We start from the raw sequence: 144,179 nt of genomic DNA, 5'->3' as shown, positions 1-144,179 counted from the left end.
CATTCTTTGGGTCTGGACAAGTGTGTTTGTTTCTCACGTGGGCCAATTGAAACTCTTCTTTATCAATTGTCCACTCTCAGGTATTTTTTGATAGCAACGTAAGAATGACCTAAGACACAAACCATTGGAATACTACATGATCTCTTGTGGTTACTTTACATCGTGCCTTCCCACACCATTGTGGAGAGATCTTCTTTCCAACTCTCCTCCTGTTACCCATTTTAAGTGTGCTATTTGTTTTATAGAGGAATTCTAACTGAAACAGAACATTGAACTCCTAGAAAGTCTCACAAAAATAAGAAAGGGTTCTATTTTCTAGAAAGAGAGAGAATCTAGTGATAAACTTATAATACAATCTTATCTGTTAACCAAATATTTTTAAAAGATCCAATAGTACATGAGCCAAAAGTAAATCTGAAGAATTATGCAGATTGAATACTCAAAAATCCCAGGTAGAATGGAACATAAGAATGAGACGCATGTCTGAGGCAAAGTTTGCATAGGAATTAATCTCTAAACTCAATCTTTGTATTTATGTGTCAGTATACTGAAAATTGAGTTTGCCAGCTCTCTCTGCTTCTAAATACCCACCCACCTTTATGAAGCAGGTGACTATAAAAGTTTTTGTATTGGATCTGAGATGTCCCAGAAAAATGCATTCCAACTACCGGATTTCTTGAAAAAAAAAAAAAAAAGTCCTGGCATTTCATCCACCTGGTCACCATTCACTGAAGTCCAGCATTCAGAAAACCATACACACACACACACACACACACACACGCACTCACACACACTGACACAAACACACATACAGTGTTGTCAGTTGACTTTTTATTGCTTGAATTTAGGAGTTAAAGTCAGAGATGTCAGATATTTGAAGAAAGGCTTTAATATTAGAGAGACCAAAACAAATAAATGAAAAGGCCTAAGAGAGTCTGGCGGATTGGAGGTAACAGACAATTTAGGAATTAAAGAAAATTTTAAAAGAGAAAGCAAGCAATGTTCTTAGCAAGTTAAGAGAAATATAACTAAACAACTAGAAAAAATATATAAAGGAAAATAAGAAAGATATTTTTAAAATATGTATTTAAATGTTCTTATAATACGAAAGATGAAACTGAGAAAATGTTTCAGGTAAAAATAAAAATAGAAAATATTTGAAAAATATTTTAATGAGGTATATTCCAGAATGTTCAATATCCAAATAATGGAAATTGCACGTTTGGAAAGCAGAGAAGACAATGGAGAGAATATTTTCAAAGAAAAAATATAAGAACAAATTCAACATTGAAAAGCAAGATTTTAGATTTAAAGTTCACACTATTTACCATATGCAAGAAATGAAAGGATAGTTAGTTCCAAGCATCATTAATATTTCTAAACAATGAAAATACAGGTCCTATGATCTTCTTACGTGGGGGAAAAATGAAGGATCATTTATAATAAATCAAGAATCAGAATGGCATCAGACTATAAATAGCAAAGTAGAAAGTCAGAAAAAAATAAGAAATCCCTTCAAACATCTGAGAAAAAGAGATTTATGATCTAAAATTCTATAAACTATCCATCCAATATGAGTTTAGAAAAAGTTACTTTGTGAAATACCAACTTTCAAAAATCTTGCTTCCTCATCCTATAAAAAAAATCTCTTGGAAGGAACAACAACAACAAAAGACAAGGGGCTCAGGAAAAAAAAAAAAAAAAACACTTTGAAAATAGAAGCAATGAGAGTCCTCATTGGCCATTTTACAACAAGCTTGTGGAGGCACTAGTCCAGGAATTAAATCTTTATGAAAATAAATGGAGTTAATGTATATCCAGGTCTTTTACATTCTTAGAAAACATCTAAGTAAGTCTTTTATATATCTGTTGCAGTAGTTAAAGGAACTTAAAAACAGGAACATAATAAGATAACTACAAAAGGAGGATATTATAAACTCCAGGAGAAAAATTTAGAGTTAAATAAGAAAAGAAACTTCCTGGACCAGCTGTTCAAAATATATACATATTCATAATATGCAATATTGATTGCTGGTTTAATACAAAATAGTAATAGAATAATATCAGTAGAATAAGAGAAAGCGGAGGGAAAATATTAAACAAGTAACTCTTCATTTACTATTAATATTATAGTAAGTAATAAATAATGCAAATTGTTATTATGATGAAATAATAATTGCCGGGGACAACGGCTCATGCCTGTAATCCCAGCACTTTGGAAGGCTGATGCAGGTGGATCATTTGCGGTCAGGAGTTCGAAACCAGCCTGGCCAACATGGCAAAACCCCAACTCTGCTAAAAAATACAAAAATTAGCCCAGGGTGGTGGTGTATGCTTGTAGTCCCAGATACTGAAGAGGCTGAGACAGGAAAATTGTTTGAACATGGGATGCGGAGACTACAGTGAGCCAGTTCCAAAAAAAAAAAAAGAAGAAAAAAAAAAAAAAGATCATAGATATTAATTAGTTCAGTAGGATGATGTTAAAAAGTAAAACTATGGCTAAGACAACTAAAATGACAAGATCAGATATACATAGCCAGTTTATCACTGAGAACACTTTTGAGTTTATAGTGGAAAATATATATTTATTTAGTATGTGTATACAATCCTTATTACCATGCCCATAAGAACATGAGTAAATATGCTTGTAAATAAGGCATCAAATTAGTGCCTACATTTAAAATACAAAATTGTTTTTGACATTCTCCTTAATAAGGAGAGAAAGCAGACTTTCCAAATTTGTCTTAGAAATAATATTATTTTTAAAACATTCATTGTTATCACATGCCATTGCTTTAAGAGGTTTATAAGATCCATTTCATTTATGACATTAAAATAGAACAGATAATTACAAAAAAATCCGAGTTGACATTTCTTGCAAATGTTTTAAGCCTAGGATTCCATCAAGTTATTAATAACCAGTTTATTTGAATATAACCTTTTCATTTTCCATACATAAAATGCTTCAAATTTCCCTTCAAATATTAAAAGTGTAAGAGTAATATCTATTTTTAAAAATTACTGTTTAATAAAAAATTTTACTTTATATTGTTGGAATATAGGGAACCACATTTTAAAATATTATACACATAAGACACATTTAGCTCAAAGACTGTAAAAAGTTTGAACACCTCTTGGTTTGTATGCAATAGAAGACATTTTAACAAATCTATGGCAACATACAAGCCAAGAGGTGATATTAATAGTAATGCAAAATAAAATATACTTGATTTTATCATGACCCTTAAACTAACCAAATATTTTTATTTAAAAGAAAAGCATTGAGTTTAAACAATATTCACTGCAAACCAAGATTACTACAAGCTCATGTCTCAAGATTTCTAATCTACTTACAGCAATTTTAATAAGTGAAATAATAACCAACGATATGGTTACCAAACCAAACTCACTTTCATAGCTAATAAAAAAGCTATGTGCTATTGTATAACTTAACTGATATTTTAAAATTAGATAATTTATGAGAGTTACTTCCTTAAAATCCTCTCTCTCTCTCACTTTCTGTTCTCTCTCTCCCTGTTTTGTCTTTCTTGATGCTATTTATAACTTTTAAGTGCCTAACCTAACTTCCCGTACTTGTACAGGTTTTAGGATGTGTATAAATAAATTTTATACAGAGATGTCACTGTATCATTTTAAATTATGGAGAGCTATTCAGTTAGTTATATTTGTAAAAGGAGATGAGAAAGAAGACACTTTCTGAATCTACAAAGTATTCTTATTTCTGATATTACTGTCTTTATTCCACTCTGTTAATCATAGTATAGTCTCTCTTTGAAGTATAAAATAGTTGAGGATCAGTTTTATGCCGGAATTTATATGCTATCATGCTGAAATCCTCCAAATTAGTAAGCACATCATAAACAGACAATGTATAATGGTGGTTTCAATGGTCTCTGAAGTTGGTTTGAATGTTAACATAGCTCCATCATCTACTGTGTTACCTGAGGTAGTTCTTAATAGCTCTGAGTCCCGGTATAGCCATTTGTAAATTATAAAAAGAAAGTCAATAGCACTACTATAATTAAGACTATTGTGAGAATTAAAATTTAATATATAGGTAAGACAATTTTTTAGTAGGTGCTGTCCAAATATGTAGGTGCCATCTTATTCTTGCTAGATTAAAATTAGCAACAGAAACTGAAAATCAAATAGAAGATATTATTTTATAACACTATTTTCAGTTACCTTACATGCACTGAACATGTAACACCAGCTCTAATTCTGTAAAACCTTAAAGATTTAATTTGAGCTACAGTATTAAAAAATCACTTAAATAATGATCCTCATCCCCAGCAGAATCTATTTCATGTTTAACGAGGTATGTGTTTTGGATTTCATCTTACATCTGAGAAAGCAGAGACATGGGCATCAGAGTGTTTTGTACCTTTTTGTGTGTTTTATTTACTTGTAGGTTTTTTCTCACTGAAATATCCCAACTCAAACTTGTTGGCCTTCATTAATACTTACATTTATAGCAATGTATTGCAATCTCTACCCCCAACACACACAGACCTTTAAAATGTGAGGCGAGTATTAAAATGGGATATTTGTACTGAAACACATTATATACTTCCCAAACTGTGTGACTTTACAACACAGATGTCAATTAGAATAAATATGAATATTAAAATGTTACCAAAATGAAGATAGCAAATTCATTCTCTTCATTTACTCTTCCCTATTCATGTGTCAGAGAAAATTCTCCAACATTGGGTCATATTTTGCAGAAAGAAGGACATTTTCCTACAGTACTAACGAAGGACTAGAAGGCTCTTTCAGTTGGCTCTGACTTTTACCTCACAATATTGCCACTTCGCCTCGATGCTGCCACAAGGCCCTTATCTTTTCTTCTGCATTGAGTCCCCTTAGTCATCGCTGGGATGGCTTGAGTTACCTGCAGAAAACAAGCATTCTAATGGTCACTTGGGACATTGGCAATCTGTTTGTGAAGCTATTTAAACACCATCACTTTCTTCCAGGTTCCTTTCCTTTCATCTCTACTTGTACATACTAGTGTGTTACAATTCTCTTTTTTTTTTTTTTTTTTTGAGACAGAGTTTCACTCTTGTTGCCCAGGCTGGAGTGCAGTGGAGCAATCTCAGCTTATTGCAACCTCCGCCTCCGGTTTCAAGTGATTCTCCTGCCTCAGCCTCCTGAGTAGCTGGGATTACAGGCGCCCGCCACCATGCCCTACTAATTTTTGTATTTTTATTAGAGACGGGGGTTTCACCATGTTGGCCAGGTTGGTCTTGAACTCCTAACCTTGTGATCCGCCCACCTCGGCCTCCCAAAGTGCTGGGATTACAGGCATGAGCCACTGCGCCTGGCCATGTATTACAATTCTCCTGCCAAATGGACCCTTCTGTGAGGAAAACAAGAGCAAAGAATTAGATGACCAAGTTTGGGAAGTCTGCAGTCTGATAATCTATAACCTGCAACATTGCTCCCAGCAGTGTTTCATGCGCACTCAAAATAGGCCGCATTACCATGGACTATCACGGTCTCTTTATTTTTTTCTCTCTCTTAGCCTAGACTTGATTCTTATGTCAGCTGAGCCAAGTTGTAATTCACGTGCATCACTGACAAGAAAAGGGAAGCTGGTCAGAGGTAATTAGTCATACCTGTTGCTATAGTTTGAGGCGGTGCCTCCACAATTCAGGCGCTATCAATATGATGGTATTAAGAGGTGGGGCCTTTCAGAGTCCATGAGGGCTGCTGCGCTACCTAATGAAGGTGATTGAGTCCCTCATCAAAGGGCTTGGCAGAGGGAATTCCTCCGTTTTTCCTTTCCAACTTCAGTCCTAGGAGGACACAGTGCTCCTCCTCTCTACAGGATTTAGTGTTCAAGGCACCATTTTGTAAGCAGACAACAAATCTGCTGGCACATTGATCCTGCACTGCTTGGTCTCCAGAACTGTGAGAAACAAATCCTCGTTCTTTATAAATTACCCAGTCTGTGGTATGTTGTTATAGCAACACAAATGGACTAAGACATTTATAGAGGCTGAATTTCCTTGTCTCTATCTTCTATATAGACCATGTTTTATCTTTGTCTTCTTAAAGGATACAAGAGAGTAATGGAAAAATGCAATTGGGCTCTTCTAATTACTGGGAGATAAATTATAACACTTCACATCTCTACTTCCCAAAATATTTCTCATCTCTTACAGGATAATGTTGTATTATGCTAAAATCATAATCCTTTCTTAGAATCACCTGTGAAAAATGCTACATTCTTTCTTCTCATTCACCCAATAGTGTTATACTAATTATGATACCGTTTACATAGTATCTTAATAATTAGCGAAATAAATTTGCTAATTATTGTAATAAAACTAATGCATTTGGCAGAAAGGAATATGTTTACATACAATGACGTTAAAATATTTATTTCCCTGACGCTTCTTTTTAAATACATTTATTCCATTCCAATTTATTCTACAGTCGAAAGACTAAGATTAATCAAAGACAAATTTTGTCATTTCAGAGATTTATTCAAACATTTCCAAAACCTCCTTTTTCCTTAATGACCCAAATTCCAGGCCCAATTTGGCATCTGAAGTGCCTAAAAATAGCGTGTGATTATTCCATAGAGCCCTTGCTCATAGCAATCCAGAAATCTTTAATGATGACAGATGATGAAGGCACGAGAACCACAGGGAAACAGAGTGGCCTTTGAATTCCCTCTTTTAAGTCCGTTTGCCTCTAAAATTATAGCGATGGTGCCATTCAAAAATTATCTTGAACACAACCTTTAACATGGGTGATGTGTGATCCCCATCCACAACCTACCTCCTGACATTGCCTGATAATTGCTCAAACTCCACCTCATAGGTTACAGGAGCTACATAAATTTAAGATGCCATTTCTTGATTATAAAGCAGGTTTTAGGTCAAATGTAGTTAATAGCTTCACCTTTCAAGATGACTTTTTTCTCTCACAGACTGAGTAACACAGCTGACCTTATTCTTATAATAAAATGCCATCCTGTCACATAAGCTTGCAAACATTCCAAAACAAGCTCATTAGCAAATAATGATGCCAAAAGAGTAACTTTTTAAATGTCAATAGATACATTTTACATCCTTCAGATAATCTGTGAAACGTAAGCAGATAATTACCAGAGCTATGCCTTTCTCTGTAGACAAAGTTTTAAAAAATTCTGTAAAATTTAAAAGTTATATTTAAAACGTAAAGCAGATCAATGATTCTTTTTCTCCCAGTGTGAAAGATTTTTAATGAGATTCTAAACCTAAGTGACCTATTTACACAAAACTCAACTGCTAGATAATGAGAATGAGAAGGTGGTAAAAACTTCAGTAATATAACCTCTAATTCAAATCTTAAGTATGTCTTCCAAATACCTCAGAAATACTTCCTACTCAGGTCTACACACACACACGCACACCCACACATGCACACACATCATTCAAGACAGGAAAGTTGAAAACAAAAAATCACCATTGTTAAAACGCCATCTATTCTGTGTACCATTGACTTTGAAATGTGTGGGCGGCAAGTCACCCAGGTGCAAGGCAAGGGACCGAAGGCACAAGTTGTTCCAGTATAATAAAGAAAATACATAAAATAAGAACAGTTATACTAGAAATAGATTACAGAGATGATGATATGTGAATATTATTAATCATCAGGTTGTAGCATTTCTCTTTATTCCAATATTATAATAATCCTTGCTCTACAGTTATAACCTAGGAAAAACCAGGCCATACACAGATAGGAGCTGAAGGGGCACAGTGAGAAGTGGCCAGAAGACGAGTGTGAGCCCTCTGTCACGCCAGGACAGGGCCACTAGAGGGCTCCTTGGCCTAGCGGTAACGACAGTGCCTGGGAAGGCACCCGTTACTGAGCAGACCGGGAAAGCGAGTCTCCCGCTCCCGGGGGAAGTTAGAGAAGACTCTGCTCCACCCCCTCTTGTGGAAGGTCTCACATGAGTCAGGTCCGCCCACAGCCATCCCGAGGCCTAACCGTCTCCCTGTGATGCTGTGCTTCAGCGGTCACGCTCCTGTTTCACTTTCAGGTTCCACCCTGTACACCTGGTTCTGCCTTCTAGATAGCAGTAACAGAATTAGGGAAAGTACTAAAAGTCTTTGAAATGCATAGAAGAAATAACGGCATAAGCTGTCCTCTCTCTGTGCCTCCGCTACCAAACAGGGAAGGGCCCCCTGTCCGGTGGACACGCTACTCATGTGACCTTATCAATCATTGGCGATGACTCACACTCCTTACCCTGCCTCTTTTACCTTGTATCCGATAAATAACAGCGCAGCCAGGCATTTGGGGCCACAACTGGTCTCCGCGTCTTGGTGGTAGGGATCCACCGGGCCCAGTTTTCTTTTCTTCTGTCTCTTTGTCTAGCGTCTTTATTTCTACGATCTCTGGTCTCTTCATACAAAGAGAAAAACCTACAGACCCTGCCCCTACAAAATGCTGCATTTTGGCTACATGATATGGTGTGGCCGTGTCTCCACGCAAATCTCATCATGAATTGTAGCTCCCATAATTCCCCTGTATTGTGGGAGGAACCTGGTGAGAGATAATTGAATCATGGGGGCAATTTCCCCCATACTGTTCTCGTGGGAGTGAGTAAGTCTCACGAGACCTGATGGTTTTATAAGGAGAAAACCCTTTCGCTTGGTTGTCATTCTCTCGTCTGCCACCGCGAAATACGTGTATTTCACCTTCCACCATGATTGTGAGGCCTCCCCAGCCACGTGGAACTGTGAGTTCATTAAACCTCTTTTTCTTTATTAATTACCCAGTCTGGAGTATGTCTTTATCAGCAGCATGAGAACAGACTAATACACTACGTTAATGAGGAAGTGCTATACTTTAGTAGGGTTCAGTTTAGTTCAACAAGTTTCCTAAATATCCAAAAGGGGTTAATCATGGTTCTAGGCTGTGGGTAAATACAAATTGGTATTTTTAAAAATTGCAGACTGGTCGCGGTGGCTCATGCCTGTAATTCCAGCACTTTGGGAGGCTGAGGTGGGTGGATCTTGAAGTCAGGAGGTTGAGATCATCCTGACCAACATAGTGAAACCCTGTCTCTACTAAAAATACAAAAATTAGCCGGGTGTGGTGGCATGTGCCTGTAATCCCAGCTACTAGGGAGGCTGAGGCAAGAGAATCGCTTGAACCTAGGAGGCAGAGGTTGCAGTGAGCTGAGATAGTACCATTGCACTCTAGCCTGGCTACAGAGCGAGACTCCGTCTCAAAAAAAAAAAAAAAAGGAAGGAGGCATAGAATAATATACCTTTGAAGAAGAACAAGTAGTCCCTCTTGAGGCTGTATATTTCAAGGATTTAATCATTTTAGACAAAGATAATGCCAAATGACCGTTATTTTCAGATTTTTAATGGTCATAAATGTTTGTCTAGGATTTTGTAGAGTGAGAAAAATAACTTCTTGTAGTGTGGAGCATGATACTTATGAAGAGTATTGGGTATAATTGCCAAATAATACACTACTATATATTTCATCCATTTTTAACATAGTTTTGTAAATCATTTAAAAATACATCAAATGTTTGGATGTCTTCTAGGAGACAGCCTTAAAATTATTTCAGTTTTACAAATGAGTCCCCTAAGATTAATAATAATAAGTGACTTGTTTAAAGTATCTAAATTGTAATGTTATAGGAGCAGGACAAAGCCCTAATGTAATAGTGATCCTAGTGGGCTGTAGCAGCTGAAATGAAATGACTTTAAGCAGATTTGGATGGTTATTACCCACATGAAATCCCTTAAGTGACTTTTCCCTCAATTACCCTTTCTTTTAGCAACTTCCTCACACCCTGTGGCCTAGGACTCTAGACATGTTAAGATATTCTAAGGGAATCAAAGAGTAGAACATATTCGTAAATGGCAAATCATTTGACTTTTTACTACATGAAATGAAAAACTGAAGCACAGTCTGTGAAATCTAGCAAGTTATGCATTATGTAAAGATAGACATTATAAAAAACTTTGTTTTCCTCTTTGGAACATTTATAAAAGAAATGATATAAACATAAATGATGTCCATGCAATCAGTTTAAGAAAAAAATTATAAAAATTTTCTTATTGTCTCACAACTTTGTTAGACTTTACAACTAACTCCATACTAATGAATGCCAATAGTCAGGTTATATTTCTGTTTTCATTCATTTTCTAGTATACTTCAGCCCATAAGGTATAGTATAAGGTAAGTATTAGGGTCTTCTCTGTTGCAAGTATCTTGTTGTAAAACTAAAATCAGATCCTTATCTAATTTATTTGGTTGTGTGTTAATTCTTCCATAAATTACGTAGTATAGGATAAATGTGTCAATCCACTGCTTTCGTTAAATAATTTAAAAATTCATTTATCAAAGCAAAAAATAAAGATCTTTTTTAAAGAAAAAAAAAGTTATGTAAAGAACAAAATCCATTTTCCAATAAAGATGTTAGTACCACAGTGAGGAAATAAAGAATGTTAAAATTATTTGTCAATGAAAATCTGGTATTCACTATAGTTTTCTGTTAATATGGATGTCTCTACGTCAGTTTTGTTGGCTCACAATATATTCATGCAATTTCACAGCATGTGGTATACAAGTTAACTTTTATTTTTTACCAGTGAAGAAAAGACAGAAATCTAATAATAAATTTGTACTAATAAAACTCTGATAATTCATTTTTAAAATATGTATTCATTTCTTTTTGGCAAGCACATTTTCCCTTTTTCTATAGTAATATTTCTTATTCATTTCCTAAAATTACTTTTGGTAAAAAATTTAAACCAAGTATTATTGTCCATTACACTTACATTGTTATTGGAATCTCAATGAATAGTTTCCTCTGCTTTTCTTTCTATTGAATAAGTTTATGTGTAATTCATACTGATTATGAACACATTTATTTTAATTATATACCCAAATAATGTTTTCTTAAATATTACTGAGCTGAAATATTTAAATATTAGCTAAAATGTACTATTAGGGAATGATATCCTCAATTAATGACAAGATGTGATCTGTGTAGCCAATTTTATTTCAGGTAGAAATTATGGAAAATCTACTCCTACTATATATTCTATTATGCCATGAAAATCTGTATCTCTGATATTCAAAATGCATCAGTAAAAAATCTAATAATGATGCAAAAGTAGAATAGAATCAGTTAGGTTCTTAGAATGTGATCAAATTAAACTAGAGCCTGAAAGTTCAATATTGTCTCATATTCAAGAATAATCACCTTCAGGTAAAAACCAGGACCTCCACAGTTGAATAAAAGGACACAGATCAATGAGTTACATGATGACATTAAAAGACAATGATAAATCTATGTTCATTGCAACAACTGGGCCTATATGAAACCTAAAAGTGAATGTAAAATAATGCATTTTGTTGAAAACATTATAATCAGATGTATTTGTTGTATTACTAACCGATCCAAGAGATTAGCAGACCTTTTATGAAAACCAAGTAATGTTGGTGTTTCACCTCCATTGAATCTTTGAGTGCTTCTTGAGAACCTGGGTAGTGTGATTACATCTAATGTGACTACATGTGAGGCACTGTACTCTTAGCTCTTGGGTCTGGCTGCCATAACTAAATACCATATACTGGGGGGCTTAAACAACAGAAATTCATTTTCTCACATTTCTGTAGCTAGAAATCTAAGATCACCATACCAGCATAGTCGGTTTCTTGTGAGATATTTTTTCCTGGCTTGAGGATGACAGCCTTTTCTGTGTCCTTACATAGTTGAGGAAGAGAGAGAGAAAAAGCTCTCTTACGTCGGTTCTTATAACCCTATACTGAGGACTCCACCCTCATAATCTTATCTAAACCTAGTTTTCTCTTAAATTTCCCGTCTCCAAATACCATGGCATTGTGCAGTTAGGGCTTAACCATATAAATTTGGGAGATGGGGACACAATTCAATCCATATAACTGATTATATTAAAATGATCAACAGAAAAATCATTAGCACTATTTGATATAACATCACGATCTGTTGCCCCTATACTATTGTCTTTTCAAATAAATGTCTACATTGACCAGTATGCAATCAAACATGACTAGGCAGGTCTGAAAATGTACAATATGCCCAAAAATGAAGAAAAGGGGCATAAAAATCTAGATTATGAAAAGATCTATAGATGCTCCAGTTATTGGAGTTAGCTTAAAGAAACTTTGTGTTATACAGAATTTTAAGATGATCAAGTTTCCTGTCCCTGATTTATCAATATGGATTTATGCTTTCAAAAATTAATCCAGGTATAGCTATGAAGGACATTTTGAAGATACAATCAAGGTTCTAAATCAGTTGATCATAAGATACACAGATAATCCTCGATGGGACTGATCTAATCAGGAAAACTCTTGAAAGGGTCAAGTCTTCTCTTGGCTGAAGGGCTTTGAAGTGTCAGAAAGATTCAAATTTAAAAGAAAATCATGGGAGAAGTGAAATTCCTTTTGCATCATCACTTTCATCTAGGATATACTCAAATGCATATGAAATTATTTGAGCCATATCTATTTTAGTAATTTGTTGCAAAATATATCAAATGTAAAAAAGAAAAATATATATAGTTATTTTAGTTATACCCATGTCATCACCAAAAAGAATTTCATAATTTACTGTTTTAGAGTTTTATTTTTTGGTTGTTACTTAGATCTTTCTCTTTTTATGTACTTTTTGCATTTGGGTGCTTACTTCTGTGAATTGCTTGTTCATAGAAGTTGCATATTTACCTGTGTATATTTCTTTTTCTTTATTGGTTTTACAATATGTTTACATTATAGCCATTGATTCTATTTTATATATTCTGAAAACATATTTTCCAGATAATAATATAAGCTTGTAGGAGGTTTTTGTTTGTTTGTTTATTTTCTTTCTTTCTTGTATATTTTTATACTGGAATGTTGAATTTTGATATAATTAGTAATCAATTTTTTCCTTTACTTTTGTCTTTTTTTTTGTCTCACTCAGAAAGTGTTCCCTACTCTAAAAATAAAATGGTTTGCTTAATGTTTAAATTAATTTTCATAAATTATAAAATGCAGTTAAAATGAGTGAATTAGAATAAAGATAAATATTTTCACAAACTGTACACCTCAATATAACCAGAATCTGAATAAATATAAGTAAGAATAACCAACAGTCAAGAGGCCCTCCCATTCTCCCATCATCAGAATAATCACTATCATTTATCTAACACCGTAAGTTTATTTTACTAGTTGTTGAATTTTATACAAATAGAATCCTATAGTATATATTACTTTGTGTCAAATCATAAATACATGCTTTTCTGCTCAATCATTTGCACACTCAACACTACATATTTTGATTTTTTTCTTATGGTTTTCAAAGACTTGCAATGAGGCTATATCATTTTGATTATAAAATCACTAAATACTCTTTCAAATAAAATTGCTACCTCATTGGCATATTGTCATGTTCCCAGTGCCTATCTAATGAATCCAAGTGTGTTCTAATTGTGACTTTCAAATTTTTCTGCTCAGCCACAGCTTTCTCACAGGTGCTTCATGGTAGGCCAAGTGAATGAATTGTGGAATACAAATGCATAGATACAGTATGATCCCAACATGCTGCACAAATGAGTATCCACTGATTTCTTGGCTTATTTTTAAAAATAGATTCCATTTTGAGAATACTGAGATGATTCAATATATTCACAAATATAACTTGGGCAAGCCTCGTTGCCAGACCTTGATCCTGGAGGTTTGCTTAAGAATTTTGAAATAAAATCTGAATGAGATGAGAGGAAGGTTTATAAAAAAAAAAAAAAAAAAGAAAGAACCTGTGGTTATAAAGAAAAATTTAAATTAACTGCATATAATTAGCAGTTTATACTTAACATAGCATTCCTATACCTTATGCTATTTGTCTCAGGAATTACTATCATCAAGTGATGAATATAGAAAACAAAGGTCGGCTGTTGCCTAAGTTTCTATGATTAGATATTGATCATACAAAGATTCAAACTAAGGTTTTCTCACTCTCATTTCACTATTTTGACTTCCTAATAACAGCAAAATATGTCAGTTAAACTGTATCTCTAGGGTTGAAAACATGATTGTTGTGATTTTATGCTATTACAATATAGAATAATGTACTAGAATAAAGAAATTTCTCAGTGAGGCAATTCAAACTTAAGGGCAGCAACAAACTAAAATTTGTATTTAATTCAATTATATATGAAAAAGTAAAAAGATAATGGGAAATGGTAAAGGTAGTAGCATGCTTTAGAAAGGCAATTGCATTTATAATCCGTGGGGAGCATATAGAGGCCATCTTAGGATTTTAGTATTTCATAAAGAGGCTATCAAAGGCAATCCAGGTATCGAGGGGTTTTCTATATTCTTCTAATTTGTGTTAAACAAAATAATCTAAAGATCAAAAACACTAAAATGGAATGTACATTACTAAACCATTTTGAAAATATATTGTGATTTTTTTCTGAATCGTCATTTAGTCATTATTTTTATGTACTAAAATCAACTGTAAAAACAGAAATGACACTTATTTGGAAAATGTATTTAGAGTAAAATAATCATGGAAGAGTTTGATTGGTTATAATATACTTTACATAAGATTTATAAAAGCTGATACTTTTTACCAACTACTTACCCTGGGTCATGTCTTACTCTGAATAATAATAGTGAACAAATATAAATAAGTATTAATATAGAGCTCATATCTTCAGAGACTTTAGTATATGTAGAAAGATATGAGAAAAATATATGAAGAATCAAGAATGGGATATTACACCATGTAAATATTTTTGATTTTATAGGTGAATAGTTTAGAAGACTGAATGATTAATTTGTCATAATTTGAAAATAAATGAACATACTTAAAATTACATTTAAATTTTTCATAGAAAATATGGGTCAGAAATAAGAAAGAATACATGGTTTATGTGCATTTCACATGCACTATCATTAGCATGATTTTTACAACGTTATATATATTACAGAAATATATATAAAATCAAAGTGTTTATGTTCCATGTCATTTAATTTTTATTTTGCCATATCAAGGTTTAAATCTTATGAGAAATATTTTGTTTGGAAGCAATAACAAGTTTATTGGAAGCCAAACCAAAGATTTATATCTTCTCATATTGAAGAAAAAGAGCAATTTTTATCCAGCTCATCATCCTTTTTGAATTTAGACGCCTCTTCTTTCAATCCTTAAAAATATTATAAAATATATTTAAAAAATATATATTGGTCACAAGTAGTAGATTCTTGACGATAACAATGAGATCCTGGTATGCTCTAATATTTCTTTCCACACTCAGTTGAAATACTTGATTTGTTAAGATGCTCTCTGGAAAAAAAAATAATATTACAGAATGCCTTTAGAATATAAATGATCAAAAGTTTTTGAAAGGATACATGTTTATATCTGTTGTTTGAACTTTCAACTTTTTTATTAAAAAATTTACAGCTCACATTTTGATGGTGGATCACTAGAAAAATAGATAAATAAAGATTTTAAATTAAAAAAAACTTTAGAGCTCACAAACAAAAGGAAATATAAAATGACAGTCAAGACTAATACAACGAAGAAAATGTAACTGTTGGCAAACTAATATAAGCGGATGAGAAGACCTTACTTGTTATAATGGTACATGTGTCCATGTATTTAAAACCAGTAGCATTATGATATGCAAGCTATATAACAGTTTACCAGAACCATTACTGATTTATGGTGTCATAGCTTTTTTTTTCTTTTTCTTTCTTTTTTTTTTTTTTTTTTTTTTTTTTTGAGATGGAGTCTCACGCTCTTGCCCAGGCTGGAGTGCAGTGGCACGATCCTGGCTCACTGCAAGCTCAGCCACCCGGGTTCAGGCTATTCTCCTGCCTCAGCCTCCCGAGTAGCTGGTACTACAGGCACCTGCCACCACACCTGGCAAAAATAGCTTTTTATTAAATGTATCTCTATTGAAAATGTTCAGACAGCTTAATACAATTGTACTTCAAATCTGAATATAAAATATGGAAGCCTGATCTATTCAAACAATATTTTTATAATGCATTTCACATGGCTTTTTATTTTCTCCTATTAATACAATTGTACTCCAAATCTGAATATGAAATATGGAAGACTGATCTATTCAAACAATATTTTTAAAATGCATTTCAGATGGCTTCCAAATTTTGTAGCTATGTCATTCAGGAGAATGGAAGCGTGCTCAAGGCAGTAGTTATTTACTAAGAACTCTGAGACTGTGGGGGATTTTGCCTAATTTTAGACCAAGCTTTTACTCTAGTTCCTCAGGATCCTGTGCAGTACTAGAATAAAACAAATATCCTATATATAAAGCCAGCCATGCATTGAGTTCCTTTTATGTTTAAGATTTGCCATGTCAAATTTTGAGAACATTGACAACTTTGTCTAGTCGTGATGTTACCAGAAAGACGTCCCAATCCAGACCCCAAGCAAGGGTTCTTGTATCTTATGCAAGAAAGAATTCAGGACAAGTCTGTAAAGTGAAAGCAATTTTATTAGGAAATTAAAGGAATAAAGAACAGCTACTTGAAATATGGAAGACTGATCTATTCCAACCATATTTTTATGATGTATTTACTGTATGTGCAAAACATTTGTTTACTAAATCTACTTGCATTGTCTAAGTTCAACAGGTACAGAAAAAATTAGGGGAAAAAATATAGGACTTGCTTTTAATAGTTATTTTCACAGGAACTATTAATTATATTTGAATAAAAGCAAAAAGTAGATCTTTTTTAGCCACATATCTGAACCTGACACTCATAACTGCATTTCAGCTTTCACTGAATAATAATAATAACAATAAATGTCCTAACTGAGAGAACCAAGATATAAGACTACCTTGGATTTGATTCTCTGCTTCATCTAAAATTTGAGGACTTCATGAATATATTTGGAATATCCCTTTCAAGTTTGCGACATTGAACAACCATAGAATTCTATTCTTTCAAACAATTTTCTATTCCTACTGGTGAAGAGAGCTCCCAAGAGAAATTAGAGGAAAAAAATGCTCTTACAAACAAAAATAACTGAGGAGAGAAAGATCTCAGCAAGTGTGAAAATTTTAGTATCTCTAAAAAAGAAAAGTAATAAACTGAAAGAAATTCATTCCTAGAGAAAATGAATAAAAAATTCACATCAGAGAAACATCAAGTGGATATGCTCTAGGGAAATCGCTTGGAAAAAAATAAAAAGAAATGAATTCAGTTGGAGAAAACATTTTGGAAAACAATAGATATGAGACTGTTTCACTACAAAGAGTAACCTTTGATCTGCAAGTCCCAGGAATTAAATGTTTTTATATATTCTGAATTGAAAGCTATTATTTCCCAGCAGGGCTTCTCTCTGTTCTCAAATATTTCTTTTATAATAAAAAAGAAGAGATCTGTAAAATAAGGCCTTTGCTACCTGTGATTTGCCTACAGTTTGGCTAAAGATTGAGGATGTTTGTTTCTTTGTTTTATGCTGGAACTTTCTCTCATCTTTATCATTAATTTAAGGTTTTCCCCTAAGGGCAGAAATTTTTTTTCATATAACATAAAATGATAATTTTGTTTTTCTAAAATGTAAGTTTTTAAATGTGTGTTATAGTTATAACTCTCTAGAATATTGGAAAATTGTCAGAACATTTAACTACTTAATGTTTATAACTCTCTAGGATATTGGAAAATTTTCAAGACAGTTAGCTACTTAATGTATAATGTAAATTTGAAATTTTAAATGTACTATAAATCAACAGTTGGTATTTCTTATTGAAAAATTTCCACCTGAAAGATATGTGTCTAATTATCTTATGTAAATTATCTCACTTTCTAATTACAGCAATATGACCATTATTCACATTTTATAGAAATGGAAGCTGAGTTTACAAATATATCTGTAACAAGGTTAATACAGATATTATAACAAGTAAATAAAGTCATATATAAATGTATGTGTGTATAAAAATTTAATGTTTTTAGTCACAAGTGGAAGCACAGTCTAGGAAAAACTAAAATTCCAAAAAAGATTAAATAATTTCAAAATAAAATTTATTCCACTGCTCTGTGTTCTGCTGCTGCTTCTAGGCATGACTGATAACCTGTCATTGTCAGAGGCGTGTGAGCCAAAGCGACTCCGTCTTGAATAGGGGATGGGGAAAAATGAGGCTGAGATCTACTGGACTGCATTTCTGGATGGTTAAAGCGTTCTAAGTTACAGGATGAAATAGGAGATTGGCACAAGATCCAGGTCATAAAGACATTGCTGATAAAACAGATTGCAGTAAATAAGTTGGCTAAAACCCACCAAAACCAAGATGGTGACAAGACTGACCTTGGGTCGTCCTCATTGCTATACTCCCACCAGCACCATGACAGTTTAAAAATGCCATGGCAACATCTGGAAGTTACCCTCTAAGATCTAAAAAGGGGAGACATGAATAATCCACCCCTTGATTAGCATATAATCAAGATATAACCATAACAATGGGCAACCAGCAGCCCTTGGGGCTGCTTTGTTTATGGAGTAGCTGTTCTTTATTCCTTTACTTTCCTGATAAACTTGCTTTTACTTTACAGACTCGTCCTGAATTCTTTCTTGCACAAGACACAAGAACCCTTGCTTGGGGTCTGGATTGAGATGTCCTTCCAGTAACATCATGACTAGACAAAGTTGTCAATCTTCTTAAAATATGATATGGCAAATCTTAAACATAAAAGGAACTCAATGCATGGCTGGCTTTATGTACAGGATATTTGTTTTATTCTAGTACTGCACAGGAGCCTGAGGAACTAGAGTAAAAGCTTGGTCTAAAATTAGGCAAAATCCCCCACAGTCTCAGAGTTCTTAGTAAATAACTACTGCCTTGAACATGCTTCCATACTCCTAAATGACATAGCTACAAAATTTGGAAGCCATCTGAAACACTGGGCTAAAAAGTTTGGCTGGAACTTCTAATGTGCCCAACTAAATTGACAGTGTTTAAAGGACTAAAATGATACAGAGGCAACAAGCTCTTCACTAGAACATAAGAAATACACTTTAGAATAGATTCAGGACAACTATTAAGGATCAATATCTGTTTGGAAAGAAATAATCTGTCCTTTCTATTTACTTGGCAAAACAATGGGAAATACTTCTGGTAGAACATAACATCATGAGGAGGCATTTGTCATTCCTTTATACATAGTATCTAGCATACATTAAAAAATTATATGTACAAAGAGGAAAAATATATGACCAACATGAAGAGAAATGCTAGATAATATTTCATAGAAAATACAGACATTAGAATTATTACCCAAGGAATTAAATAAAAAATTGTTCATTGTGCTCCAGAAAATATTAAAAATGGACTTTACAGAAAAAATGACTAAGAGTTTCAACAGAGAAATGCAATATTGAAAAATGAATACAGGACTGAAACATAAAATATCTGAAATTATGAACAAGATGAGTTCAACATTTCAGATACCCCAGAACACAAAACATTGGAACTTAAAGATAGGGTAATAGAAAATACCCATAGGAAAGCACAAAGGAAAAGAAAAGAGAAGAACAGAGTGGGAAGCATGCAAGATGTGTTGAGAAGTTCTAGCATACATATACATGGAATTCCAGAAATGAGAGATTGTGTGGGGCAAAAATAAAATTTAAAAGAATAATCATAGAGAATTCTACATAAATAAGGAAAGACAACAATCCACAAATATAAGAAATTCAACATATGAATACAGCAGAGAAACACCAACCAAGATAAACAAATAGAGACATACCTATGGGCAGGAAACCAAACCAAGCAAAACTGCTGACTGCCAAAGGAAAAAAGGAGAAAGAAAAGCTTAAAAGTAGAATGAGAACTTTTGTTTCAACTTAGGATGTAGAAAGAAATAAAAAACCTTGGCTCTGAATAATGAGAATAACCTATAAAACTTACCATTTTAAACCCCATAATGGGCCTGAGGTTGCAGAGAATACTAAATAATGTAAATTTTAAGAGTAAGGAGAGAAAGCAAAAGAAAAGGCACACGTTTGCTTTCATCCTTGGCTGAGCAGCTCAGGGAGGAGGCAGAAGTTAAAGGAGATAAGAAGGAACCAGCCGAACTCCCTATGCATTCTTAATGACCAACTGTGTTCTGACATGAAGCTGTGGAATCCTAAGGATCCACAGACGTAAATAAAATGTGCACAACTTGCCAATTCTTGGCCTTCAACTGCCTAGTCTAATGGAAGTTTGAGGCCAAACTGAGACCAGTTTTAACAAACAGATAAAAGGCTGCTGAGGCTTGGGCCTGCATATCCTGCTGAGGACTAATTCGGGACCGCAAAACCAGGAGAAACCTGGAGAGAGTACCTAAGGCTGGAGCAGAAGTAGATCTGAAGGAAAGCCACACTATGGCACAGGTGCACAGGCATGAAAAGGGCTGAGGGCAGTGAGCGAATGCTAAGAAAAGCCTTCAGAGCAAATCTGGACACAGCTCTCCAAGGCTGAGGAAAGGGAAACAATAAAATGTGCTACTAAAATAATAAAAGAGACATATTTCTCAAAAAATTATGACGTATCCAACTGATAGAAAAATAATCTAGTATCTATCTAGTATTTATTAATTAAATTCAGTATTAAAAACTTCTAGCAAAAAAAAAAAAAATCAAGGCACAGATGACATCTTTAGTAAATAAAAAAAAAAGCTATTGCCTTCTTTTTGAGGCCATAATAGCCTTAATTTAAAAACCTTATAAGCACATTCAACAGAGCAAAATTTTAGATCAATCTTTCTCAAAAAGCAATATTAAAAAGTATGCAAAATATAAATAGGACATTGATACATATGCAAAGGCCAATATATCATAGCCAAGTGATATTTATTTTGTTATTTTTTAATTAAAGTTTTATTCCATTAGTGTTTAAAAAAATCAAAATAATTACTACCTTTAGTAATAGTGAGGCCACCATAAATGTAAGCAGGTCGTATGACTGGAGTAGATATTCAAAATAAAAATATTACACAGAGGACTTTTATCCTGAATGCATCTTAATCTAAATATGTACAGAAAAAAAATTATATGATCACTTTAATATGTATTGGAAAAGAGCATTGAATTTTTTTATTCATATAATTAAAAATTATATTTAGCAAAATATATCTCCTATAAACATTAAATGAATGAATAAATGAATAAAGAAGCAAATAAATACGTAAATGCAACTATCATAAACATCATTCTCTAAGCTGAACTATTGGCAGTTTCAGCCTATAATTAGACCCAAGGCAAGTGTGAAAATACAAAGGTATAAGGATCATTTGCAAATAAAATAATAATGTACCTACTATTCTATCTGGATTAATCTGTTTTAACAAAATCTCTGTATTCAAGGTAAATGGACAAAATCAGTTTTATTATTATCTGCCAGCAGAAAACAAATAGAAATGAAATGTAAAAAATATATATATATATTTACAATAGCATTAAGAAGACACTGCAAACAAGAATAATTAGAACTCTACCTTTAAAATGCAATTATGTTATTGAAGAAGATAAAGACTAAAATCAGTGGAGGGATATGCCTTAATCACGAATTGACTATTGTAAACATTTCCGTTTTAAATAAATTCATCTACGAAATTGATATATCAAGCAAAATTTCATTGAGAGTTAACCATTTTATTCTGTAATTATTATGAGTGTAAGGACTCAAATATATTCAAGATGATTAAAGCACAAATCTGGAGGATTTATAATACTAATTGACCTATTGTAAAGATAGTTTACTATTACAGTATGATTGTGCAGTTATATATTGAACAATGGCACAGAATAGAGTACACGAAGAAAACAATGCTGTAAAGTCATATACTAAAACACAATAAAGATAGTATACTAGTCCTAGTAAATGGTACCAAGTTAGTTTGATATCCAGTGCTTCTTTTCCTCAGTGATGGACTACACGAGGAAGGAACTGGAAGGGAACAATGGTACTGCAGTCCTGGAAGACACAAACAAAAACAAAACAAAGCAAACAAAAACTGAAACTTATCTAAAGCCTCCTTACATATCTATACAATATATTGGTTTCAAGATTTGTTCCTCTATGATAGATATAATCCATGCTTTATGTATGATGACTCCTTTTGGGAATATAATTTTTGTACAATTATTTATATCTTTCCCGTAGACTTGTGAGCTTAGACAAAAGTATCTACTGTTTCAAATTTCAGATCTCAATCTCAAAGCAGAAAGAGAAAGAAGATTTCCTAAGCAGATATCTTCTTTGCGTAACAAAGTAAAATTTAATATGATAAAATAACTATTGGAAAATATTACACATATCTTAGGTTCTTATATTCAAATACCTTTTTAGATGTTTTGCTTTCATAATGTGTGAAAGAATTGTTATATGTGAATTTTACTATTGTATTAAATTTTACTCTCTAACTTCTGCAGTGGCTGAGGTAGATATCTACCCTGAAGCTACACTGCTTTTTATTTTTAATTGGAATGGGCTACTGAGTTGACAAAATACTGTTAACTGGAATCAAAGAGAAATTCATGGAGAAAGTTAGCATAGCATTCATTGCTTTTAGACGAAGTTTCTCAAACTCATTTGTTCGTTTGCCTTCTGGTCGTTTTCTAATGTCACCTAATCCTCGACTCTTCCAACTTTACTTGTGAACAGATGCAACATCACGGTAGAGACATTCCATCAGAGAGCTGAGGAAATGCATTAGTAAGCAGTGTGCTATCTAGAATCAGCATCGAATTTCTACAGCTTTAAATGATTAGAAAGTTCTAAAAACATTTTTTAGTTTTACAAATCATGACTTTATAGTTTATAATTAAATTACCTTAATAGTTTGCTCTTAAATCACTCATTTATGTATAACAATTATATGTTTACAACTATTGAAAGAGTATGCTACACTAAAAGAGGTACTGATCAAATTATGTTAGAAACAATTAAGGAGTTTGCCATCTTTGATAAATTATCAATTAAATCACTTAGAGAACGATTTTCTAACTTTTTATAACACATTTTTGGATATGACATTTTAAATTGGAAACTTTAGTCATTTTTATCATAAATCCCTAAAAGTAATCTATTTAGTGAATATAAATTAATTTTAAAAGATGTTTCTAGGGCTATATAGATGAGAAGGGAAAGGAGTCTACAAGCAATAAAGATAACATAATTTAAATACTTACAAATCAACATTTCAAAATACATATTGATAAAATTGCCCAAAACCTATATGAAAATAATTAGGTACAATACTCTAAGATACCTCTCCACCCATAGATTCTCTGTTTCTTTTTTCTCTCTTGCCCTTTCTTTGTCTCTGACATACACACCCACCCACACACACACTAAACAGTCTGTTGACAACTGTAACATGTTAGAAAAAAAATCCCCAATGAACCATTGTCTGGGGCCTTGCAACCCACATGTGAGAACCAAGCAGAGAAATACAAAAACACAATGAAAGTTTAACATGTGCTATCATTGATACAATAAAATGTAAAATAATATGACAGAAAGCTTTCCAAAATTGATAGTAGAAACTAGTTGCTTTTGAAAAACTTGAAAAGAAATAAATTCCCTTAAGGTAGGCTTTGATTTTGTAAGCACCTGAAAATTCCCTGACACCTAGAAGGCACTTGATAAATATTTATAGAAAAATACTAATGAGTAAATGAATAAATGAGCAAATTAAATATTGAATAAAAGCATATAAAGAGAAATGAAGTTTGAAATGTTAGCCAACTATATTTCACATGTAACAATTCTTGTACACATTATGAAAGCAAAACATCTAAACAGGTATTTAAGTATAAGAACCTAAGATATGTGTAACATTTTCCAAATAATTACTTTATTGTATTAAAATTTACTACGGAGAAACACTTTTACTCTTCTAGATCAATGTATTGCATATTTTAGAAGTCTTTCATTAATGTTTATCTTTCAACAGCTACTATTGTTCGGAATAATCGGATTTATCTTGCTTTAAAAATAACTTCTTAATTATGTCATTTACTTGCTGCTTTTATTATGATAACCTGTAACCACCCAGTGACAAAATAGCTGATTCACATACATATCTAAAGAGGTATTTAAAGAAGAAAAGTAAATTGGTAACATGAGTAGTCTGGGATGTAGACAGCAATAAAGCTATATAGAAATTATGAAATTGAACATTGCTTATCCTTAGAGTATAATTGCATAGTTATATAAAGTGACATCTTTGAAATACAAACTAGGATAGCAATTTTTGTTTGTGCTAAAAAATACAATAAAAAGCTGAGTAGACCTCAGTGCTATATGTCTTTCATTTTCCCCTCAGATCAAATTTATACCTTTGCCCTGAGTACTATGAATGGACTACATTAAATAGTTATCTTCTTTTAAGTTTCGTGTTGGATTTGGTTAAGGGGCAGTGGATTAGCCTACTACCACACTACTGTAAAGAAATGATCCAAGACTGGTTAATTTATAAAGGAAAGAGATTGAATTGGCTCACAGTCCAGCATGGCTAGGGAGGCCTCAGGAAACATATAATCATGGCAAAAGTCAAAGGGGAAGCAAAGGCTCCTTCTTCACAAAGCAGCAGGAAGGAGAAGTGCTGAGCAAATGGGGAAGAGGCCCTGATAAAACCATCAGATCTTGTGAGATGTCACTCACTATCATGAGAACAGCATGAGAGAACTGTCCCCTGATTCAATTTCCTCCACTTGGTGTCTCACTTGACACGTGGAGATTGCAAGGATTACAATTCAAGATGGGATTTTGGGTGGCAACACAAATCACATCAGGCAGCACTAGCAAAAGATGAGAGAAAGGAGGAATAATTCAAGGGAATTAAATAACCTGTATCACTTCCTGCCAGGTCACTTACACAGTTTTTTTAATGCAACTTCCTCACCTTATTTAGAAGTAGCTAAGGCTTCCCATTCTTACGAAAGTAAGGGGACTATGTCATCACTTCTCAATTTTCTACCCATGCACCTGTCCACAGCCAATGTGTTAACTCACCACAAATTACCCATCTTGAGTGTTCATACTTCTGCTGGAACTCTGATAAGATCTCCTTCACTTTCTTTCATGTTCTTGTACGTGGAACTCAACAGATGACTTTCATGGCCTTATACAATTAAGTAACTTAAATTATACTAGTAGGATTTTTACGACATGTTCAGTGTGTGCTCTTCTATGACTTTCCAAATATTTCAAGATGGTCATGAGTATACGTATTATGTAATTCCACTTTAAAGGTTAAATGGAGATAATCAATTGTAGTTGTAATTAATACATTTGTTATTCATAAAAATGGAGTTGGCTTTCTATGTATATTAAGTTTTCATCTTTAAAGCACAACTTAAACATTCCAATTGGGTTTCTTCATAAGTGACCATTTCTATTTAAGAGACAAACTGGATTAGTCATCTAATACTGCATAAAAACTTATCTTTAATTCCTCAAAACAACAACAAAAATTCAGTATTTGCTTATCAGTTTGCAAGTTAAGCTGTTTAGTGTGGTTGTTCTAAAGCTGGACTGGCCTGAGCTTATTCATGGCCCTGTATTTATTTGACTGAGACTCTTCTGGGCCTAGCAGTCTAAAATATTAATCCCATGTCAAGAATGTTGGTTCTGACTGCCAGTTGACCCTCCCTTTCTCTTTCTCTCTACACAAGGTCTCTAATCATTTTCCCTTTGTGAGAAACTATTCTGAAATATATGATCATCAGTTACTAATATTTTCCCTTTCTGAAAGATTTTAATTACTAGTTACAGATATTTGAAAATTACTACTACAGAAATGCACTTATTGGGAAGTTATTGGCATGTACTATTTGTGTTTGACGTAAATTAGATCTTTTCTATTCTTCTACATATTCAAGGTCATGTAGTTTGATATAAAGTGATAAAAATGACCAGAAGAAATGGAAATATTTTGTAATCATTCAAAAAATGGAAACCTAAAAGTAAAACATTATTGAACCTACAAAGTGTGGAGAAAAGTTTTCTTTTCATTTTATGTTACTGTAAATTCATATTATAGCAACAATAATAATTTTGTTAAGAATTTCCAGTATCAATCTAAACAACAATGAGATGAGTACTAATATATTAAACTTCTAAAAATTTGAAAACATTTGGGTCCACTGTATTCCATCATTGGCTGAATACTCAACTACAAAGATATAAGAGTAAGCCCAACAGTCATGTATAAGAAAAAAGGCAAATATAGTCAAATAATTCAGCCAGCACGCAGCACTGACCGCATACTACATGAGAAATAGGTTTCATAGATTTAGCCAAGGCAAGTTATTAAACAAAGAGAATACAACAATTTTCAGGGAGAAAAAAATGATCAGAATCCAGAATTTCTTCAACAAAATATTAGAAATATCCAGTGTTCAGCTAAAAGTTTTGAAATATACAAAGAAAAAATAAAGTGCTACTCATATTCAGGAAAATATCACATTAAATAGGATTGTCGCTGAGTTTCCACAAGTGTTGGATTTAGCAGATGAAGACTGTGAAGACACTATTGTGAACATATTAAAAAGCTAGAGAAGCCATGCTTAAATAATTAAAGTTTGACAACGATATATTTACACGGAGGAATTCTTAATAGGGAGAGAAAAACTATGAAAAGAATTAAATAGAAATTCCAGAGTTAAAAAAATTAAAATTAAAAGTTTACTATACGTGCACAACAGTAGATTTAAGGTACCAGACTGAAAAATTCTTCAATTTAAAGACCGATCAAAATAAGTTATCCAATCTGAAGAATAAAGACAAAAAACTTGGTGAAAAATTAACTGAGTCTCACAGATCTATGAGACCATTTCGACCATACCTACATATGTTTAATGATGATCCTAGGAGAAAGGAGAGATGGAGAGGGAAGAAAAGTTACTGGAAGAAGTAACCATCAAAACTTTGCTAAATTCCAAGTATTATCATAAAATATTATTTTGCAAAAACTATTTAAGTAAAACCTTAAATTTCATTTTTAAAGTCACATGAATTCCCCAGTAGAGAAAAGATGGAGAGACAGAAAAGAGATATAGAGATAGATAACGGCAATGATAACAGGAGGAATCGTGATTTAAAAAACAAATGGAAGGAAAAAGGAAGATGAAATTAAGGTTAAAAAAAAAATTTCAGAAGAGAAGGGGATATCGGAATGCAGGTGTTATATTAATGTCTGTTTTCTCTCTTTCCATACCTTTATTATCAATGAGTGGCTATTGTTCATTCTTGTTAGTGTATTAAGAACAATCTTACAACTGCTCCCTGGTAGACTAAAGTGTACCTTATAGCAAAGAGTATCCTTGATACTTGGAACAACATTATAGTTCTTACAGATATTACTCAACATTTGTTTTCAGGGACAGTGAATACTATAAAAGTAATTCAATGGAATATGGTCATTGCTGCCAATTTCTCTCAGCATATGTGAAACGTGGAATATTCAACTCAATATTTTAAAACATAATCAAATCATATATAAGTATCAAGTGAGCAATTTCAGATAGAGTATTTTTTTTTAATTTCATGCTTCAAAATCTACCAATCTATATAAAATCCTGAATGAAGAAGTTTGTCATATGCCGAACCTTAGTTTGTGGTAATCATTTGAGGTTTTATCATATACCACACACTAATCTTTTACCACAACTAGTGAAGAATATTCGGCTGTAGGTTAATTTTCTTGACTTTTTTTTTTTTTTTTTGAGATGGAGTCTTGCTCTGTCACTCAGGTTGGAGTTCAGTGACTTGATCTCAACTCACTGCAACCTCTGCCTCCTGAGGTTCAAGCGATTCTCCTGCCTCAGCCTCCTGAGTAGCTAGGACTACATGTGTGTGCCACAACACCCAGGTAATTTTTTTTATTTTTAGTAGAAACGGGGTTTTACCATGTTGGCCAGGCTGGTTTTGAACTCCTGACCTCAAGTAATCTGCCCATCTCAGCCTCCCAAAGTGCTGGGATTACAGGCATGAGCCACTGTGATTGGCTAGTTTTCTTGATTATTTTATTTTATATTTTTAACTTTTGAAATTTATAGCACATAGCTTTATTTTCTTTTTAAAATTTGCATTGTAAATATTTATTCTGATGTATTTGTAGATTCACAGGTAGTTACTGTATACAAAATAACACAGAGATTCCGCCTATGCTTTACCCAGTTTCCCTGCATGATAACATCCTGAAACCCATAGGGCTATCACATCCAGTACAAGAACATTGATACACTTTTTTCCTGTTTTACATGTTTTTATATTTGTGTATATATTGAACTTAGTGAAATTTTGTCACATGTAATTTATTGCATCCATCACCTCAGTCAATGTATACAGGACAGTTCCATCTCTGCAATTATCTTTGTATTGCTCTTTTAAATCGTATTCAACTCCCTGTCAATCTCAAACCCAACTATGTCCCTCCTACCTGGCAATCACATATCTGTACTTAATTTCTACAATTTTATCATTACGAGAATATTACATAAGTGGTATCACAAAGTACGAAGCCTTTTGGGATTGCCTTTTTTGACTCCATGTAATTCTCTGGAGATTCATCGAAACTATGCATCTATAGTTCACTCCCTTTGGCTGTGTAAGAATCTGTGGCATGGATGCACCGTATTTTGATATAGGCTTTTTTCCAGTTTTGAGCTATTCCAAATAAAGCTGTTATGAACATTCACCTGTAGGCTTTTGTTGAACATAAGTTTTATTTCTCTAGGAATAATCCCCAGGAGTCAATTCACTAGATTGTATGTTTATTTGTAATGCAGAACTGTTAAACATTTTTTCCAGAGTGGGTGTACCAGTTCACATTCTCAATGGAGATGATGTAGGAAGCAGGACTCACCTCCGGAGGTGGGGCTCAGAGACAGAACCAGATTGAGGACAAGTTAAAACAGGGCCTGGTCAGAAGCAGCTTTCTAATCAGACATTCCCACCAATGTGCCATGTCAATTTATCATTCCAATGGCAACACCTAGCTTTTACCGACTCTTTACATGGCCATGACCCAATGACCTAAGAATTACTACCCCTTTTTTAGAAAATTCTGCATAAACCATGCCTTAATCTGCATGCAATTAAAAGTGGGTATAAATATGACTGCAAAGCTGCCCTGAGCTGCGGCTGTCTGCCTAGTGGGTAGCCATGCTCTGCAGGAGCAGTCGTGGAGCTGTAACTCCGCCAGACTGTAACACTGCCTCTTCAATAAGACTGTTTTCTTCTACATCTGGCTTGCCCTTGAGTTCTTTCCTGGGCAAGGCCAAGAACCCTCACAGGCTAACCTCCGCTTTGGGGCTAGTTTGCCCTGTATGAGAAATGTCTGAGTCCAGTTCCTCTACATCCTAACTCACATTTGACATTGGCATTGATTTTTTATGTATTTGCCGATTTTGTTTTGTGTTGTTTGGCCATTTGGATAGTTGTGTATCCATGGTTCATTTTGATTAGTGTATGTATGGTTCATTTGATGGGTGTATACATGTGGTTCATTTTGGGTTTCCCCAGTGTCTGATGATGTTGAACATTTTTGCATGTGCTAACTGGCCACTGGGACATCTTCTTCAATGAAATGTATCTTGCTCTTTTTTGCTCATCTCATAATTGGGTTGTTTTCTTTTGAGAATTCTTTACATATTGTAGATACTGTTCATTTGCCAAATACATGGCTAGCAAACATTTTCTTTCCATATGTAGCTTTCTTTCACTCTTTATAGAGTGAAATACTCAGATTTCAATGAAGTTCAATTTATCCTTTTTCCCTTGTGGTTGATGCTTTTGATGTAAACAATAAGGATTCTGTCAGTCCTAGATTCCAAGTACTTGTTCTATATTTTTAGCTACAAGTTTCAGACTTTTACATTTTACATTTAATCTGTGGCTTATTATGAGTTAAATTTTGTATAAAATGTGAGACAGGTTTAAAGACTGAGTTCTTGTTTATTTTTTACTTGCCTTTTTTTTGTCTATAAGTGTTCAATTGCTTGAGAACCGTTATTTGAAAGCGTTATCTTTTCTGCATTGAATTGCCTTTGGAACTTTGTCAAAAATAAGTTAGAGATATGTTTGTGGATTCAGATATATTTGGGTTTTTTCTTCCCTTCAATTAAGCTATTTATCTATACCTCCACCAAGACTAGACTATATTATTACTAATAGCTATATAGTACTTTACATTGAGTGGGGTAATTTTTTCTACTTTGTTTTCCATTTTCAGGATTGGTTTGGCTATTCTAGTGACTGTGACTTTCTGTATAAATTTCAAAATATTTTTGTCTTTTGTCTACAGAAAAAAAACCCTTGCTGGGATTTTGGTAGCACCTGCCTAAACCTATAGATCACTTTGGTAGAATTAACGTCTTTACTCTGCTGAGTCTCTCAATCTATTCACCCAATATATCTCTTCATCCATTTAGCATTTTGAAAATTTATTTCATCATTATTTTGCATTTGTCAACTGACATTTCCTATATATGTTTTATTAAGTTTATATTTAAGTATATGTCTTTTGGAGGAAGTATACATTTATTTTTAAAATTTTTATTTCAATATGTTTATTGTTAGTATATAGACATGTGATGATTTTTTTTGTTGGTTGTATAATTTGTCGTGTGTCCTTGGGACTTGTGGCCTTGTTGTAATCACGTATTAGTTACAGTTGATTTTTTTGTAACTTACTTAAGATTTTCTACATAAACAATTATGTCATCTACAAAGAGAGACAACATCTTTTCAATCTACTTGCTCTTTGTTTCCTTCTCTTGCCTTACAACAGTAGAAAGAACTACCAGTACTTCATTAAATAAAGTTCATACACGTGGACATATTTGTCTTGTTTCTAAACTTGAGGTATAGGGAAGATTCAGGATTTTGCCATTACAAATAATTTTAGATGCAGATTTTTTGGTTTCTGTTTTGCTCTGTTTTGTTTTGGGTAGGCACTCTATATTACATTTAGGTAATTCTCTATTTCTAAATGTTGACGTGTATTGGAGTTTGACAAAAGGGTTTTTTTTAGTCAATTTATATAATCATAGGAATTTCCTTTAGTCTGTTGATGTGGTAGATTACACTGAGTAATTTTCAAATATTGAACTGCACTTGCATTACAAAAATGAATCTAAGTTGATCATAGTTTATAATGATGTTTATACATTATTAAATTCAGTTTGCAGATATTTTTTGATGGCTTTTGTGTCTGAGTTCGTAAGATACTTGTCTAGATTTTTCTTATTTTGGCTAAGTTTGATTTGGGACAGGGAAATACTGGGTTCATAAAATTATGAACCTTGAGAAATCCTTCAATTCTAGTTTCTGAAAGAGATTGTATGAACTTGGTGTTAATTCTTCCTTAAATATTTGAAATAATTCTCTACTGAAACTATCTAAGCCAGAAGAAATCTTGTTTCAGGAGCTTCTTAAATACAAATTCAGTATCTTTATTGGTGACAGGACTATTCAGAGTACCTATTTCATCCTGAATCTGGCTTCAATGGTTTGTGGTTTTCAGAAATTAATTATTTTTTTCTAATTGATCAAATTAATGAGTGTAAAGTTAGTCACTGTATCACCTTATTATCCATTTGATGACAACAGAATCTATAGTAATACTTCCAGTTTATTCCTGACATTAATGATTATTATCTTCTCTATTTTTCACAGTCTTGCTAGCAGTTCAACACTTTTATTGAATCTTTCAAAGTACTAACTCTTCATTTCATTGATTTTTCTCTATTGTTTTATATTTTCAATTTCAACTATTACCGCTATCTTTATTATTTTCCTTCTGCTGCCTTTCAGTTAATTTTTTCTCTACTGCTTTGTATTTCTTGAGAAATAAAGTTCTATTATCTATTTGATAACTTTCTTTTCTACTGTAAAATTTAGTGCTATAAATTTTCCTCCCAGAACTGTCTTGGCCACATCACACATACTTTGATGAATGTTTGTCCCCATGTTTATTAAGTTTTATGCATTTAAAAATTTATTTTGAGGCTTCCCATGTGTTAGACACATTAACTATTTATAAGTGTGCTGTTCAATTTCCAAGTGTTTAGATAGTTTTTGTTATCTCTCTGTTATTGATTTCTAGTTTGAGTTTGTTATGGTTAGATATAAATCTCTGTAGGATTTTAATTCTTCAAAATGTTGAGTTTTGTTTCATCACTCGAGTTATGGTCTATCTTGTTCAATGTTCTATAGACTCATGAAAAATGTATATTCCTCTGTTTTTTGTTGAAATATTCTATGCATGTCAATTATATCCTGTTAGCTGATAATATTGATTAGCTCAATAGTCTACTGATTTATGGTCAATAGTTCATACAGTTATGTGTCTGACAAGGATGTGTTAAGGACCCCATTTCTAATTGTGAATGTGTCTATTTCTTAACTGTTTTAAATTATTTACTCAATTTTCTGAGTTAAACTTTCTCACTCTATTTCTATTAGTTATTTTTCAACATTAATCATGTTTTAACTTTCTAACTAAACAATTTATTTTTAAAAAACTTTTATTGAGCCTCATCTGCCAGTTAACACTTTCAAATAGGTCTCTATTCCACTCTTCATGCTTTTTAAAAAGTATGTCACAGTCATGATGGAAATGATAGTTAAATTCTATTCAATTACTACTATACAGTTACTTTTAGTTTAGGGTAAAATCTATATAAATGTTGAATATGTTGTAGTTTGTGCATATCCCCATACATACCCACACAACAAGCATGCATTGATGCATTGCCATGGTCCAAAATGTCTAATTATATCAGCAAAAGCTTTTTTAAATAAAATACATAATTTTTGATCTTTTAAAAAGTGATTTGCCTAACCCTTAATAATTATGGTACTAGACATTTTAAAAGCAAACCTTTCATAGTATTTGAAATATTTCAGAATTTATAGTTTCTAGTTCTATTTATATTTGCAATTATGATAGTGTAACAGACAAGCTCATAACTCTTGCATATACATGAAATTAAAAGTATATATAATTGCATTTAATTGAATTCCATATTCTTAATCTTAACTGAAAAACAGATGCAAAATTTAAATTAGCTACATAAATCACTTTATGTTATTTTTCCTCTATGTCATTTAGCATGTGTGTTTCTCAAAGTAAATGGCTTAGAAGCAACTAATAAAACACTGCAATTATGCCAGTTTGACTCCATAACTATTATATAAAGTTTATATCTTCAGATTCCCCTTTCATATTACAGTTTTCTTGGTTTTATTTTTCTTTCTGTTAATCATGTTGGTGATGGTGGTGATGATGATAATGCCCACAGTGATTCTGCACACATTCCAGAGTACCAGCAGCACAATAAAATATCTGCATGAGCTTTTGTCTTCCCAAAACAGCCATGCTAGAGATTGTTTAGCACCATGAAGAGAAAATAATGGAAGACACACTGGAGAAGAGGTGGAGCAAGATGGTGGAATGGAAAACCCCAACAATTCTGCCCTCCACCGGGACACCAAGTTCAACAAGTATCTACACACACAAACACACACACACATGCGCGCGTGCATGCACACACACACACACACACACACATCTTCGTAAGAATAATAAAGTGAGGACTCACAGTACCTGGTTTTGACTTCATATTTTTAAAAGAGGCACTGGAGAGGGAAGGAAAGACAGTCTTCAACTGGCAATGCTATCCCTTCCCCCATCATCCCACAGTGTCCTCATGCTGCAGAGAAATCTGTGCACTTGGGAGAGGGAGAGTGCAGCAATTGTCAGACTTTGCATTGAACTCAGTGGTGCCCTGTCACAATGGAAAGGAAAACTGGGCTTAACTCAGCTGATACCTGCCCACAGAGAGAGAATTCAGACCAGCCCTAGACAGAGGGGAATTGCCCATCCCAGCGGTCAGAACTTGAGTTCCAGCAGGACTTGCAAATGTGAACTGAAGTGCTCTGGGAACGTAAATAAACTGGAAAGGCAGTCTAGCCCACAAGGACTGCAAATAACTGAAAGGCAGTCTAGTCAACAACTCCTAGAGCTGAACTGTGCTCAGAGCCAGTGGACTTGGAGGGCATGTCAACTACTGAGACAGCAGTCAGGGCAGCTAAGGGAGTGTTTGTACCACCTCTCCCCCAACACCAGGCAGCTCATGGCTCCAAAAGAGGCCCCTTTCTTCCTCTTGAGGAGATGACAGGAAATAATAAAGAAGACTTTGTTCTTGCGTCTTGGATACCAGTTCAGCCACAGTAGGATAGGGCATCAGTCAAACTTGTGAAGCCCCAATTCCAGGTGCTAGATCCTGGATGACAATTCTAGACACACTGTAGGCCAGAAGGAAACCCACTACCTTAGAGGGAAGGACCCAGTCCTGGCAAAAACCATCACTTGCTGACTAAAAAGCCCTTGGGACCTGAATAACCAGCAGTGATACTGAGATAGTACAACATGGGCTTTGGGTGAGAATCTGAGACGGCTTCAGGTGAGACCCAGCACATTCCCAGTTGTGATGGCTGTGGTAAGAGACTCCTTCTTAAGAAAAGCAAAGCGAAAAGTAAAGTGGACTTCATCTTGCACCTTAGATACCAGCTTGGCCACAGTGGAGGAGGGTACCAAGCAGACTCTTGAATTCCCTTATTCCAGGGTCTTGGCTATGAGACCGCATTCATTGACCTTCCCTGGGCCAGAAGAGAGAACTTACTACCTTGAAGGGTGAGTCCCAGGCCTGGAAGCAATCACCAAAAGTTGACTGAAGAGGCTTTGAGCCTTAAGTGAACATCAGTGGTAGCCTGGCAGTACTCCCTGTTGGCCTCTGGTGGTGCTGGTCATGTGGTGAGGCTCTTTTGCCTGTGGAAAGGGGAGGGAAGAGTGGGAAGGACTGTGTCTCATGGTTTGAGGGCCAGTTTAGTCACAGTGGAATGAAACACCAGGTAGATTTCTAAAGTTGTTGGCTCCAGTTCCTAGCTCCTAGAAGTCATCTCTGGACCTGCGTGAAATCAGAGGGAACTCACTGCTCTGGAAAAAAAGCACTTAAGGCTGACTGGCTTTGCTTCCTGCTGATAGTAGAGCCCTAAAGCCTTCAGAAAACATAGACAGTAGCCAGGTAATGGCTATAGCAGACCTTGGGGGAGATCCAGTGTTGTGCTGGCTTCAAGTCTGATCCAGTGCAGTTTTAAGGGTGGTGGCCACAGGAGTACTTATGTCACCCAATCCCTAGCAGCAGGTGGCTCATCGCACAGAGAGAGTCTGTTTGTTTGGGAGAAAGCAAGTGAAGACAATGAGATTATGTTTCTGGTAATCTGGCAACTTTTTCCGGATCTTATCTAAGAATATCAAGGTGGTACCTCTAAGAGTCTTCAAGAACCACAGCATTAATGCCTTTGGGGTGCCCTGTTACTGTAGACATGTCTAGATTGCAACACCCAAGTCCTTTCTAATACCTGGAAAGCATTCCCAAGAAGCATGAGTACAAACAAGCCCAGACAGAGAAGACTACAATAAGTGCCTGAACACCAACAAACATCAACAGGCATCAAGACAATTAAGGAAAACATGTTCTAACCAGACAAACTAAATAAGGCACCAAGGACCAATCTTGGAGAAACAAAGATATGTGACATTTAGATAGAGAATTCAATATAGCTGTATTGAAGAAACTCAAACAGAGTCAAGATAACAAAGAGAAGGAGTTCAGAATTCTATTTGACAAATTTAACAAAAAGATGGAAATAACATTTAAAACTCAAACAGAAATTCTGGAGTTGAAAAATGCCATCGACATATTGAATAATGCATACTAGTCCCTTAATAGCAGAATTGATCAAGTGAAAGAAAAAACAACATAAGCTTGATGACAGGGTATTTGAAAATACACGAGGAGACAAAATTAAAAAAGAATTTAAAAAATGACATATGCCTACAAAATTTAGGAAATAGTCTTAAAATAGCAAATCTGAGAGGGCCTTAAAGAGGAAGTAGAGAAAGAGTTAGGGGTAAACAGTTTATTCAAAGAAACAAAAACAGAGATCTTCCCAAACCTAGAGAAAGATATCAATATCCACGTACAAGAAGGTTACAGAATGCCAAAGAGATTTACCTCAAAGAAGACTACCTAACAGCATTTAATATTCAAATTCCCAAAGGTCAAGGACTTTAAAAAGATCCTAAAATCAGCAAGAGAAAAGAAACCAATAACATACGATGGAACTCCAGTACATCTGGCAGCAGACATCTCAGTGGAATCCTTACACGTCAGAAGAGAGTGGCATAATATATTTAAAATGTTGAAAGAAAAATAAAATTACACTAGAGTATTACGTCTGGAAAAAATATCTGTCAGTCAGGAAGGAGAAATAAAGACTTTTCTAGACAAACAAAAGCTGAGGTTTTTTTTGTTTTTGTTTTTGTTTTTGTTTTAATCAACTCTAGACCTGTCCTATTGCTAAAGAAAGTACTTTAATCAGAAAGTAAAGGACATTAATGAGCACTAAGACATCATCTGAAGGTACAAAACTCATTGGTAATAGTACACAGAAACACACTGTACATTATAACATTAAACTGTGGTGTGTAAACTACTATTATCTTAAGAAAGACTACAAAATGAAGCAACCAAAAATAATAACTAGAACAACTTCCCAAGGCATAGATAGTACAAAATAGAAAGAAAAAAAAGTTAAGAAATGGAAGGGGATGATATTAAAATGTAGAGCTTTTACTATTTTTTTTTTCCTTTCCTGGTTGTTTATTTATGCAAGCAGTGTTGTTATCAGCTTAAAATAACGGGTTTTAAGATATTAGCTGCAAGCCTCATGGTATTCTCAAATCAAAAAACATACAAGAGACACACATACATAGACATACACACACACACAAAGCAAGAAATTAAATCACACTGCCAGAGAAAACCACCTTCACTAAATGGAAGACAGGAAGGAAGAAAAGAAGGAAGAGAAGACCACACACACACATACACACACACACACACACACACACCATAAAACAAATAAAATGACAGGATTAAGTTCTTACTTATTAATGAAATACTGAATTTCATTGTAAATGAACTAAATGGACTAAAGTATCCAACAAAAAGATATAGACTGGCTGAATGGATAAAAAATATAAGACCCATTGATCCGTTGCCTGTAAGAACATACTTCTCCTATAAAGAGAAAATAAACGGCTGAAAAAAGATATTCCATGCCAATGGAAACCAAAAAAGAATAGGACTAGCTTTACTTATATCAAACACAATAGATTTCAAGACAAAAACTGTAAGAAGGGAAGAAGAAGTCATTGTATAATGATAAAGGGGTCAAATTAGCAATGGGATAAAACAATTGTAAATACATGTGCACACAAAACTGGAGCACCTGGATATATATAGCAAATATTATTAGAGCTAAAAAGAGAGATAGACCTCAATATAATAATAACCGGAGACCTCAACATCCCACTCTCAGCATCGGACAGATTTTTCCAGACAGAAAATCAACAAAGAAACATTAGATTTAATCTGCACTATAGAAAACATTGATCCTAATAGATGTTTTCAGAACATTCCATCCAATGGCTGCAGAATACACATTCTTTTTCTCAGCATATAAATCATTCTCAAGGATAGACCATACATTAGGTCACAAAACAAGTCTTAAAACATTTAAAAAAATGAAATAATATTAAGCATCTTCTCAGGATACAATGGGATAAAACTAGAAATTAATAAGGAATAATTTTCTAAGCTATACAAACACACGGAAATTAAACAATATATGCTCCTGAATGACATTGTATCACGATCAAATTGAAAATGTTCTTGAAAAAAAAAAAAAGATACTGGAAACACAACATACCAAAACCTAAGGACACAGCAAAAGCAGTACTAAGAAGGCAGTTTATAGATATAAGTGCCTATATCAAAAAAGAAGAAAAACTTCAAATAAACAATCTTACAATACATCTTAAAGAACTAAAAAGGAAGAGCAAACCACACCCAGAATTAGGAGAAGAAAAGAAATAATGAAGATCAGAGCTCAGATAAATAAAATTGAAACAAAACAATACAAAAGATTAATAAAACAAAAATTGTTTTTTTGAAAAGATAAACAAAATTGATATGCCTTTAGCTAGACTGAGAGAAAAGAGAAAAGACCCACATAAATAAAATTAAAGATGAAAAGGGAGATATTACCACTGATACAGCAGAAGTTCAAAGTATATTTAGTAGCTAGTATGAGCAACTATATGCCAATAAATTAGAAAGTCTAGAAGAAATGGACAAATTCCTAGACACATACAACCTACCAAGATTGAATCATAAAAAATACAAAACCTGAACAGACCAATAACAAGTAATGAGATCAAAGCCACAGTAAGAATTCTCCCAGCAAAGAAAATGTTAGAACCAGATGCTTTACTGCTGAATTCTGCCAAACACTTAAAGAAAAACTAATACCAGTCTTACTCACACTTTTCCAAAAAGTAAAGAAGAGAATAATTACCAATGTATTCTACAAGGCCAGTATTACCCTGACAGCAAAACCAGACGAAGACACATCAAAAAAACAAAGCAAAACAAACAAACAAACAAAAACTACAGGCTAATGTCACTGATCAATATTGATGCAAACATTCTCAAAAAATACTAGCAAACCAAATTCAACACATTAAAAAGATTATTCATCATGACTGTATTACTTCATTTTCATACAGCTATAAAGAACTTCTTATGACTGGGTAACTTATAAGGGAAAGAAGTTTAATTGACTCACAATCTAGTATAGCTGGGGAGGCTTCAGGAAATTTACAATCATGGTGGAAGACAAAGGGGAAGAAAGTCACCTTCTTCACAAGGTGGCAGGAAGGAGAAGTGCTGTGTGAAGGGGGAAGGGTTCCTTATACAACAATCAGATATCATGAGAACTCACTCACTATCATGAGAAGAGCATGGGACATCCCCATGATTCAATTACCTTCACCCGGCCTCTCCCTTGACATATAGAGATTATGAGAATTACAATTCGATATGAGATTTGGGTGGAGACAAAAAGCCTAACCATATCAATGACCAAGGGGGATTTTTATTAGAAATGCAAGGATGGTTCAACAGATGCATATCAATCAATGTGACACATCATTTCAACAGAATGAAGGACAAAATCCATATGATTATTTTAATAATGCTGAAAAAAACATGTAATAAAATTCAACATCTCTTTCTGGTGAAAACCATGAGAAAACTGGGTATAGAAGGAACATATCTCAACATAATAAAAGCCTTATATTACAGGTCCATAGCTAATATCATAATGAATGGGGGAAAACTGAAAGCCTTTCCTCTAAGATCTGGAACACAACAAGGATGCCCCATTCTCACCACCGTTATTCAATACAGTACTGGAAGTCTTAGCTAGAGCATTCAGACAAGAAAAAGAAATAAAGGGCATCCAAATTGGAAAGAAAAAGTTAAATTATCCTTATTTGCAGATGATATGATTATATATTTCAATAAAACCAAAAGACTCCACCAAAAAAAATACCTATTATAACCAATAAGCAAATTTGGTAAAGTTGCTAGATACAATATCAACATACAAAAAATCAGTAGCATTTTTGTATACCAACAATGAATAATCTGAAAAAGAAATCAAGAAAGTAATCCCACTGATAACAGCTACAGATAAAGTAAAATACCCAGGAATCAACTTATTAAAAAAGTGAAAGTTCTCCACAATGGAAACTATAAAACATTGATGAAAAAAATTGAAGACACATAATAACGAAAAAATATTTTATTATCATGGATTGGAAGAATCAGTATTATTAAAATGTCCACATTACCCAAAGCAATCTATGGAACCAATGTGATCCCCATCAAAATGTCAATGACATTCTTCACAGAAATAGAAAAAACAATCCCAAAATTTATATGGAACCACAAAATACCTAGAATAGCCATAGTTATCCCAAGCAAAAAGAACTAAATTGGAGGAATCAAATTAACTGATTCAAATTATAATACAGAGCTATAATGACCAAAACAATATGATACTGAGATGCAAACAGACATATAGACCAGTGGAACAGAACAGAGAACCCCAAAATAAATCCATACATCTACAATGAACTCATTTTTGACAAAGTTGCCAAGAATGTACATTGGGGAAAGGACAGTCCCTTTAATAAATGGTGCTAGAAAAACTGGATATCCATATACAGAAGAATGAAACTACTAGAACTCTACCTCTCTCCGTATACAAAAATCAAATAAAAATGGATTAAAGACTTAAATCTAAGACCTCAAAGTATGAAATTACTGAAATAATACATAGGGGAACTCTCCCGGACATCGAGTGGGCAAAGATTTCTTGAGTAATATCCCACAAGCACAGGCAACAAAAGCAAAAATGGACAAATAGGATCATTTCAAGTTACAAACCGTCTGTACAACAAAAGAAACAATCAACAAAGTGAAGAGAAAACCCACAGAATGGACAAAAAAATTTGCAAACTGTCTGTCTGACAAGGGATTAATACTCAGAATATATAAGGTTCTTAACTCTGTGGGAAAAAATCTAATAATCTGATTAAAAATGGGCAAAAATATCTGAATAGACATGTCTCAAAAGAATACATGCAAATGGCAAATCGGGCGGATCACAAGGTCAGGAGATCGAGACCACGGTGAAACCCCGTCTCTACTAAAAATACAAAAAATTAGCCGGGCGCGGTTGTGGGCGCCTGTAGTCCCAGCTACTCGGGAGGCTGAGGCAGGAGAATGGCGTGAACCCGGGAGGCGGAGCTTGCAGTGAGCCGAGATCGCACCACTGCACTCCAGCCTGGGCGACAGAGCCAGACTCCGTCTCAAAAAAAAAAAAAAAAAAAAAAAAAAAAAAAAAAAAAATAGTTATATAAAAAGGTGCTCAACATCATTAATCATCAGAGGAATTGCAAATCTAAACTACAATGAGTTATAATTTCACCCCAGTTAAAATTGCTTTTACCCAAATACAGGCAATAACAAATGCTGATGAGGATGTGGAGAAAAGGGAATCCTCATACACTGTGGGTGTCAATGTAAATTAGTACAACAACTATGGAGAACAGTTTGAAGGTCCTTCAAAACACTAAGAGTAGAGCTACCATACAATCTTGCAATCCTGCTTTTAGGTATATAGCAAAAATAAAAAATAAAAAAAACAGAAAACAGTATATGGAAGAGATACCTGCACTGCATGTTTATTTCACCACTATTCACAATAGCCAAGCTTTGGAAGCAACCTAAATGTCCATAAAGAGATGAATGGATAAAGAAAAGTGGTTACATATATGCCATGGAGAACCATTCAGCCATAAAAAAGAATGAGATCTTGTCATTTGCAACAACATGAATGGAACAGAAGGTCATTATGTTAAGTAAATTAAGCCAGGCACAAAAAGGCAAACTTCATATGTTCTCACTTACTTGTAGAAGCTAAAAATTAAAACAATGGAACTCATGGAGACAGAGAGTAGAAAGATGGTTGCCAGAGGCTGGGAAGGGTAGAAGTAGGTTGGGGGGAAGTGGAGATGGCTAATAGGTATAAAAAATATTAGAAAGAATGAATAAGACCTAGTATTTGCTAGCACAACAGGGTGATTATAGTAAAAAATGAAAATTGTACATTTTAAAACAACTAAAAGAGTATAATTATATTATAACACAAAGGATAAATATTGAGGTGATAGATACCAGTTTACCATGATATGATTATCACACAAGGCATGCCTGTATCAAAACACCTCATGCAACCCACAAATGTATACACCTACTATGTTCTCCCAAAAATGAAAACTTAGAAAATAATAATGAAAAAAATAATAATGAGAGAAAGGATGCTTGGAAAGGCACAACTTTTTGTGGAGATATAAAGACACAAATATACATGTACTGAAACTCTAAAATGATTACCCTATTCTTAATAAATTTTGCTGGTGTGAATCAATTAAAAACTCACTAGTTTCAAAATCTATTTAAGTTTCCCTTATTAATTTGATTCCATATAATTGTGGACATGATGCTTTCTGGTGTGCGTATGTGTGTATGAGTATGCATGCGTATTTTGTCAAAAGAGTTACTAACATTTAAAAAATATTTCAAAATCAGAGGAAAACAAATCTGAAGGTTGTTAATGCATCCTATATTATGTTCTTTAAATGTGATGTTTATTGCTTCAAGTATTTTCAAAGGACTCAAAATGATTTTTTTTTTTTTTTCATTTGAGACGTAGTCTCGCTCTGTTACACAGGCTGCAGTGCAGTGGGGTGATCTTGGCTCCCTGCAACCTCCGCCTCCCAGGTTCAAGCAATTATCCTTTCTCAGCCTCCTGATTAGTAGGGACTACAGGTGCAAGCCACCACACCTGGCTAATTTTTGTATTTTTAGTAGAGATGGTCTTTCACTATGTTGGTCCTGACCTCAGGTGATCCACCCATGTCGGCCTCCCAAAGGGCTGAGATTACAGATGTGAGCCACCTCGCCTGGCCTCATAATGATTTCTTATTATATTGATATATTTCTGTCTGACTCTCAGGAGACCCAATGAGATGTTACAAAGATCAAACCATCTTTGGAAATAATGTGTTTACAACAATGAAAGGGGGGACATCAATAATAAAAATCAGTTGAGATATTCAGTGTTTTACTTCATTTAGTTTCATGTCCTTTCTTCACTTGCCTTCCTCTTCATCCTTTTCATTGGGAGCAAATTAAACCATTGTTTTGTGACAAGCATTCCTCCAAGGCACTGATAGAAGCTTTTGAAAACAATTTCAAACTGTAAACACCTCTTACCAACCTCAAAGCACGTGGCCCTTGACAATTTTCTTCTGCTATTAAATATTTCAGTGCCCAGAAATGAACAAAGCAATGTGTATACAGAATGTGTTATAAACAAACAGGACTTTAAGTTTATAAAACATAACTTCAAATTAAGTGGAATGACCAAGTGAGCATAAATCAGGGCTTTGACCTCATCAATTGTGCCACTTTAACTTCATGGTCCTTGCACTGTAAGACCCTCTTTTCTGAGGATAACAGTCCCTCGGCCTGCCCTTCACTATCAATCTTAGGCATTACCCACAATATTAGGAAAAGAAAAAATAAACATTAGTATACTCTGTTTAGAAAACCTGTCCTTTTCATACGAATACTGAAATTTGTATGCCAAGAATTATTTATAAACAATGTATATTGACATTAAAATTGTCCTTAAGAAACACAAATTCAGTGGAAGCATATGCTTGAACAGAACTTTGCTGCCCTTGGCTTCTGTGTGTATACCAAAGATTTGTGTATTAATTGGCTAACTTTCAGCCCATAGATGAAAACTTATGTAAATGAAACTAGCCTTTGATATTATAGAAGGTTATTAAAAATGTGGGGGACATTCAGAGCATCGCTACACAAAGTGTCTTCCACAGACAAGTAGCATTGACAGGACCTGGCAGCTTGTTTGAAATGCAAACTGTCAGGCAACTGTCCAGGTCAGTTATCAGGATATACAATTGAACAAGATCCCCAGGTATTTTCTATGAACATAAAAGTTTGAAAGCTCAGATTAAGAGGATGAACCAGATGTGTTGCCCCAGAGAGAATGAGTAGTTGTGTGCAGGAAATGCAAGACTTTTAATATAAAGCTTAGAGAGCATATGTGGACCAGGAGGTTAATTTATTTCAGGGGACAGAAGCATACACATGACAATAATAAGAGGCACATGAGATTTAGAGAACTCTTAATTACTTGGGGACTAAATATTTTGAAACAAAGGTTTACAAATTATAAAAATTGAGTATAACTAATGTGATATTTTATTTTTAGATTTAACACATTTTGAAAAATAAATACTGCATTTGAAGTCAATTATTCAAGTAAAATAACAGACCAGTCAACTAGATATGTAATGTAGCACGCTAAAGAAAAGAGAAAAAAGCCAGAAACAAACAAACAAATAAGCATATAAAATGGTACTTTTTTTCCAATTATAGGCTATCTTCAAATGTATTTCCTGAATCTAACCAATGCCCCTTTTACTGCTGCTATCTGTTGAACTGCCGTCATTGTCCACATGGATTATTCCATTAGCCTGTTGGGTGTTCTACCAACTTCCTCTCTTACCTTCACTGTGCCATTTCTCTCCATGCAGGCCAGAGTGATTTATTTTAAATTTTGAATCAGGTTGTGACATTTTCCCATTTAACACTCTCTGATAGTTCTCACATCACAATCATTAATAGTAATAATAGCTAATAATCCTCATTACATTTAATATTACTACCAATGACAGCTAAGGTGTCTGTAATGTTTACCATGTGTCATGCAGAGTTTTAAGTAGGTATAAATACTTACAAATACTCTTTCTCCAAATATGATGGTTACTCTCAGGAACACACAAGAAAAAAATAGTGCTGTTGGTTAAGCAGCCTGACACTGGTAATACAGGATAGAGCTAGAATTGAGCCAAAGAAATTTGACTTCCATCTTAACTTTTAATTACCCTTTGTTAACACAAAGGATAATTAAACTTGTGTTACTATAAAGGAATATCTGAGGCTGGATAATTTGTAAAGAAAAGCGGTTTATTTTGACTCATGATTCTGCAGATGGAAAAGAAGCATAGTGCCAGCATCTGCATTTGGTGAGAGCCTCAGGAAACCTACAGTTATGGAAGGAGGCAAAGCGGGATAAGGTGTGTTACATGTCTTCTAAACAACCAGCTCTCATGTGAACTAATAGAGAACCCACTCACTACCACAAATACAGCACCAAGCCATTTATGAAGGGTCTGCACCCAGGACCCAAAAGCTTCCCATTAGGCCCCACCTCAAAATGGCGGGGAGGGGGCACATTTCAACATGAGATTTAGAGGAAACAGATATTCAAAATATATCACCCTTCTATATACATTTTCATTTATGCCCATAGGGACTTTTATGACCTCTCACCTGACAACTTCTCTCACCCTATCTCTTATCATTCCCTGCTTAATTAACTTTAGTTGATACAACTGAGCCTATTTCTCTCTATCAAACATGACAAACAGGTACTTACCTCCCAATTCCAGGTAAGTTCTTACCCAGGTATTTTCAGAGCTTGTTTACTTGCTGGTCACCTCTTCAGAGAAACTATTTGTCCACCTAGTCTACTAAAAATACAAAATTAGCTGGACGTGGTGGTGCATGCCTGTAATCCCAGCTACTTGGGAGACTGAGGCAGGAGGATCTCTTGAACCTGGGAGGTGGAGGTTGCTGTAAGCTGACATTGTGCCACTGCACTCCAGCCTGGGCAACAAAAGCGAAACTCCGTCAAAAAAAAAAAAAAAAAAAAAAACCGGCATCCCTTATCAATCACTATTTTTTTCATCATGCTTTATTTTTTATCAGAGTACTGATCAGCATGTATGCAGCATTAAAATGTGAAGTCCGAGGTGGGCGGATCACAAGGTCAGGAGATCGAGACCATCCTAGCTAACACGGTGAAACCCCGTCTTTACTAAAAATAGAAAAACTAGCCGAGCGTGGTGGCGGGTGCCTGTAGTCCCAGCTACTCGGGAGGCTGAGGCAGGAGAATGGCGTGAACTCGGGAGGCGGAGCTTGCAGTGAGCCGAGATCGCGCCACTGCACTCCAGCCTGGGCAACAAAGCGAGACTCCGTCTCGAAAAGAAAAAAAAGTGAAGTCTTCACTGGTATATGTTTCTATAATAAAATTAGTCTCTAAAGGATGGAAACAAAGGAAGATGTTGTGTGAGCCATAGAAGTAGCCCCACGAAACTCATGCACTTCAGGCTGAACATTCCCGGCCTGAGGAAATAAGAACTTTAATTCTCAGGTTGCACTGACAGTGAAATAACTGATACTAAACCTGATATTTATACATAGTGGTTAGAAAATGACTGTCTGGATCAAATCTTTAATTTGCCTCAAATCTTGTCGTGGTCTAACTTAATATATGGTGCTCACGTCTCATCAGATAAATATAGATACTCAATTTTGACACTATGACATTCAACAAGCATTAATTTATTAAAGATTAATTGCATTGTGGAATCTGAAAACATGTAAACAAACTTTTTATACAATAATTTTAAAAATGTTATTCTGTCTTGCATTTTTAACGGATCTTTAATCTGTGCATAATTTTGTATCATCGGGTTCTTCGTTATTTGGAAAGTATTCATTCACTGAACTATACAAGTTTTTCAAATATTGATGTATTTTATTAAATAATATTTTTAAACTCAAAATTATTCTCTACACTGACTTGATGAGCAAATCCTTCAAGTTGAAAGTTGTCAACCACATAGTGGCAAATAAGAGTTCTGTAAAATTCTAATTTTTTAACTTGAAAGCTCATATTTTATCATGGACTACGAACCCTTGTTTTCCTATGAGTGACAGGTTCACTTCATCTACTTTCAAGAAACTATCACCAAATGCAGAAATCCAATTAAACATAGTTTATCTGTCATTATTTCAAATAAAAATAGTGTTCCATTTTTTTAAAGTGGCTATTTTAGTTTGTAGTCCAAAAAAAATCTCAGAAGCATTTTCTCTTTGAGAGACAATTGTACTTTGGTATGCGGCAAAATGCTTTATGAATACATTTTATTTCATCACTCAATGTATTAAAAATGTATCTGTCCAAAATTTGAGGGTTTTGCTGGTTTTGTTGTTGTTGCTGCTGTTTCTGCTAAAAGAAATGCCTAATTGAAACCGGTGGCTTCTTCTTTCTCCTCCTACCCATCCTCCTCTCCTTTTTAAATCTTTCCTGCAAATGCAAAGACAGTGTCAGCACTGGGAGCCATAGTAAGGCACTAGTAGTTTCACCTACAATTGCTTTTGTACCATCAGTCCAAATATCAATACCATAAAAAAGACCAAAAATAAGTCTTAGCGTTATTTTGAAAGTAATTTTAGCACACAAACTACCTGAATGAGTCTTAGAGTTTCACAAGCATCTATGAACAACACTTCGAGAACTATAGCTCTACAGAGCAGTCAAGTGAGAAGCAACTCCTTGCACACCAAGTCTATGACTACTCTCGAGGTACTCAACTGTAGTTCTCTGAGATTGCATTTTAGGAACTTTCAATAACAATATTTAAATAACTATGTAGAATGAAAGTATTTAAATAATACAATTTTTAAAGTCTTGGGAAAACAACAAAAATTCACAATTATCTAGAACCCACTGAACACAATATCTGAAGCAATGGTTAAATGCCAACATTATGCATGCAAGATATGCCCAAAATCTATCAAGTAGGCTGAAATATACACCATTGGCACTCTTTCTTGGGAGTATTACAGGGTGATAGTTACTGTGAATAATTTCACTTGAAGTCAAGAATAGGCTTCTTAAAGAAAGTTTTTCTAATACAGAAAACAAAATAAACTGAAATAATTATGTGACTTTTTCTTCCACAAACAGAAAACAAACTATTGGTTCATAACTGAATACTGACTTTCATAAAACCTGTAGGATGGTAGGATGTGTTTTTGTTTTGTTTTGTTTTATAATGTTTAAATTTAGTGAAATTATATAAATAGAAATTCTATTAATCAAGGCTGACTACATTTGCTATAAAATATTTTTCACTAAATTATCATTATTTTCTGCAAACTTCAACTAATTGTTTTCCTTTTGATTGCAATTTTAAGTTGTGCATTAATTAGTTTTCTATTAAATCCAGAGTACCCATTACAGATATAGAGACTGTTGACACTTAGTTTTAGTCAGATTTATTTAAATAGATAAAGTGTGTATGTGTTGGCTTGCATTCAAAATAGTAACATCACCTTTTGCTCAAATTCAATAAAATATGATCTCTGAATAATTAGTTTTCCCTCTTCATTAAATTCAATTTTAATTGTGCAGGCAGTAAATGTATTATTCTTTTTAATAAGGTTTTTCCTTCAAGATAGCCCAAACTTCAACATTGACTGTGACCTCACAATCTCACTAGAGGAAACAATTATTATTTTAAAGTGTATCTTTCAGACAATTTTTGTGCATCGACAAACATAAGTGTATCCATAAAAACATAGAATATTACTTAGATTTAATTTCATTTTGTAAACATTGATACTACACATATTATTATTAGAACTTTGTCAACACAGTATAACTTGCTTTGGAAATACATTCACATTGTTATACACACACACACATACATACATATAGAAAATTAATAATTTTGGTCTATTTTTTGCAATTACATTGTATTCCATAGTATGACAGATGATTTAGTCACTGCTTTATTTAGTTTGCCACAAATGTATCATGATTATTATTATCACTGTTATTATATGCTTTATTTTTTGTTGTTTCTCTTGAAGATTCCATAAAGCAAAATTACTGGATCATACATATGTAGGGAAAATACTCTTAAAGTTCTTATTTTTTTTGGTGGGGTGGGGAAAGCGCCTCACTCTGTGGCTCAGGCTGGAGTACAGGGGTGTAATCTCGGCTCACTGCAACCTCCACTTCCAGGGTTCAAGAGATTTTTGTGCCTCAGTCTCCCAAGTAGCTGGGACCAAAGGCATGCACTGCCATGCCCAGCTAATTTTTGTATTTACTGGGGTCCAGAGTTCGCCATGTTGGTCAGGCTGGTCTTGAACTCCTGACCTCAAGTGATCCACCCACGTTGGCCTCCTGAAGTGCTGCTATTACAGGTGTGAGCCACTGCACACACTCAGCCTACCCTTAAAGTTTTGATAGAATATGTTAATTAGCCTACAAAGATGTAATTTTTCTATATGTTTAATAACATGTGATGTGATTCTACATTGAAACCTATTATTTAATTTAAAGCAGATGCTACATAGTATTAAGACCATTTTAACATTTCAGTGTTACTTGCCCAATGTCAAACAACTGTAAAAACTACAAGCCGTAATAAAAACCATGTTGGTGATATAACATCTTCCTGTTAATATTTTCACTTTGTGTATACATGCATGTTTACATTGCATTGACACAATAAACACAATATTTTCAATTACAAAACTGACTTCAATTTCTTAATTAAAAATATTGTGTTTACTGTGCCATTAACTCTTCGTGTACATGGAGATCAGGGTTGCCATGTAGAGAAACCCACAACTTGGATAGCAAAGCGATAGGTCAAATTGTGCACAGGGGTATGTCACCAAGAGAGATGGGCTGAAGGAAATACACCAGCACTGCAGCACTAGGGTCAAAGGGTATAACTGCTACTATGAAACATTTCAAACTATATTTTGCAAAATGCCTTCAGCATTCAAAATCCTGAGCAGGATAATCCCATTGACTGAAAATGTACCTTAGTTGTGGGTCGACAGAAAAATAAAGGATCTGGTTTTTGTGTCGTGAAACCTTCTCAGCATATATTTGTTACCACCAATAGGTTATTCTTGCAAGTTAGGGAGAGGGTTAGGTGTTGGCTATCTCTAAAAGATAACAGATTTCTAACTTGTTTTTACTCTTTACTGTCTGCATTAATGTATAATGTTGTAGTTTTCAAAACCCATATCATATAGCTTATAATTTTAATTTTAATAAAATAATACCAGTTTTTATTTAAACACCAAATTGTACTTAGACCAAAGTTATTGTTAAAACATTTATGTGGTCTTTATTATTCTGTTGATAATATTACACATTTAGAATGATGGTGGATGCTTTCACTACAAACTTGGTACCACAGCATTTTCCGTTTTCTCTTGGAAATCTCTGAAGTTTACAAGACTATGGAGAATGAAGTAGGAACTCCACTGTGAGAAATAAGAAAAATATACTATAAAATATTTATTCAGGTTGTCAAAAGCTTTTTGCATTTTATAATAGTCATGCAAAAGAGAAGGAGAGCAGCCTTGGAGAAATTTCAGTGTTGTGAGCCCAATGTCAGAAAGGAAGAACAAGAGTAATATTTCTGATTCTACCCCATTGATTAAGTGTACAAATAGAAGACAAGCCCGTGTTGAGATTCACAGATAAAAACTATGTGAAAATGTTCTTGTCTTTGAGGCAGTTGAAAGGAAGAAAATCTTTGCATTGTGATTTTTTATTAAAAAATAGATAAACTAAAACCAAACCACTCTGGAATTATGTCTTCCCTAGGAATTCCTTACAAGTAATTGAACTAGTAAAACCTAAATTATTCTGTGAGAGCAACAAACAGTTCTAGAAAACATATTTTGCCAAGGAGCAGATTAAAGTTTTGAACAAGTACTTCACATCGGAGGCTGAAACTAAATTAATCTTTTGGTGCAGACCAGCAAAAATGCAACAATATCTCCTACCGGATGTTTAATAGAGATCTCAAAAGTAATATTGCTAAAACAGAATACCTGATTCTGTTTGTTTTTGAAGAGGCATTCCCCCATTCTTCTCACATTCAATTGCCATTGATATATTTGATTACATAATAATTCCTAGTGTCATTCTTGAGCCCTTCTTATTCTTTAGCAAGACCCAAGAACTCTAGCTCTATAAATTATTTAAAATTCTAAAAATTGTGGAGATTCATAGTTGTCAGCAAAATGTTATGCATATTGAACATTATGTTTAAAAGATGTATTTTTAAATAGGATTTTCACTAGAGAGTCGTTTTCAGCACAAAGAATTTAAGGGTGCTGTACTTGACATCAAAAATATATTTTGTGGGCTGGGATTACAGGCCTGTAATCCCAGCACTTTGGGAGGCCGAGGTGGGTGGATCATCTGAGGTCAGGAGTTTGAGACCAGATTGGCCAACATGGTGATACTACATCGATACTTTAAAAAAAAAAAAAAAAAAAAAAAAAAAATTCGCCAGTTGTGGTGGCAGGTGCTTGTAATCCCAACTACTCAGGAGGCTGAGGCAAGAGAATCATTTGAACCTGGGAGGCAGAGGTTGCAGTAAGCCAACATCATGCCATTGCACTCCAGACTGGGTGACAGTGAGGCTCCATCTCAAAAAATAATCTGTCTGCCATCTGACTATTATCTATCTATCTATCTATCTATCTATCTATCCATCTATCTATCTTCTATCTCTATCCATCCATCCATCTGTCTATCTACCCGAAATGAGATGTCCTGGTACCACTGAGAAAATGGTATATAAATAAATATGGTACATATAATTAGACATTAGGCCCAGAGGACTTCTCCAGTGCTCTGTGCACTTTTGGACTTGGCAATAATTGGAAATACATCACTTCATTGTGGATGTGCACATAAACTTTCATTATGTAACACTATCAGAATCCATCAGGGAAGAATGCTGCATTCTGACCCTGGACAGCATCATAACTTATATTTTCCGGAATTTGAAGAAATATCTAAAGGTTATTTGTTCTCAATAGCATAAAAATAAAATTAGCTGCATTCATTTTAAGACATTGGTGAATTTACTGTTTTATAGCCAATATTAAGCCTAATCCAAGAATACTCAAAAAACCCAAATCAAAAAAAAAAAATTAGTTTATATATTCAGCACCACAACATGTATTACTTTTTGTGAGTACGAATACATATTGAATACAAGTAAATAGAAGTGTAAATCTTCTATTTATATAGTTGTGTAGCATTAAACCATTTTACCACTTAGATTGTTGTGCTAGGTTCATCAGAGACATGTACACATACACATGCACACACATATCTCATTTGAATAAATAAAATCATTGTCTTTCACATTAAATGACATGATATCGCTAATATGGCTATTAACTTGAAACAATTCAATTAAATAAGTTAAAAAACACAGAAAGTCTATAGAAAATTACCAAAAGTATATTAATTTTATTATTATTATTATCATTATTAGAGGCAGACTGTCACTCTGTCACCCAGGCTGGAGTGCAGTGGTGTGATCTTGGCTCACTGCAACCTCCACTTCCTGGGTTCAAGTGATTCCTGTGCCTCAGCCTCCCACTAGCTGGGACTACAGGTGTGTGCCACCACACCTGGCTAATTTTTTTGTTTGTTTGTTTGTATTTGTAATAGAGATGAGTTTTCACCATGTTGCCCACGCTGTTCTCTAACTCCTGAGCTCAGGCAATCCACCTGCCTTGGCCTCCCAAAGTGCTGGGATTACAGGTGTGAGCCACTGCGCCCAGCAAATGTGTATTATTTTTAATAGTTGTCATATGTTTTGTTCTTCCATGGCTAATGAAAAATGCATGTTTCTATGATGTAAATAATTATTTTGCCATGAAATGTTATATTTCTCAAGAATATGTTGAACATACTGAAAAGAGAATAAAAATTATGGAAAATTCATTTCTTGTAGAGGGTTGATCAACTGGATATTGCTTGAATCATAATAAAACAGCAGCATTTTCCAGACTATACTGAATAATCCAAAAGCCTCCACAACTTCTTCAATTGAATTCAGTACAAACTGAAGAATGATGGATAATCAGCACTCCTAGAAACATTTACTATCAGAAAAATAGTTAATATAGTGCTACTAAAAATACTTAATGGAGTAAAAAGATATTCTCAAAAAAGTACTCATCTTCCTTCTCTGAATTTGCAAACTGATTATCTTCCATATTATTGGATCAAAGTGGGCTGCAAGTTCGAGTCTCAAAATTTTACTCTCATTCTGAATCTCCTGAATCACATCACAAAAGACTGGTTTCCTGAAGATCCATCCTAGGTAACGTTGCCAGAGAAAATACAAGACACTCAGTTGAATCTGAATTTCAGATAAAAGCAAGATGATATTCCAAAATAAAAGAATCATAAAGGCTTCATGACATATACTAACATATTATTTATTGTTCATCTGAAAAATAAGTTTAACTTGGTGTCCGGTATGTTTATTTGTTAAATCTGGCAATCTTAATTTTAAGAGAGTGCTTATAATTGATCAGTATTTGTGTGGATATTTCCTTGTGGATGTAATACAATCTCTACTACATACCTAATTAGAATAGTTCATGCTTTTAACGTGTAACTCTTTTTTCAAGTTGCTGTCTCATATTTAGCCATTCAAGGAAGAAGACGTAGGTTTTCTTCCTGTTGTAACTCTGTAGATGTGCTAAAAATGTTTACAAATCAGAAATAAGAGAGACAGACTATCCTCACAAACTAGCCGTGTTTGGCGTTGTGAGATTTTTGATTCCTCTACCTTGTCAGAGATATTGTCAAACAGTCTGTCAGGAAATGGGGACTAAGAACAAATTAAAATTTAAAAATAAATGGAAAGCTGGCAGAGTTGTGGTGTTTCAGAGAAAAAAATATTTAACAAAATAAGCCTTACATTTAATTGAATTTGAAAAAAAAAAAAAAGAGGTAGAGAGGAAAGAAAGCTTTTACATTTCCATATATATCTAAAACAAGTATCTAATATTTTACTTCCTATAAGGAGTTTTCTACTAGTTTCACTCATTCATTAACATGTGTGAAGCAGCTGCTATATTTCAGACCCCAGGTTAGTTGCAAAATGACGGACAAAATAGGTCTGGCCCTTATAGCTTTTAACATCAACATTAGAAGGGAAATTATTAAATAGGCAATGACAATCAGTCAGTAAGTTCGGTGGATGCCACTTTATGTAAGTAGATACCTCTTTTAAACCACACAATTCCCTATCCTTCCCTCTTTTATTCTTTTTTTCCCGACTTTCTTTTTCTGTGTGTGCATGACTGGGTCTTGGTTTGTTGCCCAGGTGGAACTGTAGTGGGATCATAACTTACTGCAGCCTTGAAGTCCTGGGTTTGAGCCATTCTTCCACGTTAGCCTCCCAAGTAGCTGGAGTAGTGGGACTATAGGCACTTGCCACCACATCTAAGTTTTTGTTTTTGTTTTTGTTTTATTTTGTAGAGATAGAGTCTTACTAAGTTGCCCAAGTGGGTCTCAAACTCCTAACATCAAGCAATTCTCAAAGTGCCGGGGTTACAGGCATGGGCCGCCATAGTGTCCCATCTTTTTTCGTCCTGTCTTTTTTTGTATGATTTCTGTCTTACCCTCTGTTCACTGACTTTGAAATTGCATTGTTAACGTAGGACAACAACAGAAAGAAAAAAGTACCTTTCTGTTGTTGTTGGTTCTGTATAAGATACGGAAGGAAAAGTTTTTTTTCAGAGAGAGACAAATGTTCTCAATTTCCATTTTTTTCTTATGGGTCGAAATCTAAGACTTATGGTAACCAAGATAGGGCTGGGGTCCAGAAACCAATACCCCAAAATACAGTGCATTGACGTGATGAAGTGTAGAAGCAGCTGCAAAGCTTGTGTGACCTTCTTTTCACCTGCTCTGTTCCTCAGTCTTCTATCTCTCCCAAAGCACAAGATGAGGCTGTTGTATGAAGTTTCTTATCTACCTAGAAAGCAAGCGCCCAAAAAGGAACAACATTGCCTTCCATCCCCTTCCTGACATCTTATTATCTATCTTAGAAAAGAAAATTGGGGAATGCAACCATACCTGGACATTTCACAAGATAACATCTGCCTCAGAGGCTCATTCACATTCTAAAGAGAAATATTTACAACTTAATTTTGGTCTCCAGATCCATTTATTTTCCCTAAAAATCTTTTACTCCTGCTCCCCTACTCCCTTCTCCCCAATTAAAAGGGCATTCAAGCATCAACCATCTGGCCCTTTTCTTATGTTTTAATGTTTTGTATGACTTCCATATTGGCGTGCACATATGTGCATGCAATAATTGTGTTATGTTTTTCTCCTGTTATCCTGTCTTCTGTTATAGGGGTGCTGTTTTAGACCCTTTATGATGAAAAGTAAAAAAATCGCCACCTATCTGCTCCTACAACTTTAGCTTTCGTGAGTCTTATTAGCTTCAGTAAATTTATATTTTACATGTATAAAGGGGGAATAGAGGAAAATAATGGTGCATAGTCTCTTACTCTTGAATCTACATTTTATATAAAATGAAGTAAACGTGAAAAGACAGCAGAGAGGAAATGAGGCTATAACAATGAGTTCTGAAATTACAGCTACTTGTTTGGGGATAGAAGTTAAACAGTATTGGTGATTCAGTTCCCAAGCTTAATTTTTTCTTTGGCACAGTGAGTTTGGGATCCTGGGATTCTATTTTGCTTTCACATATTGTAAATTCTTTCTTATCTTATTTGAGATGTAAATATTGAGGGGGAAAGGTTTTTTGACAGTTTTACAACACAGGGATCTCTTTCACAAGAATCTGAGAGCCATTGCTTTGAAATGTCATCATCAGAAAGTATCCACATCTCTCTGTTTCTATGAAGGGTGGAAGTGTATCTTTGTGGGCACCTTGCTCTGAGTTATAAAGCAACCTCCTGTAGTGAAGATAAGAAAAAGTTTTCTTCTTCCTTGGGTAAAGCCAATACACATGATCTATGATCCTTCAAACCCCATCTCTTAAAAATACTCCAGCTTCTTGTTTCATGGAAGTTGAGCTCAGACTGAGTTCCGGCCTCTCAGCCCTCCTATAGGAGCCTTCTGCAGAGTGTTCTTTCACTTTAACTTTGTCTTGTTCAACTTTTGCTTTGACAGTTGATTCAAAAGAGTCACAGAACATGATATAAACAAATAGTTCACCAGTAAGAAATAAGACATAATATAAGTGAAGGTTTCACAAGTCAGAATGTGAAAATAAGAAATTCTTCTACCATATCTTGAAAGAGATTTAAAGTAGTTGAAAATACTTTGAAAAAGAAAATATTCAATTAGGTTGTAGTTAAAAATATAGAAAGTTGCTGGTGCTGCACTTCCATTGGAACTCAGGTAGAAAGGTGTTTCATTGAGTATCTGTGTCACCATTGAGTGAAATGGAAGTGTACTGTATTTACACAGAAAGGGGCATAAAATAGTTACCCACCCTCACAGACACACATAGTATCACCCCCACAAAGTCTACCTTGTTTGTTTCATCAGAAGAGATATTTTCAAAGGTTCTTTCTCCTCTCAAGTAGTCCAAGTTGGTACAAGAAAGCCAGTACATCCGTTAAGGCTTCATCCCTGAATGGGGCAAGGAAATCATTCACTAAGCTGCAGGTTGGAAAGACAAAACCTGAGAAAAGGAGGGAAAGCAATATTACTGAGTCTCAGAAATTACCAGCATCAGCAAAGAGTGGAATTGAGCCTTATCTTCAGGGAGGGTGATATGGTTTGGCTCTGTGAATCCACCGAAATCTCTTGTCAAACTGTGATCCCCATTTGTTGGAAGACAGGTTTGGTGGGAATTGGATCAAGGGGATGGATTTCCCCCTTGCTGTTCTTGTGATAGTGAGTGAGTTCTCATGAGATCTGGCTGTTTAAAAAACTGTGTAGCATTTCACCCTTCTCTCTCTCTCTCCTGCTGCCATGTGAAGACCTGTTTGCTTTCCCTTTGGTCTTCCACCATGATTGTAAGTTTTCTGAGGCCTCTTTCCATGCTTCCTTTACTGCCTGTGGAATTGTGAGTCAACTAAACCTCTTTTCTTCATATATTATACGGTCTCTGGTAGTTTTTTATAGCAGTGTGAGAACGAACTAATACAGAAAATTGGTACTGGGAGTGGGGCATTTCTATAAAGATACTTGAAAAGGTGGAAGTGACTTTGGAACTGGGTAATGGGCAGAGGTTGGAACAGTTTGGAAGGATCAGAAGAAGACAGAAAGATAAGAAAAAGTTTGGAACTTCCTAGAGACGTGTGGAATGGTTTAGACCAAAATGCTGATAGTGATATGAACAATGAAGTTCAGGCTGAGGTGGTCTCAGATGGAGATAAGGAATTCTTTGGGACCTAGAATAAAAGTCACTTTTGCTATGCTTTAACAAAGAGACTAGTGACATTGTTCTCCTTCTCTATGGATCTATTGAAATTTGAACTTGAGAGAGATGATTTAGGGTATCTGGCAGAAGAAATTTCTAAGCAGTAAAGCAGTCAAGAGGAGGCCTGGTTTCTTTTAAATGCCTAGATCATTTGCATTAACACAGAAATGACATGAAACTAGAATTTATATTTAAAACAGAAGCAGAGCATAAAAGTTTGGAACATTTGCAACTCCACCTTATAAAAAAGAAAAACCCATTTTCCGGGGAGAACTTCAAGGCTGCAGAAATTTGCATAAATAAAGAAGAGCTGAATGTTAATAACCAAGACAATGGAGAAAATGCCTTCAGGGCATTTCAAAGACCTTCATGACAGCCCTTCACATCACAGGCCTGGCAGCATAGGAGAGAAAAAAATAGTTTTGTGGGTCAAGTGCAGAGCCCCAGTGCACTGTACAACTTTGGGACATGGTGCCCTGTGTCCCAGCCGCTGTAATTTCAGCCATGGCTAAAAGGGGCCAAGGTACAGCTTGGGCTGTTGCTTCAGAGGGTGCAAGCCACAAGCCATGGTGGCTTCCACGTGGTGTTTTAGCTTGTGGGTGCGCAGAAGGCAAAAGTTGAAGTTTTCAAGCCTCTGCCTAGATTTCAGAGGATATATGGAAATGCCTAGATGTCAAGGCAAAAGTTGGCTGCAGGGGCATAGCTCTCATGGAGAACCTCTATTAGGACAGCACAGAGAGGAAATGTTGGGTTGGAGCCTCCACATAGAGTCCCCACTGGGGCACTGCCTAGTGGAGCTGTAACAAGAGAGCCACCATCCTCCAGACCCCAGAATGGTGTATAAACCTCCAGCTTGCACCATGCACCTAGAAAAGCCACAGACACTCAATGTCAGCTCGTGAAAGCAGCAGCTGGAGCTGTACCCTACAAAGCCACAGAGGCCAACCTACCAAAGGTCTTGGGAGCTTACCCCTTGCATCAATGTGGCTTGAATTTGAGACATGGAGTCAAAGAAAAGTAGCTTTAAGATGTAATGACTTAATGACTGCTCTGCTGGGTTTCAGACTCGCATGTGGTCTGTAGCCCCTTGGTTTTCGCCAATTTCTGCCTTTTGGAATGGGAGCATTCACCCAATGCTTGCACCCCTATTGTATCCTGGAAGTAACTTACTTGTTTTTGTTTTACAGGCTCATAGGTGGAAGGATTTGCCTTGTCTCACATGACACTTTGGACTTGGACTTTTAAGTTAATGCTGGAATGAGTTAAGACTTTGTGGGGTTTTGGGGAAGGTGTGCTTGTGTTTTGACATGTGGGGAGGACATGAGATTTGGGAGGAGCCAAGGGTGAAATGATACAGTTTGGCTCTATGTCCCCACCCAAATCTCATGTCAAATTGTAATCCTCATGTGTTGCATGAGGGGCCAGGTGGGAGGTGATTCAATCATGGGTGAAGACTCCCCCATTGCTGTGCTTGTGATAATGAATGAGTTCTCTTGAGATTTGCTTTTTTTGAAAGTGTGTAGCTCCTCCTCCTTCTCTCTCTCTCTCTCCTGCTACCACGTAAAGACATATTTTCTTCCCTTTCACCTTCTGCGATAATTGTATGTTTCCGGAGACCTCTCAACCATGCTTCTGGTACAGCCTACAGAACTGTGTCAATTAAACCTCTTCTCTTCATAAATTATCCAGTCTTTGGTAGTTCCTTATAGCAGTGTAAGAATACAGTAATAAACAGAGGGAAAGAGTGAAATAACATCAATCCATTTCTCTGCTTTCTCTGGACAGAGTACATAATACAACCTACACTACTACTAATGCTTTAGCAAAATAAATTGTTCAGACCCTTCAATTATTGGAAGAAGTGGCATCGAAGTTGAATCCCAACTATTGGTGTTATGGAGGTAAAGAGAGTGTCATAACCACATTTGCATTTAGTTTTCCAATTATGCCTGAATTCTAGAGAACAGGCAGGAGCTCATCAAAATGGAAGACAAGAAGATCACATAGGATAGCCCAGAAGTAAAAGGCCAATTAATAAGACATGTTTGAAATAGTTTATGCGGAGAAAGAGAACACTGCTGGAAAAATGTAGCTAGATGGGTGGAAAAATCTGATGTCAATAACTGATAATTATGAGTCTCAATATCTGATTATATTGGGCGTGGCATATGAATATATGTTTTCCAGAAAAGAGTCAAAATGAGTCAAAAATGATTTATAGGTTTCCAGTATGGGCGACTCATAGACACAAAGAGGGTCATGTTATTGACTGAGGTAAGGAATGATGGAGTAAGTTTTAATCACATTCATATTTAAAAACCAGCAAGGTATTAAATTAGAGCTATCCATTGGGTATTTTGATATAGGAGTATGCATTTTGAAATCTGAATTGTAAATGTAGATTTTGATATTGTTGAAGCCTGAAAATAAATCTTTACCCAAAACTTTAAAATGAAAAACAGAAAGATGATTAAGTTTATACTAATATTTAATATCAGAAAAGAGGAGCAAGTACAAAAAATACCAAAGAAACACCAGAGACCTAAGAAGAAAGGCAACATAGTACCATGAAAGCCAGGGAGAGCATTTCATCAAGAATGGAGTAGCCAGGCAGGTCCACATTTTCAGTAAGTCCAGTAGGATAAAAAATATACGAGTCAATTAACTTTAAATGTGAAAATTTTACTTCATATGTTGAACTTGGACTTTTAATTTAATAAACTTAAAACTAAACTTTTGATAATAAACATTAGTCTTCTCGAATTATAGGTTGAGAAATTGCATCACATATTGTATAGAGCAAACAACTTGTGAAGTTGCTCTACTCCAATTCTCTGGCTCTTTCCATTCAGATATGTTGTCTTCTTGTGGGGAACAAAATATTTTCAATATTTGGGAGAACAATATTTCAATCTTTTGTAACATGAATGTCCCCTGGAAAGGAACACTTTAGTCAAAGAGCTTCATTGACTCAGTCTAATATAAGGCCATGGTACCTACAACCATATGATGGAGACCTCGTGTATTTTTTAAATGAAGATTATAGGAAACGGTATACTCCATTGCCTTACAGTTGTGCTAGGATGCAGTAAAGCCATAGTTAGAAGAAATGTAGAAACAACCAATCTCTTCTAAATATCTCAAGATTTTTGTCATGCTTCTCTAACCCAAGTTAAGCTCAACAATTCAAGATTCCTTAAAATATAAAATAATAAAGCCATACAATTGGCATATCTAAGTAAGGATATTTAAATGTTTCTTCAAGATAGCAGTTAATGAATCCTAGCTATGCCTCTAATCCCCAGAGAATTTCTGTAGATATAGGCATGCCAGGTAATCACATATTTAAGTGCACTCTCACTAAAATAAATTAATAAAAAGTAGATAAAATAAACTAGAAGCCATAGAATCTCAGATATTTTATCATCACCAATAAGTTAGCACTATGGTATCTAGTAGCCACGGGTGATTTTTGAGTATCAGAAATCTGGCTAGTCTCAGTTGAAAACTATTCCAATGGTAAATTCTAGATTTCAAAGAATAGGGTAAAGTAATCCTTTTAATAGAGTTAGTATGGATTTTATGGGTAAATTGTAATACATTTACATATAAGATTAAGTAAAATGTATTATTAATATTGCTATCACATAATTCTTTTTACTTTTTTTTTTTTTTTGAGACAGAGTCTCGCTCTGTCACCCAGGCTGGAGTGCAATGGTGCAATCTCTGCTCACTGCAACCTCTGCCTCCCAGGTTCAAGGGATTCTCCTGCCTCAGCCTCCTGAGTAGAATTCTTTTTACTTTTTAAATACGAACACTAGAAAATTTACATATATGGCTCACATATATTGGACATTGTGCCTAAAGTATCATCTTACTAGTCTTATTAATTTACATGGTTTTATTCCTTCTAAAAAAATCTTAGAAACTCCAAAGCAATCTTATCACTTTAATATTACTGAGAAAATTGGAAAATCATCTAATTAACTAGAGGAGTGTAACAAAAAAGGAATAATAACAGGGTTATTTTGAATACCACTGGTCATATTTCAGAAAGAGTAATAAAGAACTAGACTAGATAGGAAAGGAATTAGAACATTGGTAGCTGCCAGATGTAGCTAGTTATGATCCTAGAGCTTTAGAATCTATCCCTTGACTTAGTCAAATAAGTGTTCTTATTGTGTTTATAACTATTTTTTAAAGCTTAAAATGCAAAGTAAAGTCCAATTTGAAGAGATCAAGCCAGATGTTTTTGTTTCAAATAACTAAATGCATGTATGTACTCAGTTAAGAAACACAGAATTCAGGCTCAGTCATCATTTATTAAGACCATTAAAAGACAGGTTGTCTCCATGTTTATTTCATTTAATTTTGAATTAAAGAAAACTTTTGATAATAAATGTTATTTTCTTAAATTATAGGTTAAAAACTTGTGTCACATATTGTATGGAGCAAACACCTTGTGAAGCTCCTCTGCTCTAATTCTCTGGGTCTTTCCATTCAGATATGCTGTCTTCTTTTTGGTGTTGAAATATTTTCAATATTCGGGAGAACAAAATTTCAATCTTCTATAACATGAATGTTCACTGGAGAGGAATCAAATTTAAATTCCAAAAGCAAAAATGATTATATCAAAGGTAGAGTTTACATATAATCAGTCCTTACTTGCTCAACATTGAACTCAGTAGAGTGCTACATTCAAACTTATTTTTTATCTCACAAAATAAATAAGTGTATTATACTTTGCAAATTAAAAATTTTAAAGGTATGTAACCATGGTTAGTTGACTCTCATAAATAACCCTGGCAACAAAGAGATGTAGATTTTAGTTTTCTAGTTGAAGAAAGTGAGCATACGTGGCACATGACTTCTAAAAGACCAGAATTATTGTCTTATTTTCTTTCCCTAGGTTCAACTTGTGCTAATAGTTATAGATTCTAATTTAATTTTTAAAATGTGTTCCTTTGTTAAGTAAATAATGTAACAACTTTTCAAAAAGGAAATATTTTTGTATAAAAATGTTGGGATTAAAGATTTGTAAATTTTTAAAACTTGCCTATGTGAAATTAGGTGCATAAATAAGTTTGATATTGAACTTATGATAAACTTGAGGGATACATATGACTATATAACTCTTCATCATTTGCAGAATACTATCACGTAATTTTATTAAATTTGATGCACATAAATTACCCTTATCTATTATGCAAAGTTGCTTCTATAAATGCCAACATAGAACTATATAATGGGATTTCAGTTGTACTTGTTATTAATGAATATTTAGCCTAAGCCTTAATTTACAATTGGTGACCTTTTTCCACAAAGAAATTTTTCTAGTGATGTAATATTTGCATTCACTTTTGCATGTATTCACTCTAGAATCTTCAAGTTCATTTAAGTTGTCTAAGGTTATTTAAGGGAAAGTGAATACGGCTTGGGTTTCAGACTATGCTAGAGCTCCTGATATTCAGTCTCATCAATTCATTGTGAAGAGTCCCATCAAATGCTTTGCAGGGTGCCACATAATTTCCAAGGTCATTCATGCTTATACAGGCAACTGCCTGATGGCAGACCGGTCAGATACGTGAGAGTAAAAACAAGGAAAGAGCTCTATGAAAGATGCTTTAGAGGCAAGGCATTGATCCCAAATGAAAAACATGTTCTATGAATAAATAGGAGCACATTGATTCAATGAATTCTCTGGTGAGTACTAAAGTTGTTTAATCACGCTAATTAGGTGCCACTTGATGACATTCGTTTATTATCACCATCACACGCACTGTCATAAGCAAAATTTTCTACAGCTCATTAATGAGTATCTGTGTCATCACATCTTAGGAACTTTATTATTACCTTGTATTCTTTAGGTTTAATGATGCCTTGCTCCTACTGAAAAAAGATCATTCAAAAATACATATGCTGAAAGCTAAAATGTTTTTAATCAGTTATTAGCATCTCACAATTCATTTTTTCGGTTCCAAAAGAATATTTTGATTTACCAAGTAGTGACTTTAAAAAGTTTTTTTTTTTTTCTTTCTTGAGCATTCCCCTTAGGCCTACTATTTAAGTATTCTGTTTTTGATGACTTCTTAATGACAATCATTTAATGTTTATATTATCTATTAGTGTTATGGACAATCTAATATACATCAGATTCATCTGGAGAAATTTTCAAACATACATGCAGATGCCTTGTTTAATGTGCCTAAAAATGGAGCTGGAGGACATTTGTATTTCTTAAAAGCTCCAAATATGAGTAACCTTCCATGTAATATATGATCTCCCATCTTATCTGTCTTGGCTGCTGAATTTAGTGATTCTACAAGTACTCATTTCATGTTCTATATTCTTAAGGTATTTCAAAGATCTGCCCTCAGGGAACATACGTTCTCAGGATAGATAAAACATAAAATATAATAGGCTAATCACATAAAATATTTTTAAAATGAGATTCTCTTAAGAAAATCTATACCATTAAAAAAATGAAATTTGTAAAGCATGCACGGGAACAGCCACACATACATGTATGTATATATGAACTTGTCCACAAATATGCGCACATACACATTCATGTCCACATAAGCATCCATATTATTTCTACATCTATATGTTTGTCTCTATCTGTATCACCTGTATTATACCTATAACGACATATACCTGCCAAACCCCCAGACTTACCTTCAAAATGCAATTAATTCCAAATTGTTAAGATTTTCTTGGCACCTGTTTCTTTATTGTTAAATGATGTATTTATAGTGCTCTTGATTTGTCAGTTTTAAACATCAATTACTTGCTTCCTGTAATGATAGTTGATGATTAAACTCATCTTAAGAATTTGTTATATTAGAAGTAAATTTGTGGTTTTATTCATGACTGAAAAAGAAACCTCTATTCTGCCTTCACACTAGCTTTTTTGAGTTTTGTTGGAATTTAAATACTGGGTTAAAAATATTTTTAAGATATTGTATCCTAGCATTTTGGTATTCAATATTGCTGATGAGAATAGTAACATCCGCCTGTTAGGGGAAGACAAATCCTTAAGGTTTCTCGTATATGTATTGCAAATAGAGGCCTTGACCACCCTGTTCCAAGCTACATCTTCAAGGATATTTATAGAGTAAACATCTATGGAATATAGAGATAATGTCTCCATCTGGAGCAGTGGATATGCATATTTACTGCCCATTATAAAATCCTTTTCCCAAAGTGGCTCACTGTGTGTGAAATTGTCACATGGTTCCCTTCACCTTACTTTCTAAAAATTAAGGTTCGGGAAACTGTGTAAGACAATGCTGTTACTATGGCTAATCCTATTGCTGTGAATTTGTTTCTGACCAAGGAGTCTCATATCTTCGCATTCGTAAATTTGTCACAGGTTTGCATGCTAGCTTGAAAAAAGGGTAAAATTTAAAGAGCCTTCAATGTTCTCAACAATATTTTAGATTGCCTCCACTCCCTCCAGCACCAGAATTTGCCAACATCAGGCATAACTTTCCCAGGCCTGATAGAGGAAAATGTATATTTTCACAAGGCACAATCTCTCATTTCCTCAATAATTGTTCCGGAACATATAATTTTTGCAAATTATAGGACCTACCACTTCCCCTTCATCTCCAAGATAATTATAATATGTTTTACTCTTTAGAATTTTAACTTCTGAAATAGATATATTAAACATTTCTCAAACACCCCTTACTTTTTAATACTTTATCTTGAACTATACAATTATTAGCAAACCAACAAGGCAGTTTATTGTTTTTCTGCCAATTATCCTTTATTACAAAAATATTAAAATTTTTATTACATTTTCTTCTAAGCCTGGCTTAATTAAACTTCAATGTTTCTGAAACCATCCTAGGCTACTGAAGTCCTACCTCCTCTTATTCCACTCCTACTCCGTGGTGTGGTAGCCATGTCCTTTCTTTAAGAATTTCTTTTTTTTTCTTTTCTTTTCTTTTCTTTTTCTTTTTTTTTTTTTTTTTTTTGAGACAGAGTCTCACTCTGTCACCCGGGCTGGAATTCAGTGGCAGTCTCGGCTCACTGCAACCTCTACCTACTTCCCGGGTTTAAGCGATTCTCCTGCCTCAGCCTCCCGAGTAGCTGGGATTACAGACGTGCACCACCATGCCCTGGCTAGTTTTTGTATTTTTAGTAGACACACGGCTTCGCCATGTTGGCCAGGCTGGTCTCCTGACCTCAGGTGATCCGCCCACTTCGGCCTCTCAAAGTGCTGGGATTACAGGCACAAGCCACCGCACCCAGCCCTTGTTAAGGATTCTTAAACATTCCAGATGAGTTTTACACCACGGGTGGTACAAGTTTTATACCTCCAAATTCAATGTGCACAATATGGGATTCTTAAAATATTTCCATGCCTCCACTTATTATCTATTTTAACTACTAATGTAGCTCATTCATCTGAATTATACTCATAAAAATTAAAGTAAAATGTAGTTTGTTTATTATTTTTCAAGTAATTAAGAATCCTAAAATTGTTCCAATGTTTACTTTAATATCAGTGGCCAACATATATACTACTTAAGTTTGAGGCACTTTTCTGAGTGCTTTACATGTACATAGCTCCTTTAATTACTACAACAATTAGAAATACATTTTTTGTTGTTTTTTTGTTTTGTTTTGTTTCTTGTTTGTTTGTTTGTTTTTTGTCCAAGGACAGTGGCTTATGCTTATAATCTCAGCACTTTGGGAAGTAGAGACAGGAAGATAGCTTGAGTCCAGGAATTTGAGACAAGTCTGGGCAACATGGCAAAACTGTCTTCACCAAAAATACAAAAATTAGCTGGGCATTGTGGCACGTGCTTCTAGTCCCAGCTACTTGGGAGGCTGAAGTAGGAAGATTTCTTGAGCATAGGAGGTAGAGGCTGCAATGAGCTATGATCATGTCACTCACTGCACTCCAGCCTGGATGACAGAGCAGAACCTTGTCTCAAAATAAATGAATACATAAATAAATGTTGCCTTCTCATTAACATTAATTTTTAAGAAAAACTTTCAAATAGATTTTTCTGTATTATATGTTCCATTATGTACATTTAAAGACTGTGTCATATAATTTATTACAAAGCACTTGAGCTATATGAGACATAATTCAAATTTTTACAAATATAAGAAATTTTATATCACATATTCAGTTTACAAACTTATAGATTTTTGTGTGCAGATGCAGACTCAAATCATAAATATTTCCATTGAAATTTAGAAATGAAAATATTGAAGTTTTATGACACAAATCTAAAAATAGAATTGTTTCTCTTAATTTGAAATGTAAAAGAAACTATGTAGAATTGGATTTGTAAGTGAGGTCCTACAGTTACAATCTTAATCATCCAAATGGACATGCATATATTTCACATTTAATTAGTGATCCCAGTTACAAATTGTGTGGTCGTTTGCAGAATTCTAGGGCAATCTTTCAAGACAAATATCCTTTGAGTTTATTCCCCTGATGTTTTTTAAGTTTAATTGGGAATTTGAATCCATGTTGAAAGTATCAAGGGACATATATAAATTGTAAGTAAACCCATCTCCTGGATACAGATAAAATACCATAAATTGAAAAGTTTTGTTAGAGTGAACTTTATGGTGAGAAATAGTGAAATGAATTATAGGAGATGCCAGAGCATGGTTTCAAGTAAAGGTCTTTGAGCGCATTTTTCTGATCATTTTCTTTAGTATTGTTCAAATACAGAATGCAATGAAGATATGAAAGAAGAGGAAAGGCCCAAATAGTAAATAAAAAAAAATTATATAATACAAAGTGGATTTGATCCACTATGTACAGAAATAGAAAGTAGTTAAATATGCTGAATAAGTCTATGACTTTTAAATTTGAAGGCTATAAAGATTATCTCGGTGGCATTATAACAATTAAAACTGCTAGGGTTGGCTAGAGTAGAGCGAGTAAGTTCCACCTTATCCACGGAAGTGGCTGTATGTTTGGAGGGGAGGGAGAGGTTTCTTGTGTATTTCCCATATATGGTGACATGATGGGCTCGAGCAGGCTTTTTGAATGTGGGGTCTGAAGATACCTGGGGCTCTGCTAGACACTTTTAGGACTTACATGAGGACGAAATTAATTTACAAAGCTGTTATCTTGTCCTTTTTACTGTCATGTTACCAGTTAAGTTTCCCAAAGTTACATTAGTTGTGTGACATTATCATTCTCACAGGTAATGGAATATGTGGTTAGGTACTTTTCTGTGTTTTAATATTTTCTTGTTTAGCATATTGCATTTATCTACCAATAGAGCATCGAAGTTGATCATATTTTGTTCTCAGTACCCCTTTTAAAAACTCTTAAGTTATTGATGACTCCAAAATGATTGACGGCAATTGGAAGAGAAGCCTAGGATTTGTGGACAGATAAATAGAGATAGATAAATAAATAGAGAACTAGCTAGATTTTGTTTTCTTTCCTACCTGCTTAACCATCCCATCTCCTGATAACAGAATCTCTCCTGTGTGGTTTAAAGAAGCTTACCTGATTCTCTCCTGACATAACGTGAAGCACAGGGTCTCATGAAGCAGATCAGAGAACAGCCATTTCCTGGCCATTGTGATGGTTTAGGTTCGAGACCTGACACAGTCAGGCCAACCAAAGCTCTTATTCAGAATTTTTCTAGACATTGGGGAGTTCTGTGCTCTAAAATTTCTGAGAAACAAATAAGCCTGAACAAATGACCAAGAAGTTTACTATAATATAGAGATATCTTTACTGAAAATAAAGCCAACAGCTACAAAGACCCAAGTGAGGGATGAATAGAATAAAATCGTGCTGGCATGATCTGTACTCCTAAAGTCCCACCAGTCAAATCTCTGTATATGAATACTTATTGTATTGTATTGTATTGTTTGTTTGTTTAACTATTCTGAATTTGATTTAAATGACCTATGAATGAAAGAACTCTGACAAATATAACTTGATTATTTGGATATTTTAGGCCTTATGATACTTTATTTTTGAGCACATACTGTGCTGAGTGCATTATATGCAGTAATCACAATTAATCGTCCAAACTACAATGTGAAATGAACATCCTCATTTTCAAAATAAGCAAACTGAGACACACAGTCATAGAGATCATTAGTTGTGCAGCCAGATTAAAAATCTATAATTTTCTTTCTCTAGAGACTTTGATTTTATTTACCTACTACAATTTCCTTTATTTCATACATTAAACTATGGAAAGTAAAACCCAATAAATGAAAAACTTTGGGAATACACCAACTCCCCACTGTTTATGCAGCATTGTGCATCTCTTACTGCCACAAGTCATGTAACAAATTCATTTTCCAAGTTCAGAGCATGTGAATCTGGTTGTTTTTAATTAGAAAAATTGCAGGTAGTATCATGGCGCGGTGGCTCAAGCCTGTAATCCCAGCACTTTGGGAGGCCGAGACGGGCGGATCACGACGTCAGGAGATCGAGACCATCCTGGCTAACACGGTGAAACCCCGTCTCTACTAAAAAAAAATACAAAAAACTAGCCGGGCGAGGTGGCGGGCGCCTGTAGTCCCAGCTACTCGGGAGGCTGAGGCAGGAGAATGGTGTAAACCCGGGAGGCGGAGCTTGCAGTGAGCTGAGATCCGGCCACTGCACTCCAGCCTGGGCGACAGAGTGAGACTCCGTCTCAAAAAAAAAAAAAAAACTTCTGTTTAAGATTTAAGAATTATAAATTTCAGCTTGAAGTGCCCTGGAAGAAAATTAAAGCTGCAATTTTCTAAGCCAGGAAGTTCAAATGATCCCTTCAGAATTATTAAAGACTTGTTTTTATAAAGCTACAAACACCTTTTTTTTTGTATCTGATCTAATTTTTTTTTCACAAATGCAATCTCAGGGCAGTTCTGACAGTATTTCTATCTCATTGTATAAATGAGGAAAATAATGAAAATAATGGCTTAATCTCTTTTTCTTCAGTCAAGGAAGGACGTGACAAAAGTCTCAAAAGAGTCATCCTGTAAGGAGAAATAATTCAAATGAGTCTGAAAATTTCACAGAAACTGTTTTCGTAACAGTCAAACAATTTAACTTCCACATTGGAAAATTGCCAACAATGTGTTCTGCATATATATTCTGCTCTAACCCAGACATTTGTGGAAGTTTTTAAAAAGTTCCTTAAAAATTTCAGCAATTAGATCTGCTGTAAATCCAGTTATATTTGTGTAGGTGGTTGGATAAAGTCCTGGAAGGCAATTGGGTGGACCACTATTTGAAACTCAAGCTGTCCTATATTCTTGTAACTATCCAGAGGGACACAATGTGACAATACCATTCATATTATTCACTCCATTGATGTAGCAAACTTATTTATTTGCATTAATTTAAGATAATTTCTACTTTTGAGAAACAATGTCAGACTAATAACTTCTTAATATATATGGTCATTTGATCATTTAGGAAAAGAAAAAAGCATCGAGGCCAGTGTTGATATGAGGCAAGTCAGTTCCTCTAGGGAATATTCATCTCCTCTAGTAGAATTAATCAGAAGGAATGAAAAGGGACTTCTAAGTCCAGAAACATTTTCTCCTTGACCTCAACATTTAGGCCTTCAAACAGACTCCCAATTACATCCAACTGAGGTGGTGACATCTGTCCTCCAGAAACATACGAAATAATTAAATCTCTTTATCTGTGAATTATTCAGTGCCTTTCAGGATGTAATGGTCAATAAGTAAAACTCTCCACCCTTCATCCAGTGACACAGGATTGTCTGCACATTTTAGAAACTAGTGAATAACTGTGTTACTCATTATTACTGATTGTGCTTCTGCTCGGATCCTCCAGGAATCTTTTTATTCAAATTTCAATATAAACTTCCTTTGAGTGTAGAGATGGGAGTAGAGGAGGGAAGCATTATATGATACAGATTTCATTTTGTGCTATAGTTTCATATAAGAGCATCTTGAATTCACTCAGTTCTCGATGTCATTTATACTATGGGCAAGGTATGATTCCAGTCCCTATGGACAAAACTCTAAGCAAAAATAGAAGATTTTCTCATAGAGCTAACCAGCTACTTTTGGCCATACTTATTTTAGAGTTTGTGAGTTCTGTTGTACTTCAAGTATTAATAAATATAATAAGAATCAAAACATTTAGATATTCATCGTGGATTTACCAGTAAATATTTGTTTACATTATTTTCCCCAAATCTCTTAACTTTTCCATATCGAGATGTTCAGAATATACAAAAAATATTCTTGATATGGTTTGGCTCTATGTCCCCCCACAAATCTCATCTTGTATCTCTCATAATTCCCATGCATTGTGGGAGGGACCCAGTGAGAGATTATTGAATCATGGGGTGGATCTTTCCTTTGCTGTTCTTGTGATAGTGAAATGCCTCATGAGATCTGATGATTTTAAAAATGGAAGTTTCTCTGCACAAGCTCTGTCTTTGCCTGCTGCCATCCATGTAATATGTGATTGCTACTCTTTGCCTTCTGCTGTAATTATGAGGCCTCCCTAGCCCTGTGGAACTGTAAGTCCAATAAACCTCTTTCTTATGTAAATTGGCCAGTCTCAGGTATGTCTTTATTAGCAGCATGAAAACTGACTAATACAGTAAAGTGGTACCAGGAGTGGGGTGTTGCTGAAAAGATACCCAAAAATGTTGAAGCAACTTTGGAACTGGGTAACAGGCAGAGGTTGGAATCGTTTAGAGGGCTCAAAAGAAGACAGGAAAATATGGGAAAGTTTGGAACTTCCTAGAGACTTGTTGAATGGCTTTGACCAAAATGCCAATAGTGATATAGACAATGAAATCCAGGCTGAGGTGGATCTTAAATGGAGATGAGGAACTTGTTGGGAACTGGAACAAAGGTGACTCTTGTTATGTTTTAGCAAAGAGATTGGGCACATTTTGCCCCTGCTTTAGACATTTGTGGAACTTTGAACTTGAGAGGGCTGATTTAGGGTATCCAGTGGAAGAAATTTTTATGAAGCAAAGCATTCAAGAGGTGACTTGGGTGCTGTTAAAGGCATTCAGTTTCAAAGGAGAAACAGAGCATAAAATGTTGGAAAATTTGCAGACTGACATTCCAATAGAAAAGAAAAACCCATTTTCTGAGGAGAAATTCAAGCCAACTACATAAATTTGCATAAGTAACAAGGAGCTGAATGTTAACCACCAAGAACATGCGGAAAATGTCTCCAGGGCATGTCAGAGACCTTTGCGGCAGCCCTTCGCATTACAGGCCCAGAGTGCTATCCAGAAAAAGTGGTTTCATGGGCTGGGCCCAGGGTCTCTGTGCTGTGTGCAGCCTAGGGACTTCGAGCCCTGTATCCAAGCCACTCTAGCCATGGCTAAAAGAGACCAACACAGAGCTCAGTCTGTGGATTTAGAACATGCAAGCCTCAAGTCTTGGCAGCTTCTATGTGGTATTGAGCCTGCAGAGTGCACAGAAGTCAAGAATTGAAATTTGGGAACCTCTGCCTAGATTTCAGAAGATGCATGGAAATGCCTAGATGCCAAGGCAGAAGTTTGCTGTAGGGGCAGGGTCCTCATGCAAAACCTCTATTAGGGCAGTGCAGAAGGGAAATATGGGATGGGAGCCTCCACACAGAGTCCCTCTTGGGCACTTCCTAGTGGAGCTGTGAGAAGACAGCCACAGTCTTCCAGACCCCAAAATTGTAGATCCACCAACAGCTTGCACCATGCACCTGGAAAAGCCACAGGCACTCAATGTCAGCCAATGAAGGCAAAGGGGAGGAGAGTTGTACCCTGCAAACGCACAGGGGCAGGGCTGCCCAAGACTATGGGAACCTACCTCTTGCATCAGTGTGACCTGGATGTAAGACAGGGAATCAAAGGAGATCATTTTGGAGTTTCAAGGTTTGACTGCCCTGCTGGATTTCAGACTTGCATGGGACCTGTAGCCCCTTTGTTTTGGCCAATTTCTCCAAATTGGAATGGCTGTATTTACCCAATGCCTGTACACCCATTGTGTCTAGGAAATAACTAACTTTCTTTTGATTTTACAGGCTCATAGGCAGAAGGGACTTGCCTTGTCTTGGATGAGGCTTTGGACTGTGGACCTTTGAATTAATGCTGGAATGAGTTGAGACTTTAGGGGACTATTGGGAAGGCATGATTGGTTTTGAAATGTGAAGATATGAGATTTTGCAGGTGCCAGGGTCAGAACGATGTGGTTTGGCTCTGTGTGCCCACCCAAATCTCATCTCATAACTTCCATAATCCCCATGTTTTGTGGGAGGGACCCAGTGAGAGATGACTGAGTCATGGGGGCAGGTCTTTCTCATGCTGTTCTAATGATAGTGAATTGGTTTCATGAGATCTGATGGTTTTAAAAACGGAAGTTTCTCTGCATAAGCTCTCTCTTTGCCTGCTGCTATCCACATAAGATGTGACTTGCTCCTCTGCCTTCCACCATAATTGTGAGGCTTCCCTAGCCATGTGGAACTTTAAGTCCAATGTGCATCTTTCTTTTGTAAATTGCCCAGTCTCAGGCGTGTCTTTATTAGCAGTGTGAAAACTGACTAATATGACTATCAAGCACTATTTTTTTATGATTGGAAGTATGTTTGAGTTTTAACAATATTTGAAGTTTTTGTAACATAACAAACTGCATGCTAATTTAAAAATTATATATTTCGTGCTTTCTATTAAGGATGATCTCTGATACTATGAAGATTGTAAAATGATATAGCTCCTATTTGGGATACAGTCTGTAAATAAAAAGCATCAATTACTAGGATATATGGTTACTTTATATAATTATTTAAATGAATGTAATAAGTTATTTACATTGGCATAAAAGTTTTATTCCAAATATTTCTAATGTTTCTTGAACTGCACATTGAAACAAAATACTACTATCAGAAGATGAGAGAATAATTTGGAAGTACTTACAATGAGAGATTCTAGATAGAAAAATACATTACAGAAAAATTAGATATACAAAACTATTAAATGTCAACAAAACACTCAAGAGGTTCTTGTGGCTACAGAATGTTTGGTGAAAATTGTCTAGACCAGTGCTTCTCAAACTTTAGCATATTTAAGAAACTTTAGAGGTGAAGTTTGGCAATCTGTTAAAATGTACACTAGTTTAAAACTAATGATTCATGTTGAATTTTGTCTTCTCTGAATTGATTTCCTCAAGTCATTTAGTACACAGAATTTTCTCTCCTAAAATCCGGACTCATTAAACCAGGGTGTAAATCTGCAAGCTGTCTTGTATAGCTAAAACAGGCATCCCAAATTTAACATTTCCAAATACTAGACACATGATTTCCTCACCCAAACCAGCCCCTGTTTCCTGCCTGTTATATTTCAATAATAACCATCTGATTGACAACTCTTTTAGTCTAATCTCTTTGAGTCATCTTTCACTTATTTCTGCAAATCGATGTAAGAGAAAATACCAATGGCTCTAACTTATAAATATATCTACAGTTTGATTTATACTCAAAAGCTGGACCACTATTCTATGAAACCAAACAACCATCATCTCTCAACTGGACTACTACAGAAACCTTCTAATTGGTGTCCTATCTTTCACCTTTGTTCTGGTTAGTTATTTGACTATCCCAGAGTAAAAGAAATATTTTTAGATGTAAGTCACATTATTTATCTTATTTCTTTACCCAAATTTGCAATGGTTTCCCATTTCACTTAGAATGAAAACTAAATAAGTCACCATGGCCAACATAGTACTGCAAGATCTGGCTTCCTTTAACCAGTAAGAAATTCTCTTGTATCAGTCTCATCTTACTTGTTCCAGACTTGCAAAAGAGAAGCCTTTGATATTCTTTATAGACAATAATGATTCTTCTTTCAGAACCTCTCTGTCTATTCTTCTGCCTACGATGGAATTCCACCTTAAATATCTGTGGCTATTTCTCATGGTATGGTTAGATAGCATACTCAGTGATACTTTATCAGAAAGAATTTTCCAGAACATCGATACAAAACAGCACCCCCATCCATATATATACATTTTGGCTTTATGTTTCTTTATTAACAGTAGCTGATCTGTTTTATATACATTAATTTATTTGAACATTGATACAAAACAGCACCCCCATCCATATATATACATTTTGGCTTTATGTTTCTTTATTAACAGTAGCTGATCTGTTTTATATACATTAATTTATTTGTTTATTTTCCTTTCTCCCAAGTTGAAGTAAGATCCAGGAAAGTAGGGTTTTTGTTTTCCTTTTTTTTTCTTATGGTTGTTTCTCTTTGTTGGAACTCAAGAATATTAAAGAGAGTCTGAAACAAGTCATTGCTTGTTATGAGTTGAATTTTGTAACCCCCAAAAATGAGTAGGTTGAATTATTAGGCCCCAGGACCATAGAATGTGATGTTGTTTAGAGATAAGGTCTTTAGAGCAGTAATCAAGTTAAAATGAGGCTATTAGATCAGGCTTAATCTAATATGCCTAATGTCCTTATAAAAAGGGAGAATGTGAACAAAGAGTTGTGCATAGGAACAGATGATATAAGAGACGTAAGGAGAAGATAGCTACCTACAAGTTGAGAAGAGAGGGCTTGAGACAGAGTCTTCCCTCACAGTCTTCAGCAGGAACCGATTCTGCTGTCTCCTTCATTTTGGACTTCTATTCACTAAAACCATGAGACAATAAATTTTTGTAATGTAAACCACCCATTGTATGGTAGTTTATTGCAGTAGCACTAGCAAACTAATACATTGTTCAATACGTACCTATTTGTTGAATAAATTGAATGAGAAAATATTCCAAAACCAGGTATATAAAATGAAATGGATGCCTCCCCAGCTTTCTTATAACTCATGTCACCTCCACAATTATTTAGTAAATACTGCAACTATGCATAAGTCCTTCCAGCAAAACAGGTAAAAATTATAAAGAAATCAGAATAGTGCATATGTACTGATACTACCAAAAAAAAAGAAAAAAAAGAAAGAAAACAGGAAAAGAAACACAAACATACTTGCAGATGAAAATGAAAATCATGAAAATTATGTAATGAAACAGAAGAAAATTTTAACACAGCACTTATCCATGAGCTTAACAGTATTGAAGAAGATACCGAGCTTTTGAAAACAAGAGCTTGGATACACAAGAAATATTGTCTTTAAAAATAGAATAAAAAACGGCAGCACTCAGGAAAGGAAAACTAAAAAAAATTATAAAAATGAAAGCTGCACTGGAGAATTAAAAAAGTTAAATAGGAATTGCTGAAAGTAGGGAGGAGTATGATTAGAAAACTTAGTCAACTTAAATACATCTCAATTAAAATGAAATCATTTTAAAGCAAAAAAAAGAAAAAAAAAAAAGGAAACTGTGAACATCTCCATAATCGTTTCTCTTGAATTAAATACTGTAAGGATGAAGCACATGAAACAGAAATATAGTTTTAAAGACAGGATGCCCTGTTAATAAAAACATACTATCTGAGGGCATGACAGAGCTGAGGGATTAAAAAATAGCTAGCAGCTGGTCACTGTGGCTCACACCTGTAATCCCAGCACTTTAGAAGGCCAAAGTGGGAAGATCACTTGAGCCCAGGAGTTTGAGACCATCCTGGGCAACATAGAGAGATCCTTGTCTTTACAAAAGTTAAACAATTAGTCGGGTGGTGACATGCACCTGTAGTCCCAACCATTTGGGATTCTGAGGTGGGACAATCATTTGAGCCCAGGAGTTTGAGGTTATAGTGAGCTTTGATGGCAACACCACACTGCAGCCTGGGAGACAGAGCAAGACCCCATCACTAAAAGCTAATCAAATAAATAAAAATAAAATAATTAACACCAAGTTGTATTTTAGTGAAGTTACTGAATAATGGAGAAGAAGGTGAGAAATGACACAATGGGTCAGATATGCACCCTCCCCTAAAAAGTCACCTAAACAAACAAACAAAAAATGATTGGCTTAAAATTGTACCATGCAAAGTTAAGTGCTAGAATACTATGGATCAGTATCTACAAAGCCACATGAAGTAGATTCTTTAAAACTGAAACATCCAAAGATTCTTTAATCTGGCCATATTTCTTGGCGTATCAATGTGCACCCGATAAATGTATAGTAATTAAATGTTCTTAGCAAAACAATTGCTTGAAGTTTAAATCCAGCCAATAAAATAAAAATAGAAAGCTTAGTTGTTTGTTGTAATGGATTAAAAAAATGACATAGCACAGGTGGTAAGCATTAGTATAGATCAAAGGCAGAGTTTTCAGTCTTGCTATGCAACACAATCACCTGAATATCTGAGATTGTAAACACTCCTGGCATAATTCAATATGCTGCCAAGGTTGACAACTACTCAAACTTTTAGCACCTCTGGGTATTACATACTATAGCACACAGTTAGGTGTGTTATATCAAACAATATTGTTTAATACACATTAAATACATAAATATTGTTTAATACACATTTAATAAACAATATTGTTTAATACACATTACACATCTAAATGTGTGTGATCTTGGTAATGGGTAAAAAATAGTATGTAAAACAAAAATCATATAAAGGAAAGAAAAAAAGAATTTGTGCGAAAGTGTTGAATGGTCATTATGTTTAGATGGTTTTCACTTCATGGTGCTGAAAATGAATACACAATATTTACAGGCACTTCTCAGCACTGACTCTCAAATGTGGCTGTATATTGAATTACTTGGGCTTCAAAAATTCCTGGTATCTGTACCTTGCTCTATAAGATTCTGAATTAATCATTTTGTGGCACAGCTTAGATATCAGCATTTGAAAGCTCTCTTTAATTTACACATGTGAAGTCATAGATTTGATAGCAATGACTACTAAAATTGGTATGCATTTCAAGCAAATGTTGGGAGAAATGGGTAGATTCCCCAAACTCAAAACTTAATGCTCATAAAATTGATTTCTAAATAGATCATCACTTCAGATGTAAATAGTGAGAGTATTAAAATATTAAATTAAGATTTGGGTTTTTCCTACATACATTCTTGCATATGACAAGACAATCTGAGCAAAACAACAATATATATATTCATACAACAATGAATTTAGTACATAAAATAAAATATTCTGCAAAATAATGGAAAAGATAAATGACAACATGAAAACAATTATCAGTATCCATTTTATATGAATGTTTACAAATAATGAACCCTAAAAACTATAAAAATGAAATCAATAAATTTATTTTATAATGTATTCATGGCATACAGGCATTTGAAAATATGTTCAACCAGTACAACAAGCCAGATAAGCCTAATTAGTATGCCAGTTGGTATGTCTTTTCACGTTACCTTTAGATGATAGGTTTTGTTGAGAGGGAGGTGATAAGATTTGGTTTACTATTAAGATTCAGGATCCTTTAGAAAATTATGATCTTTGAATAGGATTAGGTTATTATGCAAAAATAACACTAAAACTCTTTCAGGCACAACACTTTAAATGCTGTGACTATGCAAAATTAATTGATTAATTTATTTATATATTCCTGAGCTACATTTATCTTCCACAGCATCATGTAGTAAGTATATTGTTAGATTAAAAAATTAAGAATAATCTATCCAGTCCTTTGAAAGTATAATAATACTCTGTCCCTGGAAGGTCACCATCCCATCTCTTCAACGTCAAATGGAATTATCCATATAAAAAAATGACGTTTTTTAATAGTGTAAAAGATAAATTCAATATATTTTATGAAATTAATCACAAATAATGTCAGTTGGCAAAGCATAATCCTAAATTACATTACCATCCCTACCACATTTTGAGTTTGTAGAAGTTTAACTTGAGAGGGAAATTTTTATTTCAATAAATATGTATAAACTTTCAGTACATATCTATGACTCTCAATAGAAGTTGGTTTAGAAAAAAATACCAATAATATTTTGATCATACATAATTCATTCCTCTACATGTATAATTTTTAAGAAAATCCTTCTTCCTTCTCAGGGTCACATCATAAAATTATCATGGTTCCTTTTGGGCAGATATCTTAGTTCAATTCCAGTGGATAAATTAAAAATGAACTCCTACAAAGTTTATTTTATCATTTTCCCTTAATACTAGAGTTTTATCTACTTACTGGCATTCAGATATATAACATAAATGTATAACACAGAAGGCAAGATCTCAAATAACAAAATGAAATATGATATTTAGTTTCAATTCTCTATCAAATATGTAAAAGTTGATGCACAATAGAGGAAGTATGGCAGAAAATTTTCTTTGTTTATTTCATATAAGTAACTTATCTTCTCCATTGGAGTAAAAAAAAAAAAACTTTACAGAAAACATACATACTGAACAGGCAGGATGAAAAGATTATCAGCAGTAAATCTGGTATCTATCTATCTGTCTGTCTATCTCTATTATTTTCCATACTACTACCTACCTATCTGCATATTTTCTTCACATTATAATAAGAGAGCTTACATTCTGTTTTGGAGGTATTTCTAAAGTAGGGAAAAAGAAGTGAAAGAATAGAAATTTTGTTTAATTTGATAGATTTTATTATTCTTGCATTTAGTCAATTTACTAAATCAATAGTTTCAATATTTGGTTAATTTTCTTAGATAGACAAAGTACATAATTATATACACAAATGCTCATGTACACATATACACCCCATATCCTAATATAAAATGTTGAATTACATCAACTTTTATCTAGGCATTTACTGAGATGTTCATTAGCTAAGGACATTTATTCAGCTCTTATGTTCAGTATGGAATTTCCACTCAACTTCCTCTAAAGGAATATTGATGAGTGATTATTTTCGGCTTCATTGTGTTTCCCTTCCTTATTCTTCTGCAAGGCACGAGGAAGCAATATTTTGAGTGGTGATTTTGAGAAGATAAATTGAACATGCTCAGATTTTCCTTTTTTCTCACTCTTTGTGTGAGCCAAGAAAAAGGAGAAGGGGAAGGAAAGAAAAAGAGATATGAAACACAGAGAAGGAAGAGAAGCATGAGAAGGAAGTAAAGGATGGAACAGAAGAATGAGGGAGAATAGGAGACAAAGCATTCACACACATAGCACATATAGCTCAACAGACACTATCCTAAATGCCTTACATATATTATCTAATTTAATGCACACACCAATTGTCATGGACTATTATTATTCTCATCTGTAAATAAGAAAACTGATGCACAAAAGGATATAGTGTTTATACAGCTAGTAAGTGATAAAGCCGAGCTGATTACCTGCAGAGTTTGACTCAAGAATTACATCTAAGTGTTAATAATTCCTTTAATTGTCACAATTACCTAAATTTTATGAGTTCATGAGTTCATTCTGTTTTTCGTTAATAAATGTATACATACGTTTTTTGATGTACTTGTAGTTTTTAACCTTCTCACTTCCATCACATGTGTTAAAATTATCTTTAGGTCTAGAACCATGGTTCATGCCTGTAATTCCAGCACTTGCAGAGGCTGAGATGGGAGGATTGCTTGATGCCAGGAATTCACAACCAACCTGAGCAACATAACAAGACCTCATCTCTATAAAAAATAAATTAGCCAGGCATGTTGATGTGTGCTTGGCCTATAGTCTCAGCTGCTCAAGATGCTGAGACAGGAGGGTAATTTGAGCCTGCAGTCAGCTTTGGTTGAGCCACTGCAGTCCATCCTGGGCAACACAGCAAGACTGCCGCAAAATGTATATATATGTATTTAATTTGTGCTATTATATCTGATTTTTAAAGAGTCTTATAATTTGCACATATGATTTTTTTTGCATTCTCACTGATTTTATTGTGCGTATATCTCCTAGAAACCAATGCTACAGAATTGTGATGCCAATTTGATTCATATTGTTTTATAAACGAACTGATATTTTTCTTTCATGATTATCAGAATTTTGATTTTTATTCATTTTTTTCTGTATCATCAATGTGTAATTGGGTATGGGCTTTGTTTTTCTCCTATTGATACTATTTGATATGAGATTGATTTTTTTAAACAGAAGATTATATCTCAGCTCAAAGAAATATATCCTCATTATTATTTTTTTATATTCTTCAATGAAATTGGAAAAAAAAATTTATCCTTATATAGCCACATGGCTATATCTCTCAAGTCTCTCAATACCATAAATTTTACTCAAATATTCCTCTTGTCACCTTTTAAATGAGACCTATCACACCACCCTATTTAAAATGCAAACTACATCCTATTTTATCACATGCAAATCCCTTTCATCTGTTCTACTTCCTTTTCCACTCTCTAACATTCTGTGTAGTTTACTGATTTAGTGTGTCTATTGTTAACTGTCTGGCTACTCACATTACAATATAAGCTTTCTGATAGTAAGAGTCATTGTCTCTTTGGATCCATTAGAATAATGTCTGGCATCTAGAAGGGTCATCAAGAATATTTAAGGGATGAATGAAAAGCCAATGAGACTTTTGCATCTCTCGTCTGTTAGTCTTAAATGTCCTCTCACATTTTTTTGTGTGTTCTGTTCCATAATTATCTCATGATTTGGGCATTTAGTTCATTACATTAGTAATCAGGCATAGCTCCTCTGCTTGCACTTTGCTGCTACTGTTTGTTTCACTGTTGAATATTCAAAATTGCATTGTTAGACTCCTAGCCTACTGAATGTTTATTTTTTATTGCAACCTTCTTTTTTTTTTTTACTGAGTTACAGATGTGGTATGCTTTCAATTCTCTTGTTTATATTAATTACATTTTATGTTACATGTTCTTCTTTTTTCCATATCACCTCTTTATTTCTCTGGATTATTTTTGTCCTGATTTTTGTGTGTTGTTTTTTATTTTTGCCATATTCAAAGGTCTTTACAATTTGTTAATCTGAGTTATCTGTTTATATTCAGTGATGAGAAGTAAGTGAGCAAGGTTAGCAACTATGGAAAATTTTTGAAGCCCTCCTAAGCATTCAGTTTTCATAATCAATGAATATGATTCTGTTGACAGCATGCAAATGGGAGAAAGCATAGTCAGGTGGTGTGTGCACATTGCTACTCTTTATTTGAAAATGTCCTTCATCACAAGGTGATTATAAGACTCCTTGAATGCTAGGCCACTCTTTGGTGGCAAAATGCTCTTTGTTTACAATGGAGGTAAAAACAGTCAATTGCTCAAAGTTTAGCAAGTATTTAATAGATGCTTAATAAATATCTGATGAATTAATTATTAATGCACTAATATCCCAAGTATGAGTTGCCTAGAACAGCTATTCCTTTATTATTTTTTTCTGGATAAGCCTGAGTAATACAGAGAGAACTACTGATACAACACCTTCATGACCCTACAGTATTATCATAGAGTTCTGTGAAACTGATGGTTTGACTGATTCACAAAAGGAGCCTCTTGTTAGTTTTTATGATTTGAACCACTATCTCCCTAGGGCTAAATCAGTTCATGTGTGTCTGACTTTTCACCATCTGAAAAGGGTTTTTTATTTTTTAATGAGCATATAGAAAATCACAAATGAAAACCAACTGACATAAACCAAAACACAGTTTTTGTTTTGTTAGGAATCTAGTTAGCCATATAATAAATTATATTAAGGAAAATGAAACTTATTGAAATATTAAATTTTCAAATGAACGGTTTAATCATTAGAGCTATCAGGCAAAATCAATGGGAAAATGTTTTAGGTAAAGAAACTTTGATTCCATTTTGGTTTTGTTGTTGTGGTTGTTGTCGTCATGGAAAATTCTACCCTGTTATCATTTTAAAACTCCTTATCTCTCTTTGCTTCAGTGCTATAATTGCTATTTCATTGACTGGCTACAGCCTCAGAAGCTGGCTTGTTACCATCTGCTTTAGCTTTCTAGAACTGCTGTAACAAAGCACTACAAACTGAGCGGCTTAAACAACAGAAATTTATAGTCTCGTAGTCATAGAGACTAGATGTCCAGACTTGAGGTTTTGACTGTGTTGGTTCCTTCTGAGACTACGAGGAAACAATCTGTTCCTGGTCTCTCTTCTTGGCTTATAAAGGGCCATCTTCTCCCTCCTTTGCATCATTTTTCTTCATGCATGTCTGTCTCTGTGTCAACATTTTTTCTTTGTATAAGGACACCAATCCTTATGTAAGAATGTTGGATTAGGGCTCACCCTAATCCCCTCAACTTGACTTAACCAATTATGTCTTCAAAGATGTTATGACAGAGAGATAGAGATCAAGAATGATCTATACTAACATAGAGATCTCTATCTATATAAATTCATCTATCTATCTATCTGTCTATATCTATCTATCTATCATCTATCTATCTATCTATCTATCTATCTATCTATCTATCTATCTATCATCTATCCATCTAATCGAGAGATGATAGAGACCTCCTATTGGTTCGTTCTCTGGAAAACCCTAATACACTCAGCCATTTAAAAAATAAATAAATAAACAACATTTTGTGCTCCATAGACAACTTTTGAGCAAAATGTATCTGTTCTGCCTCCATGTAGTCATAGGAAAGGGGGAATTTCTACTCTGCAGGACAGTGGATGTCTTCTCTTTTCTATCTCTTTGAAGGAAAGGGTGGCTTATCTGATTCATGAGTGTGGCAGTAGAGCCTTCATTTCCCTTTGAGTGTCTTACCAGAGCAAGGATTTGCTGAGTGAACTGCTGGCTGCCTGGTGGTCAACTCCTGTACTTGCCACAGTCAAGTGCCAGAAACCACCAGGGAGGGACGTTCTGACTTTTCTTGATGTGATTCACAGCCACCAAAGGAGGAAAAGCCACTTACCACATCAATGAGTTCAAGAGAAAGGACAAAACAAGTTCAGCTCAGTCTTTCTGACATTCTTTTAAATGTTTCTGCCTGCAGATAATGTTTTTTTGTTTTGCTTTTTATCTGTTCTCAGCCATATGGTGGTATGGTTGAGGGCAGTATTCACCCCGCAGAGGTGGCCAAGATATCGCTTGCTTTTTTTCTTAATGACTATCTAGGTATGCTAATTCTGGGTGAAGTAACAGAAAACCCATTGTGATTGCCTACTGAAGCTATATAATCCCATCCAGCCTCTATCAGCAGTAGAGTTGATATTTTGCTTCCACGCTTTCTGACTTTTGTGACTTATCTCTCAATTATTTCTCTACGCAAGAGAGGAAGAAAAGGTACAATTTTTATCAACCTATAGCTCCTAGTACCAAGAATATAACAAGTTAGAATTTTTTATTTTCATCGTTATTGAATTTGTCCTACTTCCCATATAATAAATATTAAACAGTCTAGCCTCTTATCCAGTACTTGTGAGAGCAGACTTAATACTTTTTTCTTTTTCTTTTTTAATCACTTCCTACTGTACAATCGTGACTTAAACTCAGTTCCATGTAACTTCACCTGCATTTTATGATCCGCGCTTTGCCTCCTCTACATGAAAAACTCATTTGTCTCCCTTTTTTTGGCAAGAGACCAATTACTAGCTGAGAGCCACTAGGAAGATTCTCTTCCTTAGAGGAAAATATGCCTTGTAAGATGCTCCAGAAAAACTGATCGTTATGAGAAGTGAGTGCATTACTCTATGCCTCTCTTCTGATGAATGGTTAAAATATATATTAGCGTCTCAATAATTGCAAGAGATCCTACAACAAAGGAAAAAACTTAATGTTTAATCTAGTGGTTTCCAAATATTTTTCACAGTGGGAGATTTTGTTTGTGTGTTTATTTGTTTGTGTTCTCCTATGACAGTATCATCTCCTACCTCAGAAATTTTGCTCTGGCTATGGTCCTGGGCCTTGCTCCATTATCCACTCTAGTAACTATCAGCTGATTTACAGTGCATGCCTTTGATTATCTTTTTCTCTTTTATTTAGCACTGTTTCTCACTATACAGTGAACTGCACAAGAGCAGAACGTTATGCATTGAGTTTTCTATTTTATAACCAATATTTGAAAACATGCCTTTCAATAGCAAACATTGAAACAAAGATCAACCTCAAAAGAATGAATTTTTTTACGGAGTATTCATTATCCAATGCTTTTCTTTCTTATTTTTATATTTCAAATACTGCTATGTTATATCAGATTAAGTGTACTTAAATCTGTATTTCAGCATTTCAGACTCAAAGTTAATAGAGAAAAGCCTTATGTTTGAAAATTTATTTTATTTCCTATGCCTCCTTTCACACTAACATGGAAAGGTTATACATGTATCACAATTTAATATGATAAAAATCTAAAGCTCTAATAAGAATCTGCCTAGTGTATACTTTGATTAATTAAAAACATTTTTGGTCATTTATTTCTATTGACAATATTTCAAAATCAAAAGTAACTGGTTTTGGTCTTTTTGTTTGTTTTACATTTTTCTTGGTCAGTAGTAGTATTTTAGAAAGTTCTAATAGAAACTTCACCCATTTTATTTCATGACCTTGCCAAATTTTCATCCTGGCAGAAAAAGCAATTCTAAATTAGATGTCTAACTTGAAATATTAATATGTTGGAGGTAGTCTTTAAATCAGGACTGCAATGACCGAGCCACCAGCATATGTTATGAGGTCTGGCTCTACTGAAATTCTCATCCCCTCTTGGTTTACTTCTACAAGTTACATGACAAAAACTTAAATAGCTTTCAGCCGGTCCATCAACAGCCCTTCTTCTTTGTAAAATATCTCACTTCATATCTGAACATAACTCCCTTTATGGAAGTGCGAACTGCCCTCATTTCTTTGGTTAGGATTCTGGTGCTGATCTATAATATTACAGGTATGATAGAGTTTCTCTAGGTAAGACTGTGTTTGTGCTAATCATAAAACTTTGCTCTTCACACCTACCTATGGGAAAATGCAAATCTTGCTAGGGATTTCTGTAGGTGCATTTAATAATCCTTACTTTACAGATCTTGTTTTTCACAAAAGCACTTAAATACAGATATATTGTAGGCTGTTGCCAAAGTAAATGCCACTCTATTTAAGGCAATATACAAAACCTTCTTCTTCCATCATTTTCTATAAAACTGTTTTTTCCCATAAATATGTTTTCTATGTTTTTATCCATTATAAATTTCAAACCATCAAGTCATGGCAGTAAGGCAATTTGGATATAGAGAAAGAATGTGTTGCTATGTTAATTTGATTCACAGAACTTTCTTTTATCTCATCTGGATACACTCTGTTTCATTGTTCAAAATATTCTTCCATTGTAAATTTTGTCCAGTTACAAAAATAAATAGAAAGAAGAAAATAAATATTGAAATACTCTCTTCTCTGAATAGAAAGTTTACTGGCTTTCATTTACTCCCTCCTTAAGGAGAATCAGTTTGTAAATTATTTTTTCCTGGGAAACTGTATGTGCTTTGAGCAAGATGAATCAATTTGATTTTAAAGTGAAGTAATAAAGCCTTGATAAATTGACTGCAAGACACTCACTCATAATTAGAATGACTTGAGATAGAAGTTTGACAGGAGTAAAGGTCAATTCCAGAGTAGGTTTTTCAATTACTCTCCCATAAATCTGCCACTAAAATGCTTTTAGATTATTCATTTCAGAAATATGATCTGATGCACATTCACACAAGAGCTCCTTTTTCTCTATGATCTAACTTCTATTGCCAACACTTACAATAAGTGCTCTAGTATTTGAGGTCATGTAATACAGTTTGCTGTCTATAAAGAATTCTTGTTTTGTATTATGTCACAAAAGAAAAAAAGGAGTGTGGGTATAAATTGGAGAATTGCAATTCATATGATTTGTGAGAAATTAGCCCTGCTTACCAGAGAAAGCTTACGATATATTTGTAGATATGACAAATGCTAATTACACAGTATCAACATTTTCACAATGTATTAACTCTGAGACTAAGACAAACTTTATTTCCCACAAGTTAGGAGTTTTGTGGAGATGGGTTATGTTGGTCCTCTGGGAAGCTGACATTGAAATGGAGTTGAGTCAGCACAGTTTATTGGAGGATAATGTGAGTGAGAGATTAAAAGGAGAAGACAAAGAATTGGGCGGGGAAATCCTTCAGACAGTGATGAAGGTATGACACATGAGAAAGAGTGAAATAAGAAAGAATGAGCAGCTACAACAGCAATCTATAATGTCGAGCTGACAAAGTCAACCCAATGAGTAACCTGAGAATGAAAATCACCTATCAGACATGTCCTGCACTGGAGAGAAACAGAACATCTGTAGTAGAGTTACAGGGGTCATTTATTGGCTTGGGCTACCTGTGAAGAATGTGGCCTCATCTCACAAGCTAAGGAAGCTTCTGAAGGCACTGAGTCTTGATGTTGTTAGCTAAGTGCCCTACTTTGAGGAAGCCCCAAGGAGTGCATCTCCATGGTTGCTACAGTTCCACTCCTATGTCATGTAAATAAACTTCTACATACACATAGAGGGGGCAGTTCATCTAGAGTTCTAGTGAGCACCTCTTAAATGAAAATGAAGAGAGAGATTGATAGGATACATTTAGCCCCAGTTGCTATAATTGTTCTTGGTGTCACAACTGGTACTCATTATTTCCCTTGGCACTATGCATTCTAAATTTGCTGCCTTTGGCTTGTCACCTTTATGAGGTCCTCTGGCTTCTTGGTGGTAAGACTCAAACATTCCTATTAGAGAGTTTAGACTCTGATAAACATACCCTTCTCAGGCTATTTTTGCTACATTTCTCCATTCATAGTCACAGCCTGGTAATGTAATAACAAGAAGCACCAGAGTGGTGACTTCAGTCCCACACATTTTACTTCCTGCTCTTGCAGTGTTACAGCAGCCCTACCTCCTCCATCTGATTAGGATCAATTATTCATACACAAAGAAGGCTACTCTTCTTGCTTGGTTCCCCAAACACAAGGCGTACAAAGTGTCCAGTTGGCAACACTAGTTTGTGGTGAATGTGACTTTGCTATGTCCATTAGCAAGACTGCACAAGAGTTAGGGTTCAGACCCTCTAGCTTTGAAGAGTCCTTATTTGCAGACATGGAAATAACAGCAAGTAAGGCCACTTTTGCTACCAAACACTGGTCCTGCTAGAGGACATTGCCAACTGGTTATCAGACTTCTGTGTTCTTTCTACTCAAAAAAAAAAAAAAAAAAGCAACATATATAGGCTCTAATTCTGGGTTGAGGCAATGGTGGAGAATGGTACCTCACCTTCACTGAGTATTGTCTCCACTTTGCCTTCAGGCAATTCCAACATTATCATTCCAGCTGCATTTGAATGGAGCATTATGGTGTAGAATCAGTGGATTCCATTGTTATGGGCTCACAACTGTACCTCCTTTACTGTAAAGTGTGGTTTTTTGGTTAGATATTATTTTGTGTGGCATTTGAGTTAATCACTCAATAACCCTGAATGTTGAGGGTGGATGATGATACATAGACTGTAAAGGTAAATTTATACTCAGAAAATTGTTTACTCCAGTGAAGACAGTAGCCCTTCAGGTAAAGAAGAATCTGACTTGGCAAACTCCTCAGGAAACAGTAACACAATGGGAGGTCAACATTGTTCTTTGCTGCTGATAGGATAATGATACAGAAGGTGTAACAGGTCAATTGATCTTGATATTTATAGCCCCTGTTGCAGCTCATCCTGTTGGGTCTATGTGTAGCCTCCATCTGCCATTTTGGTTACTCTATTCATGTGCCCCTTATGCTATTTCTGGATCATGTGAAGATGGAGAAAGGACAATATCAATTGACATTATTTTGTCTTCCTGGTTGTGAAAGGCTTCTTCCAAAAATGGATGATTTCTGGTGGGAGTTAACATCTGACACAAACATATTTACACCATGTGTTTTCACCATTAGTCATGTACATGGTTCTATTCAAGAACTATTTGTCTTTGATATTTCATTTCTCTTTCTTTCAGGCTCTTGTGCAGTTAGCCACATTATTTGCCACTGCTCATGACTGATATATACAGACATAGTATACTTCCTGATCTGTTCATCATGATATCATGATGTAACATAGTTTTTTGTGTTCTATCTTGATCCAGGTTTGATGCACTAGCAAAAGGCCAGTAAGTTGCCTTTTTTAAGTGTCTATGTCTACACTTCAACCATTTCCCTCAATAGATCGTCAAACTGTGGGCTACTCTGTATCATCCCTAATAACCCCAACAGAATCAGATACCAGACAACCAAGGACAGCCCCTATACTCCAGATGCTACTGAAATTATTCACATTAGCCAATCCTAGACATACTTTTCCTGCTTTGTCCTTTTGTTCTTGCAGAATTCATAATAAAGTATTACTCAGAAGCCTCTTCCCCTTGTTGTTTGCAGGAACTGTGAATATAACACACCTGTAAACTTTTTCAGTTATCTGTTTTGATCTGTATCTGGTCTCACCATACATAACCTAAGGTAATATAGTGAAATGCATGAGGGAACAATCAATGCGATGTTCTCTGGGATGACTAGATAATTCAGATATTTTGGGGTCTCTGTTATGACAGAGGAAATGACAGTTGATAGATCCCTGGATTAAACTGAATATATATATATAAAATATATGTATGTATATATAAAGCATATATATGTATGTATATATAAACATATATAATATGTATGTTTATATAAAACATATATATAATATATGTATATGTATGTAATATATATGTAGGACTAACATATATAACAAATATATATTAGTCCAATTCATGTAAATAAGAAAACTTTCTGATCATTTTTCCATATTAGACTTACATTTGTCAAACTGATTATCACATACTGTATAGCTGGAGACATATTTATCCACTCAAGCATATTTATTATGGCATCTATGACTGAAACCATTACATGGTTGAAACTGTGGTATTCTATGGTCATTCTCCAGGATCCCTTCATTTACAGTAAGACCACACTAGTGGGTTAAACAGAAATATGACAGGAATCACCGTTATGCCTCACTTAGATCTTTAAAGGTAGCACAACCCACTGCCATCTTGTGTCCCTCTAGAGATGAAATAGTGATGTTCATTTACTTTCAAGGTGAAGCTGGGGGAAGTGTTGGAAGCTTGACCTCCTCCACTCTCCTCAAAGCCCTTAATATACAAATCAAGGACTCAGTAGGAGTATAATCTAACTGCCAAATACTTTAATTGAAATTATAAATTCAGGGCATGGAGAATATAATCACAAGGTGAATCTTCAGACCAATGGATCAATGTTAAACCAAACATTAGTCGTAACTCCTGTATTAGGCCATTATTGTATTGCTATCAATAAATCCCCGAGACTGGGTAATTTATAAATAAAAGAAGTTTAATTGGGTCATTGTTCTGCAGACTATACAGAAAGCATGGTGCTGGCATCTGCTCGACATCTGGAGAAGCCTCAGAGGGCTTTTACTCATGGTAGAGAGTGAAGTGGAGGCAGGTACTTCACATGGTAAAAACAGGAGCAGGATTGGAGGGTAGGTGCCATACACTGTAAAATTACTAGATCTCATGTGAACTCAGAGTGAGAACTCACTTATTACCAAGGTGATGGCCCAAGCCATTCATGAGGGATCCACTGTGATGATCCAGTCACCTCCACCTCCAATCTCTAGGGATTACATTTAAACGTGACATTTGAGTAGGGATGAGTTTTCAAACTATATTAATTCCAATAAATACCTGTTTCCTGTATGCCTCTACTTGAATAAGGAAGCCATGAAAATGCTTCAGGTCTTCAAGTATCGATGCTCACTCATAGCTTGTGTTCAATTGATCTTGATATGTCTAGCATCTCTATTACCTAAAGTATCATCTGAGTAAACAGCTGAAGATCCCTTTGGGGAAGGGCTGGGGAAAACCATTTTCTGTTTAATTATTTTGAAATTGGTGAGTCCTTTCAGTTGGGAACCTAGGCACTTCAATCAGTGCATTCTGGATCTGAAAATTGACTTAGTTTTGGAAACGGAGTTAAAGATCATGACTCCACTGAAGTGGCTGCCCTTAGCTTCCTGTTCATCCATGTTTGCTTTCTTTTCATTACGTATTTTCAGCAGAACATTGTTGGCCTCACATATTTTGTTCTCAGACATGCTTTTTTCTGTTAAACATCTTATCAACTTTCTATGAGTCAATCTCAGCTTGAATATCACTTGGACCTTGCCACCCCTTATGGTTTTTGTGACCAATCTCCCAGATTTGGGTCATTACGAGTAGCCACAGGGTTTCTATTACTTTGATATGCCATTATCCCCATTGCTGTCAACATGCCAAGCTCTATGGCAGGTTCTCCTGTACTAACCCCTGGCCAAGACTTTTGAGTGATGTCAGTGTCTCTCTCACAAGAACGTTTGCAATAATCTTCATGAATGCTGCGTCTTCTGAGCCTCCCTTAGAACATAATCTAGTGTTCTTTTGGCATCACATAATATATCCATTCCAGTGTGACAACTTTCCTGAACGTTTTTATCTCTTCTTTCACTGTCTGTCACATCAATTCGGGCATTTCAACTTTGCTCAGCATGAAAGTTTGCTTTCTCTAGGCTTCTATGAGACATCCCCTGAGGTCCTTGCTGGGATGTTAAATTCCAAATCCTGAGACAATATACTGTGAATAAAATGTTGCTGATCCAGTTTTATGTTATGTTCTCTTTCACAAATCCAGTGGCTAATTTTTGCATGTTCATTAATGTAAAGTTCTTTCTTCCTTATTAGTCCTGGCATGATATCAATTTGGTTATGCTATGACTTAACCCTAATTATCAAATTGGTGTCCATGGAAAAGGTAAGGATAGAATTCCACAGTATCTTCCTGCAAAAAGGGATTGCTAGGTTATAATAGGAGATGTGAGAAACCTCTGTAGAATCTGTAAGTTCAGAGTAGTCTGGGTAACTAAAATTTTCAAGGATTCAGATGTTTCTATTCTCTATGTCAGGGTTCCAGGTTTTTCCCACCAGGGTTCAACTTTGGCATAATAGATCTGCCTCAGTTGAATTGTGAGTTATTTTGAAATGGCATAAATCTAAGTATAATTTGCTATTCTGCCCTCTCATTGCAGGTAATAAAAGTTCCACTTAAGGTACAAAAAAAAAAGGCTCTTGTCTTCACACTTTGTTTTGAATTGCTTGTCTACTGTCCTAACCTTCCATTATCACTCTGTTGGATGTCAATAAAACAATAACAACCAATAAATATAAATATCCCTTGTCTGCATTACTTCTGTACTTTTTAAATACCTGCATCATTGTGCTGGTGAGTGCAGTCACATCCAAATGACCATTTTCCCAAGCCATCACTATCACAATATTTAGCAGTAGACCTGCCATTCTGTTCCAGACACTGTTTTTAGCATGCCTCTTGGTATTGGATTTCTATTACTGACAGAGCAATGAGATATACAGTCCCCAAAACCCTATCTTACCACATCTGCTTTCTCAGATCACTCGTGGTATCTCTCAGTTACGTCCTCTGGGAATCTGATTCTGTAGGAAGTTCATTGAGATAAACTCCTATGGGAAATAGAAGAGAAGGAAGCAAAATCAGTTAAGGATAGCTTCCAGACCCCAAGGAACACTGGAACCATGAGAAAGGAAAGCAAGGAGAAAGAAGAATTGAACAACAACAACAAACTGAAATTTATATCTGACAATGTCTTGGCCACCACAACAGGAAGATACAGTGCAGCGATAATCTATTACCTGAGTCTTATATTGGGTAGATATGGCCTGGGCCTGATACCTCTGCCATTGCCCATTCTTGGAGGGCAGCTGATCAAGAAGAGAATGGGGTCAGCTTGTAAGTGAAGATAGATGTGCCAGGTGACACAGCTGGAAACTATTAGCTATCTGAACTTCTTGTATATCAACAGCTATTACACTCTGGAAGGGAGATCCAACTAGAACACCCCAGTGGCTGACTGAAGATGTGAGGAAAAGAATATGGAATTAATAAGGAGAATGACATTCTGAAATAATTTATAAAAACAATACCGATATGGTTTGGGCCTGTGTCTATGCCCAAGTCTCATATCAAATTGTAATCCCCAATGTCTGAAAAGGGGCCTGGTGGGAGGTGACTGGATCAAGGAGCACGTTTCTCCCTTGCTATTCTTGTGACAGGTAGTGAGTTCTCATGATATCTGGTTGTTGAAAAATGTGTAGCACCTCTCACTTCTTTCTCTTCCTCCTGCTTCAGCCACGTAAGGTTTGCCTGACTCCACCATAACTGAAAGTTTTCTGAGAATTTCTCAGCCATGTTTCCCGTACAGCCTGCAAAACTGTGAGCCACTTAAACTTCTTTTCTTTCTAAATTGCCTGGTATCAGGTAGTTCTTTATAGCAGTGCAAAAATGGACTAATACAGTGAGTGAGTTATCTCAAGATCTGGTTGTTTACAAGCACATGGTACCTCCCTCCTCTTTATATTCCTGCTGCTCTGGCCATGAAAGACATGCCTGCTTCCCCTTCACCTTCTACCATGATTGTAAGTTTCCTGAGGCCTCCCAAGCCACATTTCCTGTACAGTCCTCAAATCGTGAGCCAAGTAAACCTCGTTTCGTTATAAATTAACCAGTCTCAGCTGTTTCTTTATAGCAGTGTAACAATGGACTAATACAGAAAATTGGTACCTAGGCCGGGCATGGTGGCTCATGCCTGTAATCCAGCACTTTGGGAAGCCGAGGCAGGCAGATCACGAGGTTAGGAGATCGAGACCATCCTGGCCAACACAGCGAAACCCCGTCTCTACTAAAAATACAAAAAAAAAAAAAACAAAAAAAAAAAACAAAAAAAAATAGATGGGCATGGTAGCAGGCTCCTGCAATTCCAGCTACTCAGGAGACTGAGGCAGAAGAATGGCATGAACCTGGGAGGTGGAGCTTGCAGTGAGCCGAGATCGCACCACTGCACTACAGCCTGGGGGACAGAGCTAGATTCTGCCTCAAAAAAAAGAAAAGAAAATAGGGACCTAGGAGTGGGGCATTGCTATAAAGATACCTGAAAATGTGGGAACAGCTTTGAAAATGGGTAACAGACAGTGGTTGGAATAGTTTTGAAGACTGATAAGAAGGCAGGAAGATGAGAGAAAATTTGGAATGTCCTAGAGAATTGTTGAATAGTTTTGATCAAAATGCTGACAGTGAGATGCATAGATGACCAGCCTGATGCAGCCTCAGATGGAGATGAGGTACTTATTGGGGACTGGAGCAAAGGTCACTTTTGTCATGCATTAGCAAAGAACCTGATAGCACTGTGCCCTGCTCTAGTGATCTGTGGAACTTTGAACTTGAAAGAGATTATTTATAATATTTAGTAGAAGAAATTTCTAAGCAGCAAAGCATTCAAGATGAGGCATGGCTGCTTCTAAAAGCCTATGCTCAGATATGTGAACAAAGAAATTACCCGTAACTGGAAACTTATATTTAAAAGGGAAGCAGAGCATAAAAGTTTGAAAAATTTATGGTTTGGCCATGTGGTAGAAAAAAAAAATTTAGGGGAGAAATTCAAGCAGGCTGAAGAAATTTGCATATCTAAAAGGAAGACACATACAAATAGCCAAGACAATGGGAAAAGGGTCCTGAAGGTATTTCAGGAAGTTTCATGGCAGCCACTCCCACTACAGGTCAGCAGGCATATGAGTAAAAAATGGTTTTGTGGGCCAGTCCCATGGCCCCACTACCCTGCACAGCCTCAGGACACTGTACCCTGAATCCTGGTTGCTACAGCTCCAGTCATTGCTCAAAGGGGTCCAGGTACTTGGGCTGCTGCTTCAGAGGGTGCAAGCCATAAAACTTTGTGGCTTTTACATGGTGTTAAGCCTGTGGGTGTGCAGAATACAGAAGTTGCTGCTTGGGAGTCTCTACCTAAAGTTCAGAAGATGTATAGAAAAGCTTGAATGTCCAGGCAGAAGTCTGCTGCAGAAGCAGAGCCCTCATGGAGAACCTCTACTAGGGGAATGCAGAGGGAAAATGTGGGGTTGGAGTCCACACACAGAATCCCCACTATGGCACTGTCTAATGGAGCTGTGAGGAATGGACCACCATTCTCCAGACCCCAGAATTGTAGATCCACCAACAGCTCGCACCATATACCTAGAAAAGCCACAGACACATCACCAGACCTTGAGAGCAGCCACTGGGGCTGAGCCCTGTAGAGCCAAAGGGGCAGAGCTGACTGAAGCTTGGGAAGCCCACCCCCTGCATCAGTGTGGCCTGAATGTGACACCTGGAGTCAAAGGAAATTATTTTGGAGCTTTAAGTTTTAATATCTTCCCTGCTGGGTTTCAGACTTGCACAAGGCATGTATCCCCTTTCTTTTGGCTGATTTCTCCCTTTTGAAATGGCAGTATTTACCCAATGTCTATACCCCCACTGTATCTTCAAAGTACCTAACTTGTTTTTTATTTTGTAAGCTCATAGGTGGAAGGGTCTATCCTTGTCTCATGAGACTTTGGACTATGGACTTTAGAGCTAATGCCAGAATGAGATAAGTTTTAGGGGGACAACTGGGGAGGCATAATTGTATTTTGAAGTGTGAGAGGGATGTGAGATTTGGGAGGGGAAGAAGGCAGAATGATTTGTTTTGGGTCTTTGTCCCTGACCAAATCCAATGTCAAATTGTAATCCCCAATGTTGAAGGTGGGGCTTAGTAGGAAGTGACTGGATCATGGGGGTGAGTTTCTCCTTCGGTCCTGTTCTTGTGACAGTGAGTGAGTTATTGCTAGATCTGGTTATTTATAAGTGTGTGGCACCTCTCCTCTCTTTGTCCTGCTCTAGTCATGTAAAACATTCCTGCTTCCCCTTCACTTTTGCCATAATTTTAAGTTTCCTGAGGCTTCCCCCACCATGCTTCCTGTAGAGCCTGTGAAACTGTGAGCCAAGTAAACCTCTTTTCTTTATAAATTTACAAGACTCAGGTGTCTCTTAATAGCAGTGCAAGAATGGACTGATACAAATACCATTTATAATAGTGTTAAAAATAATAAAATAAATATTTGGGAATATACTTAATGATGGAAGTGAAAGATCTGCATGAGGAAATCTATGAGATATTGATGAAAGAAACCAAAATCAAAACAAATAAATGGAAAAGTATCACATGTTCATGAATTGGAAGAATTGGTATCATTAAATTACTACTCAAAGCCATCTACACATTTAATGTGCTCTTTATCAAAATTGTAATGACATTTTGACAAAATCACCAAAAACAAATAAAAAATTAGTACGAAATCACAGAAGACTGTATATAACCAACATAAACTTGGGAAAAAGACTACACAAAAACTCGTAACCATGCAAGGTAATGGATGTGTTAACTAATGTGATTGCACTAATAATTTCATAATGTATTAAATTATATTTCAAATTTTTATGTTATATGTCATATATATGCAATTTTTATATATCAATTATACCCCAATAAAGCTGAAAAATAAATAAATAAATAATAAGTTTTTAAGAATTATTAAAACATTTCATCTTGTTTTTCAGAAAGGGAATTTTCAGAAAGTGAATACTTGAAGGTCAAAAAGTTATGTTAGCTAATATAAGAAGGGTAATTGGCTTAATCTAAATCTATCAAAATATACAACTTTTTCCATTTTGCTGAGTATGATATTATATTTTAATTATAAATACCATATCAATATAAAATTATTGCAATTTGTCCAATTAATCATATACTAATGTGAAATATTTAAATCCCAGTATTGAGTGGCTGTTAGATTTTTTCCAATTTTACTAATTATTCCTAATGAAATTGCTTCCCTTTATCCATTATTCCATGAATTCTACTTCCACACTGACTCTAGAACATTGGCTAATATAGTGCATTTGGATTTGTCCTCATACAATATTTCCATAAGTCCTCTAAGCTTCAACAATCCCAAGTCTAAAGACTGTGGTGTAGAAAGAGACCCTGTCATCCCAACTGTCACAGCTGAGTCCAGCCTCCAGTAGATCTGCCAACTGACTATAGAAGCACAAGTGAGACCTAGTGATTCCAGGCAATTTCAGGAGTACCGATCAAGCATTTCACAGAATTGTGAGAAAGAACACATTTCTTTTAAGACATTAAGGTTTTTTGCTGCTCTGCTATGCAACAATAGATAAAGGATGCAAGGTCTTCTCGATATCATTGAGGGTCTATACATCAATCATCTTTACAAAGACAAAAACTGAAATGTCAGTTTTTTAAAGTAACAGATACTGAGGGAGAAAAAATGCTGCAACCTATGTTTATCTAAATGCAGAGTCCAAATTATTCTTAGAAAAGTGTATTTGTAAATGTCAAAGTAGGTTTATTTTTATCTTGTAGAATATAAACATCTAATCTGTCCTTATAAAAATGCTTCTTAAAAAAATTCTATGGTATTAAATTAACATGTTTTTGACATGTCGTTTATAGTATAATTTCAGTGCACATATTTAGAATACTCTGTAGAAAGTCAATCATGAATAAGGTATGTAAATATGAACAGAATTTTATGGTGTTAAAAACTCTACTCAGAAAAATACATTCTAAAACGAATTTTGATTGTACTGTATATTTTGTTTTACCTGTTTCACTTATTTATTAAATGCCTCATATTTGCCAGTCACTAAATTCTACATTAAAACATGAAGTTGAATAAGAAATGTCCTCAACTTGCAAATAGCCTGCAGATATGTAAAATAACAATTAAAATAAAAGGTTGTTACATGGATGACAAATGGGTTATCACAGGAAATGGGTTTTCACAGGATATGGGTTTCACAGGAAAAAGACATCAAGATGAAATTTAAAGATAAATTGGCTGATCTTTCAAGGAGCTGGAAGAATTGTAGAACTGCAGGTGGGAATAAAAGAATATGGTATGCTTGAGAAAATATTTTGAAATCTCACAAGAAAGTTCAATAATTTTAATTGTTTAATAACAAATGATGTTATGTTAATGGTTACTTTTTAAATCTGTGTTCTTATTCCTATGGTAGTTCCACTGATGATTAGGTGACTGGACCAAGTCACTACAACAAGGATAGACTCATTTCTGATATTAACACTGGTTCCTTGACAGGAAATTAAATGAGATAATGACTGCGAAACAATTTGGAAAGCTGTAAAGTACCATAAAAATTGAACATTTGAATTTCTATTATTTTTCTTTATTTTGTTAACCGTAAGTGCTTAAACATATATGATAGCATTTGTAAAATCGTGTTAACTATATCTTGACATTTAAACCATCAGTGCTGATTTTATAGGTAAAAGTGGGCTAGAAAGGCCTTATTGTTTGAGTGTGTCAGTAATCTAAAGGTAAAACTAATAAAAAGAAACTCATTTATGCAGCTCTATTTTCTCCTTCACCAAATCTCAATGTTACAGCTATTACAAGCAGAAATCATTCTTAAATAGAACTTTTTAAAATTTTGTATTGCATTAAAATGTTCTAAGAATTCTAACTCAACATTTTTTTCAGGCTTTCAATAATGATATGCCTGTTATTTAGAGAAAAATGATTTGCTACATGAATGTGATAGACAATGTGACTTACAGTTTTTAAAAATGAGAGAAGCACAAATAAAAACATAGTTGCTTCAAATCAATTTGAAAGTAAATTATATTTGTAATTTGGCTTTTAGCAAGCAGGTTTGTTCTAACTATGTTTAACTGATTTTAAAATGATGATATTGTTATCTCCAAAAAGTATAATCTAAATATCCACTTAAATTTATGAGCATTAGATATGACATTGATCATAATATCTCACTTCAGCTTTTGTACTGCCTTTAAACGGATATAATATACCTAGTCATATTTCCTTGTGTGGACCTTTGAAACGTGTGCTAAATATGAACATAAGTTAATACGGGTGCTGTCACTTATTTTTGCCTCCAGGGTTCTACTGCCATTCCAGAGACTCTGAAGACTTTTTGTCTCTAAAAAGAAGAAGAAGAAGAAAACTTCAGGTAACCTTGATTTAATCTACTTAGCTCAGCGAAAAAACAATAAAGAAATTCTCACCTGCCAGCAATTATTTCTCAAATTCCCACTATAATAAGAAGGATTATAAACATTAAATGGTCCCCTAGGAGTGTTCAGCTAGAGCACTTTGGAACATAGCAGGTCGATCTCATCTAGTTCTATCACCCTCCATTATAAACTTGGTCAGCGTAGCTCCAAAAATACATAGGAATACATTTTCACCTTTCCGAGGGCTGCATTGTAGAAATGCCCACCACTGTGCTAGCCCCAGTGCATTATTTTTATCCCTTTTGCATCTACAATTTCTTTCTCTACTAATTACACCTCACAGATCAGACTATACCAGAGTCCAAAACTTGGGAAAACCAGAAGAATATAGTTGATCCATGCCATTTAATGTGTGCACACAGTTCTGTTTCAGCTACATTATCGGACTTTACCAGTATTTCCTACTGTTTGGAATATCCATTTCTTTTTATTCTTCCCTGTTTGTGTTGCTAAAAGATTCAATTGAATTGCAAACATATTATAATAAGAAATATATAAAATTGTTGTCTATTAACAAACCAATCTGAATCTGCCTAACAAGTAAGACACTGTAGAGAATAAAGAAGTGTAGGAAATAATTGCACATGTACATTAGTACACACATATATACCAATATCACATTGCAACTAGAAGATAGAAAGATGGAGGAATTCCCCAAAAATATTTTGATACATTTCAATAGCAATTTTAATGCTATTAGGTAACAATTGTCAAGAGTTGGCTGTCTTTATTTTAATGAATGTTTTACCCTGAATTGTAGTTTGGGTGATATTAAGTGTAATGTGTAAAGTCCTGATTTACCCTTGTTTGAATTTGTCTGAGTGAAGTTTGCTTGTTTTATTTTTCCTTCATTGAGTCACTTTTGTTTTTTGAGATGTCCCTATTGGAAACAGTGCACAGCTGGACTTTTTGTAAGGCTATACTTTGATGATCTGAGGTTTAGCCAATTTTACTCTGTTATTACATTCGAAATTCTTGCTGTGTTTTCTGTAATTGTTTCTTTTTAATATGTTATAAATTGCTTTCTTTATGTAATATGCTAATATGTTGATTTTGTAATGGAGTACTGAGAGAGGGAAAAAGAAGAGGTGTTAAACGTCTTGGCTATAGGGCTTAATTTTGGTCTAAGACATAATATCATCAATAATATAGGTTTTTTAAAAAATATTCATGGCAATGTAAGTTTGACTGCACATTTTTAACATATTTAATTGTTGAGATATAATAACAATACATTTACAGAAATCTGATAATAATCAGGAAAACAAGAAATCATCTATTTGCTAAAATTTATGGTAGTTTACCCAATGTTGTTCCTTTGCACATTTTCTTTCTTTGAGACTGAGTCTCACTCTGTTGCCCAGGCTATAGTGGCACAATCTCAGCTCACTGCAACGTCTGCCTCCTGGGTTCAATGATTCTAGTGCCTCAGCCTCCCGAGTAGTTGGAATTTAAGGCGTAGGCCACCACTCCCAGTTAATTTTTGTATTTTTAGTACAGTCAGGGCTTCACCATGTTGGCCAGGCTGGTCTCGAACTCCTAATCTCAAATGATCCACCTGCCTCAGCCTCCCAAAATGCTGGGATTACAGATGTGCACCACGATGCCCAGCCCCTTTGCACATTTTGCCACACCTAACTGAGTTACAATGTTGCTTCAAGCAAACTGATTTCTGGAACCAAAGGAATAGACACAGAGCCTCATCACTACTCACTGTCTCTTCTAAGATATGAGGGACTATGCAGAGGGCAGAATGAAAGTAAAGTAAAATTTCCTATGTTATGAGAAAACACCAAAAACCTAAAAATGCTGAGATATACACTGAACCATCAAAAAAGTTCATCATGAACAATTTGGAGTATCAAAGAGCAAAATTTAAAACATACTCTCTGATTTAATTCACTAAATAATTTCAGGTAGCTGAATTATCTATTACCAACTTTCAATTTACATTGTGAATTGAAGTGTATATACAGTGTTATTTTACCAAAGTATTTGTGAAATTTAAAAAGGTGACTGTGCATTGTGTATAAACACATTCTCTAATTTATAATATGTACTAATAATTTAGTAGTTATTTCTATCTGATTATTAGGAAAAGTATCAGTGTGCTAACATCAGAAATAACCCAGAGTATTATTCATTTAAAATAAACTGTAATTTTGATAGCAATAAAGAAATGTTCATTATTCAGAAGTTTAAGTTTCATCTTTTAAAACACAAAGCACATGAAATATGATGTTTTTAAACACATATCCTACCTTTCATATTATGCTCCATGCATTTATATAGGAAATTCACCATTGGTTTCTGATTCTTTACGTTATAGTATATGTTAACATTCAGAATGACTACAAATTTAGTTTGATTACTATGTTAAAGAATATAGGGAAATGTTTCTAAGAAGTGGAATGACATTTAATGTCCATGGTACTGATTGCTCAAATTATGCAGCTAAAACACTTTCTATAGAAGAAAGAACTATTTTCTTTCTCTAATAGAAAAGAAATTATTGTTAATACCCAATGATATTTTTATATCCATTAATAATTTTCTAAATAAAACTATTCTAAAGTTTTATTTAGAACTACTCTAAGAACTAACTTTAAGAAGTTAAACTTAGTTTCTTAAGAACTGTTTTATTTAAAAAACTATTCTAAAGTTTTATTATATATATGTTATATATATGCATATCTAAGAATTTTTAGGCTAATTCTCTTTAGGTGGTTATCAATAAACATGGGAAATTTAGTCTGAGAAAATATTATTAATGAAAACAAAACCTCAGGAATAACAGGATTATTGAGGATTACTAACAGGACTATTAATAATTAAGAAGGATTATTAAGAAGACTTCTGAGAAACATCATGTTATGAGGTCAAATGTATAATTTCCATATTTCTATCTCATCAGGTCAGTGCAAAAATTATCACAGTTTTTGCCATTGAAAACTTTTAATGGCAAAAGCTTTTAATGAGAAACACCATGATATCATTTGCACCAGCCTAATAGATAGCAACTGAAATGACCAACAATACTGATGTGAACAGCCATAAATAAATAAATACATAAATAAGTAAACAAACAAACAAACAAACCTGGCTAAATAGTTGAAACTAGGGAAAGTAATGCCCAGAGACTTAAACTGAGATGGTGAAGTACAGTCTGTCCATTAGGGAGTCCAATGAAGTACTGAGGATCAGTGTCCCAGTTCTCAGTCCCATGCAAGTGGATAAGTGCCACGTGGGGTCAGAGGAGGAGAAGATGAAAGAACTAGCCCATTCTCCTGGTTCCTACGAGGAGACCAAACCATGGGAGGTTTAGGGATCACTGAATAAACTGATGTTGAGTCAGCCTTTTCAAACACATGTAATCTTGTTCCTAAAATCATAATAATGCAGTCATTTCAAAAATACTTTTGTAGGACTGCAGATTCTGTGTGTAGATTTTCTTGACACAATAGCCGACTTCACTTTCTTGACCCACTGGAAATTGAGCCAAAACATGTCAATCCTCACCACATTGACACCTGAAGATGATGGCAGGTTGAAAAAAAGCAAATGCAAAAAGCTAGTGTCTAGCACTGAGTTGTTTTGTTTGTTTTGCTTTGTTTTTAACTCAGGAAATAATTTATAAGAACTAAATTTTCTAAACCCCTCAGAATCTTATCCGAGATGCTTTGACCTTTAACTGGAAATATATGTTTGCATGATCCAGACATCTAATGTATTTTTACATTGTTCGTGAAATAATGTATTGTAAACATAATTCAGTAGAAACAATTCTATGTAAGTGTGCATAAGTGGACTCTAATATACAGTGTAGCAGAGCATGATTTACTCTCTGAAGCAACTCAATCAGCAGGACATGCACCAAACCTTGCCACTTAGGCACTTCAAATGCTAAGATTGAAATTTCCATCATAAGGTTTGTTAATTAGTATGAGAGGTGTTAGGGAAATTTACAGAAATAAATGGTATTCAAATACGTGATTTGGAGAAAGCCCATGCATGAACGAAGGAAAAATATCAGGCAAGATCAGTAATTAATACTTCTGAATTTGCACGTCAAATGCAGAGCTCTGTTGGTTTGAGTCCTCTGTCTTCTGATTCAGTTGGTTTTGTACCAAGATTATATTGCAGTTGCTTTTCATGGGAAGTACTTGTTGAGAATGGATGGATATGTACCACTCCCCCAAGTGCTTCCAACATTTTAAGACATTAATATCGAATAAAAATCCTACAGAATGTTAAGCAGCTAAGTTGTCTCAAGTCTGTTTGTGACACATATCTAAGAACAGATTTGTTTTTAGCCCTAACTAGTTGAGCAATTAGGGAGAACAAGTGGTAACTAAACCAGACTGTTCTGTGTTTTTCTTAAGAAGTAAACATACACTGGAAACATTCACATACACATGTACACACACACACACACACACACACACACCCCTCTCAGCAGATATCTGGGAAAACTTCCTGAAACATAAAAGACAAAACACAAAGCATAGCACAGACAAAATAGATAAAGATCATAGTAAGTGACAAAATAACTGCTAAATGAACTAATGTAAATTTTAGGTAAATTTTATATATATATAATTTGCTATGCATGTTCTCATTGAACAAGAATTCTGAATTAAGAGATTAACCAACATTTCTAAGGTAATTAAAATGAAAATGCTGGCAGCGTAAAAGTAAGATTATTGTGTATGCTTTTCTTTCAAATCACTTCACCACTGGTAACAGATCCAAATCTCATGGCATGAGGTGTGAGCTCATAACCTATGATGAAATCCACCCAGCTTTAGCTGCAGTGATTGGTTCAGAGAACATAACTGTAAAGCGTAGGCTACAAAAAACCTTCCTTGGATCCGTTCTTTCAGGAACTGGCAGTGCAATGCCTCCTTTCATTTCATTTCATTTCCGAAGCTCCATGGACATGAGCCTAGAACCATTCGTGTTTATGGATTCAATCTAATCTGAGCAGCTGGTCTAAGAGATTCAAGCCAAAAGGCAGAGAGAAACACATACAAAAGAAAGAGAAAGTCTCAACAATATTCAAATTTTATGAACCGCTAAAGCCAGCTCTACTCTTTGTACAATTCAATTGCAGAAATATATACAAGTCCTAACGTTCCTTCAGTTGGTGTATGGGGGTTCTGTTATTCAGGAACTACACCAAGATAAGCAGGAAGAGGGGCTGTTACCAATGACAAGCCATAAAATGGAAAAAATGGTGGAGTCACAGGGGCTGGGAAACAAGGGCTGCCTATCCCTCAGAAGCTCAGGCAGTGTTATGTGTTAAATTGTATTCCGCCCAAGAATTTACATCCTTCACTTACTCAATCAGGAATTGAGACGTCAAAGTCAAATTGCCTAATAGGGCAATTTTCCCAGGTCTAATGTAAGGGATCAGATTTTCCATACAAATCAGAAGTCCTAACCCCTAAGACCTCATAATGTCAGCTTATTTGAAAATGAGGTTATTGCAGATGTAATATTTACTTAACATGAGGTCCTAAGGATGGACCCTCATCCAATATTACTGGCACCCTTATAAGAAGGGAAGATTTGGACACAGATGTACATAGCAAGAAGACTATCTGAAAAATTAGAGGAAGATGGCCATCTCCAAGCCAAGGAGAGCAGTCTGGAGCAGAGCCTTCCTCCACAGACATTAGAAAAATGAAACCTTGATGACACCTTGATTTTAGGCACCTAGCCTCCAGAACCATGAGGTAATACATTCTTGCTGTTTAGGCCACCTAGTTTGTGGTAATTTGTTAAGGCAGACCCAGAAAACGAATACAGATTCTAACAATCCAGGTTCTGAGACCGTAACCAGGTATTAAAATACTCTTGTAGTATCCCAGTATTTGAACATTGCATACATGAGACTTTTTTTTTTTTTTTTTTTTTTTGAGACGTAGTTTTGCTCTTGTTGCCCAGGATGGAGTGCAGTGGCGTGATCTTGGCTCACTGCAACCTCCATCTCCTTGGTCCAAGTGATTATCCTGCCTCAGCCTCCCAAGTAGCTGGGGTGATGGGCGCCTGCCACCACACCCAGCAAATTTTTGTAGTTTTAGTAGAGACAGTGTTTCACCATATCGGCCAGGCTGGTCTTGAACTCCTGACCTCAGGTGATCTGCCCGCCTTGGCCTTCCAAAGTGCTGGGATTACAGGTGTGAGCCACCACGCCCGACCACACTGAGACTTTTTGAAAGACTTTGAAATTGAAGGGGGTTACTTTCTTTCTGCTTTAAGTAAAAAGTCTGCAAGTTAGAAACAAGTTGAAATGAAATGGGGCTTATCTACAAAGAAAAGTACAAAACAAGGCAGATCTCTGTTGAAGGAGGACATTTTGATTTGTAATATGCAGAGCCAAGGAGAAAAGGCCAGTTAATAACAAGAACAGAATCTACAAATACTGGGTTAGTTTTGATTAGAAGTTGTTGACTTTGGAGGTTTTCTGCAACTGCTTGTTAGCCAGTGAAGTTGACATTCAGTCAATTGATAATTTAAAGTTCTTAGACTGCCAGAGAAAAGTCTTAAAATTTTTCAGCAATTGAGGAAATCCCCAGTCTCCTTCACCCACTCGACTGGGAACTGAGAAACCAAAGACTGTCAACCCTAATGGGGCAATTTTCCCAGAGCTAATGTAAGGGATCATAATTGTTAAGTTAGCACGTACAAATCAAAAACCAAACCCGGGATGGTTGTTTTATTTGTTTGTTTGCTTGATTGCTTGCTTGCTTGATTTTTGAGACAGAGGCCTCATTATGTTGCCCAGGCTGTTATTGAACTCTTGGCCTCAATTGGTCCTCAGCCTCAGTCTCCTGGGTAACTGGGATTACAGGCTTGAGCCACCATGCCCGGCCATGTTCAATCTGAATAATTTCAAGTATTCAAGTAATGAAAAGCCTCAAGTGAAGAAAAGAGAGGTCTAAGACATTGTATACAGGTTCCCAGGTTTTTCTTTATCACATCAGACATACTCTACAGCCAAGGATCATGTATACAATCCCTAATAAGGTATGTGGGTTAGTGGTTCAACTAGCAGAAAACATTTGTATTATAAAGTTATTTTATACCCAGATAATCACTTATGTTTTGTTAAAACCGCCTTTGCAAAGATAATGACAGTGAGAGAAATCTAACATGGCTGACTCCATCTTGCTCCTGGCTCACAGTCAGGCTGTCTTCATTCATTCTTGGGTGTAGGTGAAGCTAACCATGGGAGGAATTTATTTATATTTTAACTTTGAAGCAAGAATGGTAATAATTCCCCCTTAAAAGGGATCCCCTCCTTGCTTGGAGGCTGAAGTTGCCTTCGTAAAACTAATGAAAGACCCCAAGATGAGGATTATGGGAAAGGTCTGAATTCCGCTAAAATGTGGACATAGTTTCTATAATCCCTTACTGCTCAGGAGTACTGTGGCTAGAGGTTACATTTATAACTTTGCCAATTGTTTGTATAGATAGCAATGCTAGTGTAGAACCTAAGATTGGTCTTTTGAGATGTATGTCAGACCTGTACTTGTGACTCATAAATGGTCCTGCGACCCCTACCCAGAGGCTGATTCAGTGCATAAGGACAGTTTTCCACACCCCTATGATTGCATCCTCAACCAGCCAGCAGCACCCATTTCCTAGTCCCCGGCCCACCATATTATCCTTGAAAAACCCTAACCTCTGATCCTTCAGGGAGACTGATTTGAGTAATAATTTTGTCTCTCATGTGGTTGGCCTCATGTTAATTAAACTCTTTACTGCAATATTATGGTCTCAGTGAATTGGTTTTATTATCACATGAAAGTAGATTATACATGATTGGGCTCAAATTTGTCTTGAATACGTAAGTAAGTAATGTAAAGTGGCACAAATGATCATGGCCACTACTCCTACTACCTTCTCTTTTCTCTCTTAGACCATACTTAGGGCCTCATGGGGAGTTCTTTATGACCAGTTGACTGAGAAAGTGAAAACTAAAGCCCAATTCATGGATGGTTCTGCATGACATACAGGCACCATGGAAACTTGTGTGGACAGTTGTAGCATAACAGATCTTTTTTGGGACATTCCTGAAGGATAGTGGTGAAAAAAACTTCTTCCAGTGGCAGAACTTCAAGCAATACACCGGGTTTTCACTTTCATCTATGAGGAGAAATAGACAGAAGTAAGAATATAATATGATTTATAATATGAATGGTTCGGTGGAATGGTCAGGGATTTGAGGGAATACAATTGGATGTTGGTGACAATGAGATCTAGGAAAAATGTATATGGGTAGGCCTCCCTGAATAGGCAAAGAGTTTGAAGATAGCTCTAACCCATGTTAATGATCACTAAAGGCAACCTCAGCAGAAAATTATCTTGTTAATCAAGTCAATATAATGACCTGCCATTTCCCCAGTCAGCCTTTCTCTAGCCTGTCTCCTTTCATTGCCCAATGGTCCCATGAAGGAAGTGACTTTGGTGGCAGGGATAGAGGTTATGAATGGGGTCAACAACATGGACTTCTCTTCACTAAAGCTGACTTTGCTACAGCCACTGCTTGTGTTCCTTCTGCTATCAGCAAAGATCAACACTGAGTTCTTAACATGACACTATTCTTTGGATTGGTGCGCCTTGTGGCATATTGATTACATTAGATCATTTCCACCATGGAAAGGGCAGTTCTTTGTTCTCAGTGGAATACACATTCTTGTTATTAGTTTACTTTCCATGAATGCAATGCCTCAGCCAATATAACCATCCACGGTTTAACAAAATGCCCTATACACTGTTGTGGTATTTGAAATAACATTGCTTCTGATCAAGAAATTCACCTTGTAACAAAAGAAGTGCAGCAATGTGTAACTAATGGTGCTTTTGCCATTTTCTCCAATATCCTGAAAGCAGCTGGCTTGAGAGAAAAGTGAAACAGCCTTCTGAAAACTCAGGGATAGGACCAGCTAAGTGGCTGCACATTGCGGGGCTGGGTAATGTCTTCCGTGATGCTGTATAATCTTTAAATCAGTGTTCGATATACGGTGCTGTTTTCCTCACAGCAGAAATTGTGAGTCCAGGAATCAAAGCATGGAAATGGGAGTGTTTGCTTACACTAGGAGACACAGCAGTGATTCCATTGAATTGGAAGTTAAGACAGCTGCCTGGATGCTCTGGGCTCCTTAGGCATTTGAATGAACAGTCAAGGAAGAGTGTTACTATACTGGTTGGGGTGACTGATTCTATTACCAAGGAGATATTGGGCTGCAATGGAGGCAGGATGGAAGTAAGGAAGAGTATATCTGGAATATAGGAAATCCCTTAGGACATCTCTTTGTACTATCATGTTATGTGATTAAAATAAATGGAAAACTCCAATAGCCCAATTTATGCAGGACAGCTAATAGCCCAGACACCTCAAGAATGAAGGTTTGGGTCACCCCTCCAGGCAAAGAGTCACAAGCAGCTGAGGTACTTGATGAGTGCAAAGGGAATAGAGAATGCAAGGTGGATACTTGATCTTAATTGAAGTTTCATTTCTTATATTTTAAAATTCACTTCTAAAATAAAAAAGAAATTCTGATAAATCAAGTAATTATCTGAAAATCATATGACTAGTACGTGGCAGATTCTGAAACGTAATCCATGATTCACAGCATGTTAAAAAAAAAAAAGTAGTGACTAAATACGAAAAATTATTAAGAGGAACATATAATGCATTAGTTTACAGTGTTAGCTTCACATTAGCAATTAGACCTGGACAGTTGGAAAGTGGATGCAAAAAGTTTGCAGAAGCCACTGACGGTAGCGTGATTCCCCCTGTGCCTTGTTAAATAATCAAACCATGGACTGCAACGATAGCTGAATTTAAGTGCGAGGACAAACACCAAATTAAAGAAGTCCCCTGCAGACAGCAGAGGCAGACACCTAAATTTCACACATTGCTGAAAACATAAAAAATGCATAGCAAAGAATTTTTAGAAGAGAAATAGCAAATCACTAGGGATTGAAGTTTCCAGACTTCTAAAAGCCCACACAGTTTGCTGCCTTCTATCTTGTAGCAAGTTCCAGAGCCTCCAGGGCTTATTACACTTCCATGATTCCATGAATATAGTCTTATAGGTTAATGACTTTAAGAATAAGAAATCACTGAGCTGTATTTCTCAAACGCAAATGTATATGATGATTAGCAAGGAGAGGTTTTCATATATTTTAAACTATTCATGGAGAAAAATAAGTGGGAGAATGTTTATAGGTTCGTCAGGAAAATAATGATCTGAATTCATGCTGGTAGTATTTTTCTTTTTTTATTATTTTATTTTGTTAAGTTGCAGGGTACATGTGCAGGATGTGCAAATTTGTCACATAGGTAAACATGTGCCGTGGTGGTTTGTGGCACCTATCAACCCATCACCTAGGTATTAAGTCTAGCATGCATTAGCTCTTTTCCCTAAAGCTTTCCCCACCTCCTACCCGCCCCACCCCTGACAGGTCCTAGCGTGTATTGTTCCCCGCCACGTGTCCATGTATTCTCACTGTTCAGCTCCTACTTATAAGTGAGAACATGTGGTGTTTGGTTATCTGTTCCTGCATTAGTTTGCTGATGATAATGACTTCCACCTTCATCCATGTCCCTACAAAGGACATGATCTCATTACTATTTATGGCTGCACAGTATCCCATGATATATATGTATGTTTTATCCATTCTACTATTGATGGGCATGTGAGTTGATTCCATGTCTTTGCTATTGTCAATAGTGCTGCAATGAACATAAGCATTCATGTATCTTTATAATAGAATGATTTATATTCCTTTGGGTATATACCCAGTAATGGGATTACTGGGTTAAATGGTATTTCCGGTTCTACATCATTGAGGAATCACCACACTGTCTTCCACAATGGTTGAACTAATTTACATTCTCACCAACAGTGTAAAAAGTGTAGTAGTTTTCTTATATTAAGTAGTACCCAACTCCACAATCTAAGAACCAAACTACTTCCCTGACTTAGCAAAACCAGCTAAATTCAGGCTGTGATTATATTAGCAACATTTCCTGGTCAGTGGGTCTCCATGTAACTTCAGAAAATGAAGAAGGCTAGAATTATGAAAATGATACTCATATATCCCTGACAGTAATCTGAATCACCTGAATACAACTGTTTCTTTATTTGGTAAGTAAACATTTGCTTGCTCTGTGTCTCAGTGCTTTTCCCATGAAACAAAATTCATTATCCACATAGTGTCCACTTTATAAGAATTTTATCTTTATACCTTTAAAAAGATATATTTCCCCTTAATGATATGCTACTAAAAAGGAATTGCAAATGCATTAATTTTAAAAGTTAGTAAGCTCTAAGAGTCATGCCTTCAAAGATTTTAAATGTGTAAACCCCTTTACATATTACAATGTTTTTATAAAGTGAGTGCAATCATATTCCCATGAAATGTCAAACTTTTCCAAGACTTTGTAGCTAATAAGAGACAAAACCAGGATTCCAAACTTGTATAGTCTGAGTTTATAGGTTTTGCTTTTTTAACCTTATGCTACTGATAATTGACATTCAATCAAAAGTCAATAACATTGACATAATTAATTATGTAAATATTTTATTCAAAAACTAAAACTAATAATTCTATTTAGTAAAGACAAATGGATATTCACAATGAAGCCTTTGTACTTTATTGAATAGTTATGTGCCATTGCGACAAATCCCAAAGATGACATCTCAACTCCTAGGTTCTTGACAATAACTTAAATACCAATATTACTTTTTAGCTTGTTTGGATTGGATAAATTAGAGAATATTTGCCACCCACAATGGTACTGATAAGACTGGTGGTGAATGAACCAATGAAGAATCATTTGGTTGCAGTTAATAAAACTTACTTAGACTGATTTAAATAATAATCACATTTCATTCTGGAAAACATAAGGACATACATTCTCCAGGTTTAAAACAGAAAGTAAACCCAGCATCCAAGTTATAGAGTACTTTTGTGTCATTTTTGAAACCTGGTTTCTTAGCTCTGATTTTTTTTTATCTTTCAATTTCATGTTTATTTTCACATGGAATGAACTTTTTCTACTTTGTCATGCACATGGCAGAAGATATCTGTTTCACTTTTATTGTCTAAATGTCCTGATACAAGGAATCAACAGAGACCAACCTAAATTCCAAATTACCAAGAAAGGAGTACTTTTCTTGAGTCAATGTCGACCTCTTGTCTCATCAGTTATGGTCAAGTTAAGCGGATCACATAGTAAAAACATGGCTTAACTGCAATCACCTATAGGAACTAGGAGAAACGGTGATTTAACCTGGAAAATATTTAGATGTTATTTATTTATTTCAAAGTACGTTCTGAAGAGCAGCTTTCAGAGGAATTTTATAACAGAAATTGACAAAAATAATAGATGCACTCAGGATTCTGTTTAAACTAAAATACTACCTTGTTCAGGATATACCACAGAAAATGGGATATGTAGTGATACTCACTTAAAGATATAAATAATTTAAAAGTATTCCAGAAATATTTACTTATTGTCGCTATATTATCTCCCCGTGAATAAAGCCAAAAGCCTATGGAATTAGTCTAAGTGAATATTTAAGGGACAATTTCATTGTGCACTAAATTTTATCCTTGTTATATTTTTATGTACATTGTCTCACTCTCAACCAGAAATAACTAAGTCAAATGATTTCAGCCACTAAGAACAGAAGATAAATAATTGAATCAGCATGCTGTAACATAACTGTTGAATGATTCAATTTGGAATGTCATTCAGACTAAGAAAAGCATATGGATAGACCACATTAAGCCCTGCCTTCCCCAAGTTTATTGTCCTCATTCTGAAGAGTGATGTTCAAGCTATATTTCTAATTAAGTCCATTTAGAATATGTTTTATCAATATGGTCAGTTAAATAAGAGAGATAGGCAAAATTGTATAAAAATCTCTATCTTTCAATTTCATGTTTATTTTCCCATGGAATGAACTTTTTTCGCTTTGTCATGCACATGGTAGATGATATCTGTTTCACTTATATTGTCTAAATGTCCCTGATACAAAGAATCAACAGATCCATAAATAGCAAACGTTGGTATCTGATATGTTGCAGGTTTCCGTCAAACATTACTGCATTTTCCTTTCCATGCAAAGGCAGGAAATCCACATGCACACTTATTTTTCTTTTTCTCAGAGTCATACAAGCACATATAAACAAGAGGTGCTGAGAAAATATTAGATCGCAAGAATAGAACCGCATGTGGTAAATATTAGAAACAATACAATGAATGCCGTCTTAAAATTGTCTATTTGTTTCAATTTAATAAAATGGAATTAGAAAGAGGAATATAGCAAGTTTCAAATGCAGTTTTTTAGACTGAAGCATATATGACTGAATGTTAGAACTTGAGAGAGATGAGTAGTGGCACGCAGTACTGTTTATGCTTTTATTTTTCTGAAAACTGAAATATTTAATAATTTATTTAAACATTTAAAAATAATTAAATGGATGCAACATTTATAGCATACTGACTTAAGAATACTGTCTTTATGTCATATTTATCTACATATTTTACACTTTACTTTTGCCTCATAGTCTTCATTTTAAAAATTTTATTTATTTTTAATTTGTAAAATATTTTAATCAAAAAATAATAATTGTATATATTAGTAGTGTACATAGTAATGTTTCAATACGTATAATGGGTGATCAGATCAGGATGTTTAGCATATCGATAATCTCAAACACTTATCATTTCTTTGTGCTGGGAATATTCCATAACCTCCTTCTAGCTATTTGAATCTATGAAATACATAACTGTTAACTATAGTCATCCTATAGTGGCATAGAACACTCGAAATTAGCTCTCCAATCTAGATGTAATTTTGTATCTTTTAACAAGTCTCTCCCTATCCTTACCCTTCCCCTACCATCCTCAGCCTCTGTTCTACTTTTTACACCTAGCAGATCAACATTTTTAGCTTCTGCATGTGAGTGAGTACGTGTGATGTTTAACTTCCTGGCATGGCTTGTTTCACTTAACATGATGTTCCCCAATTCCATCCACTTGCCACAAATGACAGGATCTCATTTTTTTTATAGCTGAATAGTATTCCATTGTGTATATGTGCCACATTTTCTGTATCCATTCATCTGTTTATAAACACATAGGTTGATTCTATATCTTGGCTATTGTGGATAGTGCTACAGTAAGCATGAGGGTACAGATGTCTCTTCAACATAATGATTTCCTTTTCTTTGAATAAATTCCCAGTAATAGAATTGCTGGATTATATGGTAGTTCTATTTGTAGTGGTTTTGAGGACACTGCATACTATTCTTTATAGTGGCTGTGCTAGTTTACATTCTCGACAAGGGTACATGAGTCTCCTTTTCTCTGCATCTTCAAGAGCATTTGTTAATTTAGGGTTTTATTTTTCTAATATTAGCCATCCTAACTGGGGAGAGATGATACTTCTTGTGGTTTTAAGTTGCATTTCGCTGATAATTAATGATGTCAATCATTTTTTCATATATTTTTGATCACTTGTAGGTCTTCTTTAGAGAAATATCTATTATGATCATTTGCCATTTTTTAATTGGATTTCTTCCTCGCTCTTTTTTTTTTTTTTTTTAACTATTGAGATGCTTCAGTTTCTTGTATATTCTGGATATTAAGGCCTGTTAAACAAATTCACAAAGGTTTCCTCACACTCTGTTGATTGTTTTCTTTTTTGTACAGAAGCTATTTTGTTTAATATAATCTCATTTTTTTATTGTTGCTTTTGATGTTTGTGCTTAAAAACTTTTCCCCAACCTCTGATCCTAAAGAATTACCCCTATTTCTTCTTATAATCAATTTATTGTTTTGGTTCTTATGTTCAGATCTTTGATCCATTTTGAATTGATTTTTGTATAGGGTGAGAGGTGAGGGTGTAGTTTCATTTTTCTGCATATGGACATCCAGATTTCCAGCATCATTTATTGAAGACATTGTCTTTTGCCCAAAGAGAATTCTTGGTACCGTTGTCAAAAATAAGTTGGCAATAGATAGGTTGATTAATTTCTGAGCTCTCTATTCTGTTCTATTGGTCTATGTGTCTGTTTTTATGTAAGTACTGTGGTGTTCTGGTTACTAAATCTTTGTAGTGTATTTAGGGGTATGGTAGCGTAATACCTCCAGCTTTTTTCTTTTTGTTTAGGATTGAAGCTAAGGAAAAATATGTCAAAACCAAATAAATCTCAGCAAACTAATCCTCTGGCATTATATAATTCCTCTCAAAACTGCTCATTTTCATATTCCTCCCCAAAAAGATATGTCCAAAGGACACAACAATTGTTTACCAACTTGATGTGGATTCCACATTATCATTTTTCTCTCTTTCTGCAGAGTTTTTTCATATCCATTGATAGTTTCACATGGAAGGGGAGAAAGATTAAAAATATTCATATTCTATTCACATTCACTGAATGGTTAGGATGGTATTAGTCTGTTCTCACACTTCTTTGAAGAGATACCTGAGACTGGGTAATTTATAAAGAAAAGAGGTTTAATTGACTCACAGTTCCTCATGACTGAGGAGGTCTCAGGAAACTTAAAATCTCAGGAAACTTAAAATCATGCAGGAAGGCACCTCTTCACAGGGTGATAGGAGAAAGAATGAAAGATGAGAGGAGATGAGAGAAGAGGGAAGCTCGTTATAAAACCATTGTATCTCATGAGAACTCACTATCATGAGAACAGCACGAGCATAACTACCCCCATGATTCAATTACCTCCCGCTAGGTTCTTCCCATGACACATGGGGAATATGGGAAATACAATTCAAGATGAGATTTTGGTGGGAACACAGCCAAACTATATCACCAAGATACTATGTTGAATGATTTCCCATATCATTTCATATGTCCTGTTAAAACCAGGGGAAAATAAAGAAATAATACTCAATTATCAATCTGTAGTGTTTTTCATAACAAATCATTCATTACTATTCTTTAGGCTTATTTTATCTATATAGCCTTCAAGACCAATATGAAAAATAAATTCTTATTAGATGCTTTTAGGTCATATAGGAGAGACCAGAAAAAAATCAGAATAAATTATATAATATTAATTTTTTCCCAAAATGTGTATGGGTAGAAGGTTAAAAAAAAGGCTACAATATACAAATAAACCATAGAAGTAGTATATAACAGGTTCTCAGAGACTTTATTTAATTTTGCTAATTTGAAATATTGTTTGGAATGATGAAATAAGACCTCTAATTACCATTCAAGATGACCATTTAAGAAAACTGTGCCATCAAAAATTCAACCTTACTAGAGATAAGACCTTTATGTTCTAAGAATTTCTAGAGAGCCCTACGAGAAGTTTTTGCAACCATCTTTTTACTATTTAAATGCAATTGCCCCATTTCATATTGAGATGTCAGTTGTCTAACTCATTAAATACATTGAAAATTGCTAATAGGTTGAAATTTTAATTAAGGTTTCTCCACATTGGAAGATTAAGAGTTCCTGGAGAGAAAACACAGAGAAAGCTGTCTGATCATGATATTTAGAAGTAAATCCCATGTTTATAACTAGAATTAATAAAAAATGACTGCACTCCAAAAAAATAAAACTTAACTCATTAATATTATTATGACTTTTATAATCTTTCTTTTTTGAAATTATCTAATTTAGGTAAATCATGCGTTGTATCCAAACTTCCTATTACAGAAGCAAGTCTGTGTTTTGTCACTTTGATTCACCAAACTTTTCAAACTATTAGTGTTGTTGTTGTTGTTATTTTTAATGGACAAGATCAGGCACATTCAGCATTGTATGGAATGGGCAAAAACATGAACAGACATTTCTCAAAAGAAGATATACAATTGACCAACAGGTATACGAAAAAGTGCTCCACATCACTTATTATCAAGGAAATACAACTCAAAACCATAATGAGCTATCTCGCCTCAGTTAAAATAGCTACTATTAAAAATACAAAAAATAACAAAGGTTGGCAAGGATGTGGAGAAAAGGAACACATATACAGTTGGTAAATATGTAAATTAGCAGAGCCACTATGGAATGCAATTTGGAGATTTCTCAAGAAACAAAAATGTGTATTTACCCAATAGAAATCAGTATATAAAAAAGATACCTGTGCTTACATGTTTATTGCAGCACTATTTACAATAACAAAGAATATGGTTTGGCTGTGTGTCCCCACCACATCTTGTCAAATTGTAACCCCCAGGGTTGCGGGTGGGTCCTGGTGGGAGGTAATTGGATCATGGGGGTGCAATTCTCATGAATGGGTTAGCACCATCCTCTTAGTTCTGTTCTTGTGATAGTGAGTGAGTTATCCTGAGAGCTAGTTGTTTAAAAGTGGATAGCACCTCCCTCTTCTCTCTCTTCCTCTTGCTCCTGCCACGTAAGACATGGTCCTTCTCTCGCTTTCCTTTCTGCTGTAGGTAAAATCTCCCTGAGGCCTCCCGAGAACCAGCTGCTGCCATGTTTGCTGTACAGCCTTCAGAACCCTGAGCCAATTAAATCTTTTTTCTTTATAAATTACACAATCACACATATTTCCTTATAACGGAGTGAGAGCTGACTAATGGAGCCAAGATCTGAAATCAACCTAAGTGTCCATCAATAGATGAATAAATAAAGAAAATTTTGTATATAGACAAAATGAAATACTATTTGGCTGCTAAAAAGAATGAAGTCATGTAACTTGCAGCAACATGGATGGAAGTGGAGATCATGTTGTTAAGTGAAGTAAGCCAGGCACAGATAGGCGTCTATCACATGCCTTCACTTACTTGTGGTTCTGAGAAAGCTGATCTCATGAAGGTAGAGAGTGGAATGAGAGATATCAGAGGTCTAGAAGGATGTAGGGTGTGAGGGAGGGAATGAAGATGGTTGGTTAGTGGATACAAACCAACAGATAAAAGGAATAAGTTCTAATGTTCAATAGCAGAGTAGAGTTACCATAGTTAACAACAAAGTATTGTATATTTTGAAATTTTAAACAAAAGGACTTGAAACGTTCCCAGCCAACAAAAATGCTAAATATTTGAGGTGATGATTACCTAAATATCCTGATTTGTCATTATACATTCTATGCATATAACAAAATATCACATGAAACCCATAAATATGTACAAATATCATGTATCAATTAAATTTTAAAAGGGAGAAATGCAAGGAAAAATCAAATTATTTTAATATTTAGGAAAAATAATAATTATAAAATAACTTACTAACTACAAAAGAAATAATTTTCATAATAGGTGCTGATATTCAATGAGAACTTTTCCCATACATTTTACTAACGGTTTTGAATTTTTGACTGATTCAATTCTTACAATAATCTTATCAACTAAATGTAATTATTATTTGCATTTTACTAACAGAAATACACTTGGCTCAGAGCCACTGTCCTCTTCAATTATGTAGTTAGAAATAAAATCCAGACATCTGTCTCCCAGAGTCCTGCTCTTTCTTTTATTATTACATCTATTTTAACTCCATTAACATTAGAAAATTTAAGTCAAAAAGTATAATGTCTGCTTCATGATAATGGCTAAATCTCTTGGTGGGGGAGGTGTGCTGACATGATTTAAAATGTTCCCCATACATATTTCTTTATAGTTGCAAAAAGAAATAACTGTACAGTGAAGAACAACGCCTTGACCAGATGATTAAAATATCAGTAAAAGGGTAGATAGACATCATGTGCTTCAGAATATCTTACCCCGAGAATGACACAATGACATGTATGTGGTATTTTGTTTGGAATGCATACCCTGAATATAATAATAATAAATTATTATAAAACTGAAAATGAGAAACATTTTATGTAAAAAAGGTGGGTTTGTTATTTTTAAAAATTAATGTCAAAAAGACCAAGGAAGACAAATTTTTTGCAATTAAAGAAGAGTCAAGAAAATTGACAAGTAAACACCTGATCTTAGATTTGTTCCTGTAATGGAGGAAAATAATTACTGTAAAGAAGATAATTGGGTCACATAATGTAATTAGAATATAAACAGTAGATTAGACAAGAGTGTTGCATCAATGCTAAATTGTCAGAAGTTGATAATGGTACTGTGGTTATTCTTAGTGTGCTATAAAGGGTTAACTCAGTAGACATTATATTCTTGGTATAGAAACAGAAAACCATTCTTGGTTTTTTGTTTTTTTTTTTTTTCCTTGTCACACTTCAAAGATGTGATTTTCCTTTCTAATGAATACAAATATATTCTATTATAAAACTGGCTATGAGTGTCCCTTTGAAAATTGTGTCTTCTTTTTCCCTTTGGCTGCTTTACAAATTTTCTTTTTAATCATTGGTATTTAGCAACTTAACAACGACATGCCTAAAGAATTTTTTTATGTCTATCCTTCTTGCATCTGTTGTTCTGTCACTGAACAGTATCAGAAAATTCACAGATAATATTCTTCCAAATATTGTTTTGTAACAAGCTTTTTTCCAATCCTTTTGTATCTACCTCTAAAAACAACGTGTTCCACGTTATTTACTTTCTAAGTTCTTTCATGTGTTTTCAATTTTTTTTCTTCTGTTTCAATTTATCTTCCATTATTTTATCTTCCAGTTTTCTGGACCATCTTCTGCTATGCCTAACCTGCTCTTGAATGCCTCTATTGAGTCATTAACTTAATCTATTAAAATTTCCATGTATAGAATTTCCATGTGATTTTTGCAATCACCTGGCAAAATTATTCACAATTTTAACGTTATTTCCTACATCTTTTTTCTGTGTCTTCTTGAGCATGTTATAGCTGAAGTTTCATTGAGATTCTGGATTCTTTTCATCCAACTTGCCTCACAACCAAACTAGCAATACCCAGCAACAGATATTGGCTGCATCCCCACATTCTGAGATAAAGTTTCCCAGAGTCCTGGTTTCATCAGTAACTCCCAGATTTGTTTGAACATATCTCTTTTTTTCTTTCTTTTCTTCTTACTTAATTAGATTTTTTTATTCTCACTATGAGTGTTGTATTCTGTGCTACTCCTTTGTAGCTGGACGTAGACATCTAATTTTGTGAGTTTAATTCATTGATTCCACAGAACCCTCTCTCTCTCTCTCTCTCTGTCTATACATATATATACACACACACACACACACGTACATATACATATATACACACACATACACACATGTGTATATATACACACATATATTTATATTTATGTTTATATTATAAATTAATTATTAGCAGAGAAGGAGTCTCACAATTTACCCAGGCTGGTCTCGAACTCCTGGCCTCAAGTTATCCTCCCTCCTGCCTTGGTTTTCCAAAATGCTAGGATTGCACTCATGAGCAAAAATGCCTGGCTACAAAACTGTATTTGACACTGTTTGACCTTAGGTACTATTCTATATGCATGTTTTTATATGTGAAGTCAGCGAAAAGAATGAAAGCTAGTGACAATATCAATTCCTTTCATATTTTTTAAAAATTTTCTCTCTCAATGCATAAGAAAGTTACATGTATGAGCCTAAAATAATGTTGACCTATGTTTTAATTTCTCATTTCCTGAAAGATAATCATGTATAATTGAATTTAAAACATATAATTCTCAGTGGTATGTCTTTGAAATATTAATTTGCACACCTCACAGGAATATGAAAATATAAAATCAAATATGGTACGTAAAACATTTGATTGATTTTCCCAAGCATACTGAGAGTTCAGTAAATGATAGTAGGTGAATTCCCAGGCTTAACTCATTTTATAGAACAAAAATTACGGGAAGTAATATTCAGTAACAGTGGAAAATTGCTTGAAAATTAATTTTCATCTGAGAAAAGAGCAATTGGCACTTTGATTTTGGAGGAAACACTCATTTGCTTGTTTGGAAAAAAATACTAAATCTAAACATATCACAAACAAAGTTAAATAAACTTTCTCAACCTAAAGGAAGAAGCTGAGGCACAAAATATAATTTCAATGAATTTACTTGAGCTAAATCTAGGAAATTTGCCCAGAAGATTCAGATCCAAGTAACCTTGGATATAAGCTCCTGTTCAGTTCAGGCTTTGTTACAAGCAGGTAACAAAGACCAAAAAAGTAGGTGGAAGAGCAGGAGAGACAAGTGGGCTGATGCAAAGTTGTTTGTCAGGTTTTTCATTGGTTTACAGCAGTAGTACTGATCAGTGATTGGCTATACATAGTTGAACTACAGGGTATGAGTTATGGTGTCTCGTGTGTGGCATGGTTTGGGTAATTCATGCAGTCAGTCTAGAGTCTACATAGTAACCGCTTCAAGAGAATAACTTAGTTAAAGGCAGGATATGGGACATGAGGCTGCCTCATTCCTGTGCCTGTCTGGGCCTGACCATTTACAGGAGGCTTGCATTCCTCAGATAAAAGATTTCTTTTTCTTTTTTTTCTTTTTTTCTTTCTCAACTTGAATTTGTATCAGATATTCTATTTTTCCTTTAGATGGTAGACTTGATTCTGCTACTTCTTAAATGGTTCCCTTTTAATATCGTTTAAAAAAATTGTTGTATGATTATAAATCTTAGTTATCTCTTCAATTATATTTATTTGACTTTTGGAATTATGTATGCCTCGAATCTGTACAGGATATTATTAATATCCCACAGTAGTTTAAATATGGAGTGTAATGATAAATATCTGAGGTGATGAAGCAATTAACTACCCTGATTTGATAATTCCACCATGCATACATGTATAATTATATGAAAATATTATATATAGAAATATATACAACTATTGTTTGTCCATTAAAATAAAAAAATTACTATAATGAACAATTTATATATCCTTAGAAGAAAAAACTATAATGATTATTCTAGACTCACCCAAAATAAGAAAACAACAAAAGTTCATCAGAGTTTTTAAAATGTACCTATGTTATCTATACATAATGTCATTTGATTTTGATTCATTCATTTATTTTAGAGTTTCCTTAATACTTTTCATGTATGGTTGTCTGAATATTTGGGATCTTATGACAAACAAAACAATAAGATCTCTCTTCACATACTTGCTTTGCATAGTACTTGAGGAAACCAAAATTCGGTAAACACATAAATAAATATGAAGATTTCAGTTTAGATCCTATAAATACAATTGAACAAATAGAGTACAATGAAATAAATATGTGAAATATTATTTTATAGAGGTTAAAGTATATCAAAAGTGGCAATTCTATGAGAGACTCGGTGAGGTATAACCTGACTGTAATGACATATCAAGTCACGCAAAAATTTAAAGGAAGATGCCAGCAGCTGCACCAGTAAGTACCAAGGCCCTGAGGTAGGCATATGCTTTAAATGGTCAAGAAACCAAAAGAAAAACAAAGCCTAAATATAGTTACAGTAGAGGAGGGTATTACTATGTGAAATTAAAGTACTAATGGTAGACCAGAAGACCTTAATATTGTGAGGACCATGATAAGGAAATGAAAGTTATTAAAGAGATTTTAGCAAGGTGAGATGTGATGTGATCTCTAATTTTATATAGTGATTTTGATCTCCAGGTAGAAAATAACACATTAGAGGACAAGAGAGGAAACAGGAGGCTTTCAACAGGGAAATGTAATAATCAGTGTGAGATATCAATGGAGTTTCAGAGGAGGAAGAAAGAAGAGGAGCTGACTGTAAAAACAAAATGGGTCATCTAAAACATACATGTCATTATAAAAGCCACTATATGTGGCAACTTGCAAATGTAAATCACATGTTTTCTGTTGGCTCTCAAATTGAATAGACAAATCTGAAATTTAGAGAACAATTGCTGATTGAGATCAACACTTCAAAACTAAGTATGAACAAATATTCCATATTATTTCATTATTTTTGCATATATCCAGACTATTGATTTGTTTAATAAGTAAAATTTTTGTATAGACTTTTTATTAAATAATTTTTAGAATTGTACGTTTTTCTCCAAAGCATATAAAGAATTACAGTTTTCAAATATTGGAAGATTATCTGTATTAATGTGAGGCATTTATGTATTAATACGATGATCACCTTGGAGATAATATTGTATAAATGAGAAGATGAGGAAAAATATGCTAGTATAAAATTTCTTTTCAAATATGTTACTTTTCATCTTTCACACTGAATTACCTAAACAAATGACGTACAATTTAATGCATACTCATTTTCTCTTTATTTTTTTGTGTTAGTAAGTTTGGGGCATATTAGACAGCAGCTTTGGGAATATTGAACTAATGTTTCTCAAATGACATATTATTCAAAAAATAAATGAAGACTGTAAGCTAAAAGATTTCCAGTATGTTGTTGAAGGACATATGAGACCATATCTGCGTAGAATTAATGAGCTGCCTAAAGCCAGTATCATTTTAATCTCTTTCTCAAGTTCTTAATCCTCTAAATTTAAAACGCTATATCCTTCAAAAGTTCTAATGCCTATTTACATTCCAGATATTACAAGATATTCACATTTCACTGTCACTTTATGAAACAAGTTTGAGAAGTCTTTGTGAGGAGAAGTAACAAATGTGTTTTAACATATCCCTAAATTCTTTGCAAATTATCTTCTATTTATTCTAAGAATGGGCATAACTATACTTTAGATAGCTATTATAAAAGCAGCAGAGTCTGGGTAAATTGTGACATTGCAAATTTGTCAGTGGAAGTAACATGAATTGTTTGCAAAAATCAGTCTGCATCGTATGATCGATGAAACCCTCACAGTGCCTGATTTTATCATTAAATACTTTAGGCTAATAAAATGCCCCTATGAATGAAATAAATGATGCTATTCTGTAGTAGATAGTGTTTGTTGTCAAGTAGTAATAAATACGGCTCAAATACAATGTTCTATGAACATTTTTACTGAGTAGAAAGCAAAATAGAATTAAATATATATACATGTATATATATACATATGTGTGCATATGTATAGCTACGTGTGTGTGTATATATACACACACATACACACATACACATTGAAGATTAGAAAACTAGCTATTGTGCCAAAATGAAAGGTAATTTAAGATAATAATCAAATTAACCATTTGAATTTTTAATGGTGAATGAAAATAAAATTGTAGAACTAAAAACTGAGGAGGAGGAGTTTGTTTTATCACTTTTTGCAGATTTCAAGAATGGAAAAATTATTTAAATAAAGCAATATTTGAAATCTGTCTTAATATTTGAAATATAGATTATTTGTGGGTTTACGTACAAAAAGTCATCACTGTCTTTAATTGCTGCTATTTTCCTTAGAATATGTTGTATGGTATACTCTTTTATTTTCCAAATTATAACTATTACTTCTTATTATGTCAATGCATTTTTTCACCTATTGAGATATAGAGAGATGTATATAATCTGGATATAACTATTTTTATTTATATAATTTAATAGTTTTCCACTCACACTGTATATTCACACAATTTCATTATGCATTACCCACGTAACTGTTTCTCAGCCTATCTATGTCAGTGAGTCACTTCTGTCTTCCCTTTGGGCTCCCTTTCTTTTCTGCATTTGAAAGAGAGTTCTTCTAAATGGAATTCTAGAGTCATAAATCTAAAAACAAATGGAAAGAAGTACCTTTGAAATATTCTGGGCAAAGGAGTACATCTGTCATTTTTAAAAAGACTTTCAGAGTAGTTTTCTCAAATTTCTTGCTAACTTATGCAGGCATTCCTATTGTTTCCATTACATTCAAATCAGGTATATTCTGAAAAATTACAAGCATATTTGTAAAATGCATTCATGTTAACATCATAAGAGAATTTAGTCCTTAAATATGTGTATGTGTGTGTGTGTGTATATATATTTGCATAACTTTCCCCAAACTGGATTCTGGATTAAAAACCCTTATTGCTGCCAGGCGCGGTGTCTCACACCTGTAATCCCAGCACTTTGGGAAGCCGAGGCTGGAGGGTCACCTGAGGTCAGGAGTCAAAGACCAGCCTGACCAACATGGAGGAACCCCATATCTACCAAAAATACAAAATTAGCTGGGCATGGTGGCAGGTGCCTGAGGAGGCTGAGGCAGGACAATCGCTTGAATCCGGGAGGCGAACGTTGGGGTAGGCAGACGTCACGCCATGGCACTCCAGCCTGGGGGACAGAGTGAGACTCCATCTCAGAAAACAAAACAAAACAAAACAAAAACCTTATTGCTAACTGCCTTTTATCGTAATGTGCTGAAAGTTAAAGACAAGTTGGTAAAATAACTAAAGATAGGACTCTAACCTACTTGAAACTAATTCATATTGAAAAATATAACATTACAATTGGTAACTTACAAAATTAAATTGAAAAGAAATTATAAAATGCACTTGATAAGAAAAAGAGTAAGAGTTTACACTTTAAGATCTTTCCACATTACTCAAATAATTCAAATATTTCAGACAATAAAATGCCAAAAGACTTTCAATGATTTTGAACAATTTAGACCTTGGGCAGCTTAACAGACTTGTTGAAGCTTATACAATACAAATTTCCTTATGATCTGCATCATGGTTATTTTTGTCAAAAGATGCATGTCAATTTTATGGAATTAAGCCCTTTTCGCATTTGCTTCGAGAATACTTGCCGGGGCCTGTGGCTGCAGTGTGTACCCTGAAATAACACTGCCACAAAATATGTTGCTTTTATTATATTTTTCTCAGTGCTCTAGTATATTGACTTTGGAAACAAAATACCTTATTCTGTTTATAGCTTTCTGTGGTTAGTAGTGGTATTTCTATTTATAAAATGTAGTAATTCTCGATCACTGAAAATGTCAAATCCTACAAAATGTGGGATCCCTACGCATGATGTTAACATCATTTGGGAACAGTTGTTGGCCGAAGATTCATTTGATGAATCTGATTTTTCCGAAATAGATGATTCTTATGATTCAGGCAATTCCGTTGTTAGTTCTGTTTAGAAATAACTCGATGAACAGTTTTAAGATTTCATTTTTACATTGAAAACCAATCAGATATTTTTCAACCTCAAAAGGCGTGTTTACATAAAATTAAATGAGTGCTGGCAGCAAGTTGCACCCCTTTTTTTTCTAAACAGGAAAAAGGTTAATGACAGGGCATATAGATTATGTTTCCAGTTTATTAAATATAGTAAGAAAGTTTCCTGAACTCAATCTTTTTGTCATGTTTTTTCTTCTGACATAAAGGTTTTATCCTCTACATATATGGAATAAAAAAACTCAATGAACTAAATATATAAACTTGATAGTGCCAACTTTCAAGGAATATAATATATGCATATATTACATATACACACATACATATATATACACATTCATATAAATGATATATTTCCTATTCAGTTCAAGCTTGACAAAAATGTAATACAAAGCCTATATTATTTTAGTTTATCAGAGAATTGCTGTTCCCTTGATTTGCCATTATTAACTCAAAAAGAATTTTTTAAAAGAAATACCTTATCAAACACAGTAGTTTAACAATAGAAGCACTAAAATTTGTTTTAATCTAAAATAATGTCCACTTAAAATATCTATGTGAGAAATTTATTTCAGATCTCAGTAATAGGGAAAACAATTTTGACTTCATTTGTTGCTATTTTAAGAAAATCAACACATTTTAAACTAATTATTTTTCTTTGTATTTTTTACTTTGAAACTCAAGGCCACAGGCTACCCTTGCTAGCACCTAATGGTATGCAGATTTCACACTAATTTTATTCCCTTTGTCATCTAACGTTTCTACTGTTGTTTCTCATGTTTAAATTTTGTCATTACATATTATGTGGTATAGAATACTATAAGCAAATTATTTTATTTTTCTTTTGATGTTTTTATATATTAATTATACAAGGTAAAGAGATACTGAGTAGGTAAAAATTTTTCAAAAATATGTTGCACATATTTAGTATTCATTGTACTTACACACTTCAGACTTTTAACTAATGTTAGTTAAGTGATTAACTGTATTGAACACATTTAGTGGATAATTTTGAAGCTGGAATATGATATAAAAGTTCAAACAGTAGCAGCAAAGGTACAGTTACTTCAGCACTTAGTCTAAGCCAGGAACTATTACACACTTTATATGCATGTGTTTAATTTTATAAATATCCTAAGATAAGTACTTACCATTTTCAAAATCATGCGATGAAGTGACCTGAAATCACAAAATTGGTTAAGTTGTAGAATCAAAATTTTTATCTGGTGTTCTCCAGTTAAAAGTACAGGAACGTCCTTAAAATTATGCTTTTATTTTTTTTAATAGTCCAAGAGGGATAGTGTCTATGTTTTATAGTTACTTGCATATTATTAAAATTCTTACTTTCTGGGTTGCAAACAGAAAGCTGATAAAACAAATGAAACATTGGTATCACATAATCTTGTCTTTCATTTTCTTCTCCACAAGTTAAAGTTATCAAGAAATCATTACAGTACCAATATATCATTGGACAAAAACTGAATTTTAAAATGCATAATTTAGAAAACTCTAGGAAACTTATTAAGAATTATATACCCAAGAACCCCCAAGTAATCTCTTGGCACTTCCTTCAGAAAAGTAGCTAAAAAGTCTGTCTGGCTATGAGGATGACTTCCAGTCTCATAGTTGATGTTTCCTGGGTACTTAATGACATTCCTAGGGAAGGAGTCTTAAGATAATTGAATTTAAACTTCTTAGATAAAGAAATTCTAGAGAGTCCCTCTCAGTGCTTCCAGAAAGGTGATCAGAGAGACAGGGAGGCAGGCAAAAGGTCACAGAGAAACATTGTTTGGGAAGTTTATTTCTGAGTCCTTTCTATTTTCAAAGCATGCATCATGCTAAAGCTCCATATTTTCAGGAATTGTTTTTGTGCCCCAACATTCCGCTGTCTAAAACTTCCCTAGAAGTTTCACACATTAAAAGCTGAGTTGGTGGCTGTGAAGAGAAAAAAAAACAAGCTAATAGCCGATTGGCAAAGGATCCCATTAATACAGCCTTCCTCTTCTGGGAATAAGCCAGTTCATTTAAGCAATTTGTATCATTTTAGAAGAAAGCATTGTAGATGCATTCTCAAAGCCAGGACTCTATATGTGATACAGGCAACTGAATCTTCATTACGAAGCATTTATATATAAATAAAGAAGAAAAGTGAAATTCAATGTCTAGAGTAGTCTATAACTACTTTTTCTGGAGTCTCTGAGGCATCTCCATTCGGAATGGGCAGACAGTGGCAATCTGATAGATTTTTCTGCTTTCTGGTTTGTATGTCACAAGATTGTTTATACATAAGTTACAGTCTTCTGGACCTGAAGACAAGGGAATTTCAATATTTAGTGACTCCAAGTTGGAAAAATGGAAGAAAACTTAGAAACATAGTTTGAAGATTTGTAACCAGGAAATAATTCAAAATTCGGTCCAAATTATAGGGCAATAATTAAAACTCAAAAACAATGAACAGGGCTAGAATTTAATAAGAGGTGCATCATAGTTTTCTTCTGAAACAATTGTAATCTCTCTAGTTCCTCATCACTACCAAGAATAAATCATAGTAAGATGAATTTATTTGCAAAATAATTTTTATTCTTATTATACTTGGCCTAATTATTTACATAAAGTATAGCAAGAAGAGGGATTGTCCATATGTGTTCTTTCGAAGTTGACTTTTCTGGAACTATTTTATAAGGAATTTCAAATTTGACTTTTAAAAACCTTGAGGCTTAGGAGCCAAGCCAAAGGCTATGCCTGTAATACCTGTATAAATTGGATACATTTCTCTCTTCTCAAGGTCTTTAAAATATCCTGAGGTTCCTAGGTCTGACACATAGTAGCACCACAGCTGGGTATGCTGGCTCATGCCTGCAATCCTGGCACTTTGAGAGGCCACGATGGGAGGATTACTTAAACCTGGAGTTTAAGACCAAGGCAGGAAACACAATGAGATTCACTTAGAGAGAGAAAAGAGAGAGAGAGAGAGAGAGAGAGAAAGTAACATTGTTTACTTACCACAAAGTCAGAAATTCTGTAAGAGGAACCATGTAGATAAAGTACCAGACCAGTTTTTCCAAGGGACTGTTTTGTTGTTGTAGTTGTTGTTATTTTTAGACAGGGTCTTACTCTGTCACTCAGGCTGGAATGCAGTGGCACAATCACAGCTTTTTGCAGCCTGGATCTCCATGGGCTTACATGATCCTCCCACCTCAGCCTCTCGGGTAGCTTGGACTACAGGCATATGCAACCACACCTGGCTAATTTTTATATTTTTTATAGAAACAGGGATTTTGCTATTGTCGCTCAGGCTGATCTTGAACTCTTGGGCTCAAGAGATTCACCTGCCTTGGCCTCTCAAAATGCTGGAATTACATGCGTGAGCCACTGGTCTGGCCCCCCTTGAGGAGATTTTTACTGAATTCATGAAAGTCAACCTCAATCCCTCAAGTAGTCGTATTTGAAAATATGACACTCCCATTAAAGCATTGGTTAAAAAGCCTTCAGTTTCTCCAATTACAATTGACCTTTGAATAACGGGTTGAACTAAGTGGGTCCAGTTATTTGTGGATTTTTTAAAAATAAATATGCCAAAAATTTTTTTGGGGCATTGTAATAATTTGAAAAACCTTTAGATGAAACATGTAATCTAAAAATATTGAAAAGAATAAAAAGTTAGGTATGTCATGAATGCATAAAATATATGTAAGTACTAGTTCATTTTATAATTTACTACAATAAAGTATACACTAGTCTATTACAAAAAGCTAAAATTTATCAAAAATTATGCACATAAGCACAGACCATCCACAATGCCATTCACAGTTGAGATAAGTGTAAACAAATGTAAATATGTGTATTAAATTATAACTGCACAAAATTAACTCCAGTACATACTGTACTATTGTAATAATTTTGTAGCTGCCTTCTGTTGCTATTGCAGACAGCTCATGTGTTAGAAGTATCTGCTTAAAACACTTGTGATGCTAATCCTCTCTGTGTGAACACCTCATCTCTCTGATAAATGGATGCCAAAGTAACACAAAAAACATAGAAATTTGCCACAAGCTTTTGTAAAGAGACCAATTTTAGTTATATAGATAGCTGCCAGTCTATTCTGTTTTTCAACTGGACCACTTAGGTCTAGGAAGAGCCTATTAATGAATAGGGCTGACAAAGCATTGAAGTTTCCAAGGCCAAATATGTGAAAACATGTACAGCTGGAAGGCAGAGAAACTACATCCACAAAAATCCAGGATCTCATTTTTACACTGAACCCAAAGTGCACCTCACTGTAAGGACATTCCTTTGAGGTTGGTAGATGACCCTGGCTTTGCAAAACTTATAACAGTGAGAAAATTAAGACAGTGACAGAAATCTGACTTAACTGACATCTTGCTTCTAACCTCCAAGCTGCCCTTTATCCTTCCTAGGCATAGGCTGAACTACCTTTGGAAGGAACTTACATTATAATTTTACTTTAAAACAAAGATAACAGCTCTTTTCTGAAACAAACCCCATCTAACCTGAGGACCAGACTCCCTTTGTAGGACTAACACGTTAGCCACGAGATTAGAAATTACGGTCTAGGACAGCGATCCCCAATATTTTTGGCACCAGGGACCCGTTTTGTGGAAGACAATTTTTACACGGCTCTGGGGTCAGGGAAGATGGCTTCAGGATGAAACTGTTCCACTTCAAATCAGGCATTAGTTAGATTTTCATAAGGAGCACACAACCTAGGTCTCTCTCATGCGCAGTTCACAAAAGGGTTCGTGCTCCTCTGAGAATCTAATGCCACGACTGATCTGACAGGAGGAGGAGCTCAGGTGGTAATGCTGGCTTGCCCACCACTCACACTCACGTCCCGCTGTGCAGCCTGGTTTCTACTTTTTGTATTTTTTTTGAGACAGAGTCTCGCTCTGTCACCCAGGATGGAGTGCAATGGTGCGATCTCGGCTCACTGCAACCTCTGCCTCCCGGGTTCAAGCGATTCTCCTGCCTCAGCCTCATGAGTATCTGGGATTACAGGCATGCGCCCCCACACCCAGATAATTTTTGTATTTTTAGTAGAGATGGGGTTTCACCATGTTAGTCAGGCTGGTCTCAAACTCCTGACCTCATGATCTGCCCACCTTGGCCTCCAAAAGTGCTGGGATTACAGATGTGAGCCACCGTGACTGGCCTCTAATTTTTGTATTTCTAACAGGCCACAGACTAGTACCAGTCGGCAGTACAGAAGTTGAGGTCCCCTAGTCTAGAAGTCAGGCAGCCAGAGGCAGCAGGATTCCAAACCTCCCCAATAGCTCCCAAAGATGACATCGCTATTGTAAAACCTCAGATCAGTGTTCATGATATTTTTCAGACCCTGCATTTTGATGCACCAGCTGGTGCCACCTAGACCAGTAAACTGGCTATCTGGTCTCGTGGTGCCTATTCAGGACCAACTCAGTCAAGGAGGACAGGCTCTGACTCCCTGTGACTTGATATCCAACCTGACCAATCAGCACTCCCCACTCCCTGGCCCCCCAGCCACCAAATTATCCTTTAAAAACCCCAGTCTTCAAACTTTCCAGGAGACCGACTTGAGTAATAAAACTCTGGTTTCCCTTTCATCCAGCTCTGTGTGAATTAAACTATTTCTCTATTGCAATTCTTCTGTCTTGATAAATTGGCTCTGTCTCAGCCTCAGACAAAATGAACCCATTTGGCAGCTACAACCCAATGCCAATCAGTCGACTCTGTGATCAGCTTACCCCCTAGAAGAGTGTATTCCTCCATGACAAGTGTTCCCATAGCCTCTAAGTATCCAAACCACACTTTTCTTATGTAAATGCACAAAGAAACCAGGAGCCTCCTTCAAGTAATACCCATGCACTGCAACTTGTCAGCCACCTTTAAAACTTCAGTCCTTGCCAGTGACTCACTAGTCTTTGTACACCGAAATGTCAAGCACTTTCTCACAGTACAAAGTAAACCCTCATATTCCTCAAAATCCAAAGAAATCAGGAAACTCAATGCAAAAACAACAACAACAACAACAAACAACAGAACTTGAAACTTGAGACAATCTGCTCATGACTCTTGGGGAGCCATGAGAAAACAGGGGGATCCCCAAAATGGTGTCTAGGGTGCCTTTGTTGTTGTTGTTGTTGTTCCTCAAGGGGTCTCAGAGTCACTAGAAGTCTCCTCTAGATCTTGCCATAAGAAATTGAAACTGACAAAAAGGAAGGAGAAATAAGTAAAAGGAAGTAGAAGAGCGAGCCTTAGAGGAGCCAATTTTTCGAAGATTTTAAGCTTTCTAAAAGGCCAATAAAACCTCACATTTTTCTCAGCAAGAATCATGCCAAAAAGAAAGCAAGGTAACAGAAGGACTAAACATATAATTAACAGAGGCTTCTGTGAACTGATAAAAACTCCCAGAAACAGAACCCAAAAGAGAAAAAGCAGAAAGACCTTAAAAAAAAATAGCCTGAATATCAACTTTTAATTAAGCTAACTTCTGACCCCAGAGCTCTTAAAAAAATTTTTTTATCAAGCCTTATCCAGGCAAAAAGCAAACATTCTTGTTCTTGGCTTTTCCTTATAGAAATTTGTACCAAGAAGAAGTTGCACTGGGGCAGGGGTCATTGAAGGGTTGTGGGTGGATATTTGTTTAACAGAGGTTTAGGTTAATCACTATTTTAATTTTTCTTTCTCTTTTTAAATTTTTAATGAGCAGTCTTATTTCAATGTCTCAATTTCTTACAATATCTGCAAGCATCTTGAGATAGATAGATGGACTTTAAACTGTTTTTAGAGGCACACTGCTGTTTTCACAATGCCTCTGTAGCGTTGTGAATCAGGGAAGATGATGAAAGCAAGTCTCAATCATTTTAGGAGATTTATTTGCCAAGGCTAAAAACACACACCCAGGAGACAGGTCTCTGTCTTTCTCCAAAGATGATTCTGAGGGCTTCAATATTTAAAGGGGAAAGGGCAGGATATTGAGAACTACACAATTTTCATGTGAGAAGGGAGTAGGGGAAAGTAGTCATTCATGACTTTGTCTGGATGAGTGAATCTACATTTTTATATAACATAGACAGTAGGACAGAGGAAACAATCAGATATGCATTGGTCTCAGGTGGGCAGAGGGATGACTTTGAGTTCTGTTCTATGTCCCTGCATCTGAGAAGATAATCTATCAATTTACATTGCCATGGTGAACTTCAACAGAAATGCTATATGGTAAAGATCTTGGGATCCACAAGAAATTTCCTTGTGGGCAAAATGTGAAGCAGGTATGTAGCTTTTCATCTTCGTAGTCATCTTATTTAAAAACCAAAATGGGAGACAGGTTTGCATGACACAGGTTCCAGCTTGACTTATTCCTTTAGCTTAGTGAGTTTGGGGTCCAAATATTTATCTTCCTTTCACAGCTTAAAGAAGGGAAAAATCTGTTAGCCACAAATGGGGAACAATTTACATTTGTGTCCTGCAATATTCTGTAGGGTGTCACCTTCTCAGCTGAAGATCTCTTATACACAAAGATCAACCTTCTTGTGTGTCCCATAGATGGAAAATTAAAATGGACAAAAAAGAAAGAGAGAGAGGAAGGAAGGAAGGAAGAAGGGAAGGAAGGAAGGAAGGAAGGAAGGAAGGAAGGAAGGAAGGAAGGAAGGAAGGAAGGAAGGAAGGAAGGAAGGAAGAAAGATAGATGGAATTAGAGTTTTTCCTGAAACGCCCCTCATGGTCATGCCATGGGACTAGGAGAGGCCTGTATTCCATGTGAGAAGAGAGAGAGAGGGAGTGGTTCTAGTCTTCAGAAGATCTACCCTCCTTCCTCAAATTTCTGGAATCACCTAGGGCTCCTGTGCTGTAACAGCAGTTTGAGCCACTGGAGCTAGGGGTTTGAGTCCTGAGACCCATTAGTCGTGTTGGATCATCTCTGAGACTGGTTCTGAACCTGGTGACCTTTGTCTCTCAGGGCAGCCCAATTTCACATGGTTCCCACCATAGGATGGACAGGGTCAAGGTGTCCATCAGGTCAAGGACAGATCTCTTTCTTCTGGACCTCCTCCTTGCCCCTATGATAAAAGACCAAGGTGGCCACACTCAGGAGATTCTCCAAGGTGCTATCTTATCCTATAGCCTGCTTCCATAGTTTCCTTCTAATATTGGGAGCTGCCTGTGTAATAAACTTGTTCTTTAGGATGAGCTGTCCCTTGACTGACTCAAGGGAGAAGGAGGTATGTTTTATCAGTATCTCACTCAGTCTTTTCATAAAGGACATGGGATTCTAAACTGGCCTTTGGTCTATTATGGAAAGTTTAGAGTAATTAACAGGTTTGACTCTAGTTCTCTATAGGCTCTTCAATATGCACATTAAAAAGTGTTCCCTTTTCCATTAATCTATGGCGTCAATGGGGTTCCAGTTAGGGTTGTTAAGAGAAACTGCTTTCCTTCCTATTGGAAATGGCGTTGCCATTATTTCTTCACCTTCCCTATCTACGTTTTTCATTTTTAGGTTATGAGAGGAGACATGTTGTTCATCTCTAAAATTTTCTGCTGCCTGCTTCTCAGCTGTGGTTAAGATTTAGCTTAGGAGCTGCATAACATCCCTCCATGTGAGGTGAAATGGCTTAGTTAAGTTTTCAAAAGCTTCTATGTACCTATCAGGGTCTTCAGAAAATCAGCCTAAGTCTCCCTTTCTTTACTTAAGATCCTGCAATAAGAAGGGAACTTGAGGTGCCCCAAATGAGGGGGATTCTCAGATGGTTTCCCTGGAAGTTGCTTTTCTAATTTTGGGATATCATTATCTATAGGTCTGCCTGATATGACTGCTAAAAAAAACCTGGGTTGATCTTACAACATTCACAAAGGTCTAGTAAAGAGGCCATGCCCATGTGTAAAAGAAAATGAGCTAAGTTTTTTTTTCAAATTCTTGGATTTAAAGGAGTCCCGGTGCTTCAGAGTGCATTCCAGAGGAGTGCAGGCCAAAGATTGTCTGTTACCCATCTAGAAAAAGGTGTCCCTGTGTTCTCCTTCCTTTCAGTGTGAACCAGGGTGGAGAAGAAAACAGTGGGGATGTCCCCACACCCTGTTTCCCATTCGTGGTTCCTGGGATCACAGCACCTTGTTAAATGTGCTGCCCATGGTTGCAGCTCTGACTTTCCCAGCTATTGAACCAAAGGAACTAAGTGATGGGCTTAGTCACTATCGCCCATGTGACTCTAGTCCTCTGCCTATGATTTGCCTTTGACTTCCCAGACTTGTGTGCCCTACTTGGCTCCCAGAAAGATGGATCTTAGGAGAGACTATCTAACAGGTGTATTTGGGCAATTGTTGCAATTCCCTCATTAAGGGAGGTAGTGCACTGATTTGAGCTCTATATCCTGCTATTATGGGACATGCTGAAGCGTTTACCCTTAGAGAATGGTTCTGGTTAGCTTCTGTACTTAAAATCCCCTTACTAATTAAGTACTAATTGGAGGCAGAATAGGTGCCTTAAAAGAATGTAGGGACTGAGTGTCCATTTTCCTTCTGATAGGATTGCATTGAGACTAAAATTTGGCTCTGGAGGACATTTTACACCTAACTGTTGAAGGCAAAGTTCTTCTGTTCACAGAAATAGTATAAAGCCTGGTTTCTAGTAGAGAGGTGCAAAAAGGGGACAGAATTGGGAAGCTAGGAAGCGAAGGTGTTTTGGTAAAGGACTGACAGTGTGCCTCATGGAGATGATCCCTATACCACTATGTGGTGCTATTGAACTTGATATGTCATATGCTCTCTAGACCAAGAGCAGAGTGACCTTGACATGCTGTATGCTAAGAGAGACCTGGAAATGCCATGTGCTCTCCAGACCAAGGAAAGTGAGAAACCTGGAAATGCCACGTGCTCTCCAGACCAAAGGCAGAGAGAGAGAAATGCTCACCACTGTGATCTCTATAATTCAATCACCTCCTATCAGGTCCCTCCCTCAACACTGGGGATTACAACTCAGCATGAGATTTGAGTGGGGACACAGAACCAAACAATTTTATTCTATTCCTGGTGCCTACCAAATCTCATGTTCCTCTCACATTTTAAAACACAATCATGGCTTCCCAACAGTAGCCCAAAGTATTTACTCATTTCAGTATTGACTCAAAGTCCAAGTCCAAAGTCTCAAAATCTCTTTTGCCTATAGGCCTGTAAAATAAAAAACAAATTAGCTACTTTCAAGATACAATTGGGATACAAGCATTTAGGTAAATATGGGGTATAGGCAATGGGTATATACTCCCTTTTCAAAAGGGAGAAACTAGCCAGTGCAAAGGAGCTATAGGTCCATGTAAGTTCAAAACCCAGCACGAAGTCATTAAGTCTTAATGATCCAAAATAATCTTTTCTGACTTCATGTCTCACATCCAGGGCATGCTGATATGAGGGGTGGACTTCCAAGTTTCTGCAAGGTACAGCTCCAGTGGCTGCTTTCATGAGCTAACATTGAGTGCCTGTGGCTTTTCCAGGCACCCAGTGGAAGCTCTTCGTGGATCTACCATTCTGAGATCTGGAGGATAATGGCCCTCTTCTCACAGTTCCACTTGGCAGTGCCACAGTGGGGACTCTGTGTGTGGGCTCCAATCCCACGTTTTCCCTCTGCACTGCCCTAATAGAGGTTCTTCATGAAGGCTCTGCTTCTGGAGAAGACTTCTGCTTAGACATTGAGGCTTTTCTGTACATCATTTTCTGAAATCTAGGCAGAGGATCACAAGCCTCAACTCTTGCACTCTGTGCACCTGCAGGCTTAACAGTATGTGGAAGCCACCAAGGCTTATGGTTTTCACTCTCTGAAGCAGCATTCCAAGTACCTGGGCCTGGGAGGGCTCCTGTGATAGTCCCTGAAATGTCTTCAGGGACTGTTTCTCATTGTCTTGGCTATTAGTACTTCCCTTCCTTGTAGTTATGCAAATTTCTGAAGCCTGCTTGCATTCCTTCCGTAAAAATAGGTTTTCTTTTCTACCACGGGGCCATGCTGCAAATTTTTCAAACTTTCATGCCTTGTTTCCCTTTTGAATATAAGTTGCAGTCTCAGCTCATCTCTTTGTTTATAAATGTAAGCATAGGCTTTTAGAAGCAGCCAGGTCAAATCTTGAATTTTTTGCTTCTTAGAAATTTATTTCACCAAATACCCTAAGTCATCTGTCTCAAGTTTAAAGTTTAGCAGATTCCCTAGAGCTGGGCAAAATGTCACCAGTCTCTTTGCTAAAGCATAGTAAGACTGACTTTACTCCAATTCCCCATAAGTTTCTCATTTCCATCTGAAACCTTCTTAGCCTGGACTTAGTTGTTTATGTCACTATCAACATTTTGGTCACAATGACACAACACGTCTCTAGGAAGTTTCCAAGCCTTCACTCATCTTCCTGTATTCTTCTGAGCCCTCCAAACTGTTTCAACTTCTGTCTGTTACCCAGTTCCAAAGTCACTTCCAGGTTTTCAGGTATCTTTATAGCAATGCCCTACTCCCAGTACCAATTCTCTATGTTAGTCTGTTCTCACATTGATATGAAGAACTACCTGAGACTGGGTAATTTATAAAGAAAATAGTTTTAATTGGTTCACAGTTCCACAGGCTATACAGAAGCATGGCAGGCGAGGAATCAGGGAACTTATAATTATGGTGGAAGGTGAAGGGGAGGTAGCCATCATCTTCACATGGAAGAACAGCAGAGAGAGAGAGTAAAGGAGGAAGTGCTACACATTTTCAAACAACCAGATCTTGTGAGAACTCACTATCACAAGAATAACAAGGTAGAAATCCATCCCATGATACAGTCACCTCCCACTAGGCCTCTTCCTCTACATTGGGGATTACAATTCAACATAAGCTTTAGGTGGGGACACAGAGCCAAACCATATTAATAACCTAAGACAAAATTTAAACTTTTTAAATTCCCAAATGCCTGTTTTGGATTTCCTTTAATATTTACAAATGCTATATTGCACCCTGTAGTCTAGTGGTTATGATTTGGTTCTGTCAACACTTCAGCCTGGGTTTAATTCCTCATCATAAGTTTCTTAAAAATGTAAATTCTTCAGACCTAAAGAAAAAAGAGACATTTATGTGAATTAGTTTAAATCATTTGTTATGAATTTATATTCTTGTGAATCAGGGAACCATTTGTTATTTATCATTTTCCCCTTCATGAACAACTTTGAGTTTTCTCTTTCTTTTCTTTTCTTTTATTTTCTTTTCTTTTCTTTCCTTCCTTCCTTCCTTCCTTCCTTTCTTTCTTTCTTTCTTTCTTTCTTTTTCCTTCTTTCTTTCTTCTTTCTTTCCTTTCTTTTTTCTTTCTTTTTCTCCCCTCCCTCTCTCCCTCCCTCCCTTCTTTCCTTCCTTCCTTCCTTCCTTCCTTCCTTCCTTCCTTCCTTCCTTCCTTCATGCCAGAAGCCCCACTCCTTTATTAGACAGAGATATTTTAGCTTGCATGCAGACCAGCATTCTTATAGCCTCAGGACAATCTTTTTGTCTCCCCCAGTGGAAGTTAATATAAATCCAGAAATGTGGGCAACTCAAGGAAGAATAGATTGATCTGCACCCGCTAGGCCAGTCCAGATCCATCTTAAGGATCCCACTTCTTTTCATAACCAGAAATAATATCTCCTAAAGCCAGAGGCTAAAAAGGAGCTAGAAGATATTATAACCTGAAGATGCAGTGCCTCTTCAAACCCTGTAACAGCCCCTGCAACACCCCAATATTAGGAATGTGAAAACCCAATTGTATTACCTCAATTCAGGACTTCCACCTCATTAACGAGGCCGTCGTCCTAATTCATCCAGTAGTACCTAATCTCTGTACCTTGCTGACCCAAATATCTGGGGGACAGTCCTAGATTTAAAGAATGCCTTCTTCTGTATACCGTTACATCCTGACTCTCAATACCTGTTTGCCTTCAGAGATCCCTCTGGTCAAACTGCTTAGTTAACATGAATGGTGCTGCCTCAGGGATTTCAAGATAGCCCTTTTTTGTTTGGACAGGCATTGTCAAAAGACTCTCTCCAAGTTTTCCCATTTTCAGGTCAAGGTTTTGCAATATGCAGATGATATACTGCTCTGTGCCCCAACTGAGAAAGCTACTCAGGGAGCCACTGAAACTCTTCTTAATTTCTTAGCTAACAGATGTTATAAAGTTTCCAAATCTAAGGCCCAGCTTTGCAAAACATCAGTGAAGTACCTCGGTTTAGTGCTGTCTGAAGGGACCAGAGCATTAGGGGAATAAAGGATTAAGCCCATTTCCTCCTTCCCACTCCCCAAAATCCTCAAGCAAATAAAAGCATTTTGGGGCATTACAGAATTGTTCAGGGTATTGACACCTGGGTATGGTGAAATAGCTCATTCTCTGCATTACATCATAAGAGAAACTCAAGTGGCTAAAACTCATTTCCTAACCTGGGAACCTGGAGTTCAAGAGGGCTTTAACCAGCTAAAGCAGGCCCTACTTAAGGCACTAGCTCTCACCCTTCTTTAGGAAGGGACTTTAATCTGTATGTATCAGAAAGGAAGGGAATGACATTGGGAGTCTTAAGGCAGACCTGATGACCAGCTCAACAGCCAGTGGGTTACCTTAGTAAGGAACTTGATTTGGTGGCTAAAGGATGGCCAGCATGCTCTGAGCCACTGCCATGGTGGCCCTGCTGGTCCCAGAAGCCTCCAAATTAACTCTGGGAAATTACATAACTGTTTATACCCCCGCATAATGTGGCAGGATTACTGTCCTCTAAGGGAAGCCTTTGGTTAGCAGACAACAGTCTCCTTAAATATCAAGCTGTACCGTTAGAGGGTTCCACCAGTTTAAAACTTACTCTTACTTAAACCCAGACTCTTTACTCTCTGAGAGAACTGGGGAACCAGAACACGACTGTGAACAAACTGTGGTACAGACCTATGCAGCCAGGGAAGATCTCAGGGAAACTCCCCTAGAAAATCCAGACTGAACCCTCTTCACAGATGGAAGTTCCTTTGTAGACCAAGGAGCCCATAAAGCAAGATATGCAGTAGTCACTCAGAGTAATGTTATTGAAAGTGTATCTGTCTCTCTCTCCAGGCACAAGTGCTCATCTAGCTAAACTGATAGCCATTATAAGAGCATATGAGCTAAGCAAGGGAATGGTAGCTAACATTTACACTGATTCTAAGTATATTTTCTGGTTCTTCATGCTCATGCTGCCATTTAGAAGGAAAGGCACTTTCTTTTTGGTTTGTTTTGTTTTCTGTTTTGTTTTTGAGACAAAGCCTTACTCTGTTGCCCAAGCTGGAGTCCAATGGCACAATCTCGGCTCACTGCAACCTCCACCTCCCAGGTTCAAGCAATTCTCCTGCCTCAGCCTCCCAAGTAGCTGGAATTACAGGTACCCACCACCACACCTAGCTAACTTTTGTATTTCTAGTAGAGACGAGGTTTCACCATATTGACCAGGGTAGTCTTGAACTCCTGACCTCAAGTGATCCGCCTGCCTTGGCCTCTCAAAGTGCTGGGATTACAGGCATGAGCCACAGTGCCCAGCCTGGAAAGATACTTCCTCACTGCCAATGAATCTCCTGTAAAATACCATCAGGAAATTAACAGGTTATTATCCACAGTTTTCTTTTCATGAGAGGTAGCAGTGATGTATTGTAAGGGAAATCAGAAGGGAGTGGACAAAATAGCCAAAGGAAACATGCTAGCCGATCAGGCAGCCAAGTCAGCAGCAAGGACACCTCATGACATCAACACTCTTGAAGCCCCTCTAATCTGAGAAGGCTCTATAAGAGAAATCAAACGTCATTACGCCCCTGTAGAAATAGAAAGGGCCACTTCTCATGGGTACACGTTCTAGCCCTCAGGAAGGTTGCAGTCAAAGGATGGCAAGCTCCACTTTCCAGCCCCCAGCCAGTGGAAATTTCTTGAATTCCTTCACCAAGCATTTCACCTGGGAAAGGATAAAACTTATTAATGTGCCCAAAGATCATTTTCAGGCGAGAACTAAGGACAATAAAACAGCTTGTTAATGCTTGTGAAGTCTGTCTTAAAAATAATCCATCAACAGACAGCTCCTTCCTCCTCAAACCCAAAAGACTGGAAGCTATCCCGGGGAGGACTGGCAAATAGAGTTCACCCAGATGCCAAAGATGAAGGTCATCCAATACCTCATGGTATGGGTAGATGCTTCCACTAAATGATTAGAATCATTTCCATGCTTTACAGAAACTGTCCCAAGAAGCTCACCTTACTTGGTTTACTCTTCTTTCCATAGTTTTACTGTAGGTAAGAAACACCCCTTCAAAGTTAGGTCTAAGTCCTTTTGAGATGCTAGATAGACAGTCTTTCTCACCAATGATTTCCTGTTGGACCAAGAGATCTCTGAATTGGTTAACCAGGTAACCTCTCTGGCTTGCTTTCAACAGAAATTAAATAAATTAGCAGAAGCCCAATCCCAAGAAGTAGAGTAGAACCACTTTTATGTAAGCTAGGAGATTTAGTATTGGTACAAGCTTTCCCTTCTCTCCCTCCTTTCCTTAGCTCAAGCTGAGAAGGTCCCTACATTGTTCTTCTTTCAACCCCCCAGTGGTAAAAGTTACAGGTATCAATTTCCGGATACATAATACTTGAGTCAAAGCCTGGAAAGCCAAGAATGCAACCCCTGACAGCTGAGAGGAATGTACTGGATACCAAGGTGAAGAAATAGAAGATCTTAAGCTGAAAATCATAAAGGATAAGTAAATGAGCAAGGGCTAGTCATCCTGCTCAGTTCCACCTTTATGTTCAGTAATTTATACTTTTCCTCTCAAGATGCACCGCCAGATATTGGAAATTCTTTCTGATGCATACTTGCAGGGAGATTTTAATTATTCATGGGATTGCATTTGTAATTTTATAGACCCCCAAAAGGGAAATGTTACATCTTGGGGAGTAAAATTTTACATGAAAATTATCTGTTACACCACACTGATGGGAATTGGCATATTCACCCTATTTGCAGTGTAACACCTTCTAACTGAAATATCAGACAAAGAGTTTCCATTGCTATAGTATTTTGCTTAATTATTATCCTTAGAGCAGGGATAATAGTTACCAACAAAAAAGAAGCATGGAAGTTTTATTATCACTGAGCTCGCTAGGATTTTTCATTGGGTTTGGTAATATGTCACACCCTGGCTATGCGAAGAAGGTTATAAAGAAAAGAGATTTTATATAATAAAGGATCTTGTATGGTAAATACTAGTCCTAGAGAAAAATAGTTTCTTGTTTAAAAGAGAGATGTTAAGGACAAGTCAGAAGGCTTAAGCATGTTGTAGATGGTTCATGAAAGTGACAAAAAGATTATAAGGATGATAATTACTTGTCCTAAAGATAATAGTGTGCTGTTTATAAAGAAAGATGTTTAGGACAAATCAGAAAATTTAAACATATCATGGATGGTTTGTGGAAGCCTTAAGGGAATTAACTGAAGGAAAGATTTATATAAGGTTAACATTAAATTACACTAGCCACCCAATAATGTATTTCTTCTAATCATATTGCAAGTTATAAAAGATGACCTAGACCTAAAATTATCTCCCAATGGCAAATCAAAGGGGAAATTCTATGACCAGAGGCCTCTTCTGTTTTGCTGGTATTCCTCTTCTTGAAAGGTTGGTACTTAATATTTCCATTATGATGAAACAAGCATGGAAGACAACAATAGGAGCCATAGAAGCACAAAAGCAATCCATAGATTCTTTAGTCTCAGAAGTAGCACAGAATAGATGGGTCCTAGATGTCCTTACAGCTGAGGTATGGGGGTGCCTGTGCAGTCTTAAATGAAACATGCTGCTTCTGGAACAACACCTCTAGTCAAGTAGAAAAAAAACTACAGATGCTTAAAGATCAAGCGAAAATCACTGACAGGTTAAGAGAAAATGCAGGCTCCAGCCCTGGATGGCTACAATCCCCTTTAATAAATTCCATTCTTCTTTGTGAAATTGGTTGACTCCATTATCAAGCCCTCTCTTGCTCATATGTTTTATATTAATGTTTGGACCTTGTCTACTAAATACTGTAACTCAAATTTTCTCCTCACTTCAAGAAGCAATCAAACTTCAAATGATGCTGAAGGCAGAACCACACATGGACATGCCTTTCCTCCAAGGACCCCTTAGATTGACCCCAGGAGAAGCCCTAGATACCATTCCCCATATGATGTCCCTTGTCAGCAGGAAGTAGCCAAAAAAGTCATCACCAAACACCCCCTTATGGCAATTAGGGTTACCACTCCAGAGGGGGGAATAATATAGGAGTTAAGAAGTAATTACTTAGGCAGATAGCAAGGGTATGGGAGTTTTCACTAAGGCTTTTATTTTTAGTGAAAAGCACCCCCAAATCATTTTCTAACAAAGACCAACCTGTAAAGTTAAGCTGCAGACATAGACAAGCAAGCTGGGAGCTTGCATGGGTGAATGCCAGCAGGAACTAGGAACAAGCCATGTTCAAGATGGCAGTTCCATCTTCTGTCTCTGCCAGCCATGTGTACAGTAAGAGGCAGACAAGTTGGCACCAATCAGCTGGAAAGCCCATTTGCATAAGAAGATTAGGGTAGGGTGACTAGCCTTCCCTATGCACCATGTAAATGTCATACCTGATAAAACTGATCTGTGAGCCCTGTGTAAATCAGACACCACCTCCTCAAACTGGACTATAAAACCTCATGCACTCGCTGCCCCCTGGTCCTTTCCACTTGGAGACCCCTTTCTCTATATACCCCTTTCTCTATGGTTTCTTTTTCTCTTCTCTTCTGCCTATTAAAGCTCTACTCCTAAACTCCTCATGTGTGCCTGTGCCCTAAACTTTTCTGGCACATGACAGCGAACACTTGGGTGTATATACCCCAGACAATGTAGCCCTTTCACCACTAATTTATTGTTGCTTTTTTAGAGATGAGGTCTTGCTATGTTGCCCAAACTGGAGTGCAGTGACTATTCACAGGCATAATCCCACTACTGATCATCACAAAAATTTGACCTGCTCTGTTTCTAACCTGGGCTGGTTAATTCCTCCTTAGGCAACCTGGTGGTCCCCCACATCACAGACGTCGCCATACTGATGCCAAACTTAGTGCAGGTATTTGACTGGCAGAGTACACTACAGCCCAGATCTCTTGGACTCGAGTGATCCTCCTGCCTTAGCCTCTTGAGTAGCTGAAACTACAGGAATGACCATTGCACCTGGCAAAATGCCACTATTTTTATATACTTATAGACAAAGAAACTAAAGATAGCCAAACGTTGGTGTTCTTGTCAGAATGTGGATTTAAGTTTCAATTCCTTTAAAAATGTTCCCAGGGATTTTTTTTTTTTTAAATTATTTTTCTTCAGTGCCTTATTTACAGGCACAGTTATTTGTAGAAACCAGATGATCCAGGATGGTGCCAGAGCTTCTTGATCCCTAACAAGATATCAAGGGGAGAAAGACCCTCGAACTGACCCAAACTGGAACAGACAATCTCTAGTTACCTTTAGATTATTAACATATCATTATAATACTAAAATTCTCTCCTCCTAAAAGAAAATCTCTGCCATTATATATACAAAGGTTGTATGAAGATGTATGTTTGTAAATTTGAAACTGCCTTTGGAAAAATCAACAGGGAGATCTGCTGTAGCCAACATCCCCCCACTTCGCCTTTAGCTTTCAAGCTGCATTAATTATCTTTGGACTTCAGTCCAAGAAACTGTCAGAGACGCTTAGGTTATAGTTTAAATGATAATTGACCTTCCACAAAACTCAACTGCCTCTGTAAAGCTAATGAAAGGCCAGCAGGCTAAATTCTGCTAAGGTGTAGACATCAATAATTGTCAACCGTTATTCTGGAAGTCCTGCAGATAACATCACTGTTGTAGAATCTAAGAGTGGACTTTTGAGATATCTTTTCAGAATTTTCGCACATTTGACACTCATGGCTCCAACTGGACCCACTGACAGATGGCTCCTGCGGTCCCACCCAGAATAAATTTAGCACAAGAGAACAGCTTCAACATCCTACAACTTCATCTCTACCCCAACCAATTAGCAGCAAGCACCCATTTCTAGCTATCTCCACCTTTTCCCCTAAACTACCTTTGAAAAACTCCTGACCTATGAGCCGGAGACAAGATTGATTTGAGTAATAACTCTGTCTCCTGTGTGGAGCGGCCAGCCTTGGGTCAACGAAACTCTTTTGTTACTGTAATGCCATGGTCTTTATTTGTGAAGTGGGCAGGAAGAATCTTTTGTGTGGTAATAAATTGATCTGGAGTCCCACACTGCATGTGCTAACCTTCCTCTTCCTCCTCATACCCAGTCCTCAAAACCTCACACCCTTTATTGTTTGGAAAGAAGGAGTATTCTGGATAGGAGCTCACTCCTTCTTCATTTCTGTCCAGAAATAAAGCCTGCTTGACTTTTTTTCCAATTGGATGTTCTTTCTTTATGACTGATACAAAGTAGGGAAAGCCCTCAGTTTACCAGTGACAAAAGAAGTTCTATTATTGATATAAATGTAAATATCTCTCATCAACTTTTAATACTTTTTTGTCAGAATGAAGCTTTCCTCAATAAATTACTGTCTTTAATAGTGTTGGTAAAAATACACTCGATCATTACAGGCAAGCATTAAGTTTCACATCATGTAATCACCAAAGGAATCTTTATTTAGTATATATTATTAAAATATGGATAGTATAAGGGTAAATGCAATATCTAATAAAAAATGATTTTAAAAAAGGGAGTTACCTTTTTCTTTGAGGATTTACTTTGGAAAATTTGTAAAGTCTTCCTTTGCCTCTTTCCAATGTTCATAAATATTTTAAAAGTGAAAGGAACCTCTTTTCAGTTTTACAACCCAGGAATATTTCTTCAAGGGTCTAAGAGCCAACTCTCTAAAACGTTATCAGGAGGAAAGAGTCCCTATCTCCCAATTTCTTCCGGAGTCAAATGTGTGCCTTGCTCAAATTGCAAATCTACTTTCTATCGTAAAGATATGAGTTTAATTTTTTTGATAAAGCCAGTTAGCACAAATGGTCACCCCAATTGCTAGGTGAATTTAGGTGGAACTACGTGTGACAAATGGTGCTGTCAAGTCCTCTTACTTGAGGACTAGTTATGATTTACCTTGAATACTTGTACGCAATGGATTGTATCTGATTGACTATATACAAGGGTAAGCTTTCTTTCTGTCTCTGCAATCTCTTTAACAATTGCCTAGACAGAATGAGCTGCACCTCACATTCTGGCTTATGCTTATCCAATAATGAAGCAGTTATTTTTCTCTTCTACCTTTGAGGAGAGGAATTCTGAGTTAGCAGTAGATAGTGCTTTTAATACTTCCCCAGCAATTTTCTACATAATTTTCTATTTCAAATCTTTTTCCTCGTGAAGATCTTTAATGAATAAGGACAATATACATTTAAACTATTTTTTTGCTGAAACAAGAATATGCAAATATTAGAAAATTGAAAATTTCCATGAGTTAATATAGAATGGTATACATTGCATATGTTAAAGTCATACAATATAAAAAGTCACAAAACTAGTATGTTTAACATTAATAACAGCATTATGTGGAGAC

General features: G+C 35.4%; 1 long non-coding RNA gene across 1 annotated transcript; it reads right to left on the bottom strand.

Annotated features, from left to right (window-relative positions):
- Positions 1-67,728: 67,728 nt before the first annotated feature.
- On the bottom strand, positions 67,729-126,675 carry LOC102131268 (uncharacterized). The gene is made up of 5 exons (XR_010587174.1): positions 126,608-126,675; positions 124,756-124,783; positions 91,069-91,156; positions 74,330-74,422; positions 67,729-68,784 (listed from the first exon to the last, which is right to left on the bottom strand). It is a non-coding gene; the product is annotated as an uncharacterized lncRNA (long non-coding RNA).
- Between the last annotated feature and the right edge of the window lie 17,504 nt (positions 126,676-144,179).

This window comes from Macaca fascicularis, chromosome 6, assembly GCF_037993035.2.
Source record: "Macaca fascicularis isolate 582-1 chromosome 6, T2T-MFA8v1.1".
Taxonomy (NCBI): domain Eukaryota; kingdom Metazoa; phylum Chordata; class Mammalia; order Primates; family Cercopithecidae; genus Macaca; species Macaca fascicularis.
Note: the sequence above shows the minus strand (reverse complement) of the source record. Positions and strands in the feature narration are given on the sequence as shown.